We start from the raw sequence: 144,179 nt of genomic DNA, 5'->3' as shown, positions 1-144,179 counted from the left end.
CCGGGAAAAAACATCAGTTGAAGACTTACCACTTTTTCTTCGGTAACACAAGAACAAGTAAGTTACAACAAACTAAGGTGTATGTTGGGATTCCAATACACAACAAAATTTGCATAAGGTGAAGGCTACAAGCTAACGCATAGAAATTCAGAATTATTCCAAGTATAAACGTAACTTGAACTCGAATATTAAATAGTGCGGCTGCGATTGGAGGAAACAGCGCGAAAAACAGACAGCGGCGAGAGCTGCCGAGCGTATGCACTGCAAATGACGTACAACAGCCGGCTGTGCAAGCCGACGAGGCGTTAGTAATTGGGGCCCGATCCTAGGTAGCAGGTATCAGCAATGGAGTACAAGAGATTATTCACGACGGTTTCATGCCGCACAAATAATTGTAATTTGACGAAATTCCAACACACAGCCATAAACACTCTAGGGGTAGAGTCAATTAATCTGAGCACTTGTAAAAACCATGACACCTTAACTGTCTTTTAAGAAGTTAACCAAAGGATTTAAGAAACCAGCTACAAATATGTCAAAAAAATAATTTCAGTAATAAGATAATAATAACAGAAAAAAATTTCTTTCTAACAAACCATTAAAGCAGCCTTGAGGACGCTCGCATGACATTCAAAACTCTTTAGCACACACATTAATCTATAGCATCATCATCATCATCATCATTTAAGACTGATTATGCCTTCCAGCGTTCAGTCTGGAGCAGAGAAAACAAATCCGTCCTGGAACAGACTAAAGCCAGCCGCTGTGACCGAGAAGTTCTAGGCGCTTCAGTCCGGAACCGCGCTGCTGCTGCGGTTGCTGGTTCGAATCTTGCCTCGGGCATGGATGTGTGTGATGTCCTTAGGTTAGTCAGGTTTAAGTATTTCTAAGTCTAGGGGACTGATGACCTCAGATGTTGACTCCATTAAGGCTTAGAGCCATTTTAACCATATTTTTGAACAGATTAAAATTTATCTGAGCCACTCAAATAGTACAGACACGCTACATAATTTCTTAGACAACATAGGCCATTGGGATTAGCTTTTAAGAAACCAAAACACAAAAAGAAAATTATAAATAGGCCAATAAAGCAGCGAAACACACACATTCTGACACGAACAATTAATCGTCTGTGGTAACTGGTAGTACTAAACATTTCACTGCGCTTCCAATTGAAAATTACATGACCAATAATTTACTTTAAAAATCAGAAGAATTAAGGGAAGGCAGACAAGAGTAGGTAACGCATATACTAATGTGCAACCCCAACATTCCGAATAAGCTTTCTTCTGGAACATTGCACTTAACACTGGCTAAAGGTCCACAAGCACCACAGAAAATAAATTATAATGAGACATCAGCCAATGAATAAGTTTAAAATGTCTACCAGATTTGCAGTCACATTGCCCTTTTAATGCCACTGAGACAAGCACATCCATACCCAACAAACAAAAGGAAAACCAAAATGACAGTGAACACTGCCCTGACAGCTCGGCGCCCTTCCGATAAATCACAGCACAATCCACATCGGTACTCGATAACTTACATATGGTAACATCACCACAATATTTGTCGCCCGCCAACAGCTAACACGACGGTGAAGGGGCCACGTAGAATGCTCGTTACAACTTTGTTCCTCAGCTCATCCTGTCACCAAAGTGATCACCACGCGCAGACCTGCCACACCAGAGGGCGCTACGCTCCAACATATTAGTCAAAGATCATATGAATGGTGATGACGATATACGAGGTGCGACAATAAAGTAATGAGATTGATTTTCTTTGCAAGATGTGGCAACCCTGCAGGCTTGCATAGGTACAATATCTTTGACCTTGGTCTATAAGCTGCTTCTAGTCCAAGCAAGGAAACATTAGCGACAGCCCCGGACATTTGCACAAGCCCCGCCCATTTACCCCCGTCCATACCTACCCCCCCCCCCCCCGCCACACCAACCAAGAGTGCATCAATATGATCTTTGGTGGTCCTCGTCACTGACGTGTTTTTGTTCGTCGTTTTTTGTTTTACCGCGGTTTTTCATACTAGCAGTGTTGTGCTGTTAGTGCTTCTTAGCAGTTTGTGTAATACTGTCAAAATGAAACATAGATATTCACTCTCAATAAAGTTACCATACACAAGGTACCTAATCTTGACTGTTGTGGCCAACTGCTGTCAAAACTGATATCTAACAGACATACGGCAAGATGTGTCGGAATGACACTGACGAAATTATGTACATACGTTTAACAATAGGCAGCTCTAAAGCTCTCAAACACTGAAGAAGAACTCAAAGTGTGTCTGCCATAAGCAAGCAGTCATAAGAGTTCACAAGTAAACGTTCACCCATTACACAGGCAAATATTAATGAAGAATGTCACTGTATAAATATCTGACTGCTTGCATTTCTACATTATACCACTCTTATATTGTTTAGTCTTAGTGAGGTAATCAGAAACAAACCAAGACATCGACTTTGCCTTGTTTATGCACAACATTGACTTTAGACAGTCGAGATAATGGACAGCATCCTTGGCGATACTACCAACATTTACCACAGAATTTCTTACACTACGCGAGGTGACGGCAATTTGCGCTCACTGCAGTAACAAATATCAGATTTTTTGATATAGTGCAGATGAAAGCTCATGAAACAAAAAAGACAGTGTGGATACCATTTTTATTTTTCTTTCTTATTGATGATTTTTCAACTCGCATATTCAATGAACATTCTTCAATGAACATTCTTTTCACAATGGTACCGGAAAAACTGCATTTCGTAGTAACTACTGATTTTCTCCCTTGTTATGACTGGCATATCTGTCATACGGACAACTTTGATGTTGGAACATGCGGCAGACCATGGGCGGAGCTTAGGATATGGATTGGTGTGGAGGGGGGTGATTGGGCGGGACTTGTGCACCGTCCGGGGCTATCGCTAACGTTACGTGTCCAAGCAGCACATCGATGCAACTGCTCAGTCATGAGTTGTGCTGTAATAAGTTAACACATGTTTTTGTCTCTCGTCACAGAAATCGAACCACATAATATTGCACAACGGTATGCCATTTCTTTTTGCGTCAAACTGGGTGAAAACGCGACGACAACTTACGGTAAGCTTCAGAAGGCTTTTGGAGAGGAGGTTATGTCAAGAGCTCAAGTTTTTCGTTGGCATAAAATATTTAGTGAAGGTAGAACGAATGTTGAAGAACGCAGTGGACGACCATCAACTTCACCGACAGATGTCAGCTTGCACAGGGTACGTGAACTCGTACGATCTGATCGAAGATTATCCGTGAAAATGATTGCAGAAGAACTGAACATCAATCGGGAAACGGTTCGTCTAATAATAACTGAAGATATAGGTATGAGAAAGATTTGTGGAAAAATGGTCCCCAAAAATCTCACACCACAACAGCGAGAAACACGGAAAAATGTGGCAGCCGATCTGTTAGAGAAAACGGAAATCAATCCAGAATTATGGAGTCGCGTTATCACTGGTGATGAAAGTTGGTTTTTTCAGTACGATCCAGAGGCAAAACGCCAAAGTTTGAATGGTGCTCAAAGGGATCACCCAGACCAAAAAAGCTCGCATGTCAAAGTCAAAATTGAAATGCATGCTTGTGTACTTCTTTGAATTGTTCATAAACGGTGGTTGGCTCCTGGACAAACACTTAACCAATATTAATATAAAGAAGTTTTAGAAAGACTTCGTAAAAGAGTTCTTAGTGTCCATGCCAACATTGCTCATAATTGGATTCTGCATCACGATAATGCGTCATCCCATACTGCTCTGTCATACGGCAATTTTTAACCTTAAAACAAATTTCAGTAATACCACAGCCACTTTATTCGCCAGATATCGCTCCGTGCTACTTTTTTCTATTTCCAAGAGTCAAAGCGGCGGTCAAAGGACACCATTTTCAAACAGCACAAGATGTCCAAAAAGCTGTGACGACGGTCTTGGAGGATATTACAGAAGACGAGTTCCAGAAATGTTACCATTAATGGCAGAAGCGCTGGAAAAAGTGTGTGCAATCAGAAGGGAACTACTTTGAAGGAGACGACACTAAACTTGACTAAAACGATAAGCAACATTTTTTTCACATCAGTCTCATTACTTTACTGTCGCACCTCGTACTGCGAGAAAGCGGCACGGCTCACAAATGTTATGGATAATAAAGTAGTACCAACGCGTTTATTTGTGAAGGACGCACTAACCAGCGGATCCATGGAGCAGAGCGTCATCTTCCACGATGGGGGCATGCAGCTGACACTGCCCACCTTCCATTCCTGTGAGAAAACTTTGATGCTGGTGGCCATTCTCCTGTCGGCTCGCCAGAGCGTGACGCCGCACAAATCTTCACTCTGTGCAGAGTTGACGGTGCCTGTCTTGCACCCAGTCTATGGTATGGTCAAGCACGCCCCGATCACTCACTCTCTGGAGCTGCCAGTAAACGTGGCCGAAGCAACTGATGTCGGCTGCATTGTGAGACCACTGGCCCTGTGACGTCACCGAGCTCTGTGCCATGGTTCTGCTGTCACCGTGGGACGAGACTGCACACCGCGAGCTGGTGTTAGCGTATATTTGGCGTCGCTCATGCCACTCTTGCCTTGCCACTGCAGGCGACAATAATGTCGTTGCGGCTTCTATGTCAGTGGAAGTTGATTCTCTTGCTGACAGTATGGGTAATGTAACTGATGATAAACAGAAGGCCGAAATTCTAAACCTAGCTTTCAAAAACTCGTTTATGGTAGAGGAATGCAGCACCATTCCCCCTTTCAGTTATCGAACAAACGCAAGGATGAAACTTCCTGGCAGATTAAAACTGTGTGCCCGACCGAGACTCGAACTCGGGACCTTTGCCTTTCGCGGGCAAGTGCTCTACCAACTGTTGGTAGAGCACTTGCCCGCGAAAGGCAAAGGTCCCGAGTTCGAGTCTCGGTCGGGCACACAGTTTTAATCTGCCAGGAAGTTTCATATCAGCGCACACTCCGCTGCAGAGTGAAAATCTCATTCTGGAAACGCAAGGATGGCTGACATAGTGTTTAGTGTATCTGGGATTGTAAAACAGGTAAGATCCTTAGACGCCAGGAAGGCATCTGGCCCAGGCGGTATCCCCGTAAGATTATAAGTTGACTATGCTACAAATATAGCACCATTCTTATCCATCATCTATCAGAGATCATTGGAACAGCGGGAAGTTCCACGGGACTGGAAGAAGGCCCAGGTCATAGCAATCTATAAAAAGGGTAGAAAATCGGATGCACGTCATTACCGGCCAATTTCACTGACATCGATTTGTTGTAGAATCATGGAACATATTTTGTGTTCAGACATAATGACCTTCCTAGACTCTGAGAAGCTCATCTACAGAAACCAGTACGTTTTAAGGAAACAGCGGTCATGCGAGACACAGTTGGCCCTCTTTGTGCATGATATACAACAGGCTCTAGGTACCGGCTCCCAGGTTGATGCCATATTTCTCGACTTTCGAAAGGCGTTCGACTCAGTTCCGCACTGTCACTTGCTCCAAAAAGTGCGCGCTTACGGTCTATCCGATGACATATGCGGTTGGATAGAAAGTTTTCTAACAGACAGGGAGCTGTATGTCGTCCTGAATGGGGTGACTTCAACAGAAACAAGCGTAACTTCAGGTGTGCCCCAGGACAGCGTAACAGGTCCGCTCCTTTTTACGATTTACATAAACGGTCTAGTTGATGGTATTGACGTGGCATTAGACTGTTTGCCGATGATGCTGTAGTCTACAGGAAAGTAGTATCACACGAAAGCTATGAACAAATCAATGAGGATTTGCGGAAAATAAATGCGTACTGTAATGACAGGCAGTTATCTCTCAATATCAGTAAGTGTAACTTACTCCCCCCCCCCATGAACCATGGACCTTGCCGTTGGTGGGGAGGCTTGCGTGCCTCAACGATACAGATAGCTGTACCGTAGGTGCAATCACAATGGAGGGGTATCTGTTGAGAGGCCAGACAAACATGTGGTTCCTGAAGAGGGGCAGCAGCCTTTTCAGTAGTTGCAGGGGAACATTCTGGATGATTGACTGATCTGGCCTTGTAACACTAACCAAAATGGCCTTGCTGTTCTGGTACTGCGAACGGCTGAAAACAAGGGGAAACTGCAGCCGTAATTTTTCCCGAGGGCATGCAGCTTTACTGTATGATTAAATGATGATGCCGTCCTCTTGGGTAAAATATTCCGGAGGTAAAATAGTCCCCCATTCGGATCTCCGGGCCGGGACTACTCAAGAGGACGTTGTTATCAGGAGAAAGAAAACCGGCGTTCTACGGATCGGAGCGTGGAATGTCAGATCCCTTAATCGGGCAGGTAGGTTAGAAAATTTGAAAAGGGAAATGGATAGGTTAACGTTAGCTACAGTGGGAATTAGTGAAGTTCGGTGGCAGGAGGAACAAGACTTTTGGTCAGGTGAATACCGGGTTATAAATACAAAATCAAATAGGGGTAATGCAAGAGTAGGTTTAATAATGAATAAAAAAAACAGGAGTGCCGGTAAGCTACTACAAACAGCATAGTAAACGCATTATTGTGGCCAAAATAGACACGAAGCCCACGCCTACTACAGTAGTACAAGTTTATATGCCAATTAGCTCTGCAAATGACGAAGAAATTGATGAAATGTATGATGAGATAAAAGAAATTATTCAGGTAGTGAAGGGAGACGAAAATTTAATAGTCATGGGTGACTGTAATTCGATAGTAGTAAAGGGAGAGAAGAAAACATAGTAGGTGAATATGGATTGGGGCTAAGAAATGAAAGAGGAAGCCGCCTCGTAGAATTTTGCGCATAGCATAACTTAATCATAGCTAACACTTGGTTTAAGAATCATGAAAGAAGGTTGTATACGTGGAAGAACCCTGGAGATACTAAAAGGTATCAGATAGATTATATAATGGTAAGACAGAGATGTAGGAACCAGGTTTTAAATTGTAAGACATTTCCAGGGGCAGATGTGAACTCTGACCACAATCTATTGGTTATGAACTGTAGATTAAAACTGAAGAAACTGCAAAAAGATGGGAATTTAAGGAGATGGGAACTGGATAACCTGAAAGAACCAGAGGTTGTACACAGTTTCAGGGAGAGCGTAAGGGAACAATTGACAGGAATGGGGGAAAGAAATACAGTAGAAGAAGAATGGGTAGCTTTGAGGGATGAAATAGCGAAGGCAGCAGAGGATCAAATAGGTAAAAAGACGAGGGCTAGTAGATACCCTTGGATAACAGAATAAATATTGAATTTAATTGATGAAAGAAGAAAACATAAAAATGAAGTAAATGAAGCGGGCAAAAAGAAATACAAACGTCGCAAAAATGATATCGACAGGAAGTGCAAAATGGCTAAGCAGGGATGGCTAGAGGACAAATGTAAGCATGTAGAGGCTTATCTCACTAGGGGTAAGATAGATACTGCCTATAGGAAAATTAAGGAGACCTTTGGAGATAGGAAAACCACTTGCATGAATATCAAGAGCTTTGATGGAAACCCAGTTCTCAGCAAAGAAGGGACAGCAGAGAGGCGGAAGGAGTATATAGAGGGTCTATACAATGACGATGTACTTGAGGACAATATTATGGAAATGGAAGCGGATGTAGATGAAAATGAAATGGGAGATACGATATTGCGTGAAGAGTTTGATAGAGCACTGAAAGACCTGAGTCGAAACAAGGCCCCCGGACTAGACAACATTCCATTAGAACTACTGACAGCCTTGGGAGAGCCAGTCCTGCAAAACTCTACCATCTGGGAGCAAGATGTATGAGACAGGTGAAATACCGTCAGACTTCAAGAAGAATATAATAATCCCAATCCCAAAGAAAGCAGGTGTTGACAGATGTGAAAATTACTGAACTACCAATTTAATAAGTCACAGCTGCAAAATACTAGCGCGAATTCTTTACAGACGAATGGAAAAACTGGTAGAAGGCGACCTCGGGGAAGATCAGTTTGGATTCCGTAGAAATGTTGGAACACGCGAGGCAATACTGACCTTACGACTTATCTTAGGAGAAAGATTAAGAAAAGGGAAACCTACGTTTCTAGCATTTGTAGACTTAGAGAAAGCTTTTGACAATGTTGACTGTAATACTCTCTTTCAAATTCTGAAGGTGGCAGGGGTAAAATACAGGGAGCGAAAGGGTATTTACAATTTGTACAGAAAGCAGATGGCAGTTATAAGAGTCGAGTGGTATGAAAGGGAAGCAGTGATTCGGAAGGGAGTGAGACAGGGTTGTAGCCTATCCCCCATGTTATTCAATCAGAATATTGAGCAAGCAATAAAGGAAACAAAAGAAAAATTCGGAGTAGGTATTAAAATCCATGGAGAAGAAATAAAAACTTTGAGGTTCGCTGATGACATTGTAATTCTGTCAGAGACAGCAAAGGACCTGCAAGAGCGGCTGAACGGAATGGACAGTGTCTTGAAAGGAGGATATAAGATGAAAATCAACAAAATAAAAACGAGAATAATGGAATGTAGTCGAATTCAGTCGGGTGATGCTGAGGGAATTAGATTAGGAAATGAGACACTTAAAGTAGTAAAGGAGCTTTGCTATTTTTGGAGCAAAATAACTGATGATGGTCGAAGTAGAGAGGATATAAAATGTAGACTGGCAATGGCAAGGAAACCGCTTTTGAAGAAGAAAAATTTGTTTACATCGAGTATAGATTTAAATGTCAGAAAGTCGTTTCTGAAAGTATTTGTATGGAGTGTAGCCATGTATGGAAGTGAAAAGTGGACGATAGATAGCTTAGACAAGAAGAGAATGGAAGCTTTCGAAATGTTGAGCTACAGAAGAATGCTGAAGATTAGATGGGTAGATCACATAACTAATGAGGAGGTATTGAATAGAATTGGAGAGAAGAGGAGCTTGTGGCACAAGTTGAGAAGAAGAAGGGATCGGTTGGTAGGATATGTTTTGAGACATCGAGGGATCACCAATTTAGTATTGGAAGGCAGCGTGGAGAGTAAAAATCGTAGAGGGAGACCAAGAGATGAATACACTAAGCAGATTCAGAAGGATGTAGGCTGCAGTAGGTACTGGGAGATGAAGAAGCTTGCACAGGATAGAGTAGCATGGAGAGGTGCATCAAACCAGTCTCAGGACTGAAGACCACAACAACAATAACAACAACAACAACAACTTACTGTGTATAACAAGGCGAAAATCCCCATTAATGTACGACTACAATATAAATGCCCAGTCTTTGGAAGCGGTAACATCCGTCAAGTATCTGGGTGTGACTATTCGAAATGATCTCAAATGGAATGATCAGATTATACAAGTAATGGGTAAGGAAATCTCTAGATTGCGGTTTATTGGTAGAATCCTGAAGCGATGCAGTCCTTCATCGAAGGAAATTGCTTACAATAAGTTAGTTAGTCCAGTCTTAGAGTATTTTTCGTTTGTATGGGCCCCTTGCCGGTTGGGTCTGATTCAAGAGATTGAGAAGTTTCAAAGAAGAGGGGAAGATTCGTGACTGGTACATCTAGCCATCGCGAGAGCGTTACAAATCTCATAGAAAGTTCGAAGTGGGACATACTTGCACACAGACGGCACGCTAAACGGAAGGGGCTGCTCACTAAATTCCGAAATCCGATCTTCACCGAGGATGTAGAGCATATATTATTACCACCAACTTTCAGATCGCGCAATGATCACCATTAAAAGATAAGGGAAATTAGAGCTCGCGCTGTGGCGTTCAGACAGTCGTTTTTCCCTCGCGCGATCCGCGAGTGGAACAGAGGGATGGAAATATGACTTTGGCGCGAATTGTGCCCTCCGCCACACACTGCTTGTTGGCTAGGGAAGTATATAGGTAGATGTAGATTCAAGATTATTGTGTATGGTAGACTAATAGATGTATATCTTGTTAATGTTTCACTAGCGCCTTTGGGGCATCCAACAGGCATCAACACAGTCCATGCAGCATTACTGTAACCCATGACAGCAGAGGTCACAACCTCGACCTCTACGCAGTACACAGTCATTTTAGCCTCCCAGTGCACTGTGGTCATTTCTGATGCTGCCTGATGTACTCCACAAGTTGCTGCTTATCTGATAGACAGTGAATTTGCATCCAGCATCATGATGCTCAGGTCGAATCAGCCCTGAACATAGGTGGATGTCAGTTTCTTTTTTCATTCCTTCTGCCTCGGGAAGTTGTGGTACGCAAAATGTAAATTACAAATCGTTGTTCTGGTTCTGATGTCAACTGATTTTTTGTGTATTATGCTTAATGTGTATAGTAACTGGTGCAGTACTAGCTACTTACGCTACTAAATGTTTCTTTGCAAGAATGTATGAACAAGACACAACTGTTCACGAGGCCAAATGAGGCTGCACTATTTCAGATAGACTGGTCTTGTACTTCAGAAGATGCACAGCCTGATTAAGGTTTCTTGTGGTTTTCCTAAATTCGCGCAAATTCCACCACGGCCGACTACTTGCATCATCCTTCTCAAACTAGATCTGTAAGTATGTAAATATGTGTTTACATGAATTAGGTTTATTTTTGTATGTTTTTAAACTGTAGTATGTCCAGTAGCCTTGCAAAAAAGTGAACTACGAAAGAATGTTGCTTCTGTTATTACTACTACTACTGTTACTACTACTACCACCATCGAAGTGAGGCTTCCTCGAGAAGCCAGGGACGGAGCTCAATTAAGATTACCGCACTTCCCTCCAAACAGTCCCTGTTGGACATAACTAATACTATGCGTGCCACCATGGTACTATTTTAAGCTGCAGTTACAGTGCGACCGGGGAAGACTGCTCATGTGACCCGGCGATCGACGCATGGGCCTTATACAGCTGCCTTATATACAAAGGGCGTTCAAAAAGTTTTGCACAGTCGTCTCTAATATTTTTTTATTTTTTGTAAGAGGAGAATGAAATTTTTTGTGAACATACTTGGAAAATTTAGCTATACATTGAGCCTACTCAATGTAGCTCCATTAGCTGTGACGCATCTGGCCCAACGTTCTTTCCATGATGCAAATGCACTTTGGTAAAATTCTGGGGATTGACTTTTACACCAACGCTTGACTTGTAAATAAGGTCTTTCTCACTTACAAACATTTTAGGCCCAGGCGGGCCTTCAGACGACCAAAGCGGTAAAAATCAGACCGAGCGAAGTCTGGAATGTAGGGAGGATGAGGAACAATTTTCCAACCCATTTTCCTGATTTTCTCCTGCGTCATAAGGGCTGTCATGGTATAGTCTGATGAGCCGACCGTGAAGCTGTGGTCTGTGGGTCTTGATGGCACGTCGCAGCTTATTCAGTGACAAACAGTAATGGTCCGGGTTAATTGTGTATCCAGGTTAAAAAAGTCAGTGAAAACGACACCACACTGATCCCAAAAGAAGTTTGCTATCACCTTTCGGCCTGCTGTAAGTGAAAGTCTTGGTTTCTTCTTCCGAGGGGAACCCGGATGACGTCACTCCATGGATTGGGTTTTGCTCTCAGGTTCGGACAAAAACAACCATGTTTCATCCTGGCTAATGACGCCGTCAAAACACTGTTTCCACTCATCAGTAAAGGTCTTCATGAGACCCTCGCACACTTTCTTCCTCATCGTTTTCATTTCTCTTGTCAGTAATCTAGACACCCAACGTGCATAGATTTTTCTGTACCCTAGCGACTGTACCAGTCATACCACACTACCCAATGACAAACGAGTCATTTCAGCAAGCTGTCGTGTTGTCACACATCTGTCATTTTGGATGATTTGATCAATGGTCTTCTTATTCACATCACTCACTGCCGGCGATGGTCTACCGCATCGTGGATTATCCAGTAGGGAGAGATCACCTTCTTTAAACCTCTGCAACCACCGCCGAATACTGCTGCGATCCACTGTGTCTTCCCCATAAACAGGGAGCAACTTCCTGTGAATCGATGTGGTAGAGTCATCGCCAGTCTTGAAGAGGAACTCCATCACCGATCGTTGTCGCAACCTGACATCTACTTCACGGTCCATTATGGTTCGCCTGTAAATAAAAGAAAATACTTTATATACCAACTTATAGCTAAATGTTCCAAGTATATTCACAAAAAAATTTATTCTCCTCCTGCCAAAATACAAATAATTAGAGACGACTGTGCAAAACGTTTTGAACGCGCTTTGTACCAGAACGACGAATATATGTATGTTTCTTAGGCCACGGACGTCGACAGCAATACCTAACAGACATTTTTTTTCACAAGAATCTTCCGCCTCACGCAGGTCCACAAAGCGACTTCGCTTAAATTCAGTCAGCTGCACGATTGCACTTGTCGATGGTCAAAACATTAGGCCATTTTCAACGAAATAAAAACTATAAGCTGGCCGCTGTGGCCGAGCGGTTCTAGGCGCTTCAGTCCGGAACCGCGCTGCTGCTACGGTCGCAGGTTCGAATCCTGCCTCGGGCATGGATGTGTGTGATGTCCTTAGGTTAGTTAGGTTTAAGTATTTCTAAGTCTAGGGGACTGATGACCTCAGATGTTAAGTCCCATAGTTCTTAGAGCCATTTGAACTATTTTGAAAAACTATAAGGCTTCGAATAATTTCCTGTATGCCCTCCATCAGTACCCCGTGTAAATGTTTTTATCACGTTAGATCTTCAGAGGTACACAAATTTCAACTTCCAGCTGCGTGCACTAGATCAGTGGACAGAAGACGCGAACGAAATGTACCAGAAGACTTAGTTAAGGATTGGGGAAGGTATGTAGGATAAAACTGCGAGGAAGGGAACACTGCACGCAAGCAATGGATAAATATTAGTGCAGTCGTACAGATGAGAGAGTATTATTATCTTCCTAAACGACTAACCCGATGCACAGTTCCAGTTGCAAGTTGCCTACTTAATGGCTTCCAAGCACAAAAGCACTCCATCTTCAGGCCACGAGTGGCCTACCGGGACCATCCGACCGCCGTGTCATCCTCAGTGGAGGATGCGGATAGGAGGGGCGTGGGGTCAGCACACCGCTCTCCCGGTCGTTATGATGCTATTCTTGACCGAAGTCGCTACTATTCGGTCGAATAGTTCCTCAATTGGCATCACGAGGCTGAGTGCACCCCGAAAAATGGCAACAGCGCATGGCGGCCTGGATGGTCACCCATCCAAGTGCCGACCACGCCCGAATCGCTTAACTTCGGTGATCTCACGGGAACCGGTGTATCCACTGCGGCAAGGCGGTTGCCGAATGGCTTCCAAGGGCGACAAAAATTTAATTTTCAATATTCCACTTAATTATTGACAGAATTTAAAAAATTACAACGCTGTTGTAATTTACTCATTAACAGATGTACTCCACAACTTTTGGAGTACATCAGGCAGCATCAGAAATGACCACAGTGCACTGGTAGGCTAAAATGACTGTGTACTGCGTAGAGGTCGAGGTTGTGACCTCTGCTGTCATCGGTTGCAGTAATGCTGCATGGACTGTGTTGATGCCTGTTGGATGCCCCAAAGGCGCTAGTGAAACATTAACAAAGTATACATCTATTAGTCGTAGAATCCTGAAACGATGCAGTCCTTCAACAAAGGAAATTGCTTACAATACGTTAGTTAGTCCAGTTGAGAGGCACCCACATGCCTTGCTCATACTGTGGCATCAAGCAGTCAGGCCTGCAAGATGAGTGGTCTGCCAAGCGAGTGGATTCTTTCTTAATTTAACGAGTAACATGAACTCTAGTACTCACACTTAAGTTACAAGTTATCCTCCTATATGATTACTACGCAACGGAAACGCATATCTGACTATCAGTGATCTACAGAACTCTGACTGTACACTACGCACTGGCAGTACCACATTTTCTTTTCGTCTTTTATTTGACGGCTTTTATTAACACGTGGCCATCCCACTGAATATGAATGGCGCACACATTATAAATTCGGGACATTATGACAACATACAATTTGAAGGAATAGTCTACCAATCTCTTTCTTTCCACTATCTGATTTATTCCGATAAATTCTCTAACCTAAACACACAAATTCTATAACCTACAACAATAACATATGAGAAATTCCGCCCAGTGGGCATGGCTTTACATTAGTGAATCTCTATATTATGGTCTCGTAATTTATGTAACGCTACAGTGCACTTTCCGGATAGGATGGTGGATCTTTTATTATACCTCACACTTCGACTCTCACAATCATCATCACGAAACTTTCCTCCAGACCGAGCGGTACAGAAGGAACAAGCATAACCCACTAATCTTTTGAAACTACTTCGCTACACACCCATGGAAACCACACATACCAAAATTACATGACATACACCACACAACAATATGAAATACTACACAGAGAATGGTTACAACATTATCACTTTCAGCTTTCCCACTTCAATTAATATTGATCCCAGTTTCACACGACACTGCCCCACTTTGTAATTCTACTTTCCTACTGTGAACTCTGGAGATAAATGCACGTCTTCCTGTGCAATGCAAGCCATGTGGCGTTGCTGGATAGACGGCCGACTCACCTTGCTTCTCTCCCAGAATTTGAATCTAGCGTCACACGCAAAGTAATATTAATGTATTCATCACACACGCGACTCCTCAACTGATACCGTGGACGAGTACTTCTCTTTATTCTTTGTCTCATACACAGATTGAGACTCACACCGTACTCACCACGTGGAAGTACTCGTCTCTAATTTCAAGTCCTGCACACGCCATTTCTTAAATATTTCAACTTATGGTACACACGCTATTTCTTAAATATTTCAACTTATTGTGCACACGCTAGTAATTCAGCTTAGCTTAAGCACACGGAAGTATTTCAACTTATTGCTACACGTGGTTTCTTTGTGACCGTTGGTCACTTCCGAAGATTACTACAATCCCATTAATATTACCTGCCTGACATTTAATTCTCCCCACAAAAGTTCCTGAAATAGAGAAATTATTATTTCAAACTACTCTTAAATATTCCACATGCATACCATGCCTCCATTCTTTCGTCATTACGTAGCACAACTAAAACAGGTGTTAACAGCACAGGATCCAGCGGCAGAGTGCTGAAACATGGCCGTATTCAGGTTCCCTCGCACCTCTGTCGAAGTGGGAGAAGCACCTTGCTACCTTATTGGTCAGCCACATTTCAGGCGCTCAAAGCTCTGGTAAATTTCATGTCTTTGGTCCCACCAAAGGTGGCCAAAGGATCGACTCAAAGATGATCATATATTCACATTCACTATCTGCGGTTAGCAGACGACCATACAATCATTCATTTCAAAAGATCTCACCAAACTGGATGTAGGGATTTATTTTGTGGGAGTGCACATATGATAAATTAAATAAATAAATTGTCATTCTTTCCTACACTGGTATCCGGCTTCGCTGTATTAATTGAAATTGAGTTATTTTACAAAAAAAATGTGTTGTTCTGACAAAAATAATAAAGTGTGCTGTACCTATTTTCAATGTCGGGCGGTACTGTACCCTTTCACAGTCGTAGAGTTTTTTCGTTTGTATGGGACCCTTACCAGTTAAAGGTTTAAGACAATAAGACAAGTATTACCATTAGAAACTGTGTACTCGCATATGCTTGACGTAGCATAACTCACGGATCGCAGTTTACCCAGGATTGTATTCACCAGTATTTGAGAACGAGAGCACTTGGCGACTGGCAACAAACTTTACAAGTAATGGCAGACCTTTTCTTGCTGGTACCTCCCTCTATATGATGTAAGAAAAATAAAAGTTTACTGACTACTTGACTTTCGTTGTTTTTGCAGCAAAGCTTTTGAACCAGGTGTGACGTTTTAATATTTACTTGTTTACCATTATATCTATTCTCAACATATTTAGCACACAGTATTCGCATATACCACTCAACGTAGCCTCAAAATTATCACTGTATGATACATAATTCAGAAGGTATGACGTCGTAAACATTGAGATACGTAAAAAAGTTACTTCCGTTTGAAATGTAGCTCAAATTACCCAGACTGTACCCACTGTGTTTGATATCGAGAGCGCTTAGCGACTTCCAACGAACTTTAAACGTAAATTCAAACATTTTCTAAACTTTTTCTCGCTTACGTGCTTAACGTCAAATACGTAGCACGTTAACTCATCTGTAAAGTAAGAAGACGTTTGCATCTGTTTTGTACATGGAAGTTCGTTTCTTTAAAAAATGGGGGGGTGGGAGGTTTACTGGTCTCTCTCAACTCAACAGCAGGTGGTATTTCATATTTCTTGGGACAGAATGTGTAAACATCACTAAAAAGCGAACTTATTATGTTTACTTGCATAAATGTGTGAAAGATCAGACTGCTGACGATGCATAACTGTACGAAATATTTAGAAATTAATTCACTGACTTACAATTCCTTATCATCATCTGTCTTAAGTACACTCCTGGAAATTGAAATAAGAACACCGTGAATTCATTGTCCCAGGAAGGGGAAACTTTATTGACACATTCCTGGGGTCAGATACATCACATGATCACACTGACAGAACCACAGGCACATAGACACACAGGCAACAGAGCATGCACAATGTCGGCACTAGTACAGTGTATATCCACCTTTCGCAGCAATGCAGGCTGCTATTCTCCCATGGAGACGATCGTAGAGATGCTGGATGTAGTCCTGTGGAACGGCTTGCCATGCCATTTCCACCTGGCGCCTCAGTTGGACCAGCGTTCGTGCTGGACGTGCAGACCGCGTGAGACGACGCTTCATCCAGTCCCAAACATGCTCAATGGGGGACAGATCCGGAGATCTTGCTGGCCAGGTTAGTTGACTTACACCTTCTAGAGCACGTTGGGTGGCACGGGATACATGCGGACGTGCATTGTCCTGTTGGAACAGCAAGTTCCCTTGCCGGTCTAGGAATGGTAGAACGATGGGTTTGATGACGGTTTGGATGTACGGTGCACTATTCAGTGTCCCCTCGACGATCACCAGTGGTGTACGGCCAGTGTAGGAGATCGCTCCCCACACCATGATGCCGGGTGTTGGCCCTGTGTGCCTCGGTCGTATGCAGTCCTGATTGTGGCGCTCACCTGCACGGCGCCAAACACGCATACGACCATCATTGGCACCAAGGCAGAAGCGACTCTCATCGCTGAAGACGACACGTCTCCATTCGTCCCTCCATTCACGCCTGTCGCGACACCACTGGAGGCGGGCTGCACGATGTTGGGGCGTGAGCGGAAGACGGCCTAACGGTGTGCGGGACCGTAGCCCAGCTTCATGGAGACGGTTGCGAATGGTCCTCGCCGATACCCCAGGAGCAACAGTGTCCCTAATTTGCTGGGAAGTGGCGGTGCGGTCCCCTACGGCACTGCGTAGGATCCTACGGTCTTGGCGTGCATCCGTGCGTCGCTGCGGTCCGGTCCCAGGTCGACGGGCACGTGCACCTTCCGCCGACCACTGGCGACAACATCGATGTACTGTGGAGACCTCACGCCCCACGTGTTGAGCAATTCGGCGGTACGTCCACCCGCCTCCCGCATGCCCACTATACGCCATCGCTCAAAGTCCGTCAACTGCACATACGGTTCACGCCCACGCTGTCGCGGCATGCTACCAGTGTTAAAGACTGCGATGGAGCTCCGTATGCCACGGCAAACTGGCTGACACTGACGGCGGCGGTGCACAAATGCTGCGCAGCTAGCGCCATTCGACGGCCAACACCGCGGTTCCTGGTGTGTCCGCTGTGCCGTGCGTGTGATCATTGCTTGTACAGCCCTCTCGCAGTGTCCGGAGCAAGTATAGTGGGTCTGACACACCGGTGTCAATGTGTTCTTTTTTCCATTTCCAGGAGTGTATATGTGTGCTATCCAACAGCGACATACGAAATTATGTGCCGGACTGAGACTCGAAACCCAATTATAGAGAGCGGTGGCCTTAAACACTTCGGCTATGTGTAGACTCTCCCAAACTTCCATATTTCACGCTGTGTACATCCATCGGTCGTAGCCCACTATTTATCATCTGCACTGAGGTGACATAAGTTATGGGATGCCTTCCAATATCGCGTAAGCCCTTTAGCCCAGCGAGGTGCATCAACCCGACCTGGCATAGACGCAACAAGTCGTTGGAAGTCTCCTGCAGAAATGTTGAGCCATGCTGCCTCTACGGCCGTCCACAACTGCGAAAGTGTTGTTGGTAGAGGATGTTGTGTACGACCTGATCTTTCCGTGAAGCTCCATAAACGTCTGATGGGATTCATGTCGAGCGATCTGTGTTGCTAAATCAGTCGTTCAATCTGTCCAGGATGTTCTTCGAAGCAATCGGGAAAAATTGTGGTCCGGTAACAAAGCGCATTGTCATCCACAAATATTCCATAGTTGTTCTGGAACGTGAAGTCCACGAATGGCTGCAAATGGTCTCAAAGTAGCCGAACATAACCGTTTTCGGTCAATGGTTGCTTCAGTTGGACCAGGGGACCCAATCCATTTCATGTAAACACTGTCCACATCATTATGGACCCATCACCAGCTTAAACAGTGCCTTGTTGACAACTTGGATCCAAGGCTTCGTGCGGTCTGCGCCACACTCGAACCCTGCCACCAGGTATTTCCAACAGAAATCGGGACTCATCCGACGAAGTCACGGTTTTCCAGTCGTCTAGGGTCCAATAAATATGGTCACGACCTCAGGAGAGGCTTTGCAGGCCATGCCGTGCTGTTAGCAAAGGTACTCGCGTTAGTCATCTGCTGCCACAGCCTATTAACCCCAAATTTCGCCGCTCTGTTTTGGCTCTGAGCACTATGGGATTTAACACATGAGGTCATCAGTCCCCTAGAACTTACAACTACTTAAACCTAACTAACCTAAGGACATCACACACATCCATGCCCGAGGCAGGATTCGAACCTGCGACCGCAGCGATCGCGCGGTTACAGACTCAAGCGCCTAGAACCGCTCGGCCAGTCCGGCCGGCCCGCACTGTTTTAACGGATAAGTTTGCTGTACGTCCCACGCTAATTTCTGCGATTATTTCAAGTAGAGCTGCTTGTACGTTGGAAATGGATGGAAGTCCCATACTTCTTTACAGAGCGTAGGGGAACGATGCGTGAGACCCGCACCGCCTTACTAGGCAAGGTTCTAATGGAGGTGGTTTGCCGTTGCCTTCCTCCGACCGTAATGGACATGAATGATGATGATGAAGACGACACAACAACACCCAGTCATCTCGGGGCAGGAAAAATCCCTGACCCCGCCGGGAATCGAACCCGGGACCCCGTGCTCGGGAAGCGAGAACGTTACCGCGAGACCACGAGGGGCTGTACGTAAGCACTGACTAAACGCCGTTGCTCTCTGCCGTTAAGTGAAGACCGTCAGCCTTTCCTTTGTGCACGGTGAGATGTACTGAGTGAAATTAGGTATTCTCGGCACACTCTTCACACTGTAGATCTCGGAATATCGAAACCCTAACGATTCCCGAAATAGAGCGTCACATGCGTTTAGCCTCAACTCCCATTCTGCGTCTGGTAACTACCGTCGTGCGGCCATAATCATAAAGCAAACCTTTATACAGGATAAAAAATGACAGCTCAGTCAATGACTTTTGTCGCTTCAGTGTAGTACTAGAATTCCCGTTACAGGGAGAATGAGACAGCGAGGAATCGAGACCGATGTTGTTGGAAATGAAATGAGCGTTTGGCTCATTGCGAGGCAGGTCCGGCCGCCTTGTTGCAGGTCTTATTACATTCGACGCCACATTGGGCGACCTGCGCGCCGGATGAAATGATGATGAAGACAAAACAACACCCCGTCCCTGAGAGGAGAAAATCTCCGACCCAGCCGGGAATCGAACCCGGCCCCGTAGGATGGCAATCGTCACGCTGACCACTTTTTTTTTTTAATCTAATTTTGCTCGTTTTCGTTCGTTGTATCTGCTCGGGGCGGACGTTGCAAGACACCCGTTTCAGTTCGTCGTTGATCCATTAACTTAGTTTTTTTATTACAGAGGGCCGCTAACCCTCTGACCGAACACGCTGAGTTAGCGTGCCGGCATGTTTCGTCTAGCTGTGGATCGTCAACGATGTGTGCTCTTTCAGACATACATGTAAGATTTACAATCCTGGGCTGACACACGACGAGAGCAACATTGGTCTCGATTCCTCGTTGTCTCATTTTCCCAGTTGCGGGAGTCTAAACAATGTTCTCAGAATTAGGTGATGAATTTAGCGGACTACGATATAGGGCTAAGGACGTAGACAGTGTGACATATGGCAATTTAGATCAGTTCGGAAAGCGTGCACGGATAGCCGAAGTGGGTAAGGTGAATGCTCGCGGTGGGCAGAAAATCTGGGATCGAGTCCCGGTCTGGAGCAAATTTTCATATGTCACTATTGTGAAGTAGATCTATAGCTAATACCCTAGATGTCAAGTAATTTACTTACTTCAGCGAATATCGAAAACTCATTATGCGATGGTGCGAATACGACAAATGATGAAACACTTTGAGATGAGACAGAATTTGATGAGATCTACATCTACATCTACATCCATACTCCGCAAGCCACTTGACGGTGTGTGGCGGAGGGCACCCTGAGTACCTCTATCGCTTCTCCCTTCTATTCCAGTCTCGTATTGTTCGTGGAAAGAAGGATTGTCGGTATGCTTCTGTGTGGGCTCTAATCTCTCTGATTTTTTCCTCATGGTTCAAAAAATGGTTCAAATGGCTCTGAGCACTATGGGACTCAACTGCTGTGGTCATCAGTCCCCTAGAACTTAGAACTACTTAAACCTAACTAACCTAAGGACATCACACACATCCATGCCCGAGGCAGGATTCGAACCTGCGGCCGTAGCGGTCGCGCGGTTCCAGACTGTAGCGCCTAGAACCGCTCGGTCACTTCGGCCGGCTATCCTCATGGTCTCTTCGTGAGATATACGTAGGAGGGAGCAATATACTGTTTGACTCCTCGGTGAAGGTATGTTCTCGAAACTTCAACAAAAGCCCGTACCGAACTACTGAGGGTCTCTCCTGCAGAGTCTTCCACTGGAGTTTATCTATCATCTCCGTAACGCTTTCGCGATTACTAAATGATCCTGTAACGAAGCGCGCTGCTCTCCGTTGGATCTTCTCTATCTCTTCTATCAACCTTATCTGGTACGGATCCCACACTGCTGAGCAGTATTCAAGCAGGGGGCGAACAAGTGTACTGTAACCTACTTCCTTTGTTTTCGGATTGCATTTCCTTAGGATTCTTCCAATGAATCTCAGTCTGGCATCTGCTATACCGACGATCAACTTTATATGATCATTCCATTTTAAATCACTCCTAATGCGTACTCCCAGATAATTTATCGAATTAACTGCTTCCACTTGCTGACCTGCTATTTTGTAGCTAAATGATTAGGGATCTATCTTTCTATGTATTCGCAGCACATTACACTTGTCTACATTGAGATTCAATTGCCATTCCCTGCCCCATGCGTCAATTCGCTGCAGATCCTCCTGCATTTCAGTACAATTTTCCATTGTTACAACCTTGATATTTTTGTGGTTTTCTAGATGAGACAGAATTTGATGAGATCTACATCCACATCTACATCCATACTCCGCAAGCCACCTGACGGTGTGTGGCGGAGGGTACCCTGAGTACCTCTATCGGTTCTCCCTTCTATTCCAGTCTCGTATTGTTCGTGGAAAAAACAGATGAATGGAAGTTCCGAATGAGTGGTATACATTGTCTACAGTATATCAAAAATGATTGTCAGGTGCACCGTGAGGAATTTCATTTGTCTCTCGCAAACACTTTTACCATAACTTAATTATGTCAAGGTAGGAAAAATAGAACACAAAGTCCTTCAAAAAATATTCGAGGAATGGTGATTAATTATTGCTTTGTGATAAGAAATGAATAAAACGTTTGCTCTATAAGAGAACCTGACGCACCGCCTGTCTGTAACCTCCGTTTACTTTGCTGTCAGCGCATGTGCCAGCTGAAAACCGGGCGTGCGGCGCAGATGAAAAATAAATGCGATATATGTGAAGACGAGCTGCCGAATTTAAATTTATGTATCCAGATCGTTCTCAGAAAGAATATCGGCAATGGCGTGATTTTCTTGTCGTGACTGACTTTTGGAATAGAAAATACCAAGAATTCTCCTCCTGTGTTACAAGAAACTGCTTATAGAACCATTGTTGGAAGGCTATTCACAAACAATTTATAGCAGGATGTACTATGTTGTACTAGACAGAAAATCAAAGATTTCAAACTGAAAGTTCACTGTAACCGGTCACAATTTGTTTTTATTTCCACTACTCGCTTTAGAGGTTCAAACCTTCATCAGCATTTTCGTCCTTAATGAGACATGTAAACGAGGTATTTGCGACTTTTGGGTAAGTGTGCCACGGTCTCCTTTTTCTGATGTGCTTACATCACACACACGATAGGAAAAGGAGAGTATGGCCATTGGAGATAGTGCCACATGTCACCTCACAATCTTCCATACAACACACACTGTCTTCTTAATTGATATAATTCCACCTGATGATGGAGTTTTAAAATTTAAACCTCTGAAACGCGCAGAGGAAATAAAAATAAATAGCTGTTGGTCACAGCAAACTGGTAGTTTCAATAGATTTTATTAAGTCACAATAAAGCCTGACATGAAATGATCGCGTTTGAAGAAAGCCAGACACTGACAAAAGTAATGTAGCACGTATCTCAGATAAGCGTGATTGAACCGCTGTTGTCAGCCTTTTGAACTGACGGCGGATGTTGATAGTTGCGTAAGAGAAACCTCAGATGTTACGGCTGTTTATACGATTTGGTAAAAAAAAAAGAATGGTGTAACTGCAGAATAGTACAGTCAGATTTTGAAAAGTTTTCTACCAGCCGTGTAGATTAGAAACTGGCTCTGCATCTAGACAAATCTGAAGTTGTCTGCTCCATGTTATACAAAAACCTTAGGCACCCAAATAGCTCTTTCGCTAGTGAAATAAAGTCACGACCAGAGTAGTTTCAATATATATAAACGATGTATCAGACATGTGTTAAATATTTAAAATGCCTATCAGAAAAGTCGACAACACTAAGACTGTATATTGTCAAAGGTACTGTCTGTAAGAGGGTATTATGCCACAATAATGTTAAGGAAAATAAGAACGACTAAGGAGGTACTATCCACGTATAGTGAATGATAACTTTCCCTCAATATGATTATGTAAGACAGAACCCATAAAAAAATTAACTCATCAGTATCACATCACAACAGTAACTGTAAACATGTAGAGCCTGTTTTGTAATGATTTAAGATAATGTTCTTGTGCCCATTATTCCATCATGCACATGCTATTTGAGAAGACGGCATATCTCTAATTATTCAAAATGTTCAAATGTGTGTGGAATCTTATGGGACTTAACTACTAAGGTCATCAGTCCCTAAGCTTACACACTACTTAACCCAAATTATGCTAAGGACAAACACACACACCCATGCCCGAGGGAGGACTCGAACCTCCGCCGGGACCAGCCGCACATTCCATGACTGCAGCGCCCTAGATCGCTCGGCTAATCCCGCGCGGTTCTCTAATTGTTGATCACTTTCTCGAATCTCTCTTGGTGCAAACGATTTTTACGTGCTTAGACGCCACTACGAGCTTACTCAGTGACTTATCGCTCTGGCCGTGAAACTGAGTCGGCACTACTGCGAGAAGAGAAAACAGCTCATAATACAACCAAAGGACATACGGATATCTTGTGGACAAGGTGAGTATGGCGAATACTATTGATTAACTTACTTTCATCAACATGTTATTAATTACGTAGGCCCACGAAAATAATTCTTTGATTGTATGTTGTGATGTATTAGTTTAATACAATGGTTTCATGGACAATAAATTCATATCTGGCCTCAAATTTGTTATATCACGTACATTTTTATCACGAAGTGACTTCTTTATAAAATAGAAAATTAGCAAAATACATCTATCTATATCTATATCCGAATCCCGCTCCACTTAGTGCCGGGTCTGGGTGCTGATGAGTCCTCTCCATTTGGCTCGGTCCTCCCGCCACTTTTCTTCCTCCACTTGCTGCCAGGTCACACCTCTCCTTTCTACAGATATTCTCACTCCCATTTTCCACCGTGTTCTTGGGCGCCCTCTAGGTCTTTTCCCATCCATCTTTAGTTCTTCCATAATTTTGGGGAGACTCTGCCCATGCATCCTCTTAACATGCCCATACTATCTTAATCTCTTTCTTTCAATTTCTTCTCTCATACTTTCTTGTTTACGGTCCTTTCTAATCTCTACATTCCTTACTCTGTCCATTCTTGTTTTTCCCTTAACTGCTCTGAGAAATTTCATTTCCCCTGCTTGCAGTCTGCTCCAGTCCCTTTCTGTCATTGTCCTTGTTTCTCCACCATAGGTGACAATAGGGATGTAATAATTCTTATACATAAGGAGTTTTGCTCTTTCTGAAACTTCATTATTCCAAATCAGGTTCAAATGGCTCTGAGCACTATGCGACTTAACTCCTGAGGTCATCAGTCGCCTAGAACTTAGAACTAATTAAACCTAACTAACCTAAGGACATCACACACATCCATGCCCGAGGCAGGATTCGAACCTGCGACCGTAGCGGTCACGCGGTTCCAGACTGAAGCGCCTTTAACCGTACGGCCACACCGGCCGGCTCCAAAGCTGGTGTTTTATTGTTTGGTAGAAATTGCTTCCCTTCTGTAACCTCCTATTAATTTCGTTAGTTATTCTTCCATCCCTAGATATTTCACTCCCTAAACAAGCGGAACTTTCTACCACTTTGAGGGGTTCTCCATTCAAGGTAATATTTCCGTTGATCCCTTTCTCTCTTCCAAATACCATTACTCCACTCTTATCTTTATTTATTTTTAATCCATACCTTTTCATTATTTCCTTTCACGCATCAAGCTGTAACTGCACATCTAGCTCTGTATCACCCCATATTACCATATCATCTGCAAAAATCATCTTTTTGTCTTTTTCATTCCCTCCACCATAACATTAACAAGTGCAGGAGATAGAATATTTCCTTCCTTAAGCCCTTGTCTTATTTCGAAGTATTCAGAGTTCCCCAATGGTGTTCTAATTCTGCAATTGTGTCCTCTGTACATTGTCTTTATAACATTAATGTATCCATCTTCTATATCTATCTTCTTCATTTCTTCCCAGAGTCTTTCCCTGTCAACTGAGTCATATGCCTTTTCTATGTCTATGAAAACCATTATCACCCTTTTGTTATACTCCCAACTTTTTTCCATCAGTTGACGGATAGAAAATATCAGGTCGATCGTGCTTATTACTTTCCTAAACCCATGCTGTTCTTCACTCAGCTCCTTTTCTATCTTTTCACTTATTCGATTTAGTAAAATTCTTTCAAAAATCTCGGCTGTATGACTCATAAGTGTTATTCCTCTGTAGTTTTTACAAAATCTTTTATTGCCTTTCTTGAAGATGGTAACGATATCTCCTGTTCTCCAGTCGTCAGGTATTGTACTATTTCTCCACACGCTTGATAGTAGTCTATACAGCCACTGCATTCCCACTGGACCTGCTGCTCTTATCATGTCCACTGATACTTCATCAGGTCCTGGGGCTTTCCCCCCCATTCATCTTCTTCACAGCTTTTTTCATTTCTTCCCTTGTAATTTGTCCTAATTCTGCTTCCCAACTTCTCTCCATTTCTCCATTATTTGTTGTTTCCTGATGTACCTGCTCCTCAGCGTTTAACAGCTTCTTAAAATGTTCTTTCCAGAGATCTTTTATATTCACTGGATACATAAATACATATAACTGGAAAATGTTAATAAAAGTTTTGCTTAAGTATAAACAAAAAAAAATCTATTTATAACTTAAGAATTGCGTGTCCCTTGACATACAATATCTTTCTTTCTTCATATTTAAGCTTCTTAGACAGCTTTCTCTCCGATGAATAATCTGTGGGGTGTAAGGTACAGTGAAGCGACTCTAACAGCCTCTCCTGTACAAATGTCAACCTCACCTACCCGAGTTGCAGCTAAGGATTGCTGCACGGTACACCCTGTTATTGCTAACGAGGCTCTGACGACCGAGTGTTTCCCGGGATAAGGAAACGCCCCCTATCAAGTGCCAACGGTCTCAAAGAGAGCGGATGAGCGGATAGAGGCAGGGCACTCTCTTGTCCTTGGAGTGAGAAATTGCTCCTAAAGGCGGAAGAACTTCACAGTCAACGGCATAGGATGGAGAAGGCAACGGGAAACCACTCCATTAAAGATCACTCAAGATATCCCAAGAATCAGTAGCGCACCATGCCAGAATCTTCTGTTAAACATAAATCCGGAGTAATAGTCCCCCAATCGGATCTCCGGGTGGGGACAATGGAAGGTCAGGCAAAGTTGAAGAATACACTAAAAATAGCAACATGGAATGTAAGAACACTCCTCCAATGCGGGAAATTAGAGAACCTCAAACTAGAGATGGACAGAATGGGAACAGACATAATAGGAATATCTGAGATGCGATGGCCTGAACCAGGAGACTTCAGATCAGGAAATTATCGTATCATTCATACAGGTACTAACCAAGGAACAACTGGAATCGGTGGAGTTGGAATAATTCTGAAAGGAAAACTCGGGAATCTAGTCACAGGATATGTGCAATTTAACTCTAGGATAATACTAGTCAAAATTGGAACCAAACCAAAGAACACGGTAATAGTACAAGTCTATATGCCGACATCGGCAGAAGAAGACGATGTAATAGAAACAGTGTATGAAGACATCAACAAAGTTATAAATTATGTTAAAGGTGAAGAGAACTTAATTATAATGGGAGATTGGAATGCTAGTGTTGGAGAAGAGGAAGTTGACGGAATTGTAGGGAAATATGGTCTAGGAGATAGAAACGAAAGAGGAAGCCGGCTAATTGAATTTTGTGCCAAAAACAAGTTGGTCATAGCGAACTCCCTTTTCAACCACCATAAAAGAAGAAGGTACACGTGGAAAGCCCCAGGAGATACTAGAAGACACCAAATCGACTATATATTAGTAAAATCGCGTTTTAAAAACCAAATCAAGGACTGCAGAAGCTACCCGTCTGCGGATATTAATAGTGATCACAACCTTGTAATGATGAAATGCTTACTCAAACTCAAGCGATTAGAGAGAAAAACGAACAAAGTATGGAACAGAGATAACCTAAAGTCTGAAGAACTAGTGATCCCTTATGCACGGAAAACTGATGAGATGGCATCAAACATTATTCCCGGGAGTACTAACGAGGAGTGGAAACAAATCAAAGAAGGCATACATAAAGCAGCAGAAGAATTTATTGGGAAAGCCAAACCTGTAAACAGGAAAGAGTGGATAACACCTGAAATAATTTGTCTAATGGAAGAAAGAAGACTATACAAAAATGCCTTTGACGAGCAAAGCGAAAACAAATATAGAAAGCTTAGAAACCAAATAAACAGAGAATCTAGGAAAGCAAAAGAAAATTACCTCAACAGCATTTGTAAAGAGGTGGAGGAAAACATGGTTAAAGGAAAAACTGACTTGGCCTACAGAACAATAAAACAAAACTTTGCTAAACGGAAAGTAAAATCTTCAGGAACTATAAAGAACAAAGAGGGCAAGGTACTATTTGGATATGACACGCTGAAGAGATGGCAAGAATACATTGAAGAGCTATATCAAGGAGACCCTCTAACAGATAATATGATAGAATTAAGCGAAGAAGTAGAGAAAGAAGAACTAGGGGACACAATTCTGAAAGATGAATTTGAAAAAGCACTAAAAGAACTACCAGATAAGAAAGCGGCAGGTGTTGATGATATACCTTCTGAACTAATTAAGAAATCAGGAGACAAAATGAAAGCTACATTACTGCAACTCATACAGAAAATATACAAAACAGGTGAAGTTCCTGAAGACTATCAGAAATGCATCATATTCCCCATACCTAAGAAAGCATCTACTATGGACTGTGAAAACCATCGAACACTCAGTCTTCTTTCACACGCATCAAAAATTCTAATAAGAATAATTTTGAAAAGAGTTGAAAACCAATTGAATAGCACTCTAAGTGAAGACCAATTCGGTTTTAGAAGCGGTGTAGGGACGAGGGAAGCAATCTTATCTTTAAGACTAATAATTGAGAAACAAATTTCCAAAAACAAACAAGTATTTATAGCCTTCGTAGACCTCGAAAAGGCATTTGACAATGTTGTATGGCCAGAAATGTTTAGAATTCTGAAGAAGGCTGGTCTGAAATATAATGATAGAAGGATAATCTTTAAAATATACCAAAATGAAACAGCCTTAGTTAAGAAGGAAAACAAAGAAGAAACAGCAAGAATAAGGAAAGGAGTGAGACAGGGATGCCCACTATCTCCAGTAATTTTCAACGCATATATCCAAGAAGCAATAGACAAAATAAGAGAGAATATTGAAGTAGGAATAAAACTTAACGGAATGAAAATAGATATGTTGCGATATGCAGATGATATCGCCATAATTACAGAAAGGAAAGAAGATTTAGAAGCCGCACTCAATGAAATGGAAAACACCTTAAAAGAACAGTATGGAATGAAAATAAATAAGAAAAAGACTAAAGTGATGGTGAGTGGCGCCCTGAACTACAATGAACCCATACGAATAACAATAAAGGGAGAGAAACTAGGGCAGGTTACAGAATTTAACTACTTAGGTAGCAAAATAACAGCAGATGGAAGGAGCAAAAGTGACATTAAAAACAGAATACAACTTGCCAAAATAGCATTCAATGGAAAAAGAAACTTACTGACGAGTAGAAATGTTAGTTTAGACGTAAGAAAGAGAGTCATGAAAACCTATGTGTGGAGTACAGCCCTTTACGGATGTGAAACTTGGACTTGTGGAAAAGAAGAAAAGAGAAGATTAGAGGCATTCGAAATGTGGTGCTACCGGAGAATGGAAAAAATCAGCTGGCGAGACAAGGCTACAAACGAAGATGTCCTCAGAAGAGTGAAAGAAAACAGATCTCTTTGGCGAAATATACAGAAAAGAAGAATAACCTTCATAGGTCACATTTTACGGCATAACAATTTCATTAAGAGAATATTAGAAGGAATCATTGAAGGAAGAACTCGCCGAGGACGACCTAGATTAACCTACATTCAACAAGTAATAAATGACATCGGGTGCCAGACCTATGCAGATATGAAGAAGAAAGTTGACAAAAGAACGGAATGGCGTGCTGCTGCCAACCAACCTGTGGGTTGATAACCGAAGAAGAAGAAGAATAATCTGTATCGGTGAAATGGACAATAGTTTCATACTGGTAAATTCGCGGCCTTGATGTTTTGATGTCTTGATGTCTTGATGACAGCTTTCACCTTGTTGCTAATTGAAATCACCCAGAATAAAAAAAAAAAAAAAGAATCAAGGTGGCATTTCAAAAAGTGAACCTTGAGGCATATTAAACAGCCTAACTTATTAAACTATTCAAGCTTGTTGGGTATGGAAATATCGTTTAGGTCCTTTTGGTACCCTAAGAACTTAGTAAGAACCTCAGTAAATGACACTCAAGCCTTCCTTTCACTCAGTCAGATTTTACTGAAAACTGGATGAGAGCATTAGTTCTCGAATTTCAGCCTCCTTCCCACTTCTGTTATATGAGGAAACTCCTCGCAGAGATACGTGAAACACGCTCCATGTCACTATTATGTTAGGAAACTTGTTGCAGAGATACGTGAAACACACTCCATGTCACTATTACGTTAGGAAACTTCTTGCAGAGATACCTGAAACACACTCCATGTCACTGGAGCAGCAAATCTAAAGAATTGAGTTTCTAACTCAACATCATAACTAGCATACCTTATGTGGACCCAAAAGGTATCTTAGTCACTCAATTTATTTCCAAAACATAAGAAAAATTACATTCTTCACGAAATCGGCACGATAGTAGATTTTTGTATTACCTTATTTGGATTCAACACATTAAAAAGTATAAGCGTCAGGGCGCCAAACGTTGGGCTTACTGCTGTCGAGTTCCAGTTCTCGGGCGTAATTGAATTTGCATCTCCATTAAACGAATTGAATAATTTCTTTTGTCATTCATATGGTGCGTTCGTTCGGCCTTTTCGTCATCTTCGGTGCCACTTTTTACCTATGTCGGATACCATAAGGCGTTGACTGTGCTGTTAATAGTAGCTGATCCATATTATTTTTTAATTCTTTATTAGGCCTACAAGGGCACTATATCTATTACTTTCTGTGCTAGTAATCCTGTAGATACTTGTCGTTCCTGACTCTGCGCTTCACTTATTCCAACTGCATCTTACTTCAAACTGTCCATTTATGTTTTCAATTTGTCTAATCTGCCTACTGTATTAAGGGATCTGACATTCTCTGGTCCGAACCTCAGAAGAGCAAATTTGTTTCTACTGTTGGTAACATTTTCCTGAGTACTCTTCCGCTCGTAAACCTAATGGGTAAATGTTTTACCTCTGGAACATTTTACTCAAACGTATGCCTTCGTCATTTAACTATAAAGCAAAGCTACATGTTATGAGAAAATATAACGGCTGTCGTACCCTTTGCTTGCAGCCGTTAGCAGTACCAAAACGGTAAGGGCATTTTAGCTAATGTTACGAGGTCAGATCGCATACTGTTGATGTTCTTGAGACACACTGAGTCTCAATTTTTTCTACGACACATTATTTTCGCAGACAGAGGCCAGATCAGTCAGTCGTCCAGACCGTTATCCCAGCTACCATTCAAAAGACCGCTGCCTCTCTTAAAAACTGACATGTAGTCTGGCTTCTTCGCAGATTCACAGGGATCTCTCAAATGTGGTTTCAGCTATCTGTGTCATTGAGGCACACAATCCACCCTACCACGACGAAGCGCAAGGTTCGTGAGGGGGGGAGGGGGCAGGAGACAGGGGAGGGGGTTAAAGTTAACTAGTAGCACTTAATAAATCTTTTGTCTTAGCGGTAGTGTATTTTTTATCTGGCTTCAAATCCCTGAAGATTTTACTCGGTACTTGGATCCACATTGTACAGCACGTGAACAAATGAATGAATTAATCAGTTCACTAAAAGTTTGTGCCATTCTAAATTAAGTTATTTGCGTTTTTGGAAAGGAAGAAAGCAGAAGAACTGTGAAGGTACGGAGAAGAGTTAGGCAAATTCCTCGAGAAACATACTCAGTCGATAGACTGTGGGTAGCAGGTGGCTCCAACCCCACCAAGCCGCACTGCCTCAAAACGCAATCCGCATAATTTAAGCGTACAGCATGCCATGCCTATTCTGCATCTGCTGATGATGCGTGCAAGAGAGCGTGTCCGCACGGAGGGGCTGACTGCTGTGGAGGGGTGTGTGGAAGTGGTTTGGAGGTGGAGGGGGAATCCAGTGGAGTAACAGTGGAGGGGGCATTCAGACATTGCCATCCCCACTCTGGGAGCGAGCCGTGGTCCGATGTAGGCAACTTCCGCCGTACATCTACTAGCATGTTAAGATACTGCCTACAATTCTGTGACATGCCTTTTAAGTCTGTAGAACAATACGTGTAAAATAGTATGGTGCAGGATACGATTTAGTCCTGTCGGCTAGCGTAAATGAGGCAATGGTGGAGGTTTTAAGTAAAGAGGCACAAAAGGCTGTCATCAAACTGAAGATTGGTTTCAGTACCACAGTGCTTTACTAGACGTGTTCCTACTGGAAGTGATACGTCCTTGCCTTCTTCTGAGATCCAGATAGTCGTAGAGAAACCAATATGTTAACGCGGCTTCCCAATCACGGTGCGACTAACCGTGTCGCACGTATATAAATCATTTTTTTTTTTTTTTTGGGCATCAGTCTACTGACTGGTTTGATGCGGCCCGCCACGAATTCCTTTCCTGTGCTAACCTCTTCATCTCAGAGTAGCACTTGCAACCTACGTCCTCAATTATTTGCTTCACGTATTCCAATCTCTGTCTTCCTCTACAGTTTTTGCCCTCTACAGCTCCCTCTAGAACCATGGAAGTCATTCCCTCATGTCTTAGCAGATGACCTATCATCCTGTCCCTTCTCCTTATCAGTGTTTTCCACATATTCCTTTCCTCTCCGATTCTGCGTAAAACCTCCTCATTCCTTACCTTATCAGTCCACCTAATTTTCAACATTCGTCTATAGCACCACATCTCAAATACTTCGATTCTCTTCTGTTCCGGTTTTCCCACAGGCCATGTTTCACTACCATACAATGCTGTACTCCAGACGTACATCCTCAGAAATTTCTTCCTCAAATTAAGGCCGGTATTTGATATTAGTAGACTTCTCTTGGCCAGAAATGCCTTTTTTGCCATAGCGAGTCTGCTTTTGACGTCCTCCTTGCTCCGTCCGTCATTGGTTATTTTACTGCCTAGGTAGCAGAATTCCTTAACTTCATTGACTTCGTGACCATCAATCCTGATGTTAAGTTTCTCGCTGTTCTCATTTCTACTACTTCTCTTTACCTTCGTCTTTCTCCGATTTACTCTCAAACCATATTGTGTACTCATTAGACTGTTCATTCCGTTCAGCAGATCATTTAATTCCTCTTCACTTTCACTCAGGATAGCAATGTCATCAGCGAATCGTATCATTGATATCCTTTTACCTTGTATTTTAATTCCACTCCTGAACCTTTCTTTCATTTCCATCATTGCTTCCTCGATGTACAGATTGAAGAGTATGGGCGAAAGGCTGCAGCCCTGTCTTACACCCTTCTTAATACGAGCACTTCGTTCTTGATCGTCCACTCTTATTATTCCCTCTTGGTTGTTGTACATATTGTATATGACCCGTCTCTCCCTATAGCTTACCCCTACTTTTTTCAGAATCTCGAACAGCTTGCACCATTTTATATTGTCGAACGCTTTTTCCAGGTCGACATATCCTATGAAAGTGTCTTGATTAGTCTTTAGCCTTGCTTCCATTATTAGCCGTAACGTCAGAATTGCCTCTCTCGTCCCTTTACTTTTCCTAAAGCCAAACTGATCGTCACCTAGCGCATTCTCAATTTTCTTTTTCATTCTTATATAAATCATAGCTAGAGCTGAAAAAAGGAATAGGTTACAGAACAAGTGCTACAGATTCATGAACCGACTGTTTGAGCCCTGGACCTGACCGTTACAAAGCTAACCCACCGACAGACAAACAGCTACTGAATATGTATTTCGCCTGTCTTTCTCGCAATTGTAGACAATATATATCTAATAGGTCACTTGTCTCGTATTTATAAAAGATGGAAACACAAACAGTATACAAGAGGACTGTGGGATCGAAACGATACCTGCTGTGTTAAGAAAAAAAAAAATTAGAATACCACAATAGTTTCGCCAAGACAAACACTAACCACTTGGTGCAGAAGGCAGTAGTCTGATTATAGATCAAACAATGGTACTGGTACAAAGGTACTGTATTAAACTGTGATTTATAACGAAGTATAATTCGCCGTCATTGTGCTAATATCAGATCGTTAGTTAACAGAACAAATAGATGTCTGTCATCTCCGACAAGGCCACTGCACAGAGAACCTCAGTCTTGAAAACATTTATCCGGTGAAAATATAAGAGAAAAATCGTAAACGATCTATTCCGCAATATAAAAAAAAATCTGTTTCAATTTTTTCGTTATTGTTTGGGTGATCGAATTTCATTATTCCATTCGAAAGCTCAAAGCTAAATTATTTCAGTGCGTTTCTCTTGCCCTTTAGTGTTGGATGTGTAAATTAAGACTCTTCTTGTTTTGAATACTGGCAGGAATTTTACAGAATTTCGAGACGTGGTAGTATCCAAAAACCTTCAATATCTGTTTATTTCAATACAATATTTTTTGGGCGTCTCTCTGTCGTAAGGCATATGATAAATCTTTAATGACGCATTATGAAATATAAATGAATGCCTTGTAAAATAAATTGATCAAATCGTTTCGTCAGAGAATATCTTAAAGTTGTTGTCTGCGTTCTTAATACAACGATGCAGCGCAATTATTAAAATTTTCTTTCCTTGGCGTCAACTCTTTGTTAGCAAAGAAGGAAATTAAGATTAGAGTTCAACAAAACGTCGCCTTGGACGTCATTAGTGACTGAGCGGTCTGGCCTTTTTGGATAATCATTCCGTCGGTCACTTAAAATTTCGGGAAAATCAGTTCGGCGAGACGAGCAATAGAATATCTCCCTTCTCATGTACACATCCTGCGTCTTAAACACTGCGCCAGTCACCTCGTGAATTGTTCCCTGCGGAACAGTAACTTTGTTTTGACGAGGATGGACTGATATATCAGTTGTTCCTGCTCTGAAGGAATCACTCTAGCATTCGTATCTGCTACTATTGCAAAAATGGTTGTGAAAAGGGGACAGTAAGCACACTAACAAAGGTGGTTATTGCAATTTCAAATTCGTACCTTTATGATGTATCTACAGAACTGCCATTTTACGTTTTGTAGTATCTTCCTTCTCTCTTCTAATTAGTTAAAGCATTCGAGCTATATTCGGTAGAAGCGGGTTGAAACCTCCATCTGTGCACCCAGATGTATTCCATGGTCTATAAAATGATTTGAGTCTGTGGCAGGATGGCTCCTTTGTCTCACCCGACTTTGTGCTCCGTCGCAAACGACTTAGTTCTCACTGTCACTTTAAACTTGATTAATGATCCCTTCACACCATCTCTCTTTGCGCCTCTGGCTCTATGCGCTTTGTAATGTCTTCAGTATTCGCTTGAACATTAGTCTCTTTTTAGACGTTGGGCTTGATGATAGTTCGACAAGCCGAAAATCAAAACTGTGAAACAATACACGTAATAATAGAATAATCGTAATTTATGATTCATGTGGATTTCATCTTTCAACAGTGTATTTATTGTATCGCTTTCGTAAAAGGTGGCAGTGATGCTACCCATCCGTTGACAATTTCTTTTGCCGGCCGGGGTGGCCGAGTGGTTCTAGGCGCTTCAGTCTGGAACCGTGCGACCGCTACGGTCGCAAGTTCGAATCCTGCCTCGGGCATGGATGTGTTTGATGTCCTTAGGTTTAAGTAGTTCTAAGTTCTAGGGGACTGATGACCTCAGAAGTTAAGTCCCATAGTGCTCAGGGCCATTTGAACCATTTTGAACAATTTCTTTTGTTTCGTCAACATCGTGAAAGTGCAAATGTCGTCATTGTAGATGACATTTTCCTGATAAATCACTTCCACAAATTCCACCAATTCCTCAGCTAGTGTCACGGTTCACGGCATCTGAACATTCGTTATCTCCTACATACCACTGATCCACTCACTGTCTGTTCCATTTAATCCTGTCAAGTTTGCCACTGGTGTCTGATGCTGTCATTGTTCAGTGCACTAAAAAATCAAATTATTTTCCAAACTGTATTTAAATCTGGGAAGTTTGGTGGTCAGGGAAGTACGGTAAACTCAACCGGCCTGGATGTTTCCGGCGATTGTCACAGAGCGTACAGGCCAACAACCTTCTGCCCGATGGAGGGTAAAACGTTATTTACTGGCATACTTTAGGCTGCACGAGAACAGTTTACAAACTTAGCCGTTTCCACTCCGAAAGTCACTGAACATCCTTGTTTGGACGTCAGATAAGTCGCTGTTTCCGCATTACGTCAACAACTGCACTGTTTCAGCGTCCACCCGACACGCCTTACATAACCTCCACTGCTAGTGTTGCCACGTGCCGTCTTTGAATGGTTATTGTATGCTGATGTCGGACATAGGTGGTGTCATATTAATGTGACTGGACCGTCTGTAAGATCACACTTATAAGAAAGGGAAACAACCCGGTAGTATCCGATTGCAAATGAGCTAGTGGTGAATGTATGGAGCTTGTGACAAGGTATAAGTATTTAGGGATGACGCTAAGAAGTAATATGAAATGGCACCGACACGTTAAATTAGTAATAGGGAAGTGATGGAAGTCTATGAAAATGCGATGCATCTGGCCAAAAAAATGGCTCTGTGCACTATAGGACTTAACATCTGAGGTCATGAGTCCCCTAGGACTTAGAACTACTTACTAACCTAAGGACATTACACACATCCATGCCCGAGGAAGGATTCGAACCTGCGACCGTAGCGGTCGCGCGGTTCCAGACTGAAGCGCCTAGAACCGCTCGGCTACACAAGCCGGCAATGCGTCTTTAAAAGAAATCGTAAGCTAGGCACTAGGGGGTCCAATCCCAGAGTTTGTGGGTTCTTATCAAGCAGCCATGATATGAACGAATTTAGAGACGAGCTGCTAGGACTACGTCGCTAAAGAACGTACGAAACTGAAAGAGATGCACTCAGAGAACGTACATTGAAACGTCCCCTTAGAAAAATTGTAAATGACTGTGCTTAAACTGACACACAATATTTTTTAGCGCAACGCAATCTGACTTTCAAAAACCCCTATAAAAGAATGGCCCTGACTAACAATAACCTATACCTTTCATGAATCACTTACCTCACAAAGATCTTCGTTACTCGAACTACTGCAATACAGCGAGCGCCAATACTGCCAGCTGAATAAAAGATTCTAACTACTGAAGGCACTAACTACTGATAGGCATAGTTAGCAAATGAAAGATTTTGATGGAGAACAAACAGATGTATTTATGTTGATAGTGTTCAAAAGTCGTAATATATATAGCAGTTCATGACATCCAGTCTTACAAATTTACTGTCTCTGATGGACACACGTCCTGATCATCCGCTCTCAAAACTCCGCCATTTCTCTCCCCACATCCACCACTGCTGGCGGCTCACCTCCAACTGCGCAACGCTTCGCGCTGTTAACAGCCAACTGCCCAACACTACAATGGCAAATTTCAACAATGCAAACCAGCCACAGACTGCACACAGCACAGTCAGTGATTTTCATATAGAGCGCTACATGGCGTTAGCAACATAAAAACCTAAACAGCCTCCTTACAACATTGAAGTCCTTGGTAGAAAGATGAAGTAGTTCTCGAGACATCCTGTTTCTCTTTTCGTAAATTTAAGATAACATGTGCTAAAAGAAGCCTCCGCGACCAGTCATCTGCTACCATCGTATGTCTCGAGAAGGGATTATGAAAGACAAGAAATGGGGCGTGTATGGAGCCTTACAAACAGTCATTGTTTCCCGCGCTCAGCGTGCGAATAGTGTAGAGCTGAAATTCTGTAATAATGGTAGTACGTACCCTCCGCTATGCCGTGTACAGTCGTTTGCGGAGTATGTACGTACATGTAGATTTCGAATTATTTTTTCTGACCTTCACTCCTTATCTGCGTTCTCATTTGCTTCACTGTGAGTGGGGCAATAGTTTAGAGATTTCACGACAAATGGTTTTGGTTAAAATTGCTGCTAGTAAATATCCTTCAGACTTTCTGGTTTTTCTTCAGAGTAATACAGAATTGATACGTCTCTTTGACGAGCCCTCCCAGACTCTTACTGAGTCTTATTGTCTGCCGTCTCTCGTAACACTGCCTGTGTGGAACGCATAAAGACTTCATTCGATAGTTCATAATGCGTTAAGATTCGTGTCGCGCACGTTTCTACACCTTAAAAGCATTACTTACTACGTTGGTGGCCGGAGTTTCATTGCCGGCCGGAGTGGCCAAGCGGTTAAAGGCGCTACAGTCTGGAACCGCCAGACCGCTACGGTCGCAGGTTCGAATCCTGCCTCGGGCATGGATGTGTGTGGTGTCCTTAGGTTAGTTAGGTTTAAGTAGTTCTAAGTTATAGGGGACTGATGACCTTAGAAGTTAAGTCCCATAGTGCTCAGAGCCATTTGAACCATTTTTTTTTTGGAGTTTCATTTGTATATACTGCTGAAGACGCTATTGTGGAACATTACAGCATCTCACTGTGGTGAACGCCCCGCTGAGTTTAAAGAACTAGACTGCAGCCACGTCTGTGTTTTGTGACTGTTTGTAAACTACATTTGTGTATTTTTTTGTGAGGTAATTGGAACAAGAAGAAACGCGCGATTACTAAAAATAGCCCACATGTTAGGTCTAAATTCAGAAAATAATCGACAGAACTCACGTGTCATCAGAGAGTAGGCAGGGCAGCTATGGCAGTTATAGTATGAGTTGGTTCTAGGCTCCGAATTAACAAAACGTGACAATTAGCTATAAAAGGCAAAGCAATGAAGGAAAAAATCTTCATTTGGCGTACGACTGAAAGAACAATCGCACCACGTTGTGGCAAAGGTCAACGGAACTCTCCTGCTGCGTTAAGTGTCACAGTTCTGAAGAATGCTAGATATCACAAAATATGTGCTGCATTCCCTGGTGCTACTGGTCTCGCAGCGCTCTTCTCTCCCCGCCCCCCCCCCCCTCTCCCAGCCTCTCTCTCTCTCTCTCTCTCTCTCTCTCTCTCTCTCTCTCTCGCTCTCCCTCTCTCTTTCTCACACACACACACAAAGAGGAACGTCTGAACGCAGCACGCTGCCACACAGAGAGAAAGGAATCCCGGCTGACCTCCTGTTGCACGCTGTAACTCAAGGACGCAGGCAGATCAATGTCGGGTGTGCCTTTAAGAGATCTACTCGCCCTCCGCTTCACCTTTAAGATGGGTGATACGTGGCCTACATATTGCATAAACATGGCACTGAAATGACATTTAATTGTAGTTCAGCTGTATTTCGTTTACCAACTGAAGACACGAAGTCTGAAAACGATTCCGCGATCATACTGTGGCATTTTATTTGTAAAGGTCCGTCTTGATCACAAAATCTTTAACAGTTCACTATTACCAGTTTCGGCTACTGTCATCTTCAGATCTGTTACAAACAAAAAACAGTGGTGTAACCAATGAAGTCCAGTTTAACTCAAACAAAATCTGTAACAGGCCTGGTGTCGCATAAGAAAAATAAAAAAAATATTTACTTGATTAGCAGCCATCCAAACCAGCCATACACACCATGAAATATTCTGATGTAGGTATCAACGTCAAAATTATACATCTAGGTACTGGCAAATGACCTGGATGCCTCTGACATTTGTACAAATAACTGAGGCCGGCAGAGGGCACTATAGCAAAGGTACAAGAGTAACAAGTATGGTAAATTTAATAGCTAAAATGCAGTATGCGTAGTCAATAACTAAAATTATTTCATAAGGCAAAACAAGAGTCTGACAATAAAACATGTACTGACAGACAATATGTAGAAATTAGATCCATACTTAAAATCCACATAAAAGCTTCAAAGAGTAATAATGGGAAGCGCCTAGTCTGGCAAAGTGAAACAAAGAAATGTATAAAAACGAGTAAAAAATGTTTAAAAATAAAATCACAGTTACAAATTGAAACCTTCCAGCGTGACAAAACTATTGAACCTTAACGGTAAGTGTAAAGTAATTAACGAAACAGTGGCTATTTAAGTAATTGTTACTTACGTGCCTTCGCTATAGTGCCCTCTGCAGGCCTCAATTTTTTGTATAAATACCGGACGCTTCTAAGACATCGCCTGCGCTTACTATGTGCCTACATGTATAATTTTGACGTTGATATCTACATCAGAGTATTTTACGGTGTGTATGGCTGGTATCCATGGCTGTTAATCACATAAATATTTTTTATCTTCCTTATGCATCACCAATCCTTTTATAGATTTTGCTTGAGTTAACTGAACTTAGTTTGTTATACCACTGTTTCTTATTTGTAACAGATCTGAAGATAGTGGTAGCCGAAACGGGTAATAGTGGATTGTAAAAGTTTATGTGATCAAGACTGACCTTTACAAATAAAGTGTATTTGGGTTGGTGGAAATATACGTTATTTTTTTAGAAGAAATGGGAAAAACATAAACTTTTTATGTCTTTCAGTTTTATGCCCTCAGAATCTCTTACACTGAATGAAAAATTAGGCTACACTCACGATTCAAGAGAAGCAGCGTATGTCAGAGCAAAGGCACAGAACCGGTACAACGATTACTGTTTAACTGATGAGTCGCAAACGACTTACAGAATGTAACGAAACAAACGAACTTAAACGTTCACGTCAACACGTAACGACACACACTAACGATACTACTGACAATGGCTGAGATAAACGAAACAGTGGAATGTTGGGAGAGTCCACTGGAAGGGAAGTAAGCCAGGCAGGCGAACAGTCATGCGGCACGCGCGGCTAACAGTCATACGGCAGAGCGACTGCCCATGCTCCTTTAGACCCCCCCCCCCCTCCTTCACCCCACACAAAAGACCTGAGATCATAGCAAGCTTAACGCCCATCCTGTCGCAACGGACGGACTTTACCAGGTCGGTATCAATTTAAAGAGAGGTGGAGCATGTAATGGATACTGACCAGTAGCAAATTTACACAGTGCCATTTGTTAAGTCCGAAAACTCCTTCGACGTTTGCAGCTATTCTCCGAGTAACTGAAATTGTCACATGACTCTGTGTTCTAAGCTCTTCCAGTAACGCTGTAACTTCAGTTCCTGCTGTTAGGAACCAGTGTCAGGGACTACTAAAATGTGAACATAGAAAATATCCTTTATCTCAGTGTTACATGCCTGGCAGTTAAATAATGTGTATAAATCTCTTATAAACTACTCTGTCTCAATTAAGTAAACTGTAGTAAGTACCGGGTTGTTTTAATTAAAGAGCAGTTACTCCACAGAGGTCCAGTGCGGACTGTAATTATCGTATGGCAGCGAAACTTCGTAGATACGCGAATGAGTTAATTTGGAACCGATTTATACTGGAAAAAAATAGTCCTAAATTTGGCCACCAGGAGCAAATCTGGCGCTGTACAGCACCTCGTCGACGTATCTGGTGCTCCCCTAGAACAAATTTGCAAGCGGCGGTTAATAACAAAATCAACATTGTGCTTTTCTCACTTGTTTGACCTTTTCTGCCCACGTCCCGTACCCAGTCCGTTGCGTAAAGAAATATTTCTATACGTGTTTCTTGTATTCACAGAGCCTGATTTGCACCTGTTGACCAAAATTGTAACTTTTTTTTCCAGCTTAGATCGGAGACCTTCGTGAGTACCTACACTTTAATTAGAACCACTAGGTACTTGTTATAAAGTGGTAATATTAGTATGTTTCCTGGTTATTAAACCCACATTTTAAATAGGTTTGAATTTTTCGTGTAAGAAATTCTACTTCGTTTCCTCCCCCCCCCCCTCCCCGCGAATCTAAAATGACTTGCCTCGCCTCCCCGAATCCCATTCCTCCACTTATCACAGATTCTCTTTACATTCTCGAATAGAACTGTGAAGTAAAAATAAAGCAATTAGTAAGACTTATTCTAGCTACAAACGTACTTTGGCGTCAGATGAGAACGAATTCTGGAAACAGAATGTGTAGCTGCATCTGATTGTACAGATTACTGATTATACTGTTTGGATTTTCAGCATCCTCGTTAACCAATTTTATGTCTGAATCGGCACTAGGTCGCTAGCTGCCGACAGAGACAGTTAAAATAAGGCTTTAACGTTTTCGAGTAATATGTAATGGTTTCTGTACACAGGCAATCTGTCACTGATTCGTGAAACGGGGACTTCATGGTGGTTTTATATGGAAATCACACGAAACAGGTGGAATACATATCCGCTATACTACATTGTTATTATGGTCTGTTCATTAGTGTGAATATGAACAGCGTCACATCTCTTCGAGCGTGCTGGTGGTATGCAATGCAGTATGTGATGTGGCCTATGTGCTTATCTCGTCATAGTCAGTATGCATCGTTTGAGTGAGTGCGCAAATGCACTGGTAGTGTGTTGTGTATCTTATGCTGAGGACTGTTCTGGAGCTGAAAGGAAGACAAATGGTGGGACTGGGACCAGTGCTAGCCCAATCTGTCGAATAGCAGCAAGGGGCTGCAGAGCTGAAGGACGGCTCACTATAAAAAATTGCACTGTTAGACACTATGGAAAAGGGTTTGGGTCTTAAGAACGAAGACAGTGGTACGGTGAACATCTCCTCCTATAGCCCAATTTTGGTTCTTAAAATTTTTCTGTCGCAAGGAATCGAACCAGTCACTGTATCCATTCCCGGCACACTAACAGGATTAACCACTTGGGCTGCATGTGTATCTAGAGTTCGTCATGTTCCTTGTCTCTGACGGTCTCTGGCGAGATATTCGTAGCTACTAGTCTCCAAGCCTTAGGATTCTCCTGATCGCCTTTTTGTTTAATTTTTTTTATTTTGAATTGGTTTCAGACAAAGCCATTTTGACCAGATTAAATTTATGCGACATGATGATACGAAGATGACACTCGTCAGATTTGAGTATGAAATATGAAACACAACGTGTTACATAAGGAAACACTATTTAAATATAAGAGAACAGTTGCGTGGGATAATTAGTGTAACAAGCACTTCGGATTGAGAGTGAAACGAAGAATGTAATGAGGAGTAACGGAAATGAGATCAACAGTCAACTTAACAAAAAAACTGAGGACCACGACGTAGAAAAAAGTTAAGGCATTTGATCCGTTAAGTGAAATAACACGAACAAACCGAAGACATAAGGAGTAGATTAGAATAGGCAAAGAGGTCATTCATGGCCAAGAGACGTCTTCTGATATCAAACATCGCCCTTAAACTGAGGAAGATTATGACGCTACACGGTAGGGGATGACACGGCGTCCAGTGAACTTCACGTGGTTTTTAGGTCCTGATCGTGGAATTCAGCTTTTAGTTTACTTTCTTTGTGAAAGGTGAAGATGATAGACTAACACGGAAAGATACATATAGCCTGTCTTCGGACTGAAGACAAAAACAACAACAAGTTTAATATTTGAGATTCCTTTAGAGAATATACATATTTAATTTTTCGTTGTAAAAGGTAACTTTACACACACACACACACACACACACACACACACACACACACACACACACATACACACACACACGCTACTTTTACAAAGACAAACAAAATAGCATTAAATTTGGCAACAGATAAGGCTACGAGAAAAATAGCCGAAGGAAACAACAAGTTTATTGTTACCAGTCACTAATTATTTATTTATTTCCACGGCGTGTTTCAAAGGTTTATGTGGATTCATGTTGCATGTAAGTGTTGTGTTATGATTTGGCATAAAGTCATTTGAACGTTCTTCATCTCCATTTGCAGTTAAATCTCAGTCAGTGTTCAGGTTAGAACTCCACTATGGTGCTCCCCACTTCGTTGCTAGCCGTATGCACTGTTTGACATCAACGAACTTTTCCACGTCCTTCCTGTTAAGTTATTCTCGAGCATTTACATACCTAGATTATCTGTCTCGCAGCTAAGATGTTTTTCGCACATTTGCGATAGGAATTGTTGTTACTCGTTTTTATCCATGCCTATTTCTGTGGTGCTTATTAACGTAGCAAGATATTCCCGATGCATAGATTTTTCTCAGCTGTTACTGCGAGACAGATATATTTTATTGCTGATATTTTCATTATTAGCGACATGAAAAGCAGATAAATCTGCTGTCTTAAGGACTATGTTTTGTATGCTACTTGGCGGTGCAGGATATGCAAAAATATATTTCTATGTTTTTTTTTATCGTTTTATCTCTGATATTAATTCAGAATGCTTTAAGACATCTTTCTCTAACCCTCTCCCCCACAAATCAAATCCTTTTCTTCAGAAGCTTCATTTCCTTCTATGTTGGAAACAATATATTCTTGCTCTGCTAGATCTATGTGTGGATGGTAGTTCATTAGGTCTGAATAACTCTAACACAGATATAATTTGTTATCTGAAGTGCGACATGGAGCCTGGCGCTTAATAGGGACCTCATAGATAAACGGAAATTCCTGAGCATTTTAGCGTCCGCAGAGGTCACAAAAGAAATATAAAAAACTAGCTTCTCGCCCACTGCTTTGCTCGCGTATATTTTTTTCTTTAATCGAATATTTATGTTGTTCCATAGAAACTTTCGTCCCCTAACACGTTCTTATTTAGATCTAACCAGGGAAGTGAAATACTAGTTTTCATAGATTTAGCTTTAATTTTTTTAATGTAACTAAATATTTTCTTAACAATTTTCACCCCCTATTTCAACACCTTAAAAGTGGAATTTAGAGCAGTCCCGTCTTAAACGGTGCTTATAGTGTAACACCCACACCCTCTCCAAATTTCAAGTTTCTATCCCTAGCGGTTTGGGCAGGGTGATTATGAGTCAGTGAATCAATCTGGCCCCATTTCATCCTCTTAGAGGTTGAATTTCCAAAAACTGTGAAACGCGTTGTTTTTTCATTTCAAACAGAGAAGCCAAACAGCAATTTTCAAAGATATAGCTTTAAAGATACTTACACAATAAAATACTTTCGTGAAACTTTTGAGTCACAATTTAACCCCCTGGGGGTTGAATTTTCCAAAACAGTGAAATATGTACTTTTCTATATCTAACAGAGGAGTCAAATATAAATTTTGAGAGCCTTAGCTGAAAAATGCTTGCTTAATGAAATATCTGTAAAAAATTGTCATCCCGTATTTCACCCCCATAGGGATTAAATTTACAGTAACAGTGAAACACGTATTTTTTTCGACATAAGAAGAAGAAGGTCGCTGCACCCGTGGCCGAAACGTTGGTTTTTCTCCAGCAGCGGTAGTTTTATACATTATGACGCGGTACCATACCCAGAAAACTTTTACGTCGACTGACTGGCCGCGGAAGCCTACGCAATTATACGTATTTTTTTATTTGTCATCGAAAAGTCAAATGGCAATATTCATAGATGTAGCTTTAAAAGGTACTTTAGTATTTCATTAATAATAATTTATTTTCAAAAACAACGTTCACCCACTATTTCATCTCCATAGACATAAAATTTGCAATAATCTTAAAACACCTATTTTTTACTTACGAGGAAACTAAATTCCAGTTTCCGTAGGTTTATCTTCGAAATTGTCTTAATAGTTACGAATTTCCAGAAAACCATTCATCCCCTATGTTACCCACTTAGGGATCGAAAAATCCCTTCTTAAACGACGCCTGTAGTATAAGATCAACATTCTCCGCAAATTTCAGGTTTCTGTCCTCAGTGGCTTGGGCTGCGCGATGATGATTCAGTGAGTGAGTCAATCAGCTGGGACATGGCCTTTATTTATATAGATTTTGTTACATGTCTTCTTTTATTGATATTTGTCCATGCTTGACCAAGTGTGAAAAGTGGCGCTAGGAGGAAGAGAAGTAGACTATTGTAGTTCATTACCTGCGACAACATGTTGTAAAATGTGGCACGGTTTTGACGCTGTGCACGTTTCGATTACGTTACTTTTCAACTTTCTTGAGAATAACGTGCAGGAGCAGAAACTTCACCAGCTGCTCTTTTAGGCTCTTCACGTGAATAATTTCATATACTTTAGTTTTTGAATTTAACGAATGCGGAAACAGAGAGACATTTCGGCCAGCAGCCGCTGTCAGTTCGACAGAAGCGGAAAATCTTGGTGCTGGCGCGTGTACGGGCAAACCGTGTCCGCATTCGTGATTAGCGCGCACCGCCGCGGGCGCCGCATTCGCAGATTTATCTGAAAATGGTGAGATACATCACAGCTACTATTATCCCTTCTGGCCGGCATAAACTACAATCAACCATCACTGTTAATAATAACGATAATGATCGAGGCATGCGCCAGGTAAACACTTTTGAAGGCGCCTGGCCGATGCGGCAGCGGCAAAACGCACGCCCGCTACGGCCAGTGGAGGGGGCCAGCCGGTGAGTGGTGGGGGAAGCCCCCTCCCCTATCTCACTCTTGGAGGCAGGGTGGGGGAAGCCCGGAGCGCCGCGTGCTGCAGAGGGGCGGGGACTCACAGCTTGACTGACGTCCCGATTATTGTGATAAGCCGTGTTTTTTTCCCGTTTCCGCTCTTTTTTTCTCTTTTTGTCGCAGAAATATTAGGTCGTGCTTCCGCCGTAGTTTAAACAAAGAACATTTTTACAAGCAATATGGATATCACACGGTCGGTTAACATTTTAAATACCGAGTGCGGCCACTAGGTTGTCATTTATTAAACATGTCATTTAATACCTCACTCTTGTCTAAGCTTGTAATTAGAGCAAAGTATTAATCAGTTTACGCGACTTCAGAGATGTACACAACTCTTAATTCACTAATGGAAAAACTGTACCGCGGTCGTCGGCACACGAGCGGCGACAGACCTTCAGATTTTATTTGAATGCGTTCAGAATGTTTGACAACGTTTCTCTCAGGCACTGTTTTCCCTGCAAAGCTACGCGAGGTTGCGTTTATTTTCTGATAAGCAAGTCTCCTCCTACGTTACTTCCTCGGGCAATCTGTTACTATCCATATAAATTGAGATACCTGCACGATAAAGACTTGACACTTTTCAGCTTCCAGTGAGTTGTTGCTAGTAATACAAGATTTTACATTGGAACTAACGTCAACATTGCAAAGAGGTGCCCGCACTCTAACACATGCACTGTACAGAGGAAAAATATTGTCTAACCGCTAGTAGGTTTTAAAGTTCGTTCCGAGCAGATTTTTCTGGTTGGAGACTGAGGGATCCTCGGTGTTGTCGCGAGGCAAATGTAGTTAATTTTCGGAACGATTTTTAGCGTAGAAGACTTGACCGACAAGACAGCTACAAAAATTTTGATTTTCAGTGCTGTATCTCACTCAATTATTGACCGAATTTAAAAATTTAAAATGTTATCGTAATCTGTTCATTAAGAAGTGTAATTTTATGTGGAAAGCTTAATACAATAACGCAAGTATTACACTTAGAAATTGTGTGTATATATCTGAGGGCAGTGTAGCACACGACGTGCAAATTACACATACTATATTTAGCCTCCGGGATGGTTCCTTTGAAAGGGCACGGCCGATTTCCTTCCCCATCCTTCCCTGACCCGAGCTTGTGCTCCGTCTCTAATGACCTCGTTGTCGACGGGACGTTAAAAAACACTAACCATACTGTATTTAGCCAGTATTTGGCCATGGGAGCACGTAGCGGTTCCCAACAAAATTCAGGTATAATTTCAAAGCCTTACGAAACTTCCTCTCGGTGATATCACTCCACAAATTCATGAAAGGAGAAAAGTTCGTAGTTTGCTACATATTCGCTGCTCATGCAGTGTAACTGCCGCACCAGGTATGAGGATTTAGTTTATTACTTCTTTACTAGTAAGTCTATTCGCAACACATTTTGCAGACAGTATCCACGTTTACAGCTGCGTGTACCTGCAAAATTATATAACTGTACGACATGTAGTTCGGGAGAGATGACCTCATGATAACCGAGATGCGTGAAAAACAAAATTTTGCTTAAAACGAAGGGCAAAAATTGATAATGAGAGCATTTGGCGACTTCCAATAAATTTTCAACGACGTTTCAAACCTTTTCTAAACTTCTTTCCGCTTACATGCTTAACGTTAAATATTTAAATCGTTAATCCAATTTGTAAAGTAATCGCACGTTTGGATCTGTTTCATACTCGGGAGTACGATTCTTTAACGTATAGGGAGTTTACAGGTTACACTGGACGTAGACAGGAGAGAAAATGGTAATTTATGTTACACCTACGAGTTACCTCAGGATGGCTGAAACAAAATCACCATGGAAAACGTCTTTAAGTTTTCCACGAAAGGAGCCACCCTAGTTAAAGGACCGAAAAACTGGTATTTGCAACAGATGCTTGAAACGGCTCCTCTTGACATCGATGCAGCCCTGTGCGCTACCTGTGTAACACTGCTGCTTCTGCCAGAGGGATGGCGGCAACAGCGTTCACATGCTTTGCCATAGCTCTGTCCATGTGTGGCGACTGTTTGTGCAAACCTAGCACTTCATCTTGTCCCACAGGTAAATATGGAGGGAGAGAGATCCGGCGATCTAGCAGGCCACCTGATTTAAAAGTCTCCTCTTCACGGAACAAATCATGAACTCGTGCCAAGGTTGCATGTTGTGCTGGTCCACTTTACTAAAAATGCCCATACAGTCGCTCAACCTTTGTTAGTTGGTCAACAAAGGGATTAAACAGACTAGATTCAGACTACTTTCAATTTGGCCACCCTGTGCGTATCTACATCTACATCTACGTCCATACTCCGCAAGCCACCTGACGGTGTGTGGCGGAGGGTACCTTCAGTACCTCTATCGGTTCTCCCTTCTATTCCAGTCTCGTATTGTTCGTGGAAAGAAGGATTGTCGGTATGCCTCTGTGTGGGCTCTAATCTCTCTGATTTTATCCTCATGGTCTCTTCGCGAGATATACGTAGGAGGGAGCAATATACTGCTTGACTCTTCGGTGAAGGTATGTTCTCGAAACTTCAATAAAAGCCCGTACCGAGCTACTGAGCGTCTCTCCTGCATAGTCTTCCACTGGAGTTTATCTATCATCTCCGTAACGCTTTCGCGATTACTAAATGATCCTGTAACGAAGCGCGCTGCTCTCCGTTGGATCTTCTCTATCTCTTCTATCAACCCTATCTGGTACGGATCCCACACTGCTGAGCAGTATTCAAGCAGTGGGCGAACAAGCGTACTGTAACCTACTTCCTTTGTTTTCGGATTGCATTTCCTTAGGATTCTTCCAATGAATCTCAGTCTGGCATCTGCTTTACCGACGATCAACATTATATGATCATTCCATTTTAAATCACTCCTAATGCGTACTCCCAGATAATTTATGGTATTAACTGCTTCCAGTTGCTGACCTGCTATTTTGTAGCTAAATGATAAAGGATCTATCTTTCTGTATATTCGCAGCACATTACACTTGTCTACATTGAGATTCAATTGCCATTCCCTGCACCATGCGTCAATTCGCTGCAGATCCTCCTGCATTTCAGTACAATTTTCCAGTGTTACAACCTCTCGGTACACCACAGCATCATCTGCAAAAAGCCTCAGTGAACTTCCGATGTCATCCACCAGGTCATTTATGTATATTGTGAATAGCAACGGTCCTATGACACTCCCCTGCGGCACACCTGAAATCACTCTTACTTCGGAAGACTTCTCTCCATTGAGAATAACATGCTGCGTCCTGTTATCTAGGAACTCCTCAATCCAATCACACAATTGGTCTGATAGTCCATATGCTCTTACTTTGTTCATTATAGTGGTAATTACCCCATTTTCTCATTACGTAGCCATAATATAAGATCTTTCCTGCATGTTCTAAACAGTTTTCTTACCATAGACTATAATTAACTGGAAAGACGTTGACTGACGCAGTCTGCATGTCTTTCATGTAAACATTTTACAGCGCGTATTAAAATAACCACAGGAGGAAGATAACTGCTAAGAGTAACTAACTTGATTATGCTGTAAAGGGAATTTCTGTCTTGTAGAGAATTAATTTAGTATTCTCTTTGTTCAGGAATTGGATGCAGTACTCAGTTTGGCAGCCACGGGTTAGGTGGCAGTGATAATCATAAAAAAAATTAATGGAACTTGTAACGAGAGTTGAGTTAGTGTCCGCTAAAACCAACGAAAACAAAAAAGGGACACTTTGTTGGTAAAGACTCAACAAAAATTTGTAAGCACTGATTTATTGTGTTGTTTAAGAACTTGATACCTGATCACAGGTGACTGAATAGCTATGCTGTATAGTCGGAAGGTTGTTAACTGCAGATGAGAAAATGTGTTGGTACGTTATCTTTTACTGTCACGAATTTTCTTTCAAAAGTAATTTAGCGCAAACAGTCATCACTCATCACCATCTGGTCTATTGGGGATTAGTATTTCAAAGACGCAGGTAGGGTACACCTGTAACCGATACAATCAGACACAAAGACGGTGGAATCGAAACCGGTCACCTTAAAAAATAACTGTACCCAAGACGTACAAAGTTTTATATGCGGTCCGGTTTGGAGTCAAAGCATGCCAACACGCTTCCTTGCGTTGCATCCTCCGCGAAAAAGTAGTAAAATATGAGATCTAGAGAGGAAAAGTTAACTGATGTAAGTGTAAAAAATGTTTTATTCGGGAGAACGAACCACTGCTTAGCGGTGAGAACTAAAATAAATTCTTTATGTGCTCGTTTGTTAATTATTTGGAATGATGAGTATTTTGCAGTAGAACAAGTTTTGAGAAAACCAGATCAAATTAAGCTTTTATAATTTTTTAAAACCAGAAAAGAGCTATGTTTGTGTTAAATACTGAAATAAGATATTAAGTTAAATCCTTAAATATGTTTTAGTAATATATAATATTGTTACAAAATTTCTTGTTTTCTTCCGTGAAAAGTTCAAGCACACACAAGAATGTCGTTCTTCTCTGTTTCCCTCAAGTAGTCTACATAGTGCAAGTATGAACATCCTGCTGCAGAGTGATTCTTCGTTTCATACTGAAGAACTTCTCTTAGCTGAAGGAGGTCACAGTAACTTTTCTTGTAGTAAACGATAATGGAGCTTCTTTTTTATCCACATGCATGAAGTTAAGCTGATAGCAAGTCTCGGGGTGTCTGTGCATTTTCTTGAGGCTCTCTCAAAGGCGAAGAGGATTTGTTCTGCCGTATGTTTAACGTCGTGGGTTTGAAGAGGCATGGCATTTTGTGACTGAAGCATGTTCAAAAGTAATAACGGAAATTCTTCGTTTCTTGTCACTTGTTTTGCTGCTTCCTTTTTGTTGTTTTTCGAATGGTGTGAGTCTATCCACCGACTTTTAACTGTGGTTTCACCTTTCTATTTTGTTTCTCCCTCGGATTTTATGATGAACTGAAACTTAGACATCAGCTTCACAAAACGTACAAATCGACAGTGAGACGCAAGTGCACGAATCACGCTGGCAGCCATCTCTGGACATGGAGCCGGCACCATTGTTGATTATAAGAGAATTAGAAGATATACGACTTCCTACTTAGCTGGGGACATTAAGTAGACTCCTCTGCAACAAAAAACGTTAATTCTCAAATTTCCGCATTTTTCCACGCTATATTTTTTTGTTCCTAAACGCTCATAATGTACTTGAAGAAACTCTCCAAGATGTCCAAATTCTGCTTCTCATTAAACACTTGCAGGTATATGAGAATCGGAAATATTGATATAAAAGAGGAAGTTTTAAAGTTGGACAAAATATGGATGTCGACGTTGCGCCAGCAGAATGACAATCGATTACTCTTAATCGAGAATGATGACGCCATCCAAAGATAGGTATACCGTCGGTATCACGTGACGAATGGTGGTGCCCTCTATGCGCTCTATAAATGCGAGAGTACCTGGAGCCTCAGTGGCAGTAGCCGGACGACCTCAGAAGATGTCTCCCGCCGATGGAGACGAAACGTCATGTGGAAATTTTATAAATGGACCACGGAAGCCCGGAAGTTTCAACTGAAGACAACACCGGCCGTGAAAGCCTACATTGTATGATTGATATAAATAGTTCACGACAGCTAATAAGAGTATGTTGTCACACATGAAGAGCATAGTGTTGCAGAGAAACATTTTTGAATCTTTGAATTTTTGCACGTAGTCTATCAAATGACAGACCAGCGTTTTAATATATACCACGGTGAAATTTATCAGCATTTGGTGCAAACGGTTTGGATTACTGTATACAGAAGGGCTTACAGGTCCAGTTTAAGATCAACGTAAATGTCACGTGTGTTAATGTTTGTTGTTCGCGAAAGAGCTGGACTGTAGCATGCTCCAGAGAAGAAGCGTAGACTTTAATTTTCCGTTTGGTTTCTGGTTCCTTCGAGCTCCAGACGTGGCGAACAACTGCGGCGTGAAGGGGAAGGTGTTGCGGATTGGGCTGAGGGGGGAGGGGGTAAAAGAGGAGGGAGAGAGACCGCTGTTCCGCTTCGAAGTACCTGCTTTCCCACCGAGTCGCCTGCAGCATTTGGAACTCAGTAGCCCCGTTCGTGTTTGGAACTAGTCTTTCGGCCACGCCCAACAACCAAAAAAGAACTACATAACTACCAGGTTAAATCAAAACTAGCAAACATAATTCGTGAAACACTAACAGGTACAGTATCTAAAGTCAAATTTATGGGAGAAGTATCTCAGCCTTTTGAAATAAAAACTGGTGTTAGACAAGGTGACGGTTTATCACCTTTACTGTTTAACTGTGTTCTAGATAAAATTGTAAGGATCTGGAATTCGGAATTAAAAAATCACAAAATTGAACCAATAACTCTGGGAAGGAAAACAAATGGAATTAAGGTAAACTGCTTGGCTTTTGCGGATGATTTCGCAATACTTTCAGAAAACCTGACAGAAGCAGTTACTCATATAAACATTCTGGAAAATTTAGCAAACAGAACTGGTCTCAAAATTTCAGCTGAAAAAACAAAATTAATGACAAATATAAAAAATGCACCAAAATACATAGAAACACAAATAGGTAAAATAGAGCGAGTAAATAAATTTAAATATCTTGAAGAAACTATACAACAGAATGGACTAGAAAAATCTGCAATAGATGTAAGAATTAACAAAATGGAAAGAGCATATGGTTTGACCAAAAATATTTACAACAAGAAATGTATATCTAGAAAAAGAAAACTAAAACACTACACCACAGTGGTACGACCAGAATGTTTATATGGATCTGAATGCCTAACGACGAACTATAAGATGGACAAACTAGAGGTACTGGAAAGAAGGATTATTAGAAAAATAATGGGTGCAATGAAAACTGCAGATGGTTGGAAAATAAGAAGTAATGAGGAGATCTACAAAAATATAAAGAAAATATCTGAAGTAATGGCCAAACGAAGATTAACCTTTTTTGGACATCTCTACCGAATGGATGGAAGTAGACTAACAAAACAAATACTCCTATATTTCTGGAAGAAGAAATCGACAATAGCATGTATTACAGAAGTAAGAAAAGATCTTGAAAGAAACAACATCAAAGAATCAGAAATAGCAGAAAGAAACAGTTTTAAAAACAAAATACTAAATTTGGAAGGCTTTCAAAGAAGAAGAAATATAAATCGGGAACAACATGGACAGAAGAAAGGAAGAGACTACATGGGGAGAAAATGAGGGAATACTGGAAAAAGAGGAAACAACAACAAAGGAAGAAGAGGAACCGAAGTTGTTAACGTGATCCTAGTTGGTCAATACGATTGTAAAAAAAAAAAAAAAAACAAAAAAAAAAAAAACTACTAGGTTCAGAATAATTGCCAATTTTGAGGATGTAGAAATCAGTAAGCTGACATACTTTGCATACTTCCACTCTCTGATGTCATACGGAATAATATTCTGGGGCAACTCAACACTTAGGCAAAAGGTATTCACTGCTCAAAAGAAAGTAGTTAAATAATGTGTGTGATTCATAGTCGCACATCTTGTAGGCATCTGTTTAAAAGGTTAGAAAATCTTACAACTGATTCACAGTACATTTACTCAGTAATGAAATTTTTTCTCAGCAACATGGACCAGATTAAAATCAACAGCGACATTCATGATTACAATACCAGAAAAAAGAAAGACCTACACTACCCTTTACTTCACCTATCTTTGGCACAGAAAGGGGTAAAATATGCTGCTAGAAAACTTTTTGATGAATTACCAGATGAAATAAAATGTCTGACAGACAGCAGTAATAGTTTCAAAAACAAATTGTAATCATACCTCCTTGACAACTCTTATACCATAGATGAATTCTTGCATATGAGTAAATAGATCTGGAGGTATAATCTATGCATTTTGTGCCATTTAAGGGAATGGGATAGATAATAGAAATATATAGGTATAACACTATAATGGGTTCTGGCGCTGCAGTCCGGAACCGCGGGACTGCTACGGTCGCAGGTTCGAATCCTGCCTCGGGCATGGGTGTGTGTGATGTCCTTAGGTTAGTTAGGTTTAAGTAGTTCTAAGTTCTAGGGGACTTATGACCTAAGATGTTGAGTCCCATAGTGCTCAGAGCCATTTGAACCATTTGAACCACTATAATGTAAACAAAAAAAACCTGTTTCCTGTGCGCATTTCTCGTGCATTCGACACGTTCCACATCATAACGGTTTTTCCGTGCTATTGATCAATGGAACACGTAACTAACTAACTAAAAAAAATGGCGTTCAACTTCCAGGCTGACGGCTCTAGCGATGACGTAAATCTTTGCTGTGGCGGTCTGACTGAATAAAGCATTTCTGGAAATCATTCATCGGCAGTTCGCGCGCTTTTCGTGCGTCGAGCAAAACTACTGAAAACTACAAAATATGCAGAAAGGTATATTTAGCACATTTCATTGCATAACAAGCTGTTTGTAGCCTACAACGCAAGACTGACGTAGACTTTCAATGAGGGACACTTTTGGGGGGGGGGGGGGGGGGTTCATTGGTCTTTCCTGTAATTTATTACAACTCCCTTATCTTCCCATTTTTTCCTTGCGGTCAGCCAGCCACTTCCATCTGCTATTTAGATTAAAAACAGCCGACCAGTTCCTTTGCAACTGGTCGGCTGTTTTTAATCTAATTACGTGGAACCGTTGCTGTTGCGCAGCTATGTTTAAAATAATCCATCTGCTATGTTGTTTTAGTTTCCTCTACCACTTTCTTCCTGGGTTGTCCATGTTTTACTGCTGGCGGCATGCTTCGTCCCACGCTTCGGTGTGGGTAGGCACATATTTTTCCAATCTTGTTTCCTGTGTCTTACGTTCTGTTTTATCTTACTGTTCTGAGTCTTTTCTTGACACTCGTCTCAATCTGTTACTGAGCGGGCGCTGAAGACCTAGCCGTCGTGCCCATACAACCCTCTCCATCCATCCACATCCATACATCATTTGTGCTTGTCAATCCAACCGATGACTCGCCGTCTAGGAAGTCTGCGTGGTCAGTCAGGGGCTGGCTGCCTCCCATGTGTAAAAAATTAGAAGAATTGAATAAAGTTCTCCTCTTTGGAATTTGAGAGTTGCCAATGACATCCACACAGAACTGCAGAAGAACAATAACGAAGAAACAGACAGGAGAAAACAAACAAAGTGATTAGCTTCGGTTCCTTTAGATCGCGGGGTCGCGGATTCAGTTCCTGGCCGGGTCGAAGATTTTTCTTGCTCGGGCACTGGATATTTGTGGTGTCCTAATCATCTGATCCCATCTTTATCGACGCTTAAGTAGCCGAAGTGGTGTCAAGTAGAGAGAATAGTACTAGGCGGCGAAATAACCCCAGAAGGTACATGAAATTTATCGCGGCTGGAATGGCGACAACGAAAAGTTGTGGCGGACTGGGACTCGATCCCGAATTTCCCGCTCATCGCTAGCAGTCGCCTTACTGTTAAGCTACCCGACCATTACTGACGACGAGACCCAAACTTTCGTGTACTGTCAACCAGGTGTAAGTAGGCTGTTTATGTTTTCTCTATGTAAGTAGGCTCTTTATGTTTTCTTTATGTAAGTAGGCTGTTTATGTTTTCTCTATGTAAGTAGGCTGTTTATGTTTTCTTTATGTAAGCTAGGCTGTTTATGTTTCTTATTGGCAACGTTACGTAGCGCTCTGAGCGATGGCGGAGTTTTGAAATTTGTAATATTGGATATCATTAACTGCTATGTATATTATGATTTTTCAACACTATTAAGGTAAATACATTGTTTGTTCTCTATCAAAATCTTTCATTTGCTAACTATGCCTATCAGTAGTTAGTGCCTTCAGTAGTTTGAATCTTTTATTTAGCTGGCAGTAGTGGCGCTCGCTGTATTGCAGTAGCTTGAGTAGCGAAGATTTTTGTGAGGTAAGTGATTTGTGAAAGGTATAGTTTAATGTTAGTCAGGGCCATTCTTTTGTAGGGATTATTGAAAGTTAGATTGTGTTGCGCTAAAAATATTGTGTGTCAGTTTAACTACAGTCATGTATAATTTGTTCTAAGGGGACGTTTCACAGGTGTCTACAACCTACACTCGTACATCCATTACGTATACACTACTGGCCATCAAAATTGCTACACCACGAAGATGACGTGCTACAGACGCAAAATTTAACCGACAGGAAGAAGATGCTGTGATATGCAAATTATTAACTTTTCAGAGCTTTCGCACAAGGTAGGCGCCGGTGGCGACACCTACAACGTGCTGACACGAGGAAAGTTTCCAACCAATTTCTCATACACAAACAGGAATTGACCGGCGTTGCCTGGTGAAACGTTGTTGTGATGCCTCGTGTAAGGAGGAGAAATGCGTACCATCACGTTTCCGACTTTGATAAAGGTCGGATTGTAGCCTATCGTGATTGCGGTTTATCGTATCGCGACATTTTGCTGCTTGCGTTGGTCGAGATCCAATGACTGTTAGCAGAATATGGAGTCGGGGGGTTCAGGCGGGTAATACGGAATGCCGTGCTGGATCCCAACGGCCTCTTATCACTAGCAGTCGAGATGACAGGCATCTTATCCGCATGGCTGTAGCGGATCGTGCAGCCACCGTCTCGATCCCTGAGTCAACAGACGGGGACGTTTGCAAGCCAACAACCATCCGAAGAGTTCGACGACGTTTTGCAGCAGCATGGACTGTCAGCTCGGAGACCATGGCTGCGGTTACTCTTGACGCTGCATCAGAGACAGGAGCGCCTGCGATGGTGTCCTCAACGACGAACCTGGGTGCACGAATGGCAAAACGTCATTTTTTCGGATGAATCCAGGTTCTGTTTACAGAATCATGATGGTCACATCCGTGTTTGGCGACATCGCGGTGAACGCACATTGGAAGCGTGTATTCGTCATCGCCATACTGGCGTATCACCCGGCGTGATGGTATGGGGTGCCATTGGTTACACGTCTCGGTCACCTCTTGTTCGCATTGACGGCACTTTGAACAGTGGACGTTACATTTCAGATGTGTTACGACCCGTGGGTCTACCCTTCATTCGATCCCTGCGAAACCCTACATTTCAGCAGGATAATGCACGACCGCATGTTGCAGGTCCTGTACTTGCCTTTCTGGATACAGAAAATGTTCGACTGCTGCCCTGTCCAGCACATTCTCCAGATCTGTCACCAATTCAAAACGTCTGGTCAATGGTGGGCGAGCAACTGACTCGTCACAATACGTCAGTCACTACTCTTGATGAACTGTGGTATCGTGATGAAGCTGCATGGGCAGCTGTACGTGTACACGCCATCCAAGCTCTGTTTGACTCAATGCCCAGGCGTATCAAGGCCGTCATTACGGCCAGAGGTGTTTGTTCTGGGTACTGATTTCTCAGGATCTATGCATCCAAATTGCGTGAAAATGTAATCACATGTCAGTTCTAGTATAATATATTTGTCCAATGAATACCCGTTTATCATCTGCATTTCTTCTTTGTGTAGCAATTTTAATAACCGGTAGTGTATTTTCGTACAGAGGATTCATTTTAATAGGAAGTCGCTTGTTCGTCTTCGGCGAATAAATATGACATTTCAATATTCCTCTGGGCATTTATGCATGTCTGAAGGAATGAATGTATAGCCTTGAGTTGTGCTCGGATATCTCAATGGTGAGGCGACCGCTCGCGATAAGCGGGAAATTTGGGTTCAATTCCCGGTCCGGCACAAATTTTCACTGTTGTCATTCCATTCAACAGCCGATGGTTGTCCACATCCGTAACTGCAAATAAATTTCATGTATTTCATAGCGGCTGTAGTCACTGCACTGCCTGTCCCTTCTGAACGAAACTGGTACTGCAGTATCGTGTCGTAACCGCAGAAGAGGTCTCCCTGCCAATAATGCCATAGGATTATTTCATTTCGTCACAACCGATACATAACAATCCTTATTGCAGGTACTGTCTTTGTCGTGTGCTATAATCGGCAAATGTCATTGTTACTATACCATTGAACTACTTGTTAAGCTGATCACACCGCAGATATGATCCCCCCATCCCCCCCCCCCCCCCCCCCCCCCCCCCCCCCCCCCCCCCCCCACCAACCCACCATCACTGAAAGAAAATTTTACTTAACCATTTTATACAGGAAGGTCATAAACAGTCTCAATAGCTTGTAAGGGTATTGCAAGGTAGAGTGTATCGAGAAACAACTGTTAAGAAAAAATTCCATTGGTTGCTACGTTTCCGAGTTAATTAGCATTGAAGTTAGTCATTCAGACAGTGGCGTGCACAATTTCAAGCGAGCCGCCTTATACAATTACGAGCCATTTGTCCTCATAGCGCAGATGATAACACGCTAGACTGCTCAGGCCTTTGTTCAGGTTCGATCCTTACTGCCGTTCCAAGGGATTTGGCTACACAGTCTCTGACGGGCTCCTGAAACTGGCGCCCGCGACTGCCTGATTGGCTAACTTGAATGCTAGTTACACCGTAAACGGTGCAAGGTATCGAAGTTTTTCAAAATGGTTCAGATGGCTCTGAGTACTATGGGACTTAACATCTGAGGTCATCAGTCCCCTAGAACTTAGAACTACTTAAACCTAACTAACCTAAGGGCATCACACACATCCATGCCCGAGGCAGGATTCGACACCTGCGACCGTAGCAGTCGCGTGGTTCCGGACTGAAGCGCCTAGAACCACTCGGCTACAGCGGCCGGCGAAGTTTTTCCTCAACAGTTTATTTCTCAGCACAACTTACGCTGCAACACCCTTACAAGCTACCGAGCGAGGTGGCGCAGTGGTTAGCACACTGGACTCGCATTCGGGAGGACGACGGTTCAATCCCGTCTCCGGCCATCCTGATTTAGGTTTTCCGTGATTTCCCTAAATCACTTCAGGCAAATGCTGGGATGGTTCCTTTGAAAAGGGCACGGCCGATTTCCTTCCCCATCCTTCCCTCATCCGAGCTTGCGCTCCGTCTCTAATGACCTCGTTGTCGGCGGGACGTTAAATACTAATCTCCCCCCCCCCCCCACACCCTTACAAGCTTTTCAGATTGTTTCTGATCACCCTGTATTTTGAAACTTCTTTATTAAATATTTTACTTAAACTGCTGAGTGAAATTGAATGCAAGTGAACCTACTTTCTCGTTACTTATTCTTGACCCGCAATATTCTAACGCAACGCAATCTGCTCTAAAAAAAAGATAACCAGACTTCAAATAATTAATTCAAAAAATGGCCCTGACTAAAAGAAATCTTAACAATAACCTATACATTTCATTAAGCACTTACCTCACAAAAATCTTCATTACGCGAACTACTGAAATATAGCGAGCGTCAATACTGTCAGCTAAATAAAAGATTGTAACTACTAAAGTCACTAACTACTAATAGGCATGTGGCTAGCAAAGGAAAGATTTTGTTGCAAACCAAATAATGTAATTTTTTACCTTGCTAATGTGACATCCAGTTCAGACACAAACATAAATCGACATTGACATCTTGTACAAAGGAATATAATTATGAATAATATTCGATCTCCAAGTCAAACATGTACAGATCGTTAGCCTACGCTAACACTTCAGACCTCTACCCTCCATCAACGCTAACTTCTTACATCTAATATCCATCACTGCTGGCCGTTCACCTCCAACTGCCCAACAGTACTTCCACACTGGTAACTTCCAACTGCCAACACTACTGGCGACTAGCTTCCAACTGCCCAACACTACTGGCGATTAACTTCCAACTGCCCAACACTATTGGCGATTAACTTCCAACAACGGGTGCAACCAGCCACATAGTCTCTTACAAAGAAAGGGCACTCAGATATCCAATGCAAAGCGCTATACAGCGCTGCCAACACAGAAGCAGCCCACTTACATAGCCCCCCCGCTCCTCACAAAAAAATTTACTAATTATTTTGGGCAGTGGCTAGGATTAATTTGTTATAATTTTTTATATTAACAATATCAAATAGATCAAATGCACACAATTATTAGGACACTGTTGGTCAAAAGCAAATATTGTCCTCACAGTCCCTAAAGACAGTCCTCATCATATATCAGAGTAGTAGTCTATGACAGTTTTTATGCACAAAGTCTGAGCAGTAAAAGAAAATGCACATGCAAGAAGTGGATCTCCATGCAGTCTTGGAGAAGTGTTGTCCCTCCCAACGGAAACACAGTGCTGGACTCTTGACATGAATATTGGTAATGGGCCACAACACAGCAAACCCACAGCAGAGTCAGTTGCAGTCTTGAAGAAGATTGGTAGAATTAGTAGGTCACCACAGAACAGACCCACAGTATTGCTTGTAGAGATTATGGTAGTAGTGGGCCACCAAGGGTACTGACCCACTGTAGACCTTGTAGAGATTATGGTAGTGGTGGGCCACAAAGGGTACAGACCTGCTGTAGTCCTTGTAGAGATTATGGTAGTAGTGGGCCACCAAGGGTGCAGACCCACTGTAGTCCTTGTACAGATGTCCATCAGCCATCCATTGTGACTGCGCTGGTGCACAATCACAATTGAAGACTGTTGCGGATAATAAAGCATAAACCACCACTCGTGCACTCACTAATTTTTTTGCGATGTCTCTAGATTCCGGCAATGCTATTAAACAGTCCCTTGATGCATTATCAACACATGTACAAAGGCTAACACAGTCATTTAGCTTCTGAAATTTTACACATACAGTATGACCAACAGAAATGTGTGCAGTAAAATGAATCCCTACTATTTATTTAATCTGAAAAACTGGTGTCTATACAATTTACAATTTTACAGCATAAGAATACAATTACAAAGTTACAGGAAATATCAATGAAGAGCATGATAATACAGATAAAATTTACAGTAATACAGTCTTTACAAAGGAATAGAAATAAGCATATACATGAGTATTCCAGGAATTGTGACATAAGTAAATACATGAAACATGAGAATATTCATTGAAATATTAACTTGACACATAAGCATTAAAAGAAAAGAGAACAGAATAAATAATGTCTAAATATCTTTCCAAAGTAAAGAATATATTAGATTTGAGGATAACAGTATTCCTCATCATAGTAAATGCAGCTTAGTACTAGAAGAGAAAACTCAATTAATCTTATCAGGTCAACACACAGAGACAGGAAGAACACAGATACACAAGAGTACACATAAACACACAGCGGAATAACACAAAAGGAAAGGACAAGGTTTGTTTTCAGTGTAACATTTGGTACTGCAGACCAACCAAAACTTCATTCCACAGATCTTCCCTCTTATTTCACCATTTTAGCTGTGGTTAGTAAAGGAAAGATTTTGTTGCAAACCAAATAATGTATTTTTTTTACCTTAATAATGTGACATCCAGTTCAGACACAAACATAAATCGTCACTGACATCTAGTACAAAGATTATAATCATGAACAATACTCAGTCTCCAAGCCGAACATGTACAGATCGTTAGCCTACGCTAACACTTCAGACCTCTACCCTCCATCAATGCAAACTTCTTATATCTAACATCCATCACTGCAGGCCGTTCAACTCCAACTGCCCAACAGTACTTCCATCACTGTTGGCGACTAACTTCCAACTGCTCAACCCTACTGGCGATTAACTTCCAACTGCCCAACACTATTGGCGATTAACTTCCAACAACGGGTGCAACCAGCCACACAGTCTCTTGCAAAGAAAGGGCAGTCAGAGATCCAATGCAAAGCGCTACACAGCGCTGCCAACACAAAAGCAGTCCTCTTACAATTTGTATAGATATCAGTTTCCAAGTTTCTCTGTTAACATTAGGAAAACAGTGTAGCTTGAAAACTAAGAGTCACGAAAGATTTGCAGAGCATAGAATCACAAAAAGAGAAATGCCCTCCACTAACAAAAATAACAAATATAAACAAGGACGTTCTCGGACGGAAGCGCAAACAATTGAAAGAAAACTCATCCACCCTGTGGTGTCACCGCCAGACACCACACTTGCTAGGTGGTAGCTTTTAAATCGGCCGCGGTCCGTTAGTATACGACGGACCCGCGTGTCGCCACTGTCAGTAATTGCAGACCGAGCGCCACCACACGGCAGGTCTAGAGAGACGTACTAGCACTCGCCCCAGTTGTACAGCCGACGTTGCTAGCCATGGTTCACTGAGAATTACGCTCTCATTTGCCGAGACGATAGCCTTCAGCTACTTTTGCTACGACCTAGCAAGGCGCCATTACCAATTGATATTGTGATGATAAAGCCTGTACAGTAAAGAACGATGTTCTACAAATGTGGATTAAAGTTAAGTATTCCAGAAGCTACGTACTTTTCTTTATAGCATTCATTACGTATCCTGTTTCAGACCTCACGCCAGCCTGCGTGAGCTTATAGCGTGCATTTCGGCCTCCTCTAAAAACAGTGTTGGCAATTCTGCCGACACTTCACACCCTATTTACATGCTCACATAGCCACAATCAGCAATCGCAATGCTAAATGAAATACTGATAATGGTGTGTGCACACTACGAACTTACATAGGTATTATGAAGTTTCCGAAGCTGTAACATTTTGTTGCTGTTACACTGAGGTGATAAAAGTCATGGGATACCTCCCAATATGGTGTCAGACCTCTTCTTGCCCAACGTAGAGCCGCACTAGACGTGGCGTGGACTCAGTCTTTGGAACTCCCGTGCAGAAATGTTGAGCCCTGGTGCCTCTATAGCCGTCCATGACTGCGAAGTATTGCCGGTGCAAGATTTTGTGCATTAACTGACCTGTCGATTATGTCCCATAAATGTTCGATGAGATTAACATCGGACGATCTGGGTGATCAATCCGTTCTTCAAACCAGTCGCGAATAATTGTGGCCCGGTGACATGGTGCAGTGTCATTCACGAAAATTCAATCGTTTTTCGGGAAAATGACGTCCGTGATTAGCTGCAAATGGTCTCAAATTAGCCGAACATCCAGAGGACCCAGTTCATTCCATGTAAACACAGCCCACACCATTATGGAGCCATCACAGCTTGCACAGTACATTTTTGGCAACTTGGGCCTGGACCACACTCATATCCTACCATCAGCTCTTACCAACTAAAATCGGTACTCACCTGACCAGGCCACTGTTTTCCAGTCACGAGCCCACGAGAGGCGCTGCAGGTGATCTCGTGCTATTAGCAAAGCCACTCGCGTCGGTAGTCAGCTGTGTCGCGTCCCGGCACAACCTCACTATACCACAATGAAGTAAGTGCGAACTGCGTAGCGCAATCGTGACGTTAACGACAATGGGTTAGTTATAACCTTTATATCGGAGATGAGAGGGAGAGAATCTCCTTGGTTTGAAGCAAATAAGTTTCCTGAAAATAGGTTACAGAATTGCAATAGGCAGAAAAGATTGATTCGTTTCTATCAAGTTTATTGTCACATTTACTTATGTGAGGTGTTGGACCCTAAACCCCTTAGTAAGATTCAGTCTACACTCCTGGAAATTGAAATAAGAACACCGTGAATTCATTGTCCCAGGAAGGGGAAACTTTATTGACACATTTCTGGGGTCAGATACATCACATGATCACACTGACAGAACCACAGGCACATAGACACAGGCAACAGAGCATGCACAATGTCGGCACTAGTACAGTGTATATCCACCTTTCGCAGCAATGCAGGCTGCTATTCTCCCATGGAGACGATCGTAGAGATGCTGGATGTAGTCCTGTGGAACGGCTTGCCATGCCATTTCCACCTGGCGCCTCAGTTGGACCAGCGTTCGTGCTGGACGTGCAGACCGCGTGAGACGACGCTTCATCCAGTCCCAAACATGCTCAATGGGGGACAGATCCGGAGATCTTGCTGGCCAGGGTAGTTGACTTACACCTTCTAGAGCACGTTGGGTGGCACGGGATACATGCGGACGTGCATTGTCCTGTTGGAACAGCAAGTTCCCTTGCCGGTCTAGGAATGGTAGAGCGATGGCTTCGATGACGGTTTGGATGCACCGTGCACTATTCAGTGTCCCCTCGACGATCACCAGTGGTGTACGGCCAGTGTAGGAGATCGCTCCCCACACCATGATGCCGGGTGTTGGCCCTGTGTGCCTCGGTCGTATGCAGTCCTGATTGTGGCGCTCACCTGCACGGCGCCAAACACGCATACTACTATCATTGGCACCAAGGCAGAAGCGACTCTCATCGCTGAAGACGACACGTCTCCATTCGTCCCTCCATTCACGCCTGTCGCGACGCCACTGGAGGCGGGCTGCACGATGTTGGGGCGTGAGCGGAAGACGGCCTAACGGTGTGCGGGACCGTAGCCCAGCTTCATGGAGACGGTTGCGAATGGTCCTCGCCGATACCCCAGGAGCAACAGTGTCCCTAATTTGCTGGGAAGTGGCGGTGCGGTCCCCTACGGCACTGCGTAGGATCCTACGGTCTTGGCGTGCATCCGTGCGTCGCTGCGGTCCGGTCCCAGGTCGACGGGCACGTGCACCTTCCGCCGACCACTGGCGACAACATCGATGTTCTGTGGAGACCTCACGCCCCACGTGTTGAGCAATTCGGCGGTACGTCCACCCGGCCTCCCGCATGCCCACTATACGCCCTCGCTCAAAGTCCGTCAACTGCACATACGGTTCACGTCCACGCTGTCGCGGCATGCTACCAGTGTTAAAGACTGCGCTGGAGCTCCGTATGCCACGGCAAACTGGCTGACACTGACGGCGGCGGTGCACAAATGCTGCGCAGCTAGCGCCATTCGACGGCCAACACCGCGGTTCCTGGTGTGTCCGCTGTACCGTGCGTGTGATCATTGCTTGTACAGCCCTCTCGCAGTGTCCGGAGCAAGTATGGTGGGTCTGACACACCGGTGTCAATGTGTTCTTTTTTCCATTTCCAGGAGTGTATTTATTCAGACTTGCTACTTCAAAGCTAATTGCAAGTACATATAAGAAACAAGTAAAAAGCAATCACTTGTTCTTGGTTAGCACTGAACTGAGACAAAGAGTGACAGCCTCTGTTGTACACTACTCCAATGAAACTCTAAAAATCCAACTTGACCTGCAGTTCCTCAGTGTCCACCAGAGTCTATCACCGTCTTCTCGTAGTTGAAGTCTTTATCAGCTGTATCGGCTGATAAGGGCCTACTCGGCCCCGCTGGCGTCTCACTGTGGAATCTCCAAACTGCCGGCACTGGCTCTGAATCTGCATCTGAATCTCTACCTCTAGCTTTTCCGCTGCCTGGCCTTTTATTTCGTTTCTCATGTACTTGGGTGCACACGAGTTAATTTGTTTCACACGACCCTTTCATTGCTAAGTGATCGGATTGCACAAGAATGCCTATGGTTCCACACGACACTCTCGTTTCTAATTGCTCGGCTTGCGCAAGAATGCCTTCGGATCCACACGACACTTTCGTTTCTAGCTGCACACAACTTAATTTGGTTCTACACGAGTCTTTTTCGCACGTGACTGACACTCTCTCTTGCTGTATTATCGCCCTGGTGTTTGCGTCTTCCATTGCGCAAGTTTGATTCACGCTGCTTCCTCTGGCAGGAAGTCAAACACAAAGTTATTTGATCAACAAACCATACTTGGCAGCCTCCGCCGCTTATCTTGTCCCTACGTCCTGGTGAACTATTTCTTAATATCGGCTGGCTGTTTGCCTACGGAGCCTGGATTCTTATTATGGTCGCAAAAGCAAGAATAAAAATTAAAATTTTCTACGGTCACAGCAGCTGCTATAGACCACTGATGCTAATTTTTCCCGCTCTGTAATAACAGACACGTCCATCGCAGATCCCAGATTGATTTATGAGGTTATTTAACACAGAGTTGCTTGTGTGTTAGTGCTGACAAATCCACACAAACGCCGCTGCTCTCGGTCGTTAAGTCAAAGCCTTCGGTCACTGCGCTGTCTGTGGTGAGAGGTAATGCTTGATTTGTGGTATTCTCAGCACACTCTTGACATTGTAGATCGCGGAATATTGAATGCCCTAACGGTTTCCGAAATTGAATGTCCTTTGCGTCTAGCTACAACTACCATTCCTAGTTGTTCAATGTCTGTTAATTCGCGTTGTGGGGCCACAATCACGTCGGAAACTTTTCACGTAAATCACCTGAGTGCAAGTGACTGCTCCGCCGATGCCCTGCCCTTTTATACTCTCGTATTCCCGATACTACCGCCATTTGCGCATGTCCATATCGTTATCCCATGACCACTGTCACCTTAGTCTAGGCTTCGTAAATCAACTGGATTACATTGGAACTTCTCAAATTTTCGGACATATACTTTTAAAATGATCTCTTTTTATGTACAGCATTTTCTTGCAAGTTAAAGTGATATTCTAAGCTCTAGAGTAATAAATCATTTTATTTATTACAATATTACAATTATTACATATTTTATTATTATTAAATTTCTAGGCGTCAGGTGCATTAAACTTGGTGGTACCAGCAAATTACATTTGGGTCAAGGGTAGGAGGAGGAGGAAGTAAGAGTCTGTTTTTTCTCTCCTCCCCGCCCCTCCTCTTCCCCTCATAACCCATTCCTGAATTACAGCGTGATCTGATCGTAGGGTACGTGCATGTACCAGTTAAAATTACGCCAAAGACCGCTTTCGGATACAAGATGCGCTCTTGGATACGCAAACAGAGTGAAGAATCCAATCCACTGACAATAATTTGACAACTGTGACAGTCGACGAGAGATTGTACAGGTTATCAGAGTCATCATCTTAGTGGCACCCGAGAAAATACGTTATATATGCAACAACGTCTTACCTCTCAGACACCGTCCATTTTATTCGTGTTTAGCGTGTTAGCTTCTTTACCACTTCTAAGACCCGAAACCAGATTTTCCGAAGTACCTATAGTATTATTCTACTCGTACATACTGGCATCACGGGAATTTTCTTTCTCAAATAAATATTTTATGCCATACCACTAGTTCCGTCACCTGAAGAAAGCTTTCTTTGTCTTTAATAATTGATCTCTCTACGCTGATACCAGGTTGCATGACTGAGTGAATGTGTATCAGAACATAAATCCAAAAGTTGAAGTATGGATCCCTGAGTAATCCTAGGATTTTGTTTTTCTATCATTTAACGCTTCTACCATCTGGTGAGCAAGATGTATGAGACAGGCGAAATACCCTCAGACTTCAAGAAGAATATAATAATTCCAATCCCAAAGAAAGCAGGTGTTGACAGATGTGAAAATTGCCGAACTATCAGTTTAATAAGCCACAGCTGCAAAATACTAACGCGAATTCTTTACACATGAATGGAAAAACTGGTAGAAGCCGACCTCGGGGAAGATAAGTTTGGATTCCGTAGAAATGTTGAAACACTTGAGACAATACTGACCTGACGACTTATCTTAGAAGAAACATTAAGGAAAGGCAAACCTACGTTTCTAGCATTTGTAGATTTAGAGAAAGCTTTTGACAATGTTGACTACAATACTCTCTTTCAAATTCTAAAAGGTGGCAGAGGTAAAATACAGGGAGTGAATGGCTATTTACAATTTGTACAGAAACCAGATGGCAGTTATAAGAGTCGAGGAGCATGAAAGGGAAGCAGTGGTTGGTGAGGGAGTGAGACAGGGTTGTAGCCTCTCCCCGATGTTATTCAATCTGTATATTGAGCAAGCAGTAAAGGAAACAAAAGAAAAATTCGGAGTAGGTATTAAAATCCATGGAGAAGAAATAAAAACTTAGAGGTTCGCCGATGACATTGTAATTCTGTCAGAGACAGCAAAGGACTTGGAAGAGCAGTTGAACGGAATGGACAGTGTCTCCAAAGGAGGATATAAGATGAACATCAACATAAGCAAAACGAGGATAATGGAATGTAGTAGAATTAAATCGGGTGATGCTGAGGGAATTAAATTTGGAATCGAGACAATTAAAGTAGTAAACGAGATTTGCTATTTGGGGAGCAAAATAACTGATGATGGTCGAAGTAAAGAGGATATAAAATGTACACTGTCAATGGCAAGGAGAGCGTTTCTGAAGAAGAGAAATTTGTTAACATCGGGTATAGATTTAAGTGTCAGGAAGTCGTTTCTTAAAGTTTTTGTATGGAGTGTAGCCATGTATGGAAGTGAAACATGGACGATAAACAGTTTGGACAAGAAGAGAATAGAAGCTTTAGAAATGTGGTGCTAGAGAAGAATGCTGAAGGTTAGATGGGTAGATCACATAACTAATAAGGAGGTATTGAATAGAACTGGGGAGAAGAGGATTTTGTGGCACAACTTGAGAAGAAGAAGGGACCGGTTGGTAGAAGATGTTCTGAGGCATCAAGGGATCACAAATTTAGCATTGGAGGGCAGCGTGGAGGGTAAAAATCGTAGATGGAGACTAAGAGATGAATACACTAAGCAGATTCAGTAGGATGTAGGTTGCAGTAAGTACTGGGAGATGAAGAAGCTTGCACAGGATAGAGTATCATGGAGAGCTGCATCAAACCAGTCTGTGGACTGAAGACCACAACAACAACGCTTCTTTCGCCTCTGGCAATAGATTTTGAACTCAGACGCTGCTAAGTGATAAACTGTTTTGATTCTTAGTTAACTTATATGTCTCCCTGTAAGTTGCCGGGAATAAAGTTCACGAGTCACATGAAGACAAAAGCATAACGTCTCCCGTAAAATAACGGTGAAAGCAAAGTAACCTTCAGAGCTGGGACCAGTACTGCTTTTTACTTGCACTTTAGTACTTTGATCATCTCCTACGTTTAGATTTTAACCTAGCATTCAGCTCTTAATAATATGGAGATGTGCCACGTGGTTCGGTTTCCACGTTAAAATGTACGTCCCAGTTTCCCAGTTGGATAACTGACATAGGTTAGAGACACTGAAGTGGGGTCCTATTGTAAGACTTGCTCCATGTCAGTCAGCTACACGAAATTACTATTATTGTTGTTGTTGTTGTTGTGGTCTTCAGCCCAGAGACTGGTTTGATGCAGCTCTCCATACTACTCTATCCTGCGCAAGCTTCTTCATCTCCCAGTACTGACTGCAACCTACACCTTTCTGAAGCTGCTTAGTGTATTCATCTCTTGGTCTCCCTCTACGATTTTTACCCTCCACGCTGCCCTCCAATACTAAATTGGTGATCCCTTGATGCCTCAGAACATGTCCTACCAAACGATCCCTTCTTCTAGTCAAGGTGTGCCACAAATTTCTCTTCTCCCTAATTCTATTTAATACCTCCTCATTAATTATGTGATCTACACATCTAATTTTCAGCATTCTTCTGTAGCACCACATTTCGAAAGCTTCTATTCTCATCTTGTCCAAAATATTTATCTTCCACGTTTCACTTCCAAACATGGCCATACTCCACACAAATAATTTCAGAAACGACTTCCTGGCACTTAAATCTCTACTCGATGTTAACAAATTTCTCTTCTTCAGAAACGCTTCCCTTGTCATTGCCAGTCTACATTTTATATCCTCTCTAAATCGACCACCTTCAGTTATTTTGCTCCCCAAATAGCAAAACCCATTTACTATTGTAAGCGTCTCATTTCCTGATGTACGAGGGCTGTTCAGAAAGTAAGCTCCGATTGATCGCGAAATGGGAACCACAGTGAAAATTAGAAATGTTTTATTTTTAACAGTTAGCTACACCATCCAGCTACTTCTCTACGTAGTTGCCGTTCTGACTAAGACATTTGTCGTAGCGTTGTACCAACTTTCCAATACCCTCATCATAAAAGACAGCCGCCAGTGCTTTCCGCCAATTCTCTACGCTGGCCTACAGCTCGTTTTCTGTGCCAAAATGTTGTATTCATAGCCAGCGGTTCATGTGAGCAGAAATGAAACGCTGGGGGAGTCAATTACGGGCTGTATTGTGGGTAGTCAAACATTTCCAATTGAAAACGATGCAGGAGCATCTTCATTGCCCCTTCAGAATGCGGCTGAGAATATTGCCTTGTAGAAGAAACTGCACGACAGTTATGTAATGTTGGCTGTATAGCTTCAGGCGAAATTTCTCACCAGGTCCTCGTACTTGGCGGGAGACACTATTCTCTAGACAACTTTACGCGATCACTGTGAGCTCAGAAATGAGAGGAGTGACGTGATGCTATCTAGGGTCATACTAGAGACACTGCCCAACACATCTGTGCAACGCTTTATCGGATTATCATAGTCGTTTCCATTTCGCGATCAATCGGAGCTTACTTTCTGAACAGCCCTCGTAATACCCACAGCATCACGTGATTTAATTTGACTACATTCCATTATCCTCGTTTTGCTTTTGCTGACGTTCATCTTATACCCTACTTTCAAGACACTGTCCATTCCGTTCAACTACACTTCCAGTTCCTTTACTGTCTCTGACAGAATTACAATGTCATCGGCGAACCTCAAAGTTTTTATTTCTTCTCCATGGATTTTAATACCTACTCTGAATTTCTCTTTTGTTTCCTTTACTGCTTGCTCAATGTACAGATTAAATAACATCGGGGATAGGCTTCAACCCTGTCTCACTCCCATCCCAACCACTGCTTCCCTTTAATGCTCCTCAACTCTTATAACTGCCAGGTTTCTGTACAAATTGTAAATAGCCATTCACTCCCTGTATTGTACCCCTGCCACCTTTAGATTTTGAAAGAGATTATTTCAGTCAACATTCTCAAAAGCTTTCTCTAAGTCTACAAATGCTAGAAACGTGGGTTTGCCTTTCCTTTATCTAAGATCAGTCGTAGCGTCAGTATTGCTTCATGTGTTCCAACATTTCTACAGAATCCAAACTGATCTTTTCCGAGGTCGGCTTCTACTAGTTTTCCATTCGTTTTCAAAGAATTCGTGTTTGTATTTTGCAGCTGAGACTTATTAAACTGATAGTTCAGTAATTTTCACATCTGTCAGCACCTTCTTTCTTTGGGATTAGAATTATTATATTCCTCTTGAAGTCTGAGAGTATTTCGCCTGTCTCATACATGTTGCTCACCAGATGGTAGAGTTTTGTCAAGGCTGGCTCTCCCAGTGCTATGAGTAGCTGTAATTGAATGTTGTCTACTCCTGGGGCCTTGTTTCGGCATAGGTCTTTCAGTGCTCTGTCAAACTCTTCACGCAATATCATATCTCCCATTTCATCTTCATCTACAACCTCTTTCATTTCTATAATATTGTCCTCAAGTACATCACCCTTACTATTATTATTACTTCCCAAACAGCACTTGCTCAGTTCTGCCGTATTCAGTCTTGAGTTATAGCACGCTGTTAGTCTCCATCAGAACTACAGGTGGTGGACAAGAAAATGTAATCACATAAAACACAACACATTACGCTACCTAATACTATACACAAAAACCACTGGCATTCAGAACAGCTCCCCGTTGTCTTGCAATGGATGAATACAGTTTCTGTGTGGTTTTGAAGGGAACTTATATCATTCTTCCTCCAAAATAGTGTCAAGTTCTGGTAACGATGGTGGGGATGGACAGCTGGCACGCCTCCTTCTCTCTAAAGTAGACCGTAAATCGTCGGTGATATTGAGATTTGGTGACTGTGGTCGCCAACGGAGATGCGAAAATCCGTCCTGGTACACACAGAACCAGACCTGGACGATGCGAGGTGTGTGAATGGGTGCCTTGTCTTCTTGGAACACACCAGCACCTCTGGGGAACAAATATTCTACGGGATGGTCCTGATCACCCAAACTGATCACATAATTCTTAGCAGTAATGTAACTTTGCGGAGTAAAAATGGAGTCCATGGAATTCCACAATATGGCTGCCCAAATAGTGAGCGAACCCCTGCCATTTTTCACTCTTGGCAGCAAGCGGTCTGCATCATGGGCTTCAGACGGCGTACTCCACGCAAACTCTGGCAGAAGTCCGAAGCAATGTGAAACAGGACTCATCGGCCCAAATGACTTTCTTCCACTGCTCCATAGCCAGCAGCCCCTGTAAAAGAAAACCTGTGCACATAGTGCGTGACGTCACAAGATGGCTACACATCTGGTCTCTTCTTCAACAGTTTCATGGAACAGTGCTTGTGAATAGTCGCGCGGCGAGTTTCGCATCAGTTTACTATTATAGTGAATGGTGTTCCTGCGTTAGTGTACGTGATTTGGTTGTTTAGTTTCTGTGCACTAAACTGGTGATCTGTTTTTCTTGCCAGTGAAAATTTCGTTGCGTGCAAAATGCCGTTTCGTTGCTCTGTACCGAATTGTAGAGGAAATTATGATTATATTTAAATTTCCGGAGGATGAAGCAACGAGGAAGAAATGGTTGTTAAGTTGTAAGTAGGCTGTTTAGGTTTCCTTATTGGTAACGCCACGTAGCGCTCTGTATGAAAATCACTGGCTGTGCTGTGTGCAGTCTGTGGCTAGTTTGCATTGTTGTATGCCATTGTAGTGTTGGGCAGCTGGATGTTAACAGCGCGTAGCGTTGCGCAGTTGGACGTGAGCCGCCAGCAGTGGTGGATGTGGGGAAGTGAGATGGCGGATTTTTGAGAGCGGATGATCTGGACGTGTCCATCAGAAACAGTACATTTGTAAGAATGGATGTCATGAACTACTATATATATTATGACCTTTAACACTATTAAGGTAAATACATTGTTTGTTCTCTATCAAAATCTTTCATTTGCTAACTATGCCTATCAGTAGTTAGTGCCTTCAGTAGTTTGACTCTTTTATTTAGCTAGCAGTAGTGGCGCTCGCTGTATTGCAGTAGTTCGAGTAACGAAGATTTTTGTGAGGTAAGTGATTTGTGAAAGGTATAGGTTAATGTTAGTCAGGGCCATTCTTTTGTAGGGATTTTTGAAAGTCAGATTGCGTTGCGCCAAAAAATATTGTGTGTCAGTTTAAGCACAGTCACGTACAATTTTTCTAAGGTGACGTTTCATATGTCGACCCTTAGCCGAGGATACCTCACTGGAATCTTCTGATTTTTTCTTGTAGTTTGTGTAATTAGTGCAGCCTTTGTTTATTGCTAGCGCGTAATTGTAGAGAGAATTTCCTTTGTAGTTCTAGTTTTCCATTGTTGTACAGTAAAACAGTTGTGGCATGCATGCAGATTTGCAACAAGTATTCCGCAGCTGCGCTTGCAATTAACTAGATATTATTTTCAGTGCTATGTTAATGTGTTTTCTTATTTTTGCTCTTCAAATTGTGCTTTTCTCTGTTATCGTGTGAAATATTGTGACAATTATGGCGTGTGAAAAACGTAATACTAGGCTGCAACGTAAACTGAGAAATGACAGTGAAGACGAAAGCAGCGTGTTAGCGCCACCGTGGAATGAATTAACTAATGTTCAACATAGTAATTTGGTAATTGTGCATAGGGAAATGGAACGGGCGGCAAAAAATGGTGTAGACAGTGAAACAATTAGTGAACAGGGAAGCATTATCGATGGATCAGTCGGCAACAGCCCGCCTCAGGAATCGGGAATGACAGGACACAATCTTGCAGATTCAGGTTTTGGGTCCTCACCGCTTTCTCAAATAAGTCAAGACACATTTTCTGCTTGTCAAAATGTGAATGTTGCCGGTGCAACTTCACTGCCGAAAAGCACTGAGGAACAACATGTTTCAGACACCAGTGCATTGTTATTACAATTAATGCAACAAATGGGACAAAGGCTACAAAAGTTGGACACAACGCTTGAACAAAATCAGAAACAAATGGGACAAAAGTTAGACACAATGGAACAAAATCTTCAAAAGTTAGACACAATGGAACAAAATCTTCAAAAGCTGGACACAATGGAACAACACCAGAGACAAACACAGCAACAGTTAGACGCAATGGAACAAAAGCTTCAAACGTTAGACTCAGTGGAACATACGCTTGAACAAACACGTGAAGATTTAACTACTGAGTTACATAAAATCGAAACGAAATGTCAAAAAGTCTGTAATGACGTAAAAACACAAATTTGTGAAATTTCCAACCTATTTTTTCGCGGCATGAAAATACATTACAGAATCACGAAGCAGCCATAAAAGAACTTCAAACTATTGTTCATGAAAATCATGAGACCTTGCAAGCTAAAATTGACTCAGTTGCATCTACCGATTCGGTTACGCAACTTGCAAAAACTCAGGAAAACTTAAAGGACACAGTACATACGATTTCAACACAAATAGATACTCTGAAAATTGGTTCAGAAAGACACATGGAGGAAATCAGTTCATTATAAGAGAAAGTAGTCGAACTTTCGGATCAGCTAAATAATTTATCTACGAAGGTAGATGATAATCTGAATGACACAAAACCAGTAGTCTTTAATGACACAGAAGAGTGCGAACAAATTAGGAAATTCAAACAAAATCAGAATCAAATTAATACGCAACACCAAAGAGAAATCTGGGAGCTGGCCGAAGTGGCCGTGCGGTTCTAGGCGCTACAGTCTGGAACCGCGTGACCGCTATGGTCGCAGGTTCGAATCCTGCCTCGGGCATGGATGTGTGTGACGTCCTTAGGTTAGTTAGGTTTAAGTAGTTCTAAGTTCTAGGGGACTGATGACCACAGCAGTTAAGTCCCATAGTGCTCAGAGCCATTTTTGAAATCCGGGAAGTACAAGATCAGTTGCCACAGGTAATACAAGAATTACGTATTTCAGAGGACACTCGCGCTCCAACGCGGGAAGAGGGACTTAGAAATACGGAAAAGCCACAAAATAATAACATAGGGCATTTCGGAAATTATGAAAGAAATTGGCAAGGTGCACCGAATTTTGAGATGGAACCGCCGACACGACGTAAAAATGATCGATATGCTACTCGCCGACACGATGATTTTGACTATAAGCTGTTCACTACTACACGTAAATTCAAAACATTTAAGAATCCTGGCAGGATAGACATATCAAACGTCCCCTTAGAAAAATTATAAATGACTGTGCTTAAACTGACACACAATATTTTTTGGCGCAACGCAATCTGACTTTCAAAAATCCCTACAAAATAATGGCCCTGACTAACATTAACCTATACATTTCACAAATCACTTACCTCACAAAAATCTTCGTTACTCGAACTACTGCAATACAGCGAGCGCCACTACTGCTAGCTAAATAAAAGATTCAAACTACTGAAGGCACTAACTACTGATAGGCATAGTTAGCAAATGAAAGATTTTGATAGAGAACAAACAATGTATTTACCTTAAGTGTTCAAAGGTCATAATATATATAGCAGCTCATGACATCCATTCTTGCAAATGTACTGTTTCTGATGGACACACGTCCAGATCATCCGCTCTCAAAAATCCGCCATCTCACTTCCCCACATCCACCACTGCTGGCGGCTCACGTCCAACTGCACAACGCTATGCGCTGTTAACATCCAGCTGCCCAACACTACAATGGCAGACAACAATGCAAACTAGCCACAGACTGCACACAGCACAGCCAGTGATTTTCATACAGAGCGCTACGTGGCGTTACCAATAAGAAAACCTAAACAGCCTACTTACAAAGTATTCACAGAGATAACTTTACTCCTTCTTCAAGTTCAACAGTGAGTATTTGTTTTGTTTATTTCTTAAAAGAGGCAATAACAGTGAACAATGTCCGTAAAATGTTAGCCGCCTGTGTGCTACTTTGCAAAATGTCGCCCACACTATTAGACCTGCGTCATAATGGTGCAATATTTAACTGAAAAAAAAACTAATACAAAGTCCACAAGAGAATACGAGAATCTTTCGTGGGTGACTTTCAATCGAAATTTTTGTCATTAGAGTTCGTCTTCCACAGTAACTACAAAGCGGAAGAATGGTGAATGGTGGTCAGTCATAAAAGATAAATATATACTGTTGCAGACGTTTAGGTAGGCCTTTTCGAGATTTACAATTTATACTACAGTACTTATAGTTTATGAATGGTATTGGAAAAGAGGACACTGGCGGCAAACACTTTCACTTTGTATAGCTGACGATCTTTGAACGGCTAACCCGACTGTCATCAAACAAGTCGTGACAATCCTCATTAAAGTAACTTTGAAATAAAATAAACTACAATGAAATGTCTCCATTCATTTGGGAGTTTTGATGCCTCAGATAGTGAAAGTTATTACAGCCACTTCTTACGTCGGGGCTAAAAGGTATGCAGAAATAAGTTGGGTCATTTAAGAAAGGAAATCTTGTAATTCATAAGAAGGTTGTATCAGATTTCTTTACGAATTCTCGTCGTCCGGATCCCTTTACAGTCTATTGCTGTGGCCAAACGGACTGCGAGCACCGGCACCAGACTCAGCGCGTGACGTCACCGAGCGGGCGCCCAGGCTATCGTCTATAGGGGACGCTGCCATAGCCCAAGTTGTGTGGCTTCGGCACAGTGTTTTACTGTTGCGAGCAGTCGCATCACTGATGTGTGGTTTTGCAACTGCAGCTCGTCCTGCAGTTGACACCTTATGGAGGTCCTTCGTGATGATGTTGTGCTGCAGGGTTCGCGAATGCGACATTCACTTCTGGAGTGACTTTTGCAGTTGTCATCCTCTTATTTTTCGTCCAGTCCTCTTCAATGACCGCGTCTGCCACGATCACTCAACACACACTTCCGTCAGCGTTATGATTTATCGGATGATGTTTTCCCTCATTCCCTGTATGCGGTATTAATCCTCGATTCCGTGCCACTTGAAACACCAAACACTCACGATGTCTTTGTTACGCAAACACGGACCACATGAGCTCCAAGAATTTGCTCACTTTCGAATTCACTTAGTTCCGAATAATGCGCTCATAACTACACGGAACGCTGTACTGACGACGGCTGACGACGCTGCACACCTGCCATACGTGATCAAATACAACAGCGCCATCTACAAGCTTGGTTAGCAACTGCATTTCTCATGGTGTTTCTATATTTCTGCCGAACCTGTACATTTGCCAGACAAAAGCGATATTAATAGCAGCGAATCACTGATGTACTGAAGTGACAATTACAAACGTACATCGAGCTATTACGCAAAAGGGTACAGAATCATTTCCTTTCTACTTTTAATAAAGTACTAGCTCACAATAATTTAATAGTTACGTTGAAGAAAGGGTGTGAACTTCCTTCCATACCCAACGGTTTATCGATACTCATGCTACAACCATTTGACTGTGTAAGAGAAAGTTGTCCGGTTATCCGTTAGTCTTAATTACTTATAATGCTTACTACAACTTTTATATCTATAGGAAAAAGCCACCTGTTTGTTCTTTAGTTGACATTAATGCGTAATCAAGAACGGTTCAAATGGCTTTAAGCACTATGGGACTTAACATCTGAGGTCATCAGTCCCCTAGACTTAGAACTACTTAAACCTAATAACCTATGGACATCACACCCATCCATGCCTGAGGCAGGATTCGAACCCGCGACCGTAGCAGCAGCGCGGTTCCGGACTGAAGCGCCTACAACCGCTTGGCCACAGCGGCCGCCAATACCTAATCAATATGGAAATATGGGCTCGTATTATGCTGATTGTTATTTGCTTGTCTAACGAACACAGAAGGAGACCCCAGAAGGAAAGAAAGGAAGGCTGTAGGAGCCATTTGCAGATGGATTCCTAATAAATTCCAAACCTGTAACGGTTTGAGTAAAATAATCTTTTACAAATCATACTTGTGTGGCTGGCTGCTGCTTAACTTACCAGTATGCAGGCGGCAGCATGCAATAGCTAATGCACTGACGGAGAAAAAGTCGCAACACCGAAAAATAATTAATGTAGAGTAAAGAAATTTCGCGAATTCATTTGTGTAGGTAACATATCTAAATGGTTAACACTGCAAGATGACAGGTTAAGCCAAGGAAGATGTGAAATGATGTTACATTAATAACCGGTGTAACCACCAGAGTACTGAATGCAAGTATACAAATGTGCGTGCATTATATTGAACAGGTGGTGGATGTCAGTTTGTGGGATGGAGTTGATCGGTCAGTACAGCGACGGTTAATGCTGGTTGTGAATAACGCTTGACTCGTGGTCAGATGATGTCCCATACGTGCCCAATTGCAGGCAGATCTGGTAGTCGAGCAGGTATGTATGTGAGCTTTATCTTTTTGGAAAAAACCCGCTGGAATGCTGCTCATGAACAGCAGCGCAACAGGTGGAATCACCAGACTGACGCACAAATTTGCAGTCAGTGTGCGTATGATAAACACGAGAGTGCTCCTCCTGCCACACCATAACTCTAAGCCGGCCGCTGTGGCCGAGCGGTTCGAGGCGCTTCAGTCCGGAAACGCGCTGCTGCTACGGTCGCAGGTTCGAATCCTGCCTCGGGCATGGATGTGTGTGATGTCCTTAGGTTAGTTACGTTTAAGTAGTTCTAAGTTCTAGGGGACTGATGACCTCAGATGTTAAGTCCCATAGTGCTTAGAGCCATTTGAACCATTTTGAATCATAACTCTAAGTGTAGGTTCAGTGTGTTTAACACGCAGACAGGATGGTATCTGGCTCTAAGCTGACCTCCTCCTAACCAACACACGGCCATCACTGGCACCAGATCACAACCAGCTTTCATAAGGAAACGCCAACAGACCTCCGCCCTGCCCTCCAACGAGCTCTCACTTTACACCACTGAAGTCGCAAACGATAGCGGTTTGGGGTCAGTGAAATGCAAGCTACAGGGTGTCTGGTTAACTTACAACTAGATAACTTACTACCGTCATTAACGATTACAGCATCACTTGATGGACAGATTAACGAACTGGTGTCTTGCAGTGTAATGTTTCATATTTAAATAAACAAGTCCATCATAAATTTTCACTCTGGTTCCGTACTATGATGCTGACTCCTTCAGACGAGTTCACGAACTGGGCAAAACTCTAGCTAGCTAGACACTATACAGGGTGGTCCATTGATAGCGACCGAGCCAAATATCTCACGAAATAAGCATCAAACGAAAAAACGACAAAGAACTAAACTCGTCTAGCTTGAAGAGGGAAACCAGATGGCGCTATGGTTGGCCCGCTAGATGGCGCTGCCATAGGTCAAACGGATATCAACTGGGTTTTTTTAAACATAGGAACGCCCATTTCTTATTACATATTCGTGTAGTACGCAGAGAAATATGAATGTTTTAGTTGGACCACTTTTTTCGCTTTGTGATAGATGGCGCTGTAATAGTCACAAACGTAAAAGTACGTATCACGTAACATTCCGCCAGTGCGGAGTTTATTTCCTTCGTGATACATTACCCATGTTAAAATGGACCATTTACCAATTGCGGAAAAGGTCGACATCATGTTGATGTATGGCTATTGTGATCAAAATGACCAACGGGCGTGTGCTATGTATGCTGCTCGGTATCCTGGACGACATCCAAGTGTCCGGACCGTTCGCCGGATAGTTACGTTATTTAATAAAACAGGAAGTGCTCAGCCACACGTGAAACGTCAACCACGACCTGCAACAAATAATGATGCCCAAGCAGGTGTTTTAGCTGCAGTCGCGGCTAATCCGCACACCAGCGCGAGAATCGGGAATCTCAAAAACGTCGGTGTTGAGAATGCTACAATAACATCGGTTGCAGCCGTACCATATTTCTATGCACCAGGAATTGCATGACGACGACTTTGTACGTCGTGTACAGTTCTGCCACTGGGCACAAGAGAAACTACAGGACGATGACAGATTTTTTGCACGCGTTCTACACTCCTGGAAATGGAAAAAAGAACACATTGACACAGGTGTGTCAGACCCACCATACTTGCTCCGGACACTGCGAGAGGGCTGTACAAGCAATGATCACACGCACGGCACAGCGGACACACCAGGAACCGCGGTGTTGGCCGTCGAATGGCGCTAGCTGCGCAGCATTTGTGCACCGCCGCCATCAGTGTCAGCCAGTTTGCCGTGGCATACGGAGCTCCATCGCAGTCTTTAACACTGGTAGCATGCCGCGACAGCGTGGACGTGAACCGTATGTGCAGTTGACGGACTTTGAGCGAGGGCGTATAGTGGGCATGCGGGAGGCCGGGTGGACGTACCGCCGAATTGCTCAACACGTGGGGCGTGAGGTCTCCACAGTACATCGATGATGTCGCCAGTGGTCGGCGGAAGTTGCACGTGCCCGTCGACCTGGGACCGGACCGCAGCGACGCACGGATGCACGCCAAGACCGTAGGATCCTACGCAGTGCCGTAGGGGACCGCACCGCCACTTCCCAGCAAATTAGGGACACTGTTGCTCCTGGGGTATCGACGAGGACCATTCGCAACCGTCTCCATGAAGCTGGGCTACGGTCCCGCACACCTAGGCCGTCTTCCGCTCACGCCCCAACATCGTGCAGCCCGCCTCCAGTGGTGTCGCGACAGGCGTGAATGGAGGGACGAATGGAGACGTGTCGTCTTCAGCGATGAGAGTCGCTTCTGCCTTGGTGCCAATGATGGTCGTATGCGTGTTTGGCGCCGTGCAGGTGAGCGCCACAATCAGGACTGCATACGACCAAGGCACACAGGGCCAACACCCGGCATCATGGTGTGGGGAGCGATCTCCTACACTGGCCGTACACCACTGGTGATCGTCGAGGGGACACTGAATAGTGCACGGTACATCCAAACCGTCATCGAACCCATCGTTCTACCATTCCTAGACCGGCAAGGGAACTTGCTGTTCCAACAGGACAATGCACGTCCGCATGTATCCCGTGCCACCCAACGTGCTCTAGAAGGTGTAAGTCAACTACCCTGGCCAGCAAGATCTCCGGATCTGTCCCCCATTGAGCATGTTTGGGACTGGATGAAGCGTCGTCTCACGCGGTCTGCACGTCCAGCACGAACGCTGGTCCAACTGAGGCGCCAGGTGGAAATGGCATGGCAAGCCGTTCCACAGGACTACATCCAGCATCTCTACGATCGTCTCCATGGGAGAATAGCAGCTGCATTGCTGCGAAAGGTGGATATACACTGTACTAGTGCCGACATTGTGCATGCTCTGTTGCCTGTGTGTATGTGCCTGTGGTTCTGTCAGTGTGATCATGTGATGTATCTGACACCAGGAATGTGTCAATAAAGTTTCCCCTTCCTGGGACAATGAATTCACGGTGTTCTTATTTCAATTTCCAGGAGTGTATTTAGCGACGAAGCGTCATTCACCAACAGCGGTAACGTAAACCGGCTTAATATGCGCTATTGGGAAACGGAAAATCCACAATGGCTGCGACAAGTGGAACGTCTTGGCGGGTTAATGTATGGTGCGGCATTATGGGAGGAAGGATAATTGGCCTCCATTTTATCGATGGCAATCTAAATGGTGCAATGTATGCTGATTTCCTACGTAATGTTCTACCGATGTTACTATAAGATGTTTCACTGCATGACAGAATGGCGATGTACTTCCGGCATGATGGATATCCGGCACATAGCTCGCGTGCAGTTGAAGCGGTATTGAATAGCATATTTCATGACAGGTGGATTGGTCGTCGAAGCACCATACCATGGCCCACGTTCACCGGATCTGACGTCCCTGGATTTGAAGCATATTTGCTATCGTGATCCACCGACATTGCCTGACAACATGCGTCAGCGCCTTGTCAATGCATGTGCGAACATTACGGAAGGCGAACTGCTGGCTGTTGAGAGGAATGTCGTGCCACGTATTGCCAAATGCATTGAGGTTGACGGACGTCGTTTCGAGCATTTATTGCGTTAATGTAGTATTTACAGGTAATCACGCTGTAACAGCATGCGTTCTCAGAAATGATAAGTTCACAAATGTACACAGATCATATTGGAACAACCGAAATAAAATGTTCAAATGTACTTACGTTCTGTATTTTAATTTGAAAAACCTACCTGTTGCCAACCGTTCGTCCAAAATTGTGAGCCATATGTTTGTGACTATTACAGTGCCATCTGTCACAAAGCTTAAAACGTGGTCCAACTAAAACATTCATATTTCTTTACGTACTACACGAATATGTAATAAAAAATGGGGGTTCCTATTTAAAAAAAAAACGCAGTTGATATCCGTTTGACCTATGGCAGCGGCATCTAGCGGGCCAACCACAGCGCCATCTAGTTTCCCCCTTCAAGCTAGACAAGTTTCGTTCTTTGTAGTTTCTTCGTTTGACGCTTATTTCGCTAGATATTTGGCCCAGTCATGGTCAATGGACCACCCTCTATGTGCTGACCTCAGCGTTAGGGCGCTACTATGCTGAGAGGGGAGGGAGGTGTGGTCTTCTGGCGCGTCCCTGTGGATTGTAACGAGCCCTCGGTAATGTCTGTGATATCGATTCGCGTTGCCAACTTTGATGTGACAAATTGATCTCTCTACAGTACCACAGAGCCACTGGAAATGACCTTCCACGATTTACCCAGTTTCAAATCTTAATTACATGATGTTTGCTTCGCAATATTTGCTCACAAACTGGTTGAGATGGACCTGCATCACTAACAGCAGAAATTCCTGTGAGGTTTGAAACCGGTTGTCATTGAATAGACATGACATTCGTCTCCGGCTCCTTTAGGGTGGTGTATTTCACCTTGTTACACGACATTAAGCATCTTCGACAGTCCACGCGATACGCCAAGAAAACCAGGACACTTCATTTACGGTATGGTCAGGTATACATTCAAATACGATAGCTCCATTGTGTCATTCTGTCATGTCTCCACATAGACCTGTTGCATGCACGCATACAGCCAAGTGGCATTGTACACACCATTTTACTGCCATGACGTACATCAGCGGTGGAGTGTCCAGTGACCAACCAGTATTAGCTATGCATCATCTACAGCGCTTCAAAGGGCCCAGTCTTATGTTTCAAGTCGTTAACTAATTTTGTCCTGTGAGATTATGAGGTGTGACAATCAAGTAATGAGACTGATTTTCTTTGCAAGATGTGGTAACCCTGCAGGCTTGCGTAGGCACAATATCTTTGACCTTGGTCTGTAAGCTGCTTCTAGTCCAAGCAGCACATCGATGCAACTGCTCAGGCGTGAGTTGTGCTGTAATAAGTTCACACGTGTTTGTTTCTCTCGTCACGGAAATGGAACTGCATAATACTGCGCAACGGTATGCCATTTCTTTTTGCGTTAAATTGGGTGAAACCGACATGACAACTTACAGTAAGCTTCAGATGGCTTTTGGAGAGGAGTTTATATCAAGAGCTCAAGTTTGTCGTTGGCATAAAATGTTTAGTGAAGGCAGAACGAATGTTGAAGATGAAGACTGCAGTGGACGACCATCAACCTCACGGACGGATGTCAACTTGACCAGGGTGCGTGATCTCGTACAATCTGATCGAAGATTATCAGTGAAAATGACTGCAGAAGAACTGAACGTCAATCGGGAAACGGTCCGTCTAATAACTGAAGATCTTAGTTTGAGAAAGATTTGTGCAAAAATTTTTCCCAAAAATCTCACAGCACAACAGCGAGAAACACGGATAAATGTGACTACGTAGGCTTTCCCGGCGTAATAAGTCTTGAAAGTCTCTTCGGGTTTGCTGCCGGATCCTAAAATCAACTTGACTCGATATTTCGGCGATCCAACTGTTCGCCATCTTCAGGAAATGCTGCTTCTGCTGATGAGTCCCGCTGAGAACTGACGCAAGATTGCAATTCGACGTCCTATATACGCCACCGTTCAGTACACGGCGCATGCGCCGCCCATCACGGTTTCTGGCTTCCAAAACAGGGAGGTGGCGCCGCCCTTAGTGGAACACTGCTGGCAACGATATATCGCAATCAAGGCCGCATCGAAGAACGTTCAGTTTTGATGCGAGATAATACAGGATTCCACGTTTTGCTAAGAGGAAACCCATTGTCCCTGTTGATTAAATTATCAGCCAACCTAATTTCAATCGCCTCTTTATACACACTATTCCAAAAACCGGAAATGTTGGCAATTACAACAGTTTCCTCAAATTTCATTTTGTGTCCCTCATTTAGGCAATGTTCTGCTACGGCCGATTTTTCCGGCTGTTGTAGCCTCGTGTGACGGCGATGTTCCACACACCTGTCATTCACTGTGCGAACAGAACGGCCAACGTAAGCTTTCCCACATTGCCACGGGATTTTGTACACCCCGCGTTTCCTAAGTCCCGAATCATCCTTCACAGAGCCGAGCAGAGCCCTAATCTTAGAAGGTGGACGGAACATACTCTTGATGTTAAAACTCCTTAAAATTCGTCCAATCTTAAACGATAAGCCTCCAGCATAAGGAACAAAGGCCACAGATCTATGTTCCTCTTCGGACACGTCCGGAGACGGTCCAAATTCCATAGCCCGACGAATCTGTTTCTCGGTGTATCCATTTTCCTTAAAAACAGTCATCAAATGCTCTAGTTCTTGGGTTAAGCTGTCTGCGTCGGAAATGGCATATGCTCTCCGTACCAAAGTCCTAAGGACGCCACTACGTTGGTGTGGTGGATGACAACTCTGAGGGTGCAGGTACAAATCTGTGTGTGTCGGTTTTCGGTGAACACTGTGTCCCAAAGTTCCATCTGGTTTTTTATAAACCATTACGTCTAAAAATGGAAGCATCCCATCATTTTCAACCTCCATAGTAAATTTGATACTGGGATGAAGACAGTTGAAGTGGTACAAAAACCTGTTAAGAGCATCACGTCCATGCGGCCATACGAAGAAGGTATCGTCCACGTATCTCCAGAAGCACGTTGGTTGCAAAGCTGAAGTCCTCAGTGCCATAGCCTCGAAGTCCTCCATAAATAAATTGGCGACTATGGGTGACAAAGGACTACCCATAGCCACTCCGTCATTCTGTTCAAAAATGTTACCGTTAAATAAAAAATCCGTGGAGGTCAGCACATGACGACAAAGCTTCACCAGCTCTTCATCCAGTTTTTCACTGATCAAACTAAGGGACTCTTCCAGAGGAACTCGTGTAAATAGGGATACCACATCGAAACTCACTAACAGATCTGAAGGACTCAACTTTAAAGATCCCAATCGTCGAATAAAATCCACCGAACTGGATATATGGTGTTCACATTTGCCAACAAATGGACTGAGAGCAGATGATAAATACTTTGCCAGGTTATAGGTCGGTGCACCCAAATTACTAACAATAGGGCGTAGAGGAACCCCTTCCTTATGCAACTTAGGCAGACCATACAATCTAGGCGGAACGGCAGCACCAGGATGAAGTTTCTTACGTAAATCATCTGACAACGAACTCTTTTTCAGCAGTGAAAGTGTCTTACGTTTGATCCTTTCTGTGGGGTCATTAGATAGTCTTCTGTACGCCAGGTCGTTGAGAAGTAAATCCATTTTTAGGACATAATCATCCCGCGTCATTACAACCGTGGCATTCCCCTTGTCAGCTGGTAAAACTACTACTTCGTCATCATTCTTAAGGGAACGAATGGCTGCTCTCTCTGCGGAAGAGATGTTATCCCGCGTTGGTCGAGCTCGACGTAATGTGTGCGACACTTCTTGCCTTATTTCCTCTGCTTGATCCTCGGGTAGGCTGTGTACTGCTTGTTCTACAGAGCAAATGAACTCTGTGATAGGAAGTCTCTTGGGAGTGGGCGAAAAATTTAAACCTTTCTCCAATATCGACACTGTGGGCCCATCCAACGCCTTGTTAGAGAGATTAATCACAGTACGCCGACGTTTATCCACCTCTGATGCTGTAGAACGAGAAAGAAGCCGTTCAAATTTCGAGGATTGTCTGGTAACGGCGTTCCTATGTGTCGAATCTGATAGCGCCCACGTGGAATCATCAACCCACTGCCAAACATCCCTTGAAAACTACGATGACAAGTTCAAATAAAAATTGAATAAATCTTTGGAAACAATATCCAGCTGTCTACGGGTAAAACGAATGCGTTCTCTTAAAAGTGCTTGGCTTGCACGTTCCTTAATCCTATTAGCTCTCTTACTGTTAATAAAATGAATAAATCTGGCGAAATTAGGAATAATACCTTCGTCATGGCATCTCAGCAGGAAGGCGAGTGTACTCAACAGCTTTCCTTTCTTTCTCCGAAGTTTATCTAACTTCTGTACAAGCTTCACCATCTCCTCCCCGTAGAGGTACTTGTGACTACGTAGGCTTTCCCGGCGTAATAAGTCTTGAAAGTCTCTTCGGGTTTGCTGCCGGATCCTAAAATCAACTTGACTCGATATTTCGGCGATCCAACTGTTCGCCATCTTCAGGAAATTCTGCTTCTGCTGATGAGTCCCGCTGAGAACTGACGCAAGATTGCAATTCGACGTCCTATATACGCCACCGTTCAGTACACGGCGCATGCGCCGCCCATCACGGTTTCTGGCTTCCAAAACAGGGAGGTGGCGCCGCCCTTAGTGGAACACTGCTGGCAACGATATATCGCAATCAAGGCCACATTGAAGAACGTTCAGATTTGATGCGAGATAATACAGGATTCCACGTTTTGCTAAGAGGAAACCCATTGTCCCTGTTGATTAAATTATCAGCCAACCTAATTTCAATCGCCTCTTTATACACACTATTCCAAAAACCGGAAATGTTGGCAATTACAACAGTTTCCTCAAATTTCATTTTGTGTGCCTCATTGTGTGTATAAAGAGGCGATTGAAATTAGGTTGGCTGATAATTTAATCAACAGGGACAATGGGTTTCCTCTTAGCAAAACGTGGAATCCTGTATTATCTCGCATCAAAACTGAACGTTCTTCGATGCGGCCTTGATTGCGATATATCGTTGCCAGCAGTGTTCCACTAAGGGCGGCGCCACCTCCCTGTTTTGGAAGCCAGAAAGCGTGATGGGCGGCGCATGCGCCGTGTACTGGACGGTGGCGTATATAGGGCGTCGAATTGCAATCTTGCGTCAGTTCTCAGCGGGACTCATCAGCAGAAGCAGCATTTCCTGAAGATGGCGAACAGTTGGATCGCCGAAATATCGAGTCAAGTTGATTTTAGGATCCGGCAGCAAACCCGAAGAGACTTTCAACACGGATAAATGTTGCAGTTGATCAGTTAGAGCAAACGGAAATCATTTCAGAATTGTTGAGCCCTGTTATCGCTGGTGACGAAAGTTTTTTTTTTTCAGTATAATCCAGAGAAAAAACGCCAAGGTTCGCAGTTGTGCTCAAAGGGATCACCTAGACCAAAAAAAGCTCGCATGTCGAAGTGAAAAGTGAAATGCATGCTCGTGTGCTTCTTTGATTCCAAGGTAATTGCTCATAGAGTGGGTGCCTCTTGGACAAACAGTTAACCAATATTAATATAAAAAAATTTTGGAAAGACTTCGTAAAAGAGTTCTTTGTGTCCTTGCCAATATTGCTGATAATCGGATTCTGCATCACGATACTGCGTCATCCCATACTGCTCTGTCAGTACAGCAATTTTTAACCTCAAAAACAACTTTCAGTACTACCACAGCCACCTTATTCAGCAGATATCGCTCTGTGCGACTTTTTTTCTATTTCCAAGAGTCAAAACGGCAGTCAAGGGACACCATTTTCAAACAACACAAGTTGTCCAAAAAGCTGTGACGAGGGTCTTGGATGGTATTACAGAAGATGAGTTCCAGAAATGTTACCATCAATGGCAGAAGCGCTGGAAAAAGTGTGTGCTGTCAGAAGGGAACTACTTTGAAGGAAACAACACTAAACTTGACTAAAACGGTCAGCAACATTTTTTTTCACATGTCTCATTACTTTATTGTCGCACCTTGTGTATACCACGGAATACACTTGCTTACCATAATTACTGACAGCGTCTTTCCTTTAGTTACGACGAAGAGAATACGGTGAAATTGCTGTCTACAGACAGCTAGCTTCGTTCATGTTTATATCAACTGCAGGTATAGAGCCAAGTACATTTGCCTTTGATGCCATTTGCCATAAAGAAGCACAATTCTTATTCTACACAATGTAGAGAATAAATAAACTACGATTTATCACACGTTTCTAATCATCGTTGCCTCCTCTGTGCTCGTGCTCCATCAGCGCATTTCAGAAATGTGTTCGTGTTTATAATAGATTTGGAGATTCGAAACGTGCGGCGCACATCCATTTTGTTCAGCTCGCGGCGAACTGTTGGAAACTCGAGCTGCTCGAGTTACTAAATTCTTGATTTGAATTAGTTCATGAATTAATACGTTTCAGGAAGAAAATGTAGTAAATGGATTTCAGCATACTTCATAGCAAATTCGATCTTCGTAGAGAATGGCTCAGTTCCCTTTCTTCCAGTCCTTTAACAGAAATACGAGCCCGCCTGCTTAGCTGGGTGGTTACGTGCTTGTCTCCCATGCGCTGAGCCCGGGTTCGAATCGCGGTCGGGTTGGAGATTTTCTCCTCTCGGGGAATGTGTGCTATGTTGTCCTCATCATCTACCGCAAGTCGCCCACTGTGGCGCCGAATGAAATGAGACTTGCGCTTGGCGGCCGAACCGGAATGGGACCAAGCGGCCAAAAATGCCATGCGCTCATTTCATTTTCATCGAAATACAGAACTGATCAAGACTCAAATTGACCTTGTGATAGGTGTAAACTTCCGTTAGTCGCTTCGTTTAATAGCAACAGAGAGAGAGTAATTCTAATTCTAAATATATTTTCGCTCCGTAATTTTTGTCAAACGTGAGAGGCACCCACATGCCTTGCTGATACTGTGGCATCATCAAGCAGTCAGGCCTGCAAGATGAGTGGTCTGCCAAGCGAGTGGACTCATTCTTATTTATCGAGTAACATGGACTCTAGCACTCACAATTAAGTTACAAGTTATTCTCCTGTTTGAATATTACGCAACGGAAACGCACATCTGACTGTTAGTAATTTACACAACTCTGACTGTTCACCACGCACTGGCAATACCACATTTTCTTTCTTATTTAACGGCTTTGATCAACACGTGGCCATCGCACTGAATATGAATGGCGCACACGTTATAAATTCTGGACATAATGACAACATACAATTCGAAGGAAAAGGCCACCAATCTTTTTCTTTTCACTATCTTTTTTTTATTCCGATAAATTCTGTAACCTAAACACACAAATTCTATAACCTACAACAATAACACATGAGAAATTCCGCCCAGTGGGCATGGCTTTACATTGGTGATTCTCTATCTTATGGTCTCGTAATTATCTAACGCTACAGTGCACTTTCTGGATAGGATGGTGGATCTTTTGCTATATCTCACACTTCGACTCTCACACCCCTCATCACGAAAATTTCCTCCAGACCGAGTGGTACAAAAAGGAACATGCGTAACCCACTGCCTCTGAAACTATCTTGTTACTCTCCCATACCAACCACACATACTTAAATTTCATGAAGTACATCACACTGGCAACATACAATACAAAGAATAGTCACAACGTTATAATCACATCACTTTCAGCTTTCCCACTTCAATTAGTATTTATCCCAGTTTCACACGACACTGCCCCACTTCGTAACTTTTCTTTCCTACTATGAACTCTGGAGGATATATGCACGTCTTCCTGTGCAATGCAAGCCAAGTGGCATTGCTGGATAGACGGCTGACTCACCTTGCTTCTCTCTCAGAGTATTATAGTTTGAATCAAGCGTCACACGGAAACATAACACGCAAAGTAATATTAAGAACATATTCGTCACACACGCGAGTCCTCAACTGATACCATGGACGAGTACTTCTCTTTATCCTTTGCCTCATACACAGATTGAGACTCACACAGTACTCACCACGTGGAAGTACTCGTCTCTAATTTCAAGTCCTGCACACGCCATTTCTTAAATATTTCCAACTTATAGTACACACGCTAGTAATTCAGCTTAACTTAAGCACTCGGAAGTATTTCAACTTATTGCTACACGTGGTTTCATTGTGACCGTTGGTCACTTCCGAAGATTACTACGATCCCCTTAATATTACCTGCCTGACATTTAATTCTCCCCACAAAAGTTCCTGAAATAGAGAAATTATTATTCCAAACTACTCTTAAGTATTTCACATGCATACCATGTCTCCACTCTTTTGTCTTTACGGAGCACACCTAAGACAGGTCTTACTAACACTACATCCAGCGGCAGAGTGCTGAAACATGGCCGATGTCGCACCTCCACCAAGGTGGGGGAGCACCATGCTACCGTATTGGTCAGCCACATTTCAGGCAGCTCAAAGCTCAGGTAAATTTCATCTCTTTGGGTCTACCAAAGGTGACCAAAAGACCGTCTCAAAGATGATCATATATTGCACATTCACTATCTGCAGTTAGCAGACGTCCATTCATTCATTCATTTCACAGATCTCACCAAATTGGATGTAGGGATTTATTTTGTGAGAGTGCAGATGTAATCAATTAAATAAATAAATTGTCATTCTTTCCTACACTGGTACCGGCTTCGCTGTATTAATTGAAATTGAGTTATTATTAGAAAAAAAATATGTTGTTCTGACAAGAATAACGAAGAATGTTGTACCTATTTTCAATGTCGGGTGGTACTGTACCCTTTCAAACGTAATATCAGTGAATTAATTTAGAGTTAAAGCACATCAAAGTACCGTTTGAAATAACAAAGTTACCTGTTTATCTCCTCCATCTACCTACGTACACAGCATTAATACATTAGCAGGCCACTCACAACCAGCAATATGTCAGAATCATTTTCGGTTCTTCATAAAAAAACAATCATGTTATTCTGGCCAACTGTTTCAGTTGATGATTAACAACTAACGAAATCACCTAGATCTGGAAACACAAACCTTCGAGTGTTACAACTGTCGATTTTTATGCAGGATGGTCAGAAACAGTCTGAAAAGCGTGTAAGTGTATTGTAGGGTACATTGTGCTGTGAAATAACGGTTAAGAAAAAAAAAAAACTCGATACTTCGCGCTGCCTCCGATTGCCATTTGCGTTGTCAGTTGTTCTCATACCGAAGACGACGGCGCGCGAGATTGCTCTTCCTTTGACTCGGGTGTCATATCGCTCTATCGTTCGGTCTTAGGAAAAGAAACGAAGAGCGCATTTGGCGACACCATCTCTGGAGAGCCCGTTGAATTTGTGCGTGCAACTGTCTGATTGGCTAACTTCAATGCTAATTAACTCGGAAACAGCGGAAGGTATCGAAGTTTTTTTTTAACAATTATTTCTCAACACAGCCTACCCTGCAATGCAACACCGTTACAAGTTTTTCAGGTTCTTTTTGACCACCCTGAGTAGAGTGCAGTTCCCTTATAATAAACGAAGCTGATGTCCTATGTGCCACTTCACCTCACACAGTTCGTCATATTCAGAGGACTGGGGTGTACCTTATTTCGAAGCTTTCTTGTCACAGAATGGCGATGGTTTTGATACTAACGTCTTCTTTGCGACGGTGTCCCACACCGAATGCATAGTGTCGGAATGTAACTTTGTATGAGTACCTTTTCTGAAAGAAAACACTATTGCCGCTTACAGGAAGACTTCTGCTTGCCTCTATGGCCTACTGAAGTTCCGGAACAAATCGGGATTGACAGTCTGAACTTGTGCTATTACTCATTCTGCCGAATCTCAACTATTCAGCTGTTAACCCACGCCACACGAGTAGTGAAACCTTACATGCCCATAACGAACTATGAATATCCTTCGAGTAAGTGTGCTTTATCGGTAACATCCATCCGACCTTGCCAATGCTTCGTACGCCCACTTAGGATGGTTGAGGAACTTGTAAGCTGTGTCTGCTTCGTCGGCTTTTTAGTGTGCATTGACGCCAATACCTCCCATCGCGGATCGGGTACCTGCATCTACATCTACATCTACATGACTACTCTGAATTCACATTTAAGTGCTTGGCAGAGGGTTCATCGAACCACACTCATACTATCTCTCTACCATTCCACTCCCGAACAGCGCGCGGGAAAAACGAACACCTAAACATTTCTGTTCGAGCTCTGATTTCTCTTATTTTATTTTGATGATCATTCCTATATGTGTAGGTTGAGCTCAACAAAATATTTTCGCATTCGGAAGAGAAAGTTGGTGACTAAAATTGCGTAAATAGATCTCGCCGCGACGAAAAACGCCTTTGCTTTAATGACTTCCATCCCAACTCGCGTATCATATCTCTCACACTCTCTCCCCTATTACGTGATAATACAAAACGAACTGCCCTTTTTTGCACCCTTTCGATGTCCTCCGTCAATCCCACCTGGTAAGGATCCCACACCGCGCAGCAATATTTTAACAGAGGACGAACGAGTGTAGTGTAAGCTGTCTCTTTAGTGCACTTGTTGCATCTTCTAAGTGTCCTGCCAATGAAACGCAACCTTTGGCTCACAATATTGTCTATGTGGTCTTTCCAACTGAAGTTGTTCGTAATTTTAACACCCAGGTACTTAGTTGAATTGACAGCCTTGAGAATTGTACTATTTATCAAGTAATCGAATTCCAACGGATTTCTTTTGGAACTCATGTGGATCACCTCACACTTTTCGTTATTTAGCGTCAACTGCCACCTGCCACACCATACAGCACTCTTTTCTAAATCGCTTTGCAACTGATACTGGTCTTCGGTTGACCTTACTAGACGGTAAATTACAGCATCATCTGCGAACAACCTAAGAGAACTGCTCCGATTGTCACCCAGGTCATTTATATAGATCAGGAAAAGCAGAGGTTCGAGGACGCTTCCCTGGGGAACACCTGATATCACTTCAGTTTTACTAGATGATTTGCCGTCTATTACTACGAACTGCGACCTTCCTGACAGGAAATCACGAATCCAGTCGCACAACTGAGACGATACCCCATAGGCCCGCAGCTTGATTAGAAGTTGCTTGTGAGGAACGGTGTCAAAAGCTTTCCGGAAATCCAGAAATACGGAATCAATCTGAGATCCCCTGTCGATAGCGGCCATTACTTCGTGCGAATAAAGAGCTAACTGCGTTGCACAAGAACGATGTTTTCTGAAACCATGCTGATTACGTATCAATAGATCGTTCCCTTCGAGGTGATTCATAATGTTTGAATACAGTATATGATCCAAAACCCTACTGCAAACCCTCGTCAATGGTATAGGTCTGTAGTGTCATCATAATCCCAACGCAATACTACAGTATATTAGAGACGATGTTAAGATGGTCCCTGACTGTTGCAGTGGGCTGGGCGCGGCAGCTTCGTGCATCTGCCTCAGTCACGTAACGCGATTTTGTAAACGTCTCTATGACAACGCCGCAGTGATGCCGCACCTGCGTGGACTATTGTTTTCGTCTGCAGCCGTTAGCGCTACACGACTGAAAGTTGACAAAGACGGCTGGCTTCTAACCGTTACGGATCTTCTTACGCCGACTCGAATTTAGCTATAACGGTCCACAAAACAAGAACACTCTCGAACATTCATTCTACACATAATTATTGTCCGTTATATTTAAGAAAAATCTTAAGCATTTCCTTTTACCAACCTCATAATATTTCGATCAAAGAATGTACAGGATGTTTGACTCTTATAGTTACAAACGAAAGGAGCGAGCTGAGGACAATGAAGCAAGCAAACAGTTCTGATAAACTACGTCCAGAGACTATTGTTTTCCCCAAGATAATGTATTGTGACTGAGTACTCAAATAATTTACGAGGATTGGAACTTAAATAGTGATAACTATTTATTCACAACCGATACAAAAGAGTTACATGTTTGCACCTGTTACTGTCCTTCAAAGTAGTCACCAGCGTTGTGCAGAACCCGTTGCCAGCGATGTGGAAGGCGTAGTGTAGCGTTAGCGGAGGCTGTTCTGTTGATGGTGCGAATGGAGCGGTCTACTGCCTGTCGAATCTCTGGAACAGTTCTGAAGCGAATGCCACGAAGTAGTTCATCTTCGGAATCAAATCAAAGTCATAAGGATTTACGTCCGGGGGGTATGGTGGATGGTACAGTACTTCCCAGTCCCATCGACCGAACAGAGCAGCCACAGCTTGCGCTGCATGCGCCCGCGCTTTGTCGTGCAAAATGATGGGTGGGTTGTGCAGAAAGAGTTGCCGCTTCTTTCGCAAAGCCGGTCGCAGGTGTTGCTCCAAAAACGAACAGTAATACTCTGCATTGACGGTCGGCCGTGGAGGAACGTAAAGCGTTAGGATAACACCATCGCAGTCGTATGCGAGAATCACCATAACTTCCACCATACTGGGGCTCTGACGCACTTTCGACTTTCGCGGCGACTCATAATGACACCATTCGTTGGACTGGTGTTTCAATTTTGGCTCGTAAGATGTGGCCCACGTCTCATGCAGTGTTACGATACGGCGTAAGAAAGCGTCACCTTCGCGCTCAGCGCTCTAAAAGTGCGTCTGAGCAGCGTCTTCACGCATCCTTTTCTGCATTTCCGTCAAGTCATGAGGAACCCATGGTGACGCAATTTTTCGCATGCCCAGCCGTTCCTTCAGGATGCAAAGCACAGTCGTATGCGCTAATCCGGTTTCGTGGGCGTTTTCACGAATCGTATGGCGTCGATCACTATCCACTAACGCGGCAACAGCATGCACGTCTTCTTCAGAGACGCTAGGACGACCTGCCCGACGCATGTCTGCCACAGTTTGCCGATCTTCGATGAAGGCTTTCACCCAACGCACCACTGTTCTGTACGGCAATACCGTTTCCCCGCACGCCTCTTGAAGACCTTGATGACACTGTCGTGACACCTCTGGCACATTCAATCTTGATCCAACTCCGTTGTTCCTGTTTCGAAAACATTGCGACAATGTTACGTTAGGCCGCTCGCTCACAAGTGACTGTGTTTCCCTCGATTGTGCGCACGCCGGTGACGTGGGACGGGCGAGTCCATTTGCTCGGAGGTAAGGTAGGTATGTAAACAACGTGTGCTATCAGCGACAATAGTAGATTCCATTGCATAGTGTCTCCACAGCAGTGTTGCCACTATTTTAAGTTCCAACCTACGTGTAACACAGCATAAAAGGATCCAAATTGCAGATACGCACTAGGGTACAAACACATAACAATGGCTGTGACTATTGCAACAGAATGTTGTTGTTGTTATGGTCTTCAGAGACTGGTTTGATGCAGCTCTCCATGTTACTCTATCCTGTGCAAGCTTCTTCGTCTTCCAGTACCTACTGCAACCTACATCCTTCTGAAGCTGCTTAGTGTATTCATCTCTTGGTCTACCTCCACGATTTTTACCCTTCACGCTGCCCTCCAGTACTAAATTTTTGATCCCTCGATGCCTCAGAACATGTCCTACCAACCGATTCCTTCTTCTAGTCAAGTTGTGCCACAAATTTCTCTTCTCCCTAATTCTGTTCAATACCTCCTCATTAGTTATGTGATCTACCCATGTAATCTTCAGCATTCTTTTGTAGCACCACATTCCGGAAGTCTCTATTCTCTTCTTGTCCAAAGTATTTATCGTCCATATTTCACTTCCATTCATGGCTACACTACATACAAATACTTTCAGAAACGACTTCCTGACACTTAAATCTGTGCTTGATGTTAACAAAATTGTGTTGGATGGACAAGGTTCTTTGAAAACTGAATCGTGTAGTCTGTCACTAGTCTGTCGCAAAATGCTTCACAGAGCGTAGGTCTGCACTTTCGCAGAAACGACCAGACATTACTGTTTCACAACACGCTTGAAGATCAACAATATGTTTCTCTGATAACATGGGTTTTGCTAGCTGGACGTTAGCATGTTGTTTCCCAGGGCTGTCTACGAACAAAGTCTTTTACAGTTGTCCTGCCGATGGTCTTTTGACTTTGCTGGTAGCCATGTGAGAAATCAAGACGTTCGGCTACTGCCCTTCTACCGAAGCCAGTTTTATCGTGCGCTATATGTCTGATTTTGTTTTTAGTATTTGATGTGGACTTCATTGGTTGTCACACTCTGTTGGGTTGAGGCCAGGAGAGCGTGAAGGCCATGGAATTGGTCCGCCTCTACCAATCCATCGGTCACCGAATCTGTTGTCGAGAAGCGTACGAACACTTCGACTGAAATGTGCAGGAGCTCCATCGTGCATGAACCACATGTTCTGTCGTACTTGTAAAGGCACATGTTCTAGCAGCACAGGTAGAGTATCCCGTATGAAATCATGATAACGTGCTCCATTGAGCGTAGGTGGAAGAAGGTGGGGCACAATCAAGACATCACCAACAATGCTTGCCCAAACGTTCACAGAAAATCTGTGTTGATGACGTGATTGCACAACTGCGTGCGGATTCTCGTCAGCCCGCACATGTTAGTTTGTGAAAATTTACAATTTGGTCACGTTGGAATGAAGCCTCATCCGTAAAGATAAAATTTGCACTGAAATGATGATTGACACATTGTTGGATGAACCATTCGCAGAAGTGTACCCGTGGAGGCCAATTAGCTGCTGATAGTGCCTGCACACGCTGTACACGGTACGGAAACGACTGGTTCTCCCGTAGCACTCTCCATACAGTGACGTGGTCAACGTTAGCTTGTACAGCAGCAACTTCTCTGACGCTGACATTAGGGTTATCGTCAACTGCACGAAGAATTGCCTCGTCCATTGCAGGTGTACTCGTCGTTCTAGGTCTTCCCCAGTCGCGAGTCATAGGCTGGAATGTTCCGTGCTCCCTGAGACGCCGATCAATTCTTCGACGTCTTCCTGTCGGGACACCTTCGTTCTGGAAATCTGTCTCGATACAAACGTACCGCGCCACGGCTATTGCCCCGTGCTAATTCATACATTAAATGGGCATCTGCCAACTCCGCATTTGTAAACATTGCACTGACTGCAAAACCACGTTCGTGATGAACACTAACCTGTTGATGCTACTTACTGATGTGCTTGATGCTAGTACTGTAGAGCAATGAGTCGCATGTCAACACAAGCACCGAAGTCAACACTACCTTCCTTCAATTGGGCCAACTGGAGGTGAATCGAGGAAGTACAGTACATACTGACGAAACTAAAATGAGCTCTAAAATGGAAATTAAGCGTTTCCGGACACATGTCCACATAACATCTTTTCTTTATTTGTGTGTGAGGAATGTTTCCTGAAAGTTTGGCCGTACCTTTTTGTAACACCCTGTATATGTCTCTCTCTCACTTTTAATTTTCAGACGGATAATTGTTCAGTACACGTTACTGTTCCGTAATCGTTCCGACGTGGTTGATTGTTCTTCTAGCGACACGACACACGATTACGGAATTATTATTCTTAAATAAATCACCAATACTGCTCCATCAACACTGATATGAAATACACTAGTTCCGTGGCATGAATTTTCAGTACTTCGACAACGTACTATAAACTGCGTCCTGTAGTCGCGGCACAGACACTGCATGACACACACGCTCACATGCTCGGGCGTGCGCACACACATACACACACACACACTACGGCAAGAAAGGAAGAATGAATTGACTGTTGGTGTTAATAACGATCATCCTCCTTCGCCTCCTCTGCATTACTGCAGATGCCGTGTCACTGAGCACATTTGTTATGTGCATGCAGTACACGTGAGGCGCCTAGTTGTTTCCACTGCGCTGTGTGGAATACAAAGTTTCTGTTATAGTTCACTAACCTGCTGTCTTCAAGTTGATGTCCCCAGCGTAGAAAACAGCACGCAGGTCTTAGGTTCTGTATCTTGAGGCTGAAATTGACTTTCAGCGAGGTTCTGTTCTGAAATAATGTATCACTTCTTTGGGATCCCACTCGCGTATTTTAATATAGCCACACGACAAGACTACATGATCTTAGTACAACATCTTCTGATACAGCAAAGTACACGATCAAACACAATGTTAACGAAAATGTATCTTTACACTATTTGTGGTACGTGTCTGTGCCTCATGACTACCGGAGTGAATCTTTTAATAATGAATACTGGCAAACACATCCTGCCACAGACAACATGACTGTACATCTCGGCTGCCTAATCCAGAGTGACGAACAGGAACTTAAATAAAAATTGGAAACACATCCTACGACCGACAACATGTCTGTTCTTCTCGACTCCCTAATCCAGAGTGACGAACAGCCCGAAACACTTCGCGCGCCATACCAGAAAAGGCGTGACCCGAACGCTTGCGAAGTGCTTCGTCTGCAATGTCGTCAGTCTTTTGTTTTTGATTTAAATTGTTTTTAACAATTCTAAAATGACTGATTGATAGTCAGCTTTTGAGAGATATTTATATTAAAAAGTGAATTCATTCCAGTGAGTATTTTAACTAATAATAATAACTATACTTTAACGTTTTGGCGCCCTTGCTCCGAACACAGCAGCCAATCACAGGGCAGTAGCATTATGCAGGCGGTCTTTCTCACGGGGAATGGTAGCGAATCTAACATCTGTCACAGCTACCTCACACCACTTTTCGTCATCTATATACTTCTTGCATCTCCACTGTTCTGGGAACAGCTTCTTGGAGCCTAATATGATGGCTGACTAAGCCAGAAATATTACAACTGTTGTGGGTTGGCAGGAGAGCCAACCCGGTATACTAGAGGAAGCCGAAAGGCACGCGTTTTAGCTCACGCAGACTGGCGTGAGGTCTGGAACAGGTCAAGGAAATTAGACTTTAGCAAAAAACGTACGTTGCTGCTGGAATACTTCACTTTAATCCATAAACGGTGAACATCGCTTTTGATGGTACATTATTCACAATCTCAATAGTAAGTGGTAATGGCGCCTTGCTAGGTCGTAGCAAATGACGTAGCTGAAGGCTATGCTAACTATCGTCTCGGTAAATGAGAGCGTATTTTGTCAGTGAATCATCGCTAGCAAAGTCGGTTTTCCAACTGAGGCGAGTGCTAGGAAGTCTCTCTAGACCAGCCGTGTGGCGGCGCTCGGTCTGCAATCACTGATAGTGGCGACACGCGGGTCCGACGTATGCTAACGGACCGCGGCCGATTTAAAGGCTACCACCTAGCAAGTGTGGTGTCTGGCGGTGACACCACAACAACACACACACACACACCACGGAAGCTAAGCCGCGACCCACTACAACTGCTCTCAGCGATACTAAAATATGCTTACAATCTCTTCTACTAATCTGACCTCGTAAGAGTCCCAGATTGGCTAGAAATATTCAGGAAATGGCCAAATAAGTGCTTTGTAAGCCACTTGCTTCCAGCATGGATTGCGTTTCCCGTTTTTCCAATGAGCCTCAGCCAGGAATACGCTTTTCAAAATATGTTCAAATGTGTGTGAAATCTTATGAGACTTAACTGCTAAGGTCATCAGTCCCTAAGCTTACACACTACTTAACCTAAATTATCCTAAGGACAAACACACACACAACCATGCCCGAGGGAGGACTCGAACCTCCGCCGGGACCAGTCGCACAGTCCGTGCCTGCAGCGAATACGCTTTTCCTATACCTTATATTATGTGGTCATTCTACTTTAAGTCGCTCGGGGTGTTAACTCACAGGTATTTTACAGTTTTAATTAATAAGAAGCTCATACATTCCATTGTTTATATGTGTAAACTGCAAAAGGCTGTAGGCAATACTTTCCATTTTATTGTGTTATTTGTTTTAAAAAAAAGCTGGCTCTGAGCACTATGGTACTTAACTTCTTAAGTCATCAGTCCCCTAGACTTATAACTACTTAAACCTAACTAACCTAAGGACATCACACACATCCATGCCCGAGGCAGGATTCGAACCTGCGACCGCAGCAGCAGCGCGGTTCCGGACTGAAGCGCCTAGAACCGCTCGGCCACTCCGGCCGGCGTTATTTGTTTTGGTTAGGCATTTATTATCAGTGGATCACTTGACATTTTTCCTTGATGAGGTCAGATAGATTGTAGGAAACTTAGGAGATATGAAAGAAAAACAGTCCGTCTTTTTCCTCTGTACATGCCACAGACTTTCTGGCGTATCAGCCGAGAGTTAACGACCTGAAATTGAACTCTATGCAGAGAGAGAGAGAGAGAGAGAGAGAGAGAGAGAGAGAGAGAGAGAGAGAGAGAGAGAAAGAGAGAGGGGTGGGAGGGGGGGGGGTTTCAAAGCGCTCAGAAGATGGCAAGGTAAAATACTCGCACGGTATTAGTTCTAGCGTGGCCACATTTGCAGATGTTTGTGCTGCGCGTTCTGGTCTGATGCATTGCACCGTAAGCTATGGCACACAGATAGAGAGAGATTCGACAAAACTGTGCCCGTGCTCACGAACTGAGGCTGCACAAGTAATTACATTAGTCAGTGTACCGTGTAGATTAACCGTACGTCATCATTTCGTTATGATCTTCATGACCACTGATCGAGCGATATGCGAACTGTCGGCCGCAGAGGAATTATTGGTGTGTGTTCGCGTGCGTGAGCGCGTCCCAGCGCCGGGGGCTGGCTCCGCCACAGGCACGCTGCAGGCTCGCTTTGCCATCACTCGCTCACACGGGGACTTGACTCCATGAGCTGCAACAAAAGGCCAGTCCGCATGCTCTTATGCCATTTTGTCAAAAAAGTTCTAAATCCATTTAAATAGTTTCTTCCTCCTGTGGTTTCAAAATCCACAAAAAAAAAGGTCTCTGCGTTTACAGCAAAAGTATGTAATTGGTTTCAGTTGAAAAGTTCCATCTGCTTCTCATATAATTCCACAGTCGTTTTATTTTTATTATTGGAGCTTACACCGCAGAACATTACCACATATAACGGCCGTTCAAAAAGGAATACCACACTTTTTTTTTTCTCGGCCAATTTAGGTCGAAAACACGCAGAATTTGTTGTAGGACATCGTGGAATGTTCTCACTTCAGCCCCTATAGTTTCACGAAGTTCCGACAGGTGGCAGAGCGATAAGTAGCCTTCAAAATGGCGCCTGTAGCGGGTGTGCGTTCCAAGCAGAGAACTCTCATTGAATTTCGCAGAAAAGTAGACCATCGCCAATGTTCATAGGCGCTTGAAAAATGTCTGTGGAGACCTGGCAGTGAACAAAAGCACGGAGGGTCGTTGGACAAGGCGTCTATCATCTTTGCAACAAGGTCGCGCAAACCAATAAGATGTGAGGAGGAGTTGCCATATATGTCAAAAGTTATCACTGTGTAGAAAGTTTAGATACAAAAAAAGCTTTGTCTAGAGCAACATATAGAAGCATGTGCCTGTCAACTTAAACTGAAGGAGGGCTGTTTTATAATTGTAACACTATATAGGTCCCCTTCAGGGAACTTTCATTTATTCCTGGAAAACTTGGATGCCTTGTTGTGCTATCTGTCAGATAGGGGAAAGCAAATTATTATTTCTGTTGACTTCAATGTTGATTCACTGAAAGTGTGTAATAGGAAGAATGACCTGGAAGTCTAGCTCGGTTCTTTCAATTTGACATCTGTCATTAATTTTCCTACTCGGGTAGTAAAGGACAGCAGCACATTGTTGTTGTTGTTGTTGTGGTCTTCAGTCCTGAGACTGGTTTGATGCAGCTCTCCATGCTACTCTATCCTGTGCAAGCTCCTTCATCTCCCAGTACCTACTGCAACCTACATCCTTCTGAATCTGCTTAGTGTATTCATCTCTTGGTCTCCCTCTACGATTTTTACCCTCCACGCTGCACTCCAATACTAAATTGGTGATCCCTTGATGCCTCAGAAGATGTCCTACCAACCGATCTCTTCTGCTGGTCAAGTTGTGCCACAAACTTCTCTTCTCCCCAATCCTATTCAATACTTCCTCATTAGTTATGTGATCTACCCATCTAATCTTCAGCATTCTTCTGTAGCACCACATTTCGAAAGCTTCTATTCTCTTCTTGTCCAAACTATTTATCGTCCATGTTTCACTTCCATACAAGGCTACACTCCATACAAATACTTCCAGAAACGACTTCCTGACACTTAAATCTATACCCGATATTAACAAATTTCTCTTCTTCAGAAACGCTTTCCTTGCCATTGCCAGTCTACATTTTATATCCTCTCTACTTCGACCATCATCAGTTATTTTTCTCCTCAAATAGCAAAACTCCTTTACTACTTTAAGTGTCTCATTTCCTAATCTAATTCTTTCAGCATCACCCGACTTAGTTCGACTACATTCTATTATCCCATTATCCTCGTTTTGCTTTTGTTGATGTACATCTTATATCCTCCTTTCAAGACAGTGTCCATTCCATTCAACTGCTCTTCCAAGTCCTTTGCTGTCTCTGACAGAATTACAATGTCATCGGCGAACCTCAAAGTTTTTATTTCTTCTCCATGGATTTTAATACCTACTCCGAATTATTCTTTTGTTTCCTTTACTGCTTGCTCAATATACAGATTGAATAACATCGGGGAGAGGCTACAACCCTGTCTTACTCCCTTCCCAACAACTGCTTCCCTTTCATGTCCCTCGATTCTTATAACTGCCATCTGGTTTCTGAACAAATTGTAAATAGCCTTTCGCTCCCTGTATTTTACCCCTGCCACCTTTAGAATTTGAAAGAGAGTATTCCAGTCAACATTGTCAAAAGCTTTCTCTAAGTCTACAAATGCTAGAAATGGAGGTTTGCCTTTCCTTGATCTTTTTTCTAAGATAAGTCGTAAGGTCAGTATTGCCTCACGTGTTCCAGTATTTCTACGGAATCCAAACTGATCTTCCCCAAGGTCGGCTTCTACTAGTTTTTCCATTCGTCTGTAAAGAATTCGAGTTAGTATTTTGCAGCTGTGGCTTATTAAACTGATTGTTCGGTAATTTTCACATCTGTCAACACCTGCTTTCTTGGGGATTGAAATTATTATATTCTTCTTGAAGTCTGAGGGTATTTCGCCTGTTTTATACATCTTGCTCACCAGATGGTAGAGTTTTGTCAGGACTGGCTCTCCCAAGGCCGTCAGTAGTTCCAATGGAATGTTGTCTACTCCGGGGGCCTTGTTTCGACTCAGGTATTTCAGTGCTCTGTCAAACTCTTCACGCAGTATCGTATCTCCCATTTCATCTTCATCTACATCCTCTTCCATTTCCATAATATTGTCCTCAAGTACATCGCCCTTGTATAGACCCTCTATACACTCCTTCCACCTTTCTGCTTTCCCTTCTTTGCTTAAAACTGGGTTTCCATCTGAGCTCTTGATGTTCATACAAGTGGTTCTCTTTTCTCCAAAGGTCTCTTTAATTTTCCTGTAGGCAGTATCTATCTTACCCCTAGTGAGATAAGCCTCTACATTCTTACATTTGTCCTCTAGCCATCCCTGCTTAGCCATTTTGCACTTCCTGTCGATCTCATTTTTGAGACGTTTATATTCCTTTTTGCCTGCTTCATTTACTGCATTTTTATATTTTCTCCTTTCATCAATTAGATTCAATATCTCTTCTGTTACCCAAGGATTTCTACTAGCCCTCGTCTTTTTACCTACTTGATCCTCTGCTGCCTTCACTACTTCATCCCTCAAAGCTACCCATTCTTCTTCTACTGTATTTCTTTCCCCCATTCCTGTCAACTGTCCCCTTACGCTCTCCCTGAAACTGTGTACAACCTCTGGTTCTTTCAGGTTATCCAATTCCCTTCTCCTTAAATTCCCATCTTTTTGCAGTTTCTTCAGTTTTAATCTACAGTTCATAACCAATAGATTGTGGACAGAGTCCACATCTGCCCCTGGAAATGTCTTACAATTTAAAACCTGGTTCCTAAATCTCTGTCTTACCATTATATAATCTGTCTGATACCTTTTAGTATCTCCAGGGTTCTTCCATGTATACAACCTTCTTTCATGTGTCTTAATCCAAGTGTTAGCTATGATTAAGTTGTGCTCTGTGCAAAATTCTACGAGGCGGCTTCCTCTTTCATTTCTTAGCCCCAATCCATATTCACCTACTACGTTTCCTTCTCTCCCTTTTCCTACACTCAAATTCCAGTCACCCATGACTATTAAATTTTCGTCTCCCTTCACTATCTGAATAATTTGTTTTACTTCATCATACATTTCTTCAATTTCTTCGTCATCTGCAGAGCTAGTTGGCATATAAACTTGTACTACTGTAGTAGGTGTGGGCTTCGTATCTATCTTGGCCACAATAATGCGTTCACTATGCTGTTTGTAGTAGCGTACCCGCATTCCTATTTTCCTATTCATTATTAAACCTACTCCCACATTACCCCTATTTGATTTTGTGTTTATAACCCTGTAGTCACCCGACCAGAAGTCTTGTTCCTCCTGCCACCGAACTTCACTAATTCTCACTACATCTAACTTTAACCTATCCATTTACCTTTTTAAATTTTCTAACCTCCCTGCCCGATTAAGGAATCTGACATTCCACGCTCCGATCCGTAGAAAGCCAGTTTTCTTTCTCCTGATAATATTAATTGATAGAGAACGCTTTTATAGACCAAGACAGATTTAAAAACATAAATTCTTGTCCTGTTGAGAATGGGCTTTCTGATCATGATGCTCAGCAAGTTACAGTATATGACATAGCGCCATTCAGTAATTCAAAACTACCCTCCAAAGTTGTGCGTTCAATGAATGACTCAACAATTAGAAATTTCAGAGAAAATCTTCAGTAGTTAGACTGGGATGAGGTGTACAAGGAACCCAATGCTAATTTAAAAAATAATTTATTTCATGATACACTTGTAAGAGAATTTGAAAACTGTTTCCCCAAGAAAGTAGTTAAATCAAATTATAAGAAACCATGAAAAAAACCTTGGTTTACTAAAGGAATAAAAATATCTTGTAACCACAAAAGGGAACTGTATCTAACAACAAGAAAGAGTAATGACCCAGAAACAACCAAATATTATAAAAACTACTGTGCTACGTTAAGAAAGGTTATTAAAAAGTCCAGAAGCATGTGCACCATGTCTGAGATTAATACCTCTGATAACAAAATCAAAACAATTTGGGATATTATTACAAGGGAGATAGGGCAACCAAGAGTACAGGATGATGGCATCACCATAAAAGCGAGTGGAAATTGATAAACAACAAGCCTGAAGTCGAAAACATATTGAATAATCATTTTTTAAATTTTGTTGAGAAAGTAGGATCTAAATGTTCATTACGAGAAGCAAGGCAGTTAATGGAAGAGGCCTTACCCACACCATTTGATACAATTGAAATTCCACCCACCTCTCCTGCTGAAATTAGGAAAATAATAAACTCTCTCAAGAATAAAAGCTCACATGGAATTGATGGAATTTCCAGCAGGATAATAAAAGTTTGTTCTCAAGAAAAAGTGGGATTCATAGCCACATATGTAATAGCTCTCTGAAGCAGGGTATGTTCCCAGATAGACTGAAGTATGCCATTGCTAACCACTGCATAGAAAAGGGGATATGTCTGATGTCAACAACTACCGCCCAGTCTCTCTTCTGGCTGCCTTATCCAAAATTCTTGAAAAAGGGAATGTATTGTAGAGTAGCTTCACACCTTTGTAAAACTAAAGTTTTAACAAAATGTCAGTTTGGTTTCCAAAAGGGTTTTTCAACGGAAAATGCTGTATATACTTTAAATAATGAAATATTAAATGCTCTGAGTAACCGGAAGTCACCCGTTGGGATTTTTTGTGATCTATCAAAGGCTTTCGATTGTGTAAATCATGGAATACTTGTAGATAAGCTCAAGTACTGTGGTATGAATGGGACAGTGCTCCAATGGATTAAATTATACCTAACTGGAAGAGTGCAGAAATTGAAATAAGCAGTTCACACAATATGCAAAAAACTGGTGATTTTTTCAAACTGGGGAACAATCAAGAATGGGGTGCCGCGAGGTTCGGTCTTGGGTCCTCTGCTGTTCTTAATATATATTAATGACTTGCCATTCTATATTCACGAAGATGCAAAGCTGGTACTTTTTGCCGATCATACAAGTATAGCTATCACACCCGACAGACAAGAATTAACTGGTGAAATTGTAAACGATGTTTTTCAGAAAATCATTAAGTGTTTCTCTGCAAATGGGCTCTCATTAAACTTTGACAAAACACAGTATATGCAGTTCCACACAGTAAATGGAATGAGACCATTGATAAATATAGACTTCGATCAGAAATCGGTAGCTAAGGTAGAATATTCAAAATTTCTAGGTGTATGCATTGATGAAGGGCTGAACTGTAAAAAACACACTGAGGATCTGCTGAAACGTTTGAGTTCAGCTGCTTATGCTGTCAGGGTCATTGCAAATTTTGGCGATATGCATCTGAGTAAATTAGCTTACCATGCCTATTTTCATTCTCTGCTTTCGTATGGCATCATATTCTGGGGTAACTCATCATTGAGTATAAAAGAGTGTTCATTGCACAAAAGCGTGTAATCAGAATAATTGCTGGTGCTCATCCAAGATCATCCTGCAGACACTTATTTAAAGAGCTAGAGATCTTCACTGTAGCCTCACAATACATATATTCGCTTATGAAATTTGTTATTAACAATCTGAAATGGCTCTGAGCACTATGGGACTCAACTGCTGTGGTCATAAGTCCCCTAGAACTTAGAACTACTTAAACCTAACTAACTTAAGGACAGCACACAACACCCAGCCATCACGAGGCAGAGAAAATCCCTGACCCCGCCGGGAATCGAACCCGGGAACTCGGGCGTGGGAAGCGAGAACGCTACCGCACGACCACGAGATGCGGGCTAACAATCTGAACGAATTCAAAAGTAACATGAGTGTATATGGCTACAACACTAGGAGAAAGGATGATCTTCAAGGTTAAATCTAACTTTGGCTCAGAAGGGGGTAAATTATGCTACCACAAAAGTCTTTGGCCACTTACCTAATAGCATCAAAAGTCTGACAGATAGCCACATAGCATGTAAAAGGAAATTAAAAGAATTTCTTAATGGCAACTCCTTCTACACATTAGATGAATTTTTGGATATAATAAGCGGGTAATTTCCCAACGCCCACAAAGAAAATATATTAAAAATATTAAGTGTCATGTAATATTTTGTGTAATGTAATATCGTGTATAGACACCTTTTATTAACCTGACACGTTTCACATCAAAACGAAGTGTCGTATTCATGATCTATGGAACAAGTACTAATCTAATCTAATCTAATCTGTCCGATCTGCGGGGTATTGGTCGGCCGGACGCAGCTGTGAGTCTTGCACTATTGGAACCATAGCGTATAAATATCTACGGCGTGAGCATAGCCTACTGCGCATGTTCTCAACATAAAACCGGGCTAGTCACGTGATAATGGGACGTCGCTGCTTGTCAGCAATTTGTGGCGACAGCGAAACTTTAATATTACACGTATTCACCTGTTTTAACGTACTTTTCTACACGTTTTAGTAGTAATAACAGCCATGGTGCAGTACTGCTGTTGCTAAGGATGTAAAGAGAAGTAGGTGAAAGGAGGACCAGTTACTTTTCATAGGTACGTACAACAAATCTCTAATAGTGAATATCACATTGATGAGAGGCGCCTTATATGTTCAAAAATATTGAGACGCAGAGAAAATTTCTGCGACTTTCTTTTTGCCCATGTGTTTACGAGAGAAATGCTAGATAAATTTGCAAGTGCATTTAAGCTGCCACTCAGTGTTTACGTATTCGTGCTATGTTGCTACAAATGCGTTTTTTCCCCCTTCCTGTGAAGCATCGGCTCCCAATAGAGTCATTGTGACGTAATTAATTATAATGGAGATTCGACAACATGAATAAGTGCAATAGAAAACCTAAAGAGGTATTGTTGGCTGTCACTTCTTTACCCACACACGAAAAAACGTAAGTGGAACTAAGCTATGATGTTGCGGCGAAAAAGCACAATACCTTTACTCTTCACAGCTTTAAAACAATTTCAGTTCCAGGTACAAAATTGTTGAGAAGTCTATGAAACCCATATACAAAGTTTCAGGATACTTCTGAAGGTGATCTATCTGTCCTAGCGAAGTAATAACACTGAAAATACGCTAAGCGCTATACGGACTAACATGCGCCGTCCCAATACCACGTGACTTGAGCAGCAGGGGATTTTGCTGACAGATTTCTCGTTCTGCGCATCCGAATGCTCACTCCATAGATATTGTACTCTATGATTGGAACGTATGGACGCACTCACTGGATGTGACCGGCGGACCTCTCAATCAAACACGTCGCTGCACAACTGCGCGTCTCTGTTGATACTGCTGACACGCTCGTCCATCATCTGCAGTACTAAAAGGTGTGCTCCCTCTGGATTCCTCGCCATCCAGCAGTAGACAATAAAGAGCAACGAAGGACCGTCTCTGCGGTATTGCTTGCGCGTTCTGAGGCTGATCTACACCTACATCTACGAGGGCAGTTCAATAAGTAATGCAACACACTTTTTTCTCGGCCTATTTTGGTTGAAAAAAACCGGAAATTTCTTGTGGAATATTTTCAAACATTCCCGCTTCGTCTCGTATAGTTTCATTGACTTCCGACAGGTGGCAGCGCTGTACGGAGCTGTTAAAATGGCGTCTGTAACGGATGTGCGTTGCAAACAACGGGCAGTGATCGAGTTTCTTTTGGCGGAAAACCAGGGCATCTCAGATATTCATAGGCGCTTGCAGAATGTCTACGGTGATCTGGCAGTGGACAAAAGCACGGTGAGTCGTTGGGCAAAGCGTGTGTCATCATCGCTGCAAGGTCAAGCAAGACTGTCTGATCTCCCGCGTGCGGGCCGGCTGTGCACAGCTGTGACTCCTGCAATGGCGGAGCGTGCGAGCACACTCGTTCGAGATGATCGACGGATCACCATCAAACAACTCAGTGCTCAACTTGACATCTCTGTTGGTAGTGCTGTCACAATTGTTCACCAGTTGGGATATTCAAAGGTTTGTTCCCGCTGGGTCCCTCGTTGTCTAACCGAACGCCATAAAGAGCAAAGGAAAATCATCTGTGCGGAATTGCTTGCTCGTCATGTGGCTGAGGGTGACAATTTCTTGTCAAAGATTGTTACAGGCGATGAAACATGGGTTCATCACTTCGAACCTGAAACAAAACGGCAATCAATGGAGTGGCGCCACACCCACTCCCCTACCAAGAAAAAGTTTAAAGCCATACCCTCAGCCGGTAAAGTCATGGTTACAGTCTTCTGGGACGCTGAAGGGGTTATTCTGTTCGATGTCCTTCCCCATGGTCAAACGATCAACTCTGAGGTGTAATGTGCTACTCTTCAGAAATTGAAGAAACGACTTCAGCGTGTTCGTAGGCACAAAAATCTGAACGAACTTCTCCTTCTTCATGACAACGCAAGACCTCACACAAGTCTTCGCACCCGAGAGGAGCTCACAAAACTTCAGTGGACTGTTCTTCCTCATGCACCCTACAGCCCCGATCTCGCACCGTCGGATTTCCATATGTTTGGCCCAATGAAGGACGCAATCCGCGGATGATGAAGAAGTTATTGATGCAGTACGACGTTGGCTCCGACATCGAACAGTGGAATGGTACCGTGCAGGCATACAGGCCCTCATCTCAAGGTGGCGTAAGGCCGTAGCATTGAATGGAGATTACGTTGAAAAATAGCGTTGTGTAGCTAAAAGATTGGGGAATAACCTGGTGTATTTCAATGCTGAATAAAACAACCCCTGTTTCAGAAAAAAATGTGTTGCATTACTTATTGAACTGCCCTCGTACATCCACATGGATACTCTGCAAATCACATTTAAGTGCCTGGCGGAGGGTTCATCGAACATCCATCACAATTCTCTATTATTCCAATCTCATATAGCGCGCCTAAATAACGAACACCTGTATCTTTCTGTACGAGCTCTGATTTCCCTTATTTTATCGTGGTAATCGTTTCTCCCTATGTAGGTCGGTGTCAATAAAATATTTTCGCATTCAGAGGAGAAAGTTGTTGATTGGAATTTCGTGAGAAAATTCCGTCGCAACGAAAAACGCCTTTCCTTTAATGATGTCCAGCCCAAATCCTGTATCATTTCTGTGACACTCTCCCATATTTCGCGATAATACAAAACGTGCTGCCATTCTTTGAACTTTTTCGATATACTCCGTCAGTGCTATCTGGTAAGGATCCCACACCGTGCAGCAGTATTCTAAAAGAGGACGGACAAGCGTAGTGTAGGCAGTCTCCTTAGTAGGTTATGATACATTTTCTAAGTGTACTGCCAATAAAACGCACGAGCGGTCTAAGGCGCTGCAGTCATGGACTGTGCGGCTGGTGTGTGTGTTTGTCCTTAGGATAACTTAGGTTAAGTAGTGTCTAGGCTTAGGGACTAATGACCTTAGCAGTTAAGTCCCATAAGATGTCACACATATCTGAACACAATAAAACGCAGTCTTTGGTCAGCCTTCCCCACAACATTTTCTATCTGTTCCTTACAATTTAAGTTGTTCGTAATTATAATACCTAGGTACTTAGTTGAATTTACGGTTTTTAGATTAGACTGATTTATCGTGTAACCGAAGTTTAACCAATTCCTTTTAGCACTCATGTGGATGACCTCACACTTTTCGTTATTTAGGGTCAACTGCCACTTTTCGCACCATCCACATATTTTTTCTAAATCATTTTGCAGTTTGTTTTGATCTTCTGGTGACTTTATTAGTCGATAAACGACAGCGTCATCTGCAAACAACCGAAGACGGCTGCTCAGATTGTCTTCCACATCGTTTATATAGATAAGGAACAGCAAAGGGCCTATAGCACTACCCTGGGGAACGCCAGAAATCACTTCTGTTTTACTCTATAACTTTCCATCAATTACTACGAACTGTGACTTCTCTGACAGGAAATCACAAATCCAGTCACATAACTGAGACGATATTCCATAAGCACGCAATTTCACTACAAGCCGTTTGCGTGGTATAGTGTCAAAAGCCTTCCGGAAATCCAGAAATACGGAATCTATTTGAAATCCCTTGTCAATAGCACTCAACACTTCATGTGAGTAAAGAGCTAGTTGTGTTTCACGGGAACGATGCTTTCCAAACCCCTGTTGACTGTGTGTCAATAGACAGTTTTCTTCAAGGTAATTCATAATGTCTGAACGCAATATATGTTCCAAAATCCTGCTGCATATTGACGTTAACAATATGGGCCTGTAATTTAGTGGATTACTCCTACTACCTTTCTTGAATATTTGTGTGACCTGTACAGTTTTCCAGTCTTTGGGTGCGGATCTTTCTTCGAACGAATGGTTGTACAGTATTGTTAAGTATGGAGCTGATGCATCAGCGTACTCAGAAAGGAACCTAATTGGTATACAGTCTGGACCAGAAGACTTGGTTTTATTAAGTGATTTAAGTTGCTTCACTGCTCCGAGGATATTTACTTCTACATTACTCATGTTGACAGCTGTTCTCGATTCGAATTGTGCAATATTTACTTCGTCTTCTTTTGTGAAGGCATTTCGGAACGCTGTGTTTAGTAACTCTGCTTTGGCAGCACTGTCTTCGATAGTATCTCCATTGTAATCGCGCAGAGAAGGCATTGATTGTTTCTTGCCGCTAAAATACTTCACATACGAACAGAATCTCGTTGGATTTTCTGCCAGGTTTCGAGACAATGTCTTGCGGACGGTCGTAACAGGCAATGAAACATGTGTTCATCACCTCGAACCGTAAACAAAATGGCAATCCGTGGAGTAGCTCCGCACCACCCTTCTCCAAAGAAAATTTCAAGGCCGCATACTCTGCCGGTAAAGTCATGGCGACAGTCTCCCAAGACTCTGACGGGGTCATGCTGTTTGATGTGCAACGACCAGTTCTGAACAGTACTGTGCTACCCTCAGGTAACTGATGAAACGACTTCTGCATGTTCGTCGCCACTAAATTCTCCCTCTCCACGACGAGGCCTCATACAAGTGTGTGCACCCTTGAGGAGCTCACAGAATTTCATTGGACTGTTCCTCCTCATCTGCCCTACAGTCCGGGTCTTCTCTGTCATCTACGAGGTGTATTCAAGTTCTAAGGCCTCCGATTGTTTTTCTCCGGACTGGAGAGAGATAGAAACATGCGCATTGTTTTAAAATGAGGCCGCGTTCATTGTCAATACGTCCCAGAGATGGCAGCACCGTACGGCAGATGGAATTTTGCGTGTTATGGAATAGTGATTAATTATAAATTAAAAGTTATTCCATTTCATTCTGAAAGTTTGAGATTACGAAATATTTTACTAAGGTAAAATTTCAATAGAGTCAAGGATATTGTTCTAGCAAGGAACTACTTGTACAGGTTTCGTTGACTGACAAAGAGAGATAAAGAATATAAAATTATACACTCCTGGAAATGGAAAAAAGAACACATTGACACCGGTGTGTCAGACCCACCATACTTGCTCCGGACACTGCGAGAGGGCTGTACAAGCAATGATCACACGCACGGCACAGCGGACACACCAGGAACCGCGGTGTTGGCCGTCGAATGGCGCTAGCTGCGCAGCATTTGTGCACCGCCGCCGTCAGTGTCAGCCAGTTTGCCGTGGCATACGGAGCTCCATTGCAGTCTTTAACACTGGTAGCATGCCGAGATAGCGTGGACGTGAACCGTATGTGCAGTTGACGGACTTTGAGCGAGGGCGTATAGCGGGCATGCGGGAGGCCGGGTGGACGTACCGCCGAATTGCTCAACACGTGGGGCGTGAGGTCTCCACAGTACATCGATGTTGGCGCCAGTGGTCGGCGGAAGGTGCACGTGCCCGTCGACCTGGGACCGGACCGCAGCGACGCACGGATGCACGCCAAGACCGTAGGATCCTACGCAGTGCCGTAGGGGACCGCACCGCCACTTCCCAGCAAATTAGGGACACTGTTGCTCCTGGGGTATCGGCGAGGACCATTCGCAACCGTCTCCATGAAGCTGGGCTACGGTCCCGCACACCGTTAGGCCGTCTGCCGCTCACGCCCCAACATCGTGCAGCCCGCCTCCAGTGGTGTCGCGACAGGCGTGAATGGAGGGACGAATGGAGACGTGTCGTCTTCAGCGATGAGAGTCGCTTCTGCCTTGGTGCCAATGATGGTCGTATGCGTGTTTGGCGCCGTGCAGGTGAGCGCCACAATCAGGACTGCATACGACCGAGGCACACAGGGCCAACACCCGGCATCATGGTGTGGGAAGCGATCTCCTACACTGGCCGTACACCACTGGCGATCGTCGAGGGGACACTGAATAGTGCACGGTACATCCAAACCGTCATCGAACCCATCGTTCTACCATTCCTAGACCGGCAAGGGAACTTGCTGTTCCAACAGGACAATGCACGTCCGCATGTATCCCGTGCCACCCAACGTGCTCTAGAAGGTGTAAGTCAACTACCCTGGCCAGCAAAATCTCCGGATCTGTCCCCCATTGAGCATGTTTGGGACTGGATGAAGCGTCGTCTCACGCGGTCTGCACGTCCAGCACGAACGCTGGTCCAACTGAGGCGCCAGGTGGAAATGGCATGGCAAGCTGTTCCACAGGACTACATCCAGCATCTCTACGATCGTCTCCATGGGAGAATAGCAGCCTGCATTGCTGCGAAAGGTGGATATACACTGTACTAGTGCCGACATTGTGCATGCTCTGTTGCCTGTGTCTATGTGCCTGTGGTTCTGTCAGTGTGATCATGTGATGTATCTGACCCCAGGAATGTGTCAATAAAGTTTCCCCTTCCTGTGACAATGAATTCACGGTGTTCTTATTTCAATTTCCAGGAGTGTATTTTTGTCTTGTGAATGTATTCTCCGATTGACGTAAAATGAGAATGAGAACTGTTTTAAATACTTAAAATGGCGACGTTTTCCTTATTTGAACAGCGTGCAATCATTCGTTTTCTGAATTTGCGTGGTGTGAAACTAACTGAAATTCATCGACAGTTGAAGGAGACATGTGGTGATGGCGTTATGGATGTGTCGAAAGTGCGTTAGTGGGTGCGACAGTTTAATGAAGGCAGAACATCGTCTGACAACAAATCGAAACAACCTTGGGCTCGCACAAGCCGGTCTGACGACATGATCGAGAAAGTGGAGAGAATTGTTTTGGGGGATCGCCGAATGACTGTTCAACAGATCGCCTCCAGAGTTGGCATTTCTGTGGGTTCTGTGCACACAATCCTGCATGACGACCTGAAAATGCGAAAAGTGTGATCCAGATGGGTGCCACGAATGCTGACAGACGACCACATGGGTGCCCGTGTGGCATGTTGCCAAGCAATGTTGACGCGCAACGACAGCATGAATGGGACTTTCTTTTCGTCGGTTGTGACAATGGATGAGGCGTGGATGCCATTTTTCAATCCAGAAACAAAGCGCCAGTCAGCTCAATGGAAGCACACAGATTCACCGCCACCAAAAAATTTCGGGTAACCGCCAGTGCTGAAAAAATGTTGGTGTCCATGTTCTGGGACAGCGAGGGCGTAATCCTTACCCATTGCGTTCCAAAGGGTACTACGGTAACAGGTGCATCCTACGAAAATGTTTTGAAGAACAAATTCCTTCCTGCACTGCAACAGAAACGCCCAGGAAGGGCTGCGCGTGTGCTGTTTCACCAAGACAACGCACCCGCGCATCGAGCTAACGTTACGCAACAGTTTCTTCGTGATAACAATTTTGAAGTGATTCCTCATGCTCCCTACTCACCTGACCTGGCTCCTAGTGACTGTTGGCTTTTTCCAACAATGAAAGACACTCCCCGTGGTCGCCCATTCACCAGCCATGCTGCTGTTGCCTCAGCGATTTTCCAGTGGTCAAAACAGACTCCTAAAGAAGCCTTCGCCGCTGCCATGGAATCATGGCGTCAGCGTTGAGAAAAATGTGTACGTCTGCAGGGCGATTACGTCGAGAAGTAACGCCAGTTTCATCGATGTCGGGTGAGTAGTTAATTAGAAAAAAAAATCGGAGGCCTTAGAACTTGAATGCACCTCGTATATGGCCCAATGGAAGATGCACTAGGCGGGAAGCAGCATAGGGATGATATGGGGAGGTTATTGATGGAGCAACACGTCGACTGGTAGAGTGGTACCGTGCGGGTATACAGGCTCCGTCATTAAGGGGGCGTAAGGCCACCGCACTGGACGGGTATTACGTTGAAAAATAGTGTTTTGTAGCGAATAGAGTGCGCAATAATATGATATAGTGGAATTCTGAATAAAACCAACCTGCTATAAGGAAAAACTGTTGCATTACTTATTGAACGCAACTCGTACAAAACATTCCCAGTGTCTATGAGCTGCAACGCTTTCTTGACTGAAGTAAACAACTGTAAGATAGGTTCAGACGTAAATCTACATATACAGGGTGGTCGATTGATAGTGACCGGGCCAAATATCTCATGAAATAAGCATCAAACGAAAAAAACTACAAAGAACGAAACTCGTCTAGCTTGAAGCGGGAAACCAGATGGCGCTATGGTTGCCCCGCTAGATGACGCTGCCATGAGTCAAACGGATACAAACTGTGTTTTTTATAAAAAAAAAAGGAACCCCCATTTTTAGTACATATTCGTGTAGCACGTAAAGGAATATAAATGTTTTAGTTGGACCATTTTTTTCGCTTTGTGATAGATGGCGCTGTAATAGTCTCAAACGTATAAGTACGTGGTATCACGTAACATTCCGCCAGTGCGGACGGTATTTGCTTAGTGATACATTACTCGTGTTAAAATGGACCGTTTACCAATGACGGAAAAGGTCGATATCGTGTTGATATATGGCTATTGTCATCAAAATTCCCTACGAGCGTGTGCTTATTTAAGGAAGTAGGTAGTGTTCAGCCACATGTGAAACGTCAACCATGACTTGCAACAAATGATGATGCCCAAGCAGGTGTTTCAGCTGCTGTCGCGGCTAATCCGCATATCAGTAGCAAACAAATTGCGCGAGAATCGTGAATCTCAAAAACGTCGGTGTTGAGAATGCTACATCAACATAGATTGCGCCCGTACCATATTTCTGTGCACCAGGAATTGCATGGCGACGATTTTGAACGTCGTGTACAGTTCTGCCACTAGGCACAATAGAAATAACGGGACGATGACAGATTTTTTGCACGCGTTCTATTTAGCGACGAAACGTCATTCACTAACAGCGGTAACGCAAACCGGCATAATATGCACTATTGGGCAACGGAAAATCCAAGTGGAACATGAGCGACCTTGGCCGGTTAATGTATGGTGCGGCATTATGGGAGGAAGGATAATTGGCCCCCATTTTATCGATGGCAATCTAAATGGTGCAATGTATGCCAATTTCCTACGTAATGTTCTACCGATGTCACTACAAGTTGTTTCACTGCATGACAGAATGGCGATGTACTTCCAACATGATGGGTGTCCGGCACATAGCTCGCGTGCGGTTGAAGCGGTATTGAATAGCATATTTCATGTCAGGTGGATTGGTCGTCGAAGCCGCACGTTCACCGGATCTGACGTCCCCGGATTTCTTTCTGTGGGGAAAGTTGAAGGATATTTGCTATTGTGATACACCGACATTGCCTGACAACATGCGTCATCACATTGTCAATGCATGTGCGAACATTACGGAAGGCGAAGTACTCACTGTTGAGAGGAATGTCGTTACACGTATTGCCAAATGCATTGAGGTTGACGGACATCATTTTGAGCATTTACTGCATTAATTTGGTATTTACAGGTAATCACGCTTTAACAGCATGCGTTCTCAGAATTGATAAGTTCACAGAGGTACATGTACCACATTGGAACAACCGAAATAAAATGTTCAAACGTACCTACGTTCTGTATTTTAATTTAAAAATCCTACCTGTCACCAACTGTTCGTCTAAAATTGTGATCCATATATTTGTGACTATTACAGCGAAAAAAGTTGTCCAACTAAAACATTCATATTTCTTTACGTACTACACGAATATGTAATAAAAATGGGGGTTCCTATTTAAAAAATCGGAGTTGATATCCGTTTGACCTATGGCAGCGTCATCTAGCGGGCCAACCATAGCGCCATCTGGTTTCCCCCTTCAAGCTAGACAAGTTTCGTTCTTTGTAGTTTTTTCGTTTGACGCTTATTTCGTGAGATACTTGGCCCGGTCACTATCAATGGACCACCCTGTATACTTCATAAGCCAGTGTACAATGCATAGTGGAGGGCACTTGGTACTAATATCATCCACTGTGAGTCCCTATTTCTTTGCATCTGGACAAAATGAAACATTTTTTCATGTGTGATTCCGCACGGGTCTTAGTATCTCTCATTCTCATTATTTGGAGGCGAGTTATATCTTCATATCAGCATCAGCTCTGTACCACAGTCTTCCTCGAATGCCTGTTTTCCTACATTTATCTACTAGGGTTTTCTGACAACAGAGAACATCATCGTCTTCTTTCCAAAGATTCCGTTTTTCGATGTCTGAGCATCTCTGTAACGTTCTGGTATGGACTATAACGGCTTGTTTTGAGCCTGTTGTCAGGCTGGTGATATAATTACTTCACACTCTGAAGCAGTAGGCCTACTCCAACTAAGGTCATCTTAGAGTCTAGTGTTCATTTTGCTAAACATACGCGAAACACTTTCCCAGCATCTTCCTTACAAATCGAAAACTTCCTTTCGCCTCCCAAATTGACAATTTAATTTGTTTGTTTAAACCACGTGACGATTGTACTACATATATTGTAGTCGGAAAACATCGGGTCTCCTTTTGTGTCTGTGCATTATCTTGCAGTTTTTCGCGTATAAGAAGATATTCTGTTCACTACACCAGAAAATTTTTTTGTCTCAGTCGTTCTGGATTTTGTTACTATTGTCGAAAGCCAATCCTTTCCTGCGGGTAAGTCTGCTCACCTTATACGACATTTTATTTATATGTGTGGAGAACATTAGTGACATTATTACCCATTCTTGAGGTACCTCCAATGTTATTTCAACTGTGTTGCACATTTGATGATCAGTGTAATATACCGAATTCTGTTAGTCAAAATTCTTTGACTTAATTACATATTTTGTGGTATAGTCTCTAAGGCCTTTCGGAAGTCTAGGAAGACGCAACCTACCTTTTAACTACCTCTTTTGCATAACAGGAAGATGTTGAGTGTAAAGAAAAGAGAGCAGTGTTTCACAAATGCGGTTTTTGGTGAATTCGTATTCATTTTTCGATAGAAGCATCTTCCTCGAGAAATGTTTCAGAGTTCGAACGTAGAATACCTCTAGAAACCTGCAACAGAAAGGCAATAGCAGTATTGAGCTGCAGTTCTGTGCATCCGTTCTATTACCCGTCCTTGAAATACACTCCTGGAAATGGAAAAAAGAACACATTGACACCGGTGTGTCAGACCCACCATACTTGCTCCGGACACTGCGAGAGGGCTGTACAAGCAATGATCACACGCACGGCACAGCGGACACACCAGGAACCGCGGTGTTGGCTGTCGAATGGCGCTAGCTGCGCAGCATTTGTGCACCGCCGCCGTTAGTGTCAGCCAGTTTGCCGTGGCATACGGAGCTCCATCGCAGTCTTTAACACTGGTAGCATGCCGCGACGGCGTGGACGTGAAACGTATGTGCAGTTGACGGACTTTGAGCGAGGGCGTATAGTGGGCATGCGGGAGGCCGGGTGGACGTACCGCGGAATTGCTCAACACGTGGGGCGTGAGGTCTCCACAGTACATCGATGTTGTCGCCAGTGGTCGGCGGAAGGTGCACGTGCCCGTCGACCTGGGACCGGACCGCAGCGACGCACGGATGCACGCCAAGACCGTAGGATCCTACGCAGTGCCGTAGGGGACCGCACCGCCACTTCCCAGCAAATTAGGGACACTGTTGCTCCTGGGGTATCGGCGAGGACCATTCGCAACCGTCTCCATGAAGCTGGGCTACGGTCCCGCACACCGTTAGGCCGTCTTCCGCTCACGCCCCAACATCGTGCAGCCCGCCTCCAGTGGTGTCGCGACAGGCGTGAATGGAGGGACGAATGGAGACGTGTCGTCTTCAGCGATGAGAGTCGCTTCTGCCTTGGTGCCAATGATGGTCGTATGCGTGTTTGGCGCCGTGCAGGTGAGCGCCACAATCAGGACTGCATACGACCGAGGCACACAGGGCCAACACCCGGCATCATGGTGTGGGGAGCGATCTCCTACACTGGCCGTACACCACTGGTGATCGTCGAGGGGACACTGAATAGTGCACGGTACATCCAAACCGTCATCGAACCCATCGTTCTACCATTCCTAGACCGGCAAGGGAACTTGCTGTTCCAACAGGACAATGCACGTCCGCATGTATCCCGTGCCACCCAACGTGCTCTAGAAGGTGTAAGTCAACTACCCTGGCCAGCAAAATCTCCGGATCTGTCCCCCATTGAGCATGTTTGGGACTGGATGAAGCGTCGTCTCACGCGGTCTGCACGTCCAGCACGAACGCTGGTCCAACTGAGGCGCCAGGTGGAAATGGCATGGCAAGCCGTTCCACAGGACTACACCCAGCATCTCTACGATCGTCTCCATGGGAGAATAGCAGCCTGCATTGCTGCGAAAGGTGGATATACACTGTACTAGTGCCGACATTGTGCATGCTCTGTTGCCTGTGTCTATGTGCGTGTGGTTCTGTCAGTGTGATCATGTGATGTATCTGACCCCAGGAATGTGTCAATAAAGTTTCCCCTTCCTGGGACAATGAATTCACGGTGTTCTTATTTCAATTTCCAGGAGTGTAGGATCGCCCAACGCCCTTTCCCAGTGAAGAGAACTATTTGCTTTGCGACAGGCTCGGTAAATCTCAACTGGATTAAAGACCAATTCCGTATGATTTCAGTATGCATTTCTGTTACTAATTTCTCCATGACCCGGTGCCTTTATTTTGAGCAGTTTTAGTTGTTTTTCTGTACTGGGAAAGCTTATTTCGATAGGACCTTTGTGAGATATTACGTAGCAGTGAAAAGCTGGCACAGTAGTAGAATCCTTATTCAAAATGGTTCAAATGGCTCTGAGCGCTATGGGACGTAACATCTGAGGTCATCAGTCCCCTAGAACTTAGAACTAATTAAACCTAACTAACCTAAGGACATCACACACATCCATGCCCGAGGCAGGATTCGAACCTGCGACCATAGCAGGCGCGCGGTTCCTGACTGAAGCGCCTAGAACCGCTCGGCCACCGCGGCTGGCCCAATCCTTATTCCTAAATGTATTTAAATTCGCTACGGTCGCAGGTTCGAATGCTGCCTCGGGCATGAATGTGTGTGATGTCCTTAGGTTAGTTAGGTTTAAGTAGTTCTAAGCTCTAGGGGACTGATGACCTCAGCAGTTAAGTCCCATAGTGCTCAGAGCCATTTCAGTATTTAAATTAAAAATAGTATTTTCGGCTCCCTGTCTGTTGTTTGCAGTTCCAGCATCAGAGTGATCCAAAGGAGACCACATGGAAAGTTCGAATTCGTTCATAGACTTTGGAGGGCCATAGAATTTCTGAATGATTTTTACGACGATCCAGGTGTAGAAACTGCTATAAGATTCCCGCGTATAAATTTTTGCAGATGTAATATTTTCTATAAAGTTTTCTCTGTTAGTTTACTTACAGTCTCTTTTGAATTGAGACTGTAACACGTTCTGCTATTGGAATATTCTTCTGTATTGTAACTTTAAAAATTGAGACGAGTTTTTTCTGGTTTTCGTTACTTTACTTCCTACGTATTCATCTACAGCGCGAATTACGAACTGTTCCGTCTTTGACTACATCTGTTCTTGATTTTCTAAATCTGAATTAGTCTTACCACAGTAATGTTTGTCATCGTTCCTAGCTGCACGAAACACAGATACCCTTCTACTTTTCAAGAGAACCTTTTTGCCTCTAATGACCTCTGACTATTACATTACATTAATAAAGCAAATTGCAAAATATTCCATTTGGTCGGTGGACAGAGGTCTATCCAGACAGTCATAATAAATGTTTTAAAAAATGAATCATCGCAATGTTTCAGAGGTAATAGGTATTGTAGTAGTATAATTATGTGGAAACTGGGCTAATTCTCACGCAACTAGCAGCCAGGAACAGCCACAATGTTCGCCTAATGTCGGAGCAATGACGTCACAATCCATGATGGTGCCTGCCACGCCCACCGTCTCTATCATGTGAGAAGCCTACCAACCTTATATCTTGCTTGACATGCCCCCTCCAATTTACCCTTTCCCCCTCCCCCACTTCCTTTCCCTCTTCTGTCAATCTCAGTGTAGTATTCAAATGAAGAGTCAGTGAATTTAATTGCTCAAAAATAACTTGCATGTTGCTACTATTGACAAAACTTTTAGGTTGAGCAGTGCTTGTTAACAACCAAATTTTGATTACTGTACTGCACATCGGAAGTACTTCAAAGTAAGTGTTTTCATATCTCACTTATTGATCCTACCGAAATAAATTATAGGTTAGTAGATCGCCATAGTTCGATCTTAATCTTAATATCATGCATTACATTCATTAAAATACATATAAATTGGTTCTGTAACATTAAGAAACATACATGAGCACTGCTGCTGATTTAACTTACAACCTACAGTGCACCTATCGACAAGAATTAACAAAGTATACATCTAAAATTTCTGATATCAGAGTCAGTCAAACACTGTAGTAACCCTGTACAAGGGTATTAATTACATCTTGCAATTCAACACGTAATTGTTTTCAGGCATTACACATATATCATAGGGTTGTTGCTTCAGTAAAGTAAGCATTTCAGTACAGAGGAGATTTACTGTGGAGTATAAATCAGTGGGATGACATTTACTGATTATAATGATGATGAAACAGATGTGAATATATTATTGATGTTGTGAGCATTGAGGTGGAAAGAAATTTAATGATGAGGCAGTGCAGTAGGTGGTGCAGATGCATATTATGGGGTAGCATAATGATGGTCAGATTATAGTTTGGAAACGATGGCCAGTTTACAGTATGGGAACTTATGGTCAATTTACAAGGTGGAGAATGATAGGCACTTTACTGGGTGGAGCATGAAGGACATTTCAAAGAATTGAGAGTAAAGGTTAGTTTACAGGGTGGAGAACAATACAGTCAATTTACAGGGTGGAAAAAGTGGTCATTTTACAGGGTGGGGAATAATGGTCATTTTATGGGTGGAGAATGATATGGTGAGCTGACAGGGTGGAGAATGATGGTCACTCTGCAAATTGATCGTCATTGTCACACCTAGTAGTATGCAGGGTCACGGTGGTAAAATATTTCCACGTCTGTAACATACAATGTACTATCTCATCATCAAATTTCATCTCACATGTGTGTACACAATATCATTATATCTACATGTGCATCATCATCATCATCATCATCATCATCATCAGTAAATTTTTCCTCTCTGATTTAAGCACTACAGTAAATTTCCAATCTCTCTCTTTAATGCTTAATCTGCTGAGTAGCTAACATTTCAATAAATTACCGAGGGAATAAAACGACTAGTTTCCCACAGTAACAGATATCCACAGCAGCTGAAATCATCTCTCTGATTTAAGGAGCTCTGTAAATTTCCTAAGTCTCTCTACATTGAAGCATCAACATTGCAATGAGGCAATGAAAAGATGTAATGATTGCTTTAACGAAGCAACAACGTTATAATATATTGTGGAGAGATTGAAAGGAGTATAGTTTTCTCCCAAAGTAACAGCAGGAGACTACAGTGTTTTCAACTGCAACATGACGTTAATACTCTATTATGGGTTCAGCACAATGTTTGATTAAGTTTGACATTAGGTGTATTTAAATGAGAGAACAACATTGTCTATTTCGTTAATTTTCGTCAACAAGTCAACTTTAGGCTGTAAGTCAGATGAACAATAGTGCACTGTTACAGAACCAATTTTTATGTATTTTGATGAATGCAATGCAAGGTACTAAGATCTAATTATGGTCGTCTACTAACCTACAATTTATTTAATTTGTGTCAATAAGAAAACTGCATGTACTTTATTAAGTTATACAGACAATGTAAATGTAGAAATATTTGCTATGAAGGTCCATTGTGCTTTCAAAGTGTGGTACAGCATTCGAACTTTGGCCATTAACAAATTTCATTAGTAATGCTAATAAGCAAACCATGTGTATTTATTAAAAAATCTTATGGAGCAGTTGATTTACAGCAGTAGTGCCACATGTGTTTTGTGTTTGAAACCTTACATATTTTAAGAACTAGTATTGTTTTACTGTGCAACATTAGAATTTTCGTTTATGATCAGAGATCTGTAATTATATTGGCTTATTCCGGTAAGCATCGGAGCGTGTTTTGTGCTCAAAAAATGATAAATGATTTAATTTTGTTGGCAAAGATATCATTTTCTAGACATCAAATTTTCATCTCTGTCTTGTTACACCATCGTCTTTGCCTGTGTTTGTTCTCTGTCTTAGTCCAGCACCGCCTTCGATCATATTGTGATGAATGAGTGTAAACAAAAGCAGAAATGACAAACTGCCTATTGGCTTCTGTCTCGGGTTCTTCGGTCGACGTTCATCTAATGACTTTACTGACGTTTCGCCAGCACGAGTGGCTGGCATTGTCAAAGCTTCACCCTCCATTGCCAGTGATGAACTGGAGCCGAGCTCGCGGCCGCAGACTATATGTACCTGGCGCGCCAACGTCCGATGGCTTCCCCGCGGTCATTTCCGGTGCGGTTCTCCTCTTGCTACCTGCGACGGTCGTTCGCTGCAGTACGGGAAGCAAGGATCCGTTTACCTTAAGACTTTCCTCTTTCTTGTTGAAGCTGTTCGCGTGTTTTTGTATTTCTACAGAAATGTATCACGATAATAGTATCACTTTTTAAATGACACATACCAATAAAATCTTCCATTCTAAAAATCGTGTTTCGTCAGTTGGTTTACCTTTTGGTTGTGTTACTTGTGTGTTCTCGTATATCACGTGTTTTGATTGGATTTTGATATTATTTAGTAGTTGATGACACAAAAAACACTCTGTAAACGCTTTAGAGAGCCATGGCACTTTTGAACCAACTGGCAAATGTCGTAAATGTTTCTTCTTTACTCTGATGTTCGTTTTGTACTTAACCTCTACTATGCCTAGTTGAAATGAAAGTAGAATACTATATTAAGGCTGCTAGTAACATCGATTTATTTTGTATTGTGTAACATGATGCATTATCTTTCTTCCCCATAAAATTGTGCTTTCTAAGGTGAAACATTATTGAAAAATTTGTAAAGACATGAAATGATAACAGTTCGTTGTATGAAACACCAATAACGTATCCTCAGATTGAAGTAACAGTGCTCTTTCCATATTTTAGATGGTAAGATATCATAATAAACTTGGCAAGCTTTGTAGAACAGTTTAAATGTGGAAATGTTAAATTTAAGGGTGCACCATATCCACAGTAGGAGTAACCTTAATTACTGGATTTAATTACATTCTGGTAGAAATTCATATTGACTATATTTTTGTATGTTTACCTGCTTAGAATAGTATTTTCTGCAGTTTTGATGTTGATCAGATTAGTTTAATTGTATCACCTACTTTAAGCCTAACTTAAAATGTCAAATATCTGTTTACCATGTTATTTGCAACTATTGAGGCTCGGAAATAGCACTGGGATACTGACTTGAGAATTCACAATAATGTTTTAGGCATCAGTTTGACGAATGTGTGTGTGTGTGTGTGTATGTATGTGTGTGTGTGTGTGTGTGTGTGTGTGTGTGTGTGTTTACTACTCAGAGGCAAATAAATTTGAACATGACGTCATTTTACACATATATCTTTGAACATCGGGCCAATTCAAGAAGAGATTACGCATTTCTTTTCGGAAATCTGCATATTATCCATCTTCGTGCCATTTCTCAGTAATTCGTATAATTGACTCTTCATTTTAATACTACACAGATTGACTGGAGAGGGGAAGAGGTTAAGGAGCATAGACATGATACACAAAGTGAGCATGGCTTGCACATGAAAAATAAGAAGGTGTGAGTGCCACCATATTGGATTGTGATGTCATTGCTCCTGCGTGTAGGCAACTGGCGTGGTTTCTCTTGTGGGAAGTGGTTCAGGTTCCACATAGATATGTTGTTATATTATGAATTAATACGTTAAGATCACCTGTAAAGCTGCTCTTTATTAGTTGAGGTAAATGATGAAAATTCACCCTTAAACACTGCAATAGTTTCTAAAAGATACTTAATATACTTTGCTTTCTGCACTAATTTTAACATTTGAAGTCTGTCTAGACATGATTTTTCGTCTTACTATCATAATTATGCACTATATGTTCAGAAAAAGAAAAACGCTCCTTATTAATGAACACTGAAATGATGAAATAGTTGTCAAAATACCAGTGTCTTAAAGAGATATCTGTAGGATGTTCTATATCTAACACTTATTATGTTTCTCATAATAAACTGATGCAATGAGAAAATGTTATTCTGCAGTTCAAGTTTCTTTAACAATCACAGTTCCAAAACACAGTGTCAAACAAACTTTTCAAGAAAAATTTCTTTACATTTAAATCACTCGTTAAGGACACAACAAAAACGTAACTGAATTGAAGGCATTTAGCTAATTCTAGGGAATAAGTTTTCCATTTCCGTTTCTAGTTATATAGTGCCACAAAGTGAATAATATCCACTTAATTAAAATTACAGGTTTTTTTGAACCTGCAAATATTTCATTAGCTGTACCTACACTAAGAGTCCTAAATCTGTTACTTATACCTGTACTGGTGCTATATCTAAAAAGTATAAAACTATGTAGGAGACAACAATAGATCTAAGAAAGGAGCGGAAAGGACCTAGTGGTACACCATATCTGACTACTTTAATTTTAATTTGGCTATTGCTATATGACAGACATAGGAGCAATATATACTCGTTTATGTCAGTGTTTTCATAAAATACAATGAATCTATCATACTGACTGCCATCTTTCCCAAAAGCCAAACTGGCTGTCACAGAATGGTGTTCCACACTGAGTGTCTATAAATTACACAAATTAATAATGAGATGGCTTTATAGTTCATTACTATATTTTCTCTCCTTTTTGCGAAGAGGCTGGTCTACAGCATACTCGCATTCATCAATAGTAAGAAATTCTTCACCTCCGTAAGTCGCTACATTACAAAGCACTGGTGAACAAAATTTGTGTGTTTCAGTACTAATTTCATCACAAGAACCAGAAAATTTGTCCACAAAGAAATACAGTATGAAACTGCCCTGTGAATGGCAACTGGCGTTTTATAATAAAGGGCACAATGGGATCTCTACTATTTTTAATTTTATCTTATTACAATGATTGTTGCTACTATTTCAGGAATGTAGGAATATCTTCCTTATCAGCTGTGTCAAAAATGTAGACATCTGTCTTGTGAGTTCTAAGGCTATCGCAAGAGTCTATTGCTGTAAAATTCTAGCTGGTTGTAGAATGTGAGGTGTTGTAAAATGGCCATGATCGAGGTATGCAATACTACAGCAGTATTACGTCCCTCGATGAAGGCCACTTGAAGCAATGTCTGGAACGTTCTTACACTAAGTTACAGCATGAAGTCTTCTAAAAACAAAAAAAATTGGGAGGGATTTTCTATGTGATTTTGCGATTCTTTGTCGTGATTATTGCTACAAATGTAACAGGTCCAGTCATACCTTCCTCTTTGAAAATATTTTCAAAGATAACGCTCTGTGCGGCACTAAAGACTGAAATATATTTGCGTTGAAGATAGAACTGTATGTTCCAGACCCGCCAGGGTAGGCGAGAGTGCTAACGCGCTGCTTCCAGGACTAGCGTAGGCGCACCAGCCCCGGATATTATCCGCCCGGTGGACTGACGGCGAGGGCCGGTGTGCTGGCCAGCCTGAATGTGGTTTTTAAGCGGTTTTCCACATCCCGCTAGGTGAATACTGGGCTGGTCCCCACGTTCCGCCTCAGTTACACTAATGTTACAGTCATTTGAAACACGTTCGCATTATTTCACGATTTACACTAGATGCAGACAGCTGGGGTACACTGATTCCATCCCTGGGGGTACGGGGTGGCGGCAGGAAGGGCATCCGGCCACCCTTAAAACCTAACACTGCCAAATCCGTTCTAACTACGCCGACCCTGCAATCGCTGTGGGACTGTGGCGTAAGCAAAAGAAACAAAGAAAGAATAGAACTGTATGTTCCAGGAAGTTTACTGAGAATAATTTTAGACTCGTAATGAAATAGATAGTTGTAAAGTTGATAATAACAATATTATCAGCTGTAATTGATTTGTTAGTTTAAGTCACTTTGTATTTCTTTTTACCGCTATTTTGTACTCCAGCTCTATGAGTCACAGTGTTCTTTGATGCGAAACCTCCTTAATCTATGCTATTATATTTATAAGATCTACATCTACATCTACATTTATACTCCGCAAGCCACCCAACGGTGTGTGGCGGAGGGCACTTTACGTGCCACTGTCATTATCTCCCTTTCCTGTTCCAGTCGCGTATGGTTCGCGGGAAGAACGACTGTCTGAAAGCCTCTGTGCGCGCTCTAATCTCTCTAATTTTACATTCGTGATCTCCTCGGGAGGTATAAGTAGGGGGAAGCAATATATTCGATACCTCATCCAGAAACGCACCCTCTCGAAACCTGGCGAGCAAGCTACACCGCGATGCAGAGCGCCTCTCTTGCAGAGTCTGCCACTTGAGTTTGTTAAACATCTCAGTAACGCTATCACGGTTACCAAATAACCCTGTGACGAAACGCGCCGCTCTTCTTTGGATCTTCTCTATCTCCTCCGTCAACCCGATCTGGTACGGATCCCACACTGATGAGCAATACTCAAGTATAGGTCGAACGAGTGTTTTGTAAGCCACCTCCTTTGTTGATGGACTACATTTTCTAAGGACTCTCCCAATGAATCTCAACCTGGTACCCGCCTTACCAACAATTAATTTTATATGATCATTCCACTTCAAATCGTTCCGCACGCATACTCCCAGATATTTTACAGAAGTAACTGCTACCAGTGTTTGTTCCGCTATCATATAATCATACAATAAAGGATCCTTCTTTCTATGTATTCGCAATACATTACATTTGTCTATGTTAAGGGTCAGTTGCCACTCCCTGCACCAAGTGCCTATCCGCTGCAGATCTTCCTGCATTTCGCTACAATTTTCTAATGCTGCAACTTCTCTGTATACTACAGCATCATCCGCGAAAAGCCGCATGGAACTTCCGACACTATCTACTAGGTCATTTATATATATTGTGAAAAGCAATGGTCCCATAACACTCCCCTGTGGCACGCCAGAGGTTACTTTAACGTCTGTAGATGTCTCTCCATTGAGAACAACATGCTGTGTTCTGTTTGCTAAAAACTCTTCAATCCAGCCACACAGCTGGTCTGATATTCCGTAGGCTCTTACTTTGTTTATCAGGCGACAGTGCGGAACTGTATCGAACGCCTTCCGGAAGTCAAGAAAAATAGCATCTACCTGGGAACCTGTATCTAATATTTTCTGGGTCTCATGAACAAATAAAGCGAGTTGGGTTTCACATGATCGCTGTTTCCGGAATCCATGTTGAGTCCTACATAGTAGATTCTGAGTTTCCAAAAACGACATGATACTCGAGCAAAACACATGTTCTAAAATTCTACAACAGATCGACGTCAGAGATATAGGTCTATAGTTTTGCGCATCTGCTCGACGACCCTTCTTGAAGACTGGGACTACCTGTGCTCTTTTCCAATCATTTGGAACCTTCTGTTCCTCTAGAGACTTGCGGTACACGGCTGTTAGAAGGGGGGCAAGTTCTTTCGCGTACTCTGTGTAGAATCGAATTGGTATCCCGTCAGGTCCAGTGGACTTTCCTCTGTTGAGTGATTCCAGTTGCTTTTCTATTCCTTGGACACTTATTTCAATGTCAGCCATTTTTTCGTTGGTGCGAGGATTTAGAGAAGGAACTGCAGTGCGGTCTTCCTCTGTGAAACAGCTTTGGAAAAAGGTGTTTAGTATTTCAGCTTTACGCTTGTCATCCTCTGTTTCAATGCCATCATCATCCCGGAGTGTCTGGACATGATGTTTCGAGCCACTTACTGATTTAACGTAAGACCAGAACTTCCTAGGATTTTCTGTCAAGTCGGTACCTAGTATTTTACTTTCGAATTCACTGAACGCTTCACGCATAGCCCTCCTTACGCTAACTTTGACATCGTTTAGCTTCTGTTTGTCTGAGAGGTTTTGGCTGCGTTTAAACTTGGAGTGAAGCTCTCTTTGCTTTCGCAGTAGTTTCCTAACTTTGTTGTTGTACCACGGTGGGTTTTTCCCGTCCCTCACAGTTTTGCTCGGCACGTACCTGTCTAAAACGCATTTTACGATTGCCTTGAACTTTTTCCATAAACACTCAACATTGTCAATGTCGGAACAGAAATTTTCGTTTTGATCTGTTAGGTAGTCTGAAATCTGCCTTCTATTACTCTTGCTAAACAGATAAACCTTCCTCCCTTTTTTATATTCCTATTAACTTCCATATTCAGGGATGCTGCAACGGCCTTATGATCACTGATTCCCTGTTCTGCACTTACAGAGTCGAAAAGTTCGGGTCTGTTTGTTATCAGTAGATCCAAGATGTTATCTCCAAGAGTCGGTTCTCTGTTTAATTGCTCGAGGTAATTTTCGGATAGTGCACTCAGTATAATGTCACTCGATGCTCTGTCCCTACCACCCGTCCTAAACATCTGAGTGTCCCAGTCTATATCTGGTAAATTGAAATCTCCACCTAAGACCATAACATGCTGAGAAAATTTATGTGAAATGTATTCCAAATTTTCTCTCAGTTGTTCTGCCACTAATGCTGCTGAGTCGGGGGGTCGGTAAAAGGAGCCAATTATTAACCTAGCGCGGTTGTTGAGTGTAACCTCCACCCATAATAATTCACAGGAACTATCCACTTCTACTTCACTACAGGATAAACTACTACTAACAGCGACGAACACTCCACCACCGGTTGCATGCAATCTATCCTTTCTAAACACCGTCTGTGCCTTTGTAAAAATTTCGGCAGAATTTATCTCTGGCTTCAGCCAGCTTTCTGTACCTATAACGATTTCAGCTTCGGTGCTTTCTATCAGCGCTTGAAGTTCCGGTACTTTACCAACGCAGCTTCGACAGTTTACAATTACAATACTGATTGCTGCTTGGTCCCCGCATGTCCTGACTTTGCCCCGCACCCGTTGAGGCTGTTGCCCTTTCTGCACTTGCCCGAGGCCATCTAACCTAAAAAACCGCCCAGCCCACGCCACACAACCCCTGCTACCCGTGTAGCCGCTTGTTGCGTGTAGTGGACTCCTGACCTATCCAGCGGAACCCGAAACCCCACCACCCTATGGCGCAAGTCGAGGAATCTGCAGCCCACATGGTCGCAGAACCGTCTCAGCCTCTGATTCAGACCCTCCACTCGGCTCTGTACCAAAGGTCCGCAGTCAGTCCTGTCGACGATGCTGCAGATGGTGAGCTCTGCTTTCATCCCGCTAGCGAGACTGGCAGTCTTCACCAAATCAGATAGCCGCCGGAAGCCAGAGAGGATTTCCTCCGATCCATAGCGACACACATCATTGGTGCCGACATGAGCGACCACCTGCAGATGGGTGCACCCTGTACCCTTCATGGCATCCGGAAGGACCCTTTCCACATCTGGAATGACTCCCCCCGGTATGCACACGGAGTGCACTTTGGTTTTCTTCCCCTCCCTTGCTGCCATATCCCTAAGGGGCCCCATTACGCGCCTGACGTTGGAGCTCCCAACTACCAGTAAGCCCACCCTCTGCGACTGCCCGGATCTTGCAGACTGAGGGGCAACCTCTGGAACAGGACAAGCAGCCATGTCAGGCTGAAGATCAGTATCAGCCTGAGACAGAGCCTGAAACCGGTTCGTCAGACAAACTGGAGAGGCCTTCCGTTCAGCCCTCCGGAATGTCTTTCGCCCCCTGCCACACCTTGAGACGACCTCCCACTCTACCACAGGTGAGGGATCAGCCTCAATGCGGGCAGTATCCCGGGCAACCACAGTCGTAGTCCGATCGGGGGATGCGTGGGACGAGCTGGCCGTCCCCGACAAACCCCCATCCGGACTCCCACAGTGATGCCCATTGGCAACAGCCTCAAGCTGTGTGACCGAAGCCAACACTGCCTGAAGCTGGGAGCGAAGGGATGCCAACTCAGCCTGCATCCGAACACAGCAGTTGCAGTCCCTATCCATGCTAAAAACTTGTGCAAAGAACGTCTGAACTAATCTACAGAGAGCGCAAACAAAACGACACAAAATTGAAGCGGTTATTAAAATACAAGATTGCCTAGTAAATGCAGTAATGCTGCCACTTGTGCACTGCTGACACACTGCTCGGCGGCGGAAGGAGACTACGCGATTTAACACTATTCGAGTACTAAAACGTGATGCTACAACTCTCAAATACTATAATACGCCCGAAATTTATGAATTAAACAATGCAAGTACCAAAAACACGCAAAGAAATTAAGAGTTAAACTATGTAACAAATGAGTGAGCTAGGAGTATACGACTTGCTGCTGCAGCTGCTTATCCAACGGCGGCAGGGAGCACACTGACTGTGACCAACCGACACTGGCCGTTCAAAACAAAAACAGATGACAGACGACTACGCGAATTTACACTATTCAGGTACTAAAACGCGATGCTACAACTCTCAAATACTATAATACGCCCGAAATTTATGAATTAAACAATGCAAGTACCAAAAACACGCAAAGAAATTAAGAATTAAACTATGTAACAAATGAGTGAGCTAGGAGTATACGACTTGCTGCTGCAGCTGCTTATCCAACGGCGGCAGGGAGCACACTGCTGGATTGTGTTGGAAAGTCGCCTTTTATGATTTGCCATCTTCCCTGTATCAAGTTTCACGCATATATTTTCCGCAAGCAATCTTTACTGTTATATCAGCGTCCATTGGTCGATGATCTGTGTAGTCGCTTCTCCTACTGCTGCAGTGCTTTGTTTCACCTGATAAGTATGATGCGAGTACAGGCTCGGCAAATGAGAACTCAGAGTGCAGTTACTGTCTGCGTGTCTTGCATATTCAAAGAAATTCAATCTTACTTTATCGTATTCTGTTCGCTTCTGTTCTGACATTACATGTGGAAAGAAGCGTGACTGTTTTGAATTTTGTGAGTAGGAACGAGAGCGATCTATGGATGCAGCCTAGGGTTTGTAAATGTATAGTTACGCTAATTCCGTACAATAATTTTCCATTTGCCTCCTCTGAAGGACAAAGTAATATTTTTCTATAATTACTAATTCCGCGAAAAATATCTTTTATATGCCGAAGCAGTATAATTAGGGGAGTGAGTCTCTTGGTTATGATTAATCAGTATCCGTTCTATTTACATGGTGTAATCGGTACACTACCAAGTTGAGCAGAGTTTTGATTTACTGAAGGCTTCTTGCATTTTGTTGGTTCATATTACTGTATGAGTAAAGTTTTTGTCTGATCGGGGCAATGGGTGTAACGTGGCTTCTGTATTACTGACTACAATGTTACCTGTAAAAGTATTGGTATCTTGTGGATTTTCAGCAGTCATTTTTAATAGAAAATCTCTTCCATTTGTTTATAAGTCGTTGCCTCAGCAAATTAAATACGAAAATACACTCTTCTTAAATTTGTGTTTAAAGTAGATGGTGCTAGGTGGACTTGTATCGTGCAGTGAAGGTTATGAACTATGACGTTGTGCCATCAACACTGCCGTTATTTCAATAACAGTTATTTAAAAACTTGGAGTTCTGAAAAGCGAAAATTTATCTCAGCAATCTAGCATATTCAGAGCAGGCTCTAAAAGGTAAGTCTACGTCGAGAACTTCTGATAAGTGTCATGTTACATGCAATTTGCGTAGAAAACTTGTGTTTTGAGCCTTATTACTAAAGCCTTTTTCTGGATTATGAGTAAGTGTCTAGCATGCTCAGTACACTTGCTGTCACTGTAAGATGTAATGTAAGAAATGTTTAGTGGATCACATATTAGCGTCTGCGAGATGGAATATAAGCACTATTAAGTAATAAATACTTTCAAATCCGAATTAACCGTTGCGCTAAGTAATATTCGCTCTGTTGAAACTGAACATGAAGTCAGATCACGTTGCAAAATTGTTATATGGGCCCACACTATAGTTGTAAAACTAATGTAGTTTATCGTAGACTATCATAAGTAAGTGTAGACTACGGTACGTTTCCTGGTAGCCTTGGTCAGTTAAGATTCTCCCTTCGTTACGTGTACATTAGGTTTGTTGAATAGCTCTTGGGCGTCCCAGCATATCGACAGCTTAGTTAACGTATACAATCAGGGTATTACCAGATTCCCCGAGAAACTGGAAGCGGTGAACCGCCTAGAAACTGAGTGAGGTTACGGATAGAGGGCTGTGTAACGTACCGAAAATTTTTGTTCTACACAGCTGTCCTCCAGCCAGTTACTTATAAATACATCTACATCTACATCTACATCCATACTCCGCAAGCCACCTGACGGTGTGTGGCGGAGGGTACCTTGAGTACCTCTATCGGTTCTCCCTTCTATTCCAGTCTCGTATTGTTCGTGGAAAGAAGGATTGTCGGTATGCCTCTGTGTGGGCTCTAATCTCTCTGATTTTATCCTCATGGTCTCTTCTCGAGATATACGTAGGAGGGAGCAATATACTGCTTGACTCTTCGGTGAAGGTATGTTCTCGAAACTTTGACAAAGCCCGTACCGAGCTACAGAGCGTCTCTCCTGCAGAGTCTTCCACTGGAGCTTATCTATCATCTCCGTAACGCTTTCGCGATTACTAAATGATCCTGTAACGTTACTTATTCAAAATTGACACTGTCAGTGTTCATTTCAGGTTTTATTCGAATTTGGTTGATTTGTACCGTGAAACAGAGGGATGCTGTAGTAAAAATGAAAACACTACAGGTTTATCATGTAGCGCTAGAAAACGCAACTGCCTTAAAAAAAGTCAAAGTTAAAAAAATACAAGACAAAAATATATCAAACGTCTCTTAAATACATCGTCGTGCCTATGTTTCTGTTATTCATAAGCAAGTTTCTCATTTATCAACAATAACACGAAACTCTTGCCTTTCATCATAATAAAATACGTTATACTGAGTACAAAATAACAACAATAATTACATAAACTGTACTTTCAGCTAAAATAACTGCTTTGGTTACACGAAAGCCCAGAAGTTACGCGATCATCTAATTTTTATCACTTATACGGTGCAATTTATATTCTGTAAAGATATAAAAGACACAATAGATTAACAGTGAATAAAGAGCGGTCTTGATTATGTGCAAAACAAACAACCAAAGAGAAATCATCGGCTACAAGTTTCTCTCTTACACATTCATTTTTGTTGTTTTCCTACCAATGCTACCAATACTGCCGGTAATTCAACCATTACTAAATCATTTACATACTATACCAAAATTACCGAACCGTAATTTTGGCAGACCGCAACTGTAGCCAACACACATAGAATAAAAGAGTTCGTTTACAGCAGAACAAAGTTTTGCGTGGGTTTTCAGGCCCACTCAGTTCATTTTGACAAGCATACGCATCGTACAAGTTTTTGCTGGCAATCTAGATGACCAAATACTTCAAACTTTCTGCACATGTGTGGACAATGTTGGAAGCTAGATAGTCGATGTAAGACAAGGACTTCACGATCTGTGTACGAGGAAGGTCGAGGTGTCATACGATGCTGTGAAGTCTTCCACACGTAACCCAGGGCGATTCTACAGCAGACCGGGAGGCACTGCTGGGGGCATCGGCTTTACCTACTCGGCGGTAGTCCCGTAAATTGGCGCTAAGCTCCGACGCACCGTCCGCCTTTGTGGTCGCCTCGAAGCCGGGATCCGCTGCACACAAAACTTCGTTGTTGGCCGAAACAACGGCGAGCCGTCGCAAACGCGAATCCGAAAACAGCGCGGCGCAGTACAACACCGCTGTGACACCGCGCGCCATTCTAACAGCGCGGGTTTGTTTCACATGCGGATGATACCCCGGTCGCAGTTTTCGTTTAAAAGGATTTAGCTTCAGTACAGGCGATAATAAACAGCTTTAGAACAATGATGACGTCAGCCAGCTACGCCCATGTGACGGTCCTCTGTCTAAAATCGGATCGTGGATCTATAGTGATGTGTCAGCGAACAGCAGATTGCTGGTCGATTGTGGACAAAACCTAAAGGAAGGGAAGGAAGGCTGGGGTTTTATGTTCCTTCGGCGACAACGTCAATATAGACGGCCCACAAGCTCGGGATGGGGAGGGATAGAGAAAGAAATCGGCCGTGGCCTTTTAAAGAAACCATCCCAGAAATGGTTTTAAGCGATTCCGCGATATAATGAAAAAAAAATTGGAATGACTTAACCGAAATTTGAAAATCTGTCGGTGCTAGTGCCGTATCTCTACGCATGTGTTGTGACTGATTCTTTCAGCTACGGTCGCAGGTTCGAATCCTGCCTCGGGCATGGATTTGTGTGATGTCCTTAGGTTAGTTAGGTTTAAGTAGTTCTAGGTTCTAGGCGACTGATGACCTCATATGTTAAGTCCCATAGTGCTCAGAGTCATTTGAACAATTTGATTCTTTCAGTCTCCACCCAGCAGAGCAGCACGCACGGTAGAGCTTTAAAGTCGGGAAACTTAAGAAACAAACGTCGCTGGTATTGTTCATTCATGCTCTTTCCCAAGATGATGTCTTGCGTACAGTGGACGCGTCTTCCTAGGTTTCCTTAAGGCCTTCAGCACCAATCCACACTGTCGACTGATAGTTCAAATGTCTGTGAAATCTTATGGGACTTAACTGCTAAGGTCATCAGTCCCTAAGCTTACACACTGTTGTTGTTGTGGTCTTCAGTCCTGAGACTGGTTTGATGCAGCTCTCCATGCTACTCTATCCTGTGCAAGCTTCTTCATCTCCCAGTATCTACTGCAACCTACATCCTTCTGAATCTGCTTAGTGTATTCATCTCTTGGCCTCCCTCTACGATTTTTACCCTCCACACTGCCCTCCAATGCTAGATTTGTGATCCCTTGATGCCTCAAAACATGTCCTACCAACCCATCCCTTCTTCTAGTCAAGTTGTGCCACAAACTTCTCTTCTCCCCAATCCTATTCAATACCTCCTCATTAGTTACGTGATCTACCCACCTTATCTTCAGCATTCTTCTGTAGCACCACATTTCGAAAGCTTCTATTCTCTTCTTGTCCAAACTAGTTATCGTCCATGTTTCACTTCCATACATGGCTACACTCCATACAAATACTTTCAGAAACGACTTCCTGACACTTATATCTATACTCGATGTTAACAAATTCCTCTTCTTGAGAAACGCTTTCCTTGCCATTGCCAGTCTACATTTTATATCCTCTCTACTTCGACCATCATCGGTTATTTTACTCCCTAAATAGCAAAACTCCTTTACTACTTTAAGTGTCTCATTTCCTAATCTAATTCCCTCAGCATCACCCGACTTAATTTGACTACATTCCATTATCCTCGTTTTGCTTTTGTTGATGTTCATCTTATATCCTACTTTCAAGACACACTACTTAACATAAATTATCCTAAGGACAACCACACACACCCATGCCGGAAGGAGGACTCGAACTTCCACCAGGATCAGGCGCACAGTCCATGACAACAGCGCCCCAGACCGCTCGGCTAATCCCGCGCGGCGACCGATAATAAAAATGCCAAAGTGTGAAGTACTTTCGAGGTATTTGAGTAGTTTGGAAAATTATTGAAGCGAATTTCCGATCAGTAGCTATCGATCCTGAGCTATTACGAGAAAAATATGTATATACACACATCAAAAAAAAGTTTTGCATCACCTCGGTACCGAGAGTTCCGGAACCTGTACAGAAAATTGGAATAGAGGTCAACATAAACATCAATTCCGCTTTTTTTATTACTCAGGAAAAACCACACATTGCATGTTGTACCACCATACAGCGAGACCTTCAGAGGTGGTTGTCCAGATTGCTGTACACACCGGTTCCTCTAATACCCAGTAGCGAGTCCTCTTGCATTGATGCATGCCTGCATTCGTCGTGGCATACTATCCACAAGTTCAGCAAGGCACTGTTGGTCCAGATTGTCCCACTCCTCAACGGCGATTCGGCGTAGATCCCTCAGAGTGGTTGGTGGGTCACGTCGTCCATAAACAGCCCTTTTCAATCTATCCCAGGCATGTTAGATAGCGTTCATATCTGGAGAACATCCCGGCCACTCTAGTCGATCGATGTCGTTATCCTGCAGGAAGTCATCCACAAGATGTGCACGATGCTGGCGCGAATTGTCGTCCATGAAGACGAATGCCTTGCCATTATGCTGCCGATATGGTTGCACTATCGGTCGGATGATGGCATTCACGTATCGTACAGCCGTTACGACGCCTTCCATGACCACTAGCGGCGTACGTCGGTCCCACATAATGCCACCCCCAAACAGCAGGGAACCTCCACCTTGCTGCACTCGCTGGACAGTGTGTCTCAGGCGTTCAGTCTGACCGAGTTGCCTCCAAAACGTCTCTGACGATTGTCTGGTTAAGAAATATGCGACATTCATCGGTGAAGACAACGTGATTCCAATCCTGAGCGGTCTATTGGGCCTATCTGTACCGCGCTGTAAGGTGTTGTGGTTGCAAACATAGACCTCGCCATGGTCGTCGGGAGTGAAGTTGCGCATCATGTAGCCTATTGCGCACAGTTTGAGTCGTAACGCGACGTCCTGTGGCTGCACTAAAAGCATTATTCAACATGGTGGCGTTGCTGTCAGGGTTCCTCCGCCCCATAATCCGTAGGTAGCGGTCATCTACTGCAGTAGTAGCCTTTGGGCGGCCTGAGCGAGGCATGTCATCGACAGTTCCTGTCTCTCTGTATCTCCTCCATGTCCGAACAACATCGCTTTGGTTCACTCCGAGACCCTGGACACGTCCCTTGTTGAGAGCCCTTCCTGGCACGAAGTAACAATGCGGATGCGATCGAACCACTGTATTGACCGTCTAGACATGGCTGAACAACAGACAACACGAGCCGTGTACCTTCCTCCTGGTGCACTACGCCGGAGATAAGGAGGTCTTGCACTATATTAGAACATATGCCATGACTTTTGTCACCTCAGTGTACACCGAAAACCGACCTGCTGTTTGATAAAAGCAAGAATATCCCACTACAGGAATTACTCTTCCCCAGAGTTAGGTGCAGTTAGGTCGTCTCTAATTTTGGCATTGTTTTCGAGATATCGAAGAGGTAGTACCAGCTAGAATGTATTCGTAGCTTCACAGTTAATTAACCATTTCACTTCATAGTCCTTCGTGACCTTGATGAGAATGAGGAAGAGAGAAAAGCTCTCAAACAGAGTTTCGTCTGGTTCACTGGCTCCTTCTTTTCGTGGTATTTATTGATGAATATTTGTGGTGATTATACTGAGTAGAGCCTCAGTCGTTTGTCTAGCTTCAACAGCTTGCATTTCTATTTCTCCAATGTATAAGGTTGGTTCATAAGTTCGTGGCGATTTTCCTTAATACACTTAATAGAGACTTTAGTCATCATGAATATATTCTCCCTTACTATTTACAAGACTCTGCCAACGCAGGAGTAACTTTTCGATTCAGCAACTGCAGAAATTACGTGGTTCTGAGGAGGAGGACTCGTCGAGCCATGTTCGGAGCACATTTTCATCCGGAAAGAAAATTCCTTGAAGGTTGTTCGATAGATAGCGGAAAAGGTGGAAATGTGAGGGCGCTAGCTCAGTTGAATGACTTCCCAACTCAATTCCTGTATAGTGTTTATTGTCTGTCTAGCAGAATGCGGGCATGAGTTATCGCGGAGTAGCATCACTTCACGCAGTATTCTTGGTCGTTGTTTTTGGACTGCGTCTACAAGACGTCTCAGTTGTTGACAATAAATGTCAGCAGTGACGGTTACACCTCGGGTAAGCAATTCGTAGCACATCACACCGTCGCTGTTCCACCAGATGTGTAACATTATCTTTTGTGGATGCGAGCAGATCTTTTTACAGGGAGATGCTGATCTGTTTGAGCTCAACCATGCCTTTCTTTCTTTTAAGGGGGTAGGACGTCAAACGGGCCAACTTTGAGCAGGAGAGGCACCACAGGACATTTTAATTTCCACTGTCTATACTTTCACAAATAAATTCATGAAACTTTGTCAGCATGACCAGGAAGGATTCAGGATTCACACTCATAGCATTGGAAGTTCAAAAACATAAGAGAAACCTTTTTTTACGTGTGACATTTCATCACATTTTCACTTACTATTGGCTGTATTTCTTGCTATAGTTACACTTTTCTTCATGAGTAAGAGAGATTCTTCAATGAATTTTGCACAGGATACAAACCATACCTACAGCTGTATGAAACTCTAGAATTTATTTAATTTATGAAAAAATGAATGAGCTGTTTCATTTTAAACTTCATGTTTAGAAAAAACTCAAATTTTATAGATAATTAACTCAATTTTTACCTCCGTTTTTAATAGACTTGGAAAATTCTAGAGTTTCGTGCACATGTAAGTATGGTTTGTATGCTGTGCAAAATTCATAGAACAATCTCTATTATTCATGAAGAAAAGTGTACCTATAGCAACAAATGCAGCCAATAGTAAGCGAAAAAATTGTGAAATCTCACACGTGAAAAAAAATAATTATTTTGGTATGTTTTTGAACTTCCACTGCTGTGATTGTGAATGCTGAATCCTTCCTGATCATTCTGACAAAGTTTTATGAATTTATTTGTAAAAGTAAAGACAGTGGAAATTAAAATGTCCTGTGGTGCCTGTCCTGTACCAAGTCGGCCCGTTTGACGTCCTACCCCACTTAACCATTTCTCGTCACTAGTAATGTTGCAGGATAAAAATTATCGGTGTTCCAGAACGAGATTTTCACTCTGCAGTGGAGTGTGCGCTGATAAGTTTGGAAGGTAGGAGACGAGATACTTGCAGAAGTAAAGCTGTGAGGACCGGGCTTGAGTCGTGCTTCGGTAGCTGATATGGTAGAGCACTTGCCCGCGAAAGGCAAAGGTCCCGAGTTCGAGTCTCGGTGGGGCACACGGTTTTAATCTGCCAGGAAGTTTCATGATCGGTGTTGTTCATGAGTCAATTGATGACGAGGAAGCAGCGATGACAGTATGGCCACCCTCTGATTTTTGTGATTTTGGATTAGAGTGCCCGCATCTCGTGGTCGTGCGGTAGCGTTCTCGCTTCCCATGCCCGGGTTCCCGGGTTCGATTCCCGGCGGGGTCAGGGATTTTCTCTGCCTCGTGATGGCTGGGTGTTGTGTGCTGTCCTTAGGTTAGTTAGGTTTAAGTAGTTCTAAGTTCTAGGGGACTTATGACCACAGCAGTTGAGTCCCATAGTGCTCAGAGCCATTTGAACCATTTGATTAGAGCATGCGGTACGCAGACACTAGATTTTTGGACCTTCCCCGTTCCATACAAATGTCGCACGGTGGTGGAATGATCACAGTTCCCCACATTTGTCAGTTCTCGAGTACAGTGACATGCGTCATTGTGGATTAATGCGTTTAAAGGATCCTCGCCAAACCACGAAGGTCTTCCTGAACTTGGAGACCCACTAATGTCAAAACGTTCCACCTACAAACGAGGAAACGATTTTCTTGCCGTGATATGCGGCACTATCCCCATACACGGCGCAAATGTTTCTGGCTATTTGTGCTGCTTTCACCCCTCTACTGAACTCTAACAGAAGAATATGTCGGAAATGTTTCAACTTGCCTACTTGGCACTCCATTTTCTGGCGTCCACAACTCCACTCACTATCTCCAAGTGACAAAATGACTATATATGTAGACTCAAACAACAACAGTGAATTACAAATAAAAATTACAAATGATAAATAAACCTATAGCCCCGGAATGTCAGCACACTAAACAAAAACGCTACGAACTTATGCCCCAATCTGATACTAACATTCTCGCACGGCAACAAGTCAAAAACCATAATTTTTTCACTTGTAATTTGATGTACACATGCTACAGCTGGAAATGACGTGATGAAAATGTTTGTGCCTGACCAGGAATCAAACCCAGACACGTGCCTTTCTTTCAGAACTTGAGGAGTTTTGAATCTTGGTGAAATAACTAAATGACGAAACTTTATCGTCCCAAACGGCTCAAATCTCGTTTAAGGGGAGATCTGAGATTGCATCCTAGTCCGTACCAATATTTTTAATCATGTACGTTCATTTACAGTAACTGCCCTGTGATTTTACTTTACGGTTAGTTCATTGTAAAATGAAGTTTCCAGTGTAAGAAAGATTACTGGTGACAGAGATTCTACTCTCTGCGACTTCCGTCTCTGTCATGGCCCAGACTAAACCGACTTTCCTCCACTCGGTAGCGAAGGGGCGTTATGTTTGAATGTCGGTTTGGAACCGCGTTGCAGTCCTACGTGATACAATGGGGGTTACCAGATGTGAAAAAGGTCTGTTCAAGCTTGCTGAAAATGATTGTCGGAAGTGTGAATCGAACCCCGCCCTTAAGGGGAGACGTTCATGAATCGGACCGAAAATTTAAAAATTTTCAATTTATTTTTCAGTTATTAGTAGAACTCTTGGACAATATGTTCCCAAAGTTTCAGTAGTGAAATCACATCTGAAGTTAAATGTATCTTGTCGTGACCTTCCTGCCAAGCCCGCTTTTTGAAGCAGTGTTATCAATGTGCTGTCACCGACAATGATTTGTGCAGATTCGGCGGTGAGTCAGCACAGAACTATTCGTCACGTTCATACACGTCCACATGTCGCTACTGGCGGAAGACAGTGATATTTAACGTTTTTTTTCCTGGCTTCAAAACAACAGCGATAGGTGCCGTATTCGAATCCCGGTAAGGAAAAACTTTTTGTTCCGTCATTTCAGATTGAATCACCTCACTACAGGTGGAAAAATTACAATATCTAACATTTGATTGTGGAATCGATTAGGTGCTGGGTTAGATAGCCCGTCCGACACGAAACTTATACCACGTCATTTCAAGTTTATACGTGTGCACCCGTTGTTATTTGTTACTGAAATCACATTTAAGATCTCTTGTGGTTCAAATGGCTCTAAGCACTATGGAACTTAACATTTGAGGTTAGTTAACAGAGAGAGCATTTACTAAATAGGAGTCTCAAGACCGGACAAGTGGCGGGCCGCGGTGGTCTCGCGGCTCTAGGCGCGCAGTCCGGAACCGTGCGACTGCTACGTTCGCAGGTTCGAATCCTGCCCCGGGCATGGATGTGTATGATGTACTTAGGTTAGTTAGGTTTAAGTAGTTCTAAGTTCTAGGGGACTGATGGCCACAGCTGTTAAGTCCCATAGTGCTCAGAGCCATTTGCATCATTTTTGAACCGGACAAGTACAAAATTTTCCTCATGTAATTTCCAAGGTGAAACTTGCTGTTTGAAATGTTAATTATTGAAATAAATCTGAGTTTACAAGCGTTAAAGACTGTGTCAGCTCTAATAATGTGCTTCCTGACATTTTCATTATCATGGTATGAATTTTAATCTGCTATGATTAGCATAAAGAGCAAATTTCACTAGTCACTTGTAGGAGGCATTTTGAATAATCGAACGACTGTACCGAAGAGAGACTGGAAGACTGTAAGACAGTCACATCATGTAACATATTAGGCTGAACACAGTTCAGATCGTTCGAATATTTGTGAGCATGATAGTACGTAAAGACGCCTATGAAACTGATTGGTATAGTATTAGCTTCTTTTCAATGTAATATCATTCAATAAAAAATTTAAAAAAAGGATTTAATTTATAAATGAGAAGGTATTATCGTAACATTCCACTTTCCAGACGGTTTGGTGCCTGACGGTATTCTCAATTAGTTCTAATATCATTCTCGATGAAAAGATCGTTTTTCAAGCAAAGTTCATTTTGATTAATACAAGCTTTATTTTACTCTGAGCTGGCTATTCGAATAAGACTAGTCAGATGGATACCTTATTCTAACGGAGCATCATCTAACGTAACTACAGAAACTGGATCGTTTTCGCAGAGGATGGTATTTACTGGGACGGTGTGAAACAAGATCAAAGAATTGCCAGTAAGTTTTTCTGCCAAGGATTGGCTATAGAACGTTTTGTCGCTGACATTTGTCACAAAATACGATAGAAAATACAGGTAGAGGAAAAGATATCGAGGAAAGTGAAGAGAGAGTGGAACAAGTGAAAAAGTAGCATTCTAGCTGAATCGGAGAAATAGAATTAAGGTAAGGTAGAGCTACAAGAAAAGGCAGAAGTGTTGCATAAAGATACTGGTAGATCAGAATTCAGGCAATGCTAAATACATGCTCAGAGTTTAAAATTAGTTACGTCAAACAGAAGTGACGACAAAGACACTGCATGAGCTCCAAAAATACTGTAAGAACATTTCCCAAGAAAGGTAAGGTACAGAATTTGATCCCGATCTGGAACAGTGAGTCGAAAACAGAGTACACTCCTTTGCAGAGTGAAAATTTCGCTTTGGATTAAACACCAAGGCTGTAGTAGCTAAGCCCTTTATCCGTTATCCCTTTCTTCCAGGAGTGCTAACCCCACGAGGTAAGCAGTAGAGTTTCTGCGAAGTCAGGAAAAAAAATTGATTTTACCAACAGCAAGACGGATACGAAAAAAACACCACGTGATATAGTGTTCATGAAATAATGCCAAGATGATAACAGAGTTACAGGCGATTCATCTTGTGAAATCATGATTAAAGGAGCTTTATTACTCAGAAGCTACCTTCAAATTCTGTTCTGACCCACCTTATTTAATTGCTCTCCTAATTTCGTCAAATTATTCCATGCGCTTTAAGTATGCTTTCTTACAAAAAGCCACAAGCTTTTACTTTACATATCTTTGTCAACACTGAAGCTGTAATTTGTGTCAGTGACGTCACATTGGGAGATCCATTATCTCAAATACGAAGGTTAAATAAAACAATGGCTCTGCGACTCGGGTGGCTAGTGCACAATTTTAGGTGCTTACATTTCACGCACAGTGCTTGCTATCTGCTCATTGCGTATTTGGTTTAAAAGTTATGTCTACGTAATATGAAGTGTTCGTTTTTCTCTTGCGATTAAATCTACGTTTAAGCCTGATTTTTTCAGTATGTCTGTGTCACAAAGACAGGCAGCCCTTTTTAGGCTGAGACCTTGCGCGTTGTAATACGGATGTTGAGGCCATTACCTGAGTAGAGATCTAAATAAGCTGATTTTTCTAACAAACAACACATTTCACCAATCCTGCAGACATCCTTTATTTCATTAACAGCCAGAGGTTTCCATTTACAATTAGGCGAGTAATATTTCGAATGCAGTTAAGCCTTAGCGCAAAACCCTTCCCCGAATAATCTGTCTCCGGATGTGGGAACTCAAGTGATGAGTAGTAACGATGTTACGCTTAATAATGCTTGCGTTTCGATGTTTGGCTGCAATTTTTCGTACGGTGCTTAACTGCAACGGAAAGATAGAAGAGAACATCGGTACGTGATGGTTAACAGTTGAAGCACGAAAGAAGGGCAGAATTATGACGTAGACACCGAACACAGTGGTAACAGGCAATATCTCTACGGAAAAAGTGGGGAAATCAGCAAGCAAATTTAGTTTTTGTGTTCATATCCACGGTTACTTCATCAAGACAATATAAACTTAAGGAGCAGAAACAGCAGAAACTATCAATGTTGGAAATTAAACCTACAGGGCTCGCGAAGTATTATTTTTTCCTCCTGTCTTATTTTCCTTCCATCATCTTCATTCTAAAACTGTAGTTTCAGTTCATCCCTTAATTGTTTTGCTCGCTCCATAGACATCTGAGAATGTAGAACTGAAGTTACAATTTCTTCGAGAACTGCAGAGCTAGTGAAATGTTTTATTAATTATGAATTTTGAAAACATGATTGATTAATAGCACTTAACTTTGTAGGGCACAGATCA

This window comes from Schistocerca cancellata, chromosome 2, assembly GCF_023864275.1.
Source record: "Schistocerca cancellata isolate TAMUIC-IGC-003103 chromosome 2, iqSchCanc2.1, whole genome shotgun sequence".
Lineage (NCBI taxonomy): Eukaryota > Metazoa > Arthropoda > Insecta > Orthoptera > Acrididae > Schistocerca > Schistocerca cancellata.
Note: the sequence above shows the minus strand (reverse complement) of the source record.